Here is a 144,179-nt window from a genome sequence, read left to right as displayed (position 1 = left end):
AAAGTTTATGTACAGTCTAGCTAAGATCTCTGTCAAAGGTCTCACAATATTGCAATCAAGATGTAAGCCATAACACGTACAAAATCTCTTTGTCATATAATTTCTGAGGCCAGAATTAGTAAGTATACCCCAAATATTATATGAAGCATACTTACATTAAAAACATGTGGATTTTTATTTGAAATTTAATTTTATTTATCTTGTGTTTTATCTGCCAACTCCAAACCTAATATTATCACAGAGAAATATCTTGTTATCTTTGCCAGGGTAAGAGACCAGTCTCAGGTTCTTCCCACACAGAGGAGAGATTGTACAAGGGTGTAGGTCATTGGGGCTTACCTTTGAATTTTGTCTAGTAACACTTGTTATCTTAAATCTTTGATCCCACTAGAGATTACATTTCCTCCAGATGATATGATGCTATAGCAATAAGGATCCAGGATAAAAACATTTCCAAAATGTATTTTTTTTATTTTCTCCCATTATTCCCTGTCTGGAAAAGTATTCCCCTTCTTGTATGATTGACCAACTCCTATTCAATCCTTCTCTCAACTTATTCTGAGTCCTGCTCCCTCTTCTGGCTTTTTTTTTTTCCTGAGGGGTGGGTATTTCTTTACAAACTCTCCTGTATATAATTACATTATAGAGACTTCAGATTACTGAAGCTTACAGCTTTTCATGTTTTTCTTATGCTTCTGGACATCAAGGATAAAACATTTTTGCTATTTTCTCATAACATATAATGAAGTGTGTTTTATCGTTATCTTCATAAAGATTTGTGATTTCACCCCAAAACAACCTTAGTGGTGAATGAGGTCACCTTGGTTTAATCACATCGAGTGACAGAGCACTGATAAGGGAGTCATTCTTGTTTCAGATGGTGTCACATGTTAGAGAGAGTTCTTGTGGGGTGAAGAATTCATGTGTCATGATAAACCATTCACTTCAAACTAACAAGACAGAAAGACCCCAGAGCGTATCTGTAATAATAGTCTTACTAATTTTGCAATACCAGTTTTAAGACATATCACTTTATATACATACTAACCTTCCTACAATTTTAAGTGATAAAAATTACATGATTTTTTAGATGTCATTCTCTCTGGGTTTTTTAAGCTCTCTCTCACTATTGTCCATGGTCGGTCAGGTTCTGCCTTCGTGAAGTCCCTGCTCACATCTATTCCTTTTCTTTATTCCAACACTCAAGTGCAAGCTCACTTAACCATTCAACTTTCAGTATTTGTCTTTTGAGCCTCCTTTCTCTCCCCTTTCAGTGCACTTTCTCATTATTAACTTTTTTTTTTCCCAAGGAGACTTTTCTGTGGTGTTGGTGGTGGCAGGGGTAGTGTGCATGAGTCAATGAGTAAAAGAATGCTGATTGATAAGGAAATAAATAAATGAATAAAAGAAGATGCATGACACACAAATGGAGTGGTGGAGGAGGTGTAGGGAGGAAAGCAGGAGTGGTGGAAGAGGTGTAGGGAGGGAAGCAGGTGGTGGGGAGGAAAGTCAAAGAAGGAAGCCCTGCAGTGAACATGATGTGCATTCACGGAGTTATCAATTGGCCTGGGTAAGTGGAGGGAGCAGGGTGAGAATTAGGGGGAGGTTTACCAAGTGCTGTGTGTATGTCTGTCTTTATCACGCTGAAGTTTGTGATAATGTATGATTGTAATGCACCAACATAGAAAGAAAAGAAAACATTTTGTGATGTGGGAGCGTAATGAAAATTGAACAAGGGATGTTCTATCTCTGAGCTATACCTCCAGTTCTTTTTATTTGTTCTTTTTCCAAGAAGCTCACATTTACTGGTGTGTTATAATTATACATTATAGTGGGAATCATTAAATATTTGTGTATGTATAAAAAGGAATTTGGTCAATTTCATTTCTTAGTACTTTCCCATTATTTTTCTGGGGATGGAACTCAGGGGCATTTGACCTCCAAGCTATACCCCCTACTCTATTTTTTATTCTTTATTTTGAAACTGGGTCTCACTGAATTGCAAAGGGCCTCACTAAGTAGCTGAAGCTGTCCCTGTACAGTGATCCTCCTGTCTCAGCCTCCCAAATGCTGGGATTACAAGCATGTGCCACCATGCCCTGCTCTTCTATTTTTTTTTTTAATTGCAGCATGCTAGCCTTGAACCTGCACTCCTTCTGTCTCAGAAAAACAAACTTTTGAGTTAAATTAATTAAAAACATAAGACTCAGCCAATAAGAAATTATTTCCCAGATCTGATTTGCAATATGCAAAACACCCAGAATATCATGGCTATTGAATAATCAAAATAGATACAAAACACATTTGGATTACCTTGAGGAAATGATGTCATGCAGAGGGTGGGGTATGGCTAAAGACAAGGTTCTTTAAACAGTATAACTTAGATATATACTTATAATAGGCTCTCAAGATTTTGAAATATAGGGCAATTATCACCTCTTTTTGTTCATATCTACCTATCTCCATTTGTATTTTAACTATCATAAGTACTATATACTTTCTGTAAAATTTGTGAAAAATCAATTTTTTTCTCAATGTCTGGCAGGGTGACTGACTAATTTCACTTAGCATAATGTCCTCCAGTTCCATCCATTTCCCTGTAACTGATATAATTGTGTTTTTCTTAATGGCTGAGTAAAATTCCATTGTGTACATATCCCATAGTTTTTAATCCATTCATCTTGCAAATTAGTGCAACCACTTTGGAAAACAGTATAGAGGGTCCTCAGAAGAATGGAAACAAATTTACTAATTTAATATTTTCATGCTCATGCTCAGATCAGATCAATGTGGATATATATATATATATATATATATATATATATATATGTCATGAATTACATAATTTTCTTTCTCTTTGTGTCTAAACACATAGAACAGTGATCAGTTTTCATTGGTATGATTTGAATGTTTATCTCCTCCAAAACTCATATTAAAATCAAATTCTCTAATGTACATAATGCACATTCACAAACATATCAGTCATTCACTAAGCCAAACATGAGAAGAATGGATCAGGGAGGGAATAGGGTGAGAATTGGGGAAGGGCTAAATGAGTGATGTGTGCATGTATTGCCTCTACCATCTTGTATCTCATTAAGATGTACGACTACAATGCACCAATTAAAAAAAAGAAAAAAATTAATTGCCATGTGTTGGTATTGGAAAATGGAGCCTTTATTAGGCATTTAAGTCACAAGGTAGCAATATTTTTAATAGAACAATACTGTTATTGCATAAAGAAGTGTATTAATGTGGGAGTGGGTTTATCCTTTCAGGCATGCATGTTCTCTCTTTCAGATATGTTAAAAAGTAATTGTGTTCATTATAAATTATATAATATCAGATACTCTAACAGCCAGCAAAAGCAGGCTAAAATACCTACTTGCTGAATAAACCATTCTAGATAAAAATTATGTCTTTTCTTTTAGTCTTTTTTTATTTTATTTTTGAAACAGGGTCTCACTGAGTTGTGAAGGGCCTCACTAAGTAGCTGAGGCTGCCCACGAACCATGATCTTCCGGTCTCAGCCTCTTAAATTCTGAAATTACAAGCTTGTGCCACTATGCCCAGCTAAAATCATGTCTTTACTGAGCAGTCTCCAAGTCTGCACCATAGGCACCGTGGCCCGACTGACTTTTCTACTCTTTGTAATTTTATAACTGATCTTTACTGGACCTAACATGGCCTATATTTCTAAACAACGTCTTCTTCTGGTCAGTTTGTTATGACTGACCCTCTACAACAATTATGTACAGCAGAAATATGCTATGAAGCACATAGAGAAATGTAAATGTTCCACACTATAATTTGAAATCAAGACTTTTGATGCCTCCTGAATGGTTCTCATTACTAAGAATTGCTTTGGCTATTCTGGGTCTTTTGTTTCTCCATATAAATTTAGGATTGATGTTTCTAGGTCTGTGAAGAAGGTATAGTGATTTTCATAGTGATTGCATTGAATATGTAAATTACTTTTGATAGACTGGCTATCTTGATAATATTTTTCCTGCCTATCCAAGAGCAAGGAAGATATTTTCATCTTCTAAGATCTTTATTTTCTTTCTTTAGTGTCTTATAATTTTCATTTTAGAGGATTTACCTCCTTGGTTAGATTTATTCCTAGGTATTTTATTGTGTTTGAGGTTATTGTAAGTAAAATTGTTTCCTGGATTTATTTTTCAGTGGATTAACACTTGGCATATAGAAAAGCTACTGATATTTTAGATTTATTTTATACCCTGTTGCTTTTCTGAATTTTTAATAAGCTCTAGAAGTCTTTTAGCTGAGATTTTGGAGTTTTCTAATTATAAGATATGTCATCTGCAAATAGAGATAATTTTAGTTCTTTTTTTCCTATATGAATTCCTTTTGATATCCTTCTCTTGCTTTATTATTCTGGTTAGAGTCTTGAGTATAGTGTGGACATCTCTCAGAAAATTGGGAATGTATCCACCATATAATTCAGCTTTACCACTCCTGGAAAATATTATACTAATATACATGCATATCCATGTTTATGGCAACACAATTCCCAGTAGCCAAATTATGGAATCAATCTAGGTATCCATCAACTGATGAATGGATTATAAAATAGTGGGATATACACACAAAAGAATTCTACTCAGCAATAAAAAAACCCACAACAATGACATTTTCAGAAAAATGTGTGGATGTGGGCAGCATGTTAAGTGAAATTAGCTAGTCACAGAAAGTGAAGGGTCATATGTTTTCTCTCGTATATAAAGGGTAGAAGTAACTGGGATACCAGAGGGATTTCAAATAATGGAAGTAAAACTCCAATGGGGTTTGAAGGGGGTCTAAAGGAAGGGGGTAGGAACAGAATCAATGAAGAAATCACGTTCATGTTCATATGTGAGAATACCAAAGTCAATATCAATATCCTCTATAGGGAAAGTAGGAGTGTACCACCGAGTGCTGTGTGCACGTATGTTCCTATTACAATGAAGTACATTATGATGTGAGATTATAATGTACCAATAAAAGTATAAAAAAGTAAAAGATCCATTGGCCACACTTAAAGACTTTTAAAAATAGGTGAATTCACGTCATATCATATTTTATTTAATCTAAATTCTTCAATATATTCTGTTAGAATAAAATCAAAATTTCTAAATAACTTGATATCTAATGTGTATTGCACACTTCATTTTGGACTAGTCACATTTCACGTGCTCAGTTACCACATCTGGCTAGTGCCTAACACATTTGAAAGATGTCTAAGAATTCGACTAGCAGTATGGTCATTGATTAAAATTTTCCCATTGGAGCTTATTACTCTAGCAATAAACTTTCAGCTTCTTTGCTTCTTTCTCTAAATTCTTCTGCCTTGGAGTATATTTTCTCTCTCACATAACTTACTAATTCCACCTCATCCTTTATAGCCTTTCTTCCATATCATTCTCTTTGGGAAGCAATTTCTGCCTCATGAGCAGCTTTCTTCTTTACATTAAAATTTTTTCCTTTTCAATTTATTCTTGGTCACACCATCACACCTGCAAGAAAACTTGCTATACTGTGATTGTGCTAGATGCTGTTTTGTGTTCAACTGAAGATTTTGAACTTTTATAAGATTTGGCCAATTGTTCTACCTTTTCTCTACACTAATTGTAGTACATAGCTAAAATGTGAATTTTAAGTTTTGTTAAGAGACTGAGAGAACACATAACTGATTTAGCAATTTAGAGCCTTTACAATATACAACAACCAATCAACAAAAAGCATTGTGTATTTTATTATAAAGGAGCTCTGAAGCTTAAATCATTTGTGATTCCAGAATGTATGATCCCAGTAGAAACAAACTTCCTTCCATCCACAACATGATTAGATATAGGAAACTGAATATTAATTTTTCTACCCTTTACCAGGCTCATTCTGTGTGCCCATGTGCATGCATATACATGCACGCGCGTGCGCACACACACACACACACACACACACACACACACTTTAATTTTATGATGCCTGTCTCATATGAATTATCACCATTTTCTCCTTTCACATAAGCTCTAAGTCTCAAATTCTCACTGCCTAAAAGAATCACAACATTTCAGATTTGGAAGACACGTTAGTGCCAGTTGGTACAGATTCTTCCCTAGATCTATAAATTATCTTACTCATGCCTGCTGAATGATACCTTTCCCTGTTACAGAAGTCTTCAATGACAAGGAATATAATGAAACAGTAAGTTAGATTTTCAAAGAGATGTAATTATTAGACTTCCCTTCCATCATTTGCAGGATTAGCTTGGGAATTATACAGAGCACAGTCAATCTTCAGATCTGGTTTACAAATGTGCTAGATGTAAAAAAAAAAAAAAAAACCTTCCTGTTCTTTGAGAAAAACTCTGAGTCACCATCAGTTAAACAAATTTTATCCCAGCCACACCCTCAATGGAGAGCTGACTTGATTGCAAAGCCAGATTCTTTGGAGTTTGATAGCTTTAGGGGCCTCAGAGTCAGCATTGGGCAGTGGTTGCTTCATGGGGATAAGATAATGACATAGCTATTATTGCTGTTTGAACATGATTGTTTTCAAGTCTAAAGTGTTGCTGTTGTTGTTATACAACTTAAATGGTAGAGCTCTAGATAATTAGCTAAAAAAAGATTAAAGTCTTGACCCCCAAAAAGTGCTCCCTGCATTTCAGAATATTATAGCAACACATGCATATCCATCTTTATACACACAATTCACAATAGACAAACTCTGGATTCAGCTTAAGTATACATCATCAGGCAAATGGATTATGAAACTGTGGTATATTCACACAATGAAACTTTATTTAGTCATAAAGAAAAACAAAGATATGTCATTTGTAGAAAAATGGATGGAACTAAAGAACATTATGATGAGTGAGATTAGTGAGGCTCAGAAAATAAAGAGCCACATATTTTCTCTCAGATATGGAAAGCTATAAAACTTGGGAAACAAATGAGACTTCAGATACATTAAGAGAGATGCCAGTAGAATCATGGAAGTAGATTTGGGGAGGGAGAAAGAAAAGAAAAGGAAGACTTAATGAAGGAAAACGTTCAAATAATCCTATCTACATACATGAAGATTCAATACCAATTTCAATATTATGAAGGGCAAATGGGGGCTTGGGTGGAAGCCAGAGGGAAATGTACCAAGTACTGTATGCTTGCATGTTTCTATCACACTAAATTTCTATATGATATATAACTACAATGCACCAATAAAAGTATATCTAAAAAATAGTCAACGGGCAGCTAAACCAAGCTTTTGAATCCTGTTGCCATATCTATACCAGTAGAACCCCACTTAAAGCACTAGTGCTGGCTGTTTTTCAACTAAAAAGAATGGTACCCTATCTTCACATTCCAAATTAATGAACTTCTCCTTCCTCTTTATACTTGCCATTGAACTTTCCAATCTCGCTTTGCTCTTGGGTATTGTATTATCAGTTCAAATGTCACAAGTTCAAAATTTCTTCCTGGACAATTTAACACAAAGATCCTCACTCTCTTTTCATGAAGATAATTCATTCCCTCCACTAATTATTTGTGCAAATTTATCACACTTGTTACATGTTTTGTTTTCTTTTTTCCTATTACAATGTAAATGTTCCAAGAGCAGAAAACATGTCCATAATTTTTCAACTGTGTCTTAAGTGTCTATGATGGTGCCCATTCAAAATTACCCAAAATATTTGTTGATAAAGTGAATCCAATTTCTTATCTCAACTTCAATATATGAATATAAATATACTTTTGTTTCCACTGGTTATATATTATATGATAATATAGATTTTCTTCTAAATTACTTTTTTATTTATGTTTGATTCCTCATGACTAACACTCTTACTGACTGTTTTCTCAGGAATACTTGAAACCATGTCTTTCATTCTATCACTTTTTTGAATACCCAGGCCATATCTTTCCCTGGGACTTTTGTCATAACCTCCCACATAAGTATCAGTCTTTTCTTCTTCTTCTCCATTTGAGATAGAATACTATTTTCAAAGGACACTTCTGAAAATTCTCCTTGTTTTTTTTTGTTTTTTTTTTTTAATGTATGAGGGCCTGAGAATGTGACACATGAAAAGAAAGGAGCTATTGATGATAAAAATCGGAAGAAACATGCATTATATCAAGATAGCACCTAAACTTCAGGAGACAGAATGTTAGCCCACTTTTCAAGATAGACCAAAATACCTCAGAAAGTAGTTCAAAAGCAAGTACACACAGATGTCGTTGAAGCAAAAAAAACAATTTATTACAAATAAATGACTTCTTCAACTGCAGATGCTATGGTCATAAACATAGCCATAACAAAATCAGAGATTAAGGAAGTAAAATATAACAATTGGAAAATAGGGAGAGGGTACCACAGATCCTAAGACCACAGAGGTGCCACCCTAAGAAGTGTGCAGCTTTAGATCAACAACTCTATTAAGCACATAATTTCCTGATTGTAGAAATCTTGGGGATGGATCCTTCATGAACGGTTATCTTTTAGATGTGTAATTTCAGAAGCAAATGGTCCTGTAAGAGTGATGTTTTAGCAGCAGGAGGAATAGCATCTTCTGTAGCAGCATGGCCGGGAGCCACAGCAGGAGCCAAAGCCACTGCCCCAGCCAGAGCGGTATCCTCCATATCCATAGCCACAGCCTGAGCCAAATCCACAGCCATAGCCAGAGCTGTATCCACTGCCAGAGCCACAGCCGTATCCGCCATATCCACAGCCACAGCCGGAGCCATAACTGCCATATCCGCCATATCCGCCATATCCACAGCCACAGCCGGAGCCATAACCGCCGTATCCGCCATATCCACAGCCACAGCTGGAGCCATATCCGCCGTATCCGCCATATCCGCCATATCCACAGCCACAGCCGGAGCCATATCCACAGCCATAGCCGGATCCAAATCCACTGTATCCACAGCCGTAGCTGCAGGAGTTACCGTAGTTGGAACACATGTTGTCAAAAGGAGAGAGTTCTGGTGGGTTGAAAGAGGATGTTTCTGAAGTGTGGCTTGTCTTCTACTTCCCTGGGACCTTTATATACTCTCAGTAATTACTAGAACATTCCATTCATTCTCTGACCTAGTCAACAAATATCTAAACAACTATTTTGTACAGTCACTGTTGACAAATCAATAATGGTTTGCCTAAAATTAGCTCATTATTTTGTAAACTTTTTTTATTTAAAGAATGTTGTCTTAATTTGACTGCTCAAGGTCAGTCAAATCATGTTTCCAAGTATAAAATTGTCTTGATTGCTTGATTGAGGTACAGGGGATGGAATCCAGGGGGATTCTACCTCCAAGATATGCCCCCATCCCTGTTTTTTTTTTTGCTTCCTGCATTTTGTATCTATATAAGTAATTGCCAATGTTGAGCATTTTTAAGACATAACTAGCTTTATTTGGATGATGAAGAAAAAAAAAGTCTCACTTAGACCAGAAAACGAAGCCTCTTCTCCAATGCAAATTTTATCAGAGTTTTGCAAAATTCATCCATGTCTATAATATGAATAAAAATAATAGTTCAGCCTAATTTACCAGGACTTCTCTGGATTTTTTCATGATTGATGATTCTTGCATTGGTCCAGATGAGTCACAGTAGTGAGCTTTGGTCAGACACATACCTACTTAACATTTTAGAAAAGATACAAACTTATAATCCTAATACTTGGCAGGCTGAGACAAGAGGACAGCAGGTTTCAGGGAACTGTGCAAGAATTTAGTTAGATGCTATTTCAAAATAAAAATAAAAGGGTTGGGAGTGTATTAGAATACCCCTGGCTTCAATCCCCAGTGCCACAATTATTTAAATGTTTTTAATAAAGAAGTGAGGCATAATGTTGAATGCCTGCAATATCAGCACTTATAAGGCTGAGATAGAAGAATCACAGATTCAAGATCAGCCTCAGCAATTTATCAAGACCCTCAGCAACTTAGTAAGGCGCTGTGTCAAATTTTTAAAAAAGGGGGCCTGGGGGTATCGCTGGGAGGTAGAATGCCCTAGGTTTGATCACCAGTAGCAAAATCATCATCATCATAATAATGATGAAAAAAAGAATAGATATCAATTTAGCAGAAGTAAAGTGCTGCACAGGTTGGAGCAGTATGCTTTCCCCCGTCCTTTCTCCACTTTCTGATTCTTCCATGGAACACAGAGATACCAGCAGCATTTTTGTGCAGTAATATCCTATATGAATAAAGTAAATGGACAAATTCCTGCCCCACTTTGTTAGTTTTTGCTTACAGTTATACCACAATTTTAGAAAAATTTATTCTTAAAACACTTTAAATTTCCATTGAAGAAAATACTTATAAACTCCAAAGATAATTGGTTCTTGAGGCAAGCTTAGAAAGACCATATTCTTCTTAAAAAAATGCAAAGGGACATACTCAGGTTTCCTGCCTCCTGTTCTCTCTAATTAACACCAATTTCCAGCCTTTCTTGTACCCCTAAAACCTAGTCCTGGAGCTCTAACCCTTTACATTGAAAGAACAGGACTATAGTCTATTTACCTGTATGCCTACTTCTAACTAAAATATAAGCAATTTTACCCAACTTACTATGAAAAACATATGTCCTTTTCTACACTGAGTTTGTTCTTATCACCACAAACAGTTTTAAAATGTGCTTCCCGGTTTTTGTTGATTGCTTTGTTTGCTAGGTCCTCTGAACAAGTTATTGAAATTTCACGAATAGTAACTGAGCTGATGCCATGGAAACACTCTGACTTTGCAGCTGGAGGTTCCCAAAGACACATGATCATTGCCTCAGGGTGAAGCATTGCACAAATCAAGTGGCTCCCCCGAAAGGCGGAGATGTGGTGCTCCTCTCAGGGGCCACCCTATCTTTTCACTGCTTCTTCTCTGGATTTTATCTTTTTCATATTCAAAAAGATTAAAAATAATTGAGCCATTATTACAGCTATATCAATGATTCTCAATTATGGATGGTTTTGCCATCTTGTAGATATGGTTAAATATATATTCAGTTGTCATGATTTGAGTGTAGGAAATGCTACTGGGCATGTGGTGGTAGAAACCAAGAATGCTCATAATCCTACAAAGAACAGAACAGCCCCCAAACACAAAGAAACATTTGGTCCAAAAATGTCAATAGTCATAAATTCTGATTTATAGTTAAGATTCTATAAATAGATTTATTTGAAGGTGTCCAATCCAAACATACCATTTCTTTACCCAACATCCTACCTTTCTATCATGAAACATACAATAAAAAAGATAAAGTAAGACATGCATGGTGGCAAGTGTCTATAATCCCAGTACTTGAGAGGCTGAGATAGAAGGTTCAAAGGTTCAAGGCCAGCCTTAATAGCAATTTAGCAAAGCCGTGTTTTAAAATTTTGAAAAAATAAATTTAAAAAAAAAATGAAGGTACTTCTCAAAAGTAGGATATCCCTGGGGTCCATTCCCAATAACACATACACACACACACACACACACACACACACACACACACACGTAAAGTTGATATAAAACATGATGATTTTTATTTTCTTTCTTATTTATTCATTCATTTTTACTGATCATATTTGCCTGGATTTAACTTAAATCATCTGTTTTTAAATTAGGCAGAAACCAGCCTCTCAGTTAATTTTTTCTATAATGGATATAAAATCCACCTTGGAAAAGAATATAAACTCAGGAAGATCATTCCTTCTATCAAATACTGGAATCTAGAAGATGGAATAAATGGTGCCTTATCAAACACTTTTAACAGGGATTTTACAAAGCTGACAATTTCATTATTTGATAACCTTCATTATAAGACATTTAACTTCTATTGAAAAATCTTTCTACCTATTTTTCTGATATGGATTTCTGGTCTTATCTGATCACTGTGCTATGATTCATTCCTAACAATAAGAATAAAAAAATCACCATTGCGTTTTACTTTTCCTTTTTTTTCTTCCTTGAATTTTCAAACTACAAATTCTACTTCACAAATTAAATAGACCTTTTGCTTTCCAATACCACTGCCAACACCTACTTCCAGAAAACAATACTCCTGAATTATAAATAAGGTCTACTGCGTTTCTATTCAGAACTCTGGATATTAGTGCATAAAGGAAAATACAGTTGTTACTCTATGTATCCTTGTATGAGCAGGTCTAAATATATATCTAGCATATAATTTGTACTTAATATTTTCTTAATAAAATAGAAATAATATTGATGCTTAAGACATGTGTTTCAATGCCAGTCTGCCACTTATAGGACATTTAGATATATGCTTATATTTCACGAACATCCATTTATTCTTTCTAAAATAGAACTTAAGCATTTTATGCCAACATTTTTATATGTTTTCTGCCTATTCATTGCTTTTGGAAAAAAGCACACCACACCACAGTTTTTAATTCTCATCTATAATAGTTTTTTAAACATCCATCATTATTTGTACTATACAAAAATGCTGATTTTGTCAATTTTTTCTTTTAATTATTATTGTTATTTTATTGGCGCATTGTAGTCATATAACTTTAGAGTTTAAAGGATATTTGTGTATATATATTCTAATTAAAACCTTTTTATGATGAAAAAGCAAAATCTTTCAGAAAGTAAATTACTCTCCAAGTGGCTTTTGTACACTTTTAGGGAGTCACTTTTTTGAGATACTTGGAATGGAACCCTGGGGCATTCTACCTCCAATAAACACCCCCAGCCTTATTTTTTTATTCTGTATTTTGAAACAGGGTCTCACTGAATTGGAAAGGGCCTCACTAAATAGCTGAGGCTGGCTTCAAACCTGTGTGATCCTCCTGTCTCAGCCTTCCAAATGCTGGGATTATAAATGTGCACCACCACACCTGGCTCGGGAGTCATTTTGTATTATATTTTTTTTTTACCAAAATGTCAGTGTCAAATATATTTTATTGGGCATTATATCATATGTATTTTCAAATTCAGTAATTACAGAATGACTATTTTGTATTATTCATAGAGCATATCACTTGAGAACATGTTTAGATATCTACCATGGGAAAATATATCATGTGATGGTATTTGAAATTCCAAAAGAGTTAAAGACCATCCATAGTTTAAAAAGTATTTTATTTTTAGAACTATGATGCTTTGGTAGCTTCACTAACTACTACTTTATAGTAAAATATTTTAGTCAAGATTAAAAATTTATTAGTAAATCCTCAATATCCACATAAAATATATTCTAGAGACTGCCATGACTCAAAATGTACATTCAAAATATACTCATAGTAAGCCGGGCGTGGTGGCGCACGCTTGTAATCCCCGCGCTTGGGAGGCAGAGACAGGAGGATCACGCAGGTTTGAAGCCAGCAGCGCGCGCTGGCTTAGGAGACCCTGTTTCCAAACAAAAATGTAAAAATAGGTCTGGGAGTGTAGCCCGGAGGTAGAAGGGCTTCCAGGAACCCCAGTACCACCAAATATATATATACTCATAGTATAGTATGAGTGTTTTTGGAGGCTTCCAATTCCAAAAGTCTTCTAGTCTACACTATCATTTAAGAATGAGGAGAATGCTATATGGTGTGCACACTTGTAATCTCAGTTCCTTGGGAGGCTGAGGCAGGAGAATTTAGTGAGACCCTGTCTGAACACAAAATTTTAAAAAGAGCTGGAGATGTATCTCAGTGCTCACATTGTGTAGGATATTTGAGTCCCTGAGGTCAACCTTCATCACTGTAAAGGGAAAAAAAATGAAAACTTTCCCTCTGAACAAACCATCTGTATCGTGGCTTGTATCTTTACACACCTTATCTCAATACATCCTCACAATCTAGTGAGATGAATAGGACAGGTAGTTGAGAACTAGTGTTTGAAGAAAACAGCCAAGGCTCAGCATGATTAAGCAACTAGCCTATAGCCACACAACCGCTGGACATCATCTGGCATGTGCTCCTTCCGGCCTGTCTCTCTCCTGCTCACTAATAAGGCATGTGCTTTCTAGAAGCTTCTCTTAGAGTAAGAGAGGCTTGGACTTCCTCTCCAGATCTGGGTGGTGATTATGGGTTTCCTAGTCATGGTCATAAATGCATAAGAATATGCGTACTACTCCTGCCCGACTGCCTCATTGCTATTTACACTTCAGGCCTTCATACGAGTGCCCCTCTTCTTGTAACTCTTTCTTGACTCACATCATGAAATAATTCTTCTGTATTATATAGCTCTTATATGTGTCCTATGATAACAGTTAATTCTATTTTTGACCTTATTATCTAACTCCTACAAAATTATGGATTCACTGAGGACTGGGCCTATATATTCACTGAGGACATGGGTAGATAATAGTTAAGTAGGTAGGTAGGTGGATAGAAGAGAGAAAGGGAGAGAGAAAATAAAGAAGAAAGAAATAAAAAAAAGAAATAAAATAGAGAGGGAAGAAAATAGGAAGATAGATGACATAAATAGGTAGATGATAGATTAAATAGATAGATGGATAAATAAATGATAGATAATAGATAGATAGACCACAAATTATACTACAATATGAGCTTTTATGTCTTTTCTCAACCTCTAAATTGCATAGCAAATCCTTTCTACTGAGTGTCCAAAACACCTGATTTTTATTTCAACAAAAAAGTATTGAGAATTCACACCAGCCTTATCTTTCCTCCTATTTTTCTAAGATATTTACAGCATGAAAATCAGGCTTTTTTCTTTATCCCTTATTCCTATTACACATGGGGTAGACAGCAGATCAGAGAATGTCTCTTTTACTCCCTTGTCTCTGCCTGTACCAATATATTTTCTCTACTAGTTAGGCTCAACACTCAAAACTTCTAAGTCACTGTTGATGGATAGTTCATGGAATTGCAAGTCCAGGATGAATATGAGACTGCCACCTGTCTTGGAGTTCTTCTTCTAGTGATCATGCCTGTCTTTCCTATGACCAGGTAGCTTCTATCACACCTATTCCCATGGAATAGCCAATTCAGCTCTCAGGGCTATGGCTTACTGGAAAGATGTTTTACATATAAAAGTCATTCTCCCTAAAATATTCCTCATTAGTTCCAATTATGATATCTAGGGTACACAAAGAAAATCCAACCCTCTTGACACATCATACATATGTTCTCATAGCCCATGACACTTTTTTTATCATAAGGCTAGATAGTGTAAGGATGTGTTTCCTAAGTTTCTCTTTCTTGTATGTCTCTTATCCTCCTCCCTCATTGTGTCCAGATATTTGAAGTCTATGCTGGCTCAGTGGTCCATATATTTGTCTTTTATTGTTGTCTTTTTTTTTTTGGTGTTACTGCCCAATTCATATACACAATACCTTTTTCCTGAATACTTCTAAATTTATACCTATTCCTCTTGTTATCCATTCTTCAAGAAAGAGTACCTGCTGGGAATGGTGGCACATGCCTATAATCAAAGTACTTGGGAACCTGATAGAGAAGGATCTCGGGTTGAAACCAGCCTCATTAGACCCTATTTCAAAATCAGAAAGAATATATGGCTGGGTGTACCTCAGAAGTAGAATGTACCTGGGTTCAATCTCCAATACCACACATACACAAAATAATGACAACAACAACAGAAATCTAAAATACCATAGCTTTCAAACTATTGTATCCATTAGGAATTATAAAAGATTATTTTAAAACTAAACAACAAGGGCTAAAAACCACATACCAGAAAACCAGAAAACAAAAACCACATACCAAAAAGAAACCACATACCAAAACCACATACCAGAAAACAAAAACCACATACATACCAGAAAACCAAAAAATTAAAACCAAGAAAATAAGACTAATGATGCAGACTTGATAGATTGAGGATTAATGTTTTCCAGTATAGAGTACCGATGTTCATGGCCAATGCCACAGCAATAAAACAATCAAGAGATGTAAGGGTTACATTTCAGAAAAAAATTGGAACATGATCTTTCTTCCATTGATATCAAAGCCCATCTATTGCAAACACGAGTTTCAAACAGACTTAAACAGAGTCGCAGCTGTCAATGTCTACTTCATTGGAGCAGACTTCCTCTTGTTACTTCAGCAGCAAATGATGCTTTAGTAATGATTATCTAAGAAAAATTAGCATCTCTTGTATCCATGACAACCAGAGCAGAGCCAGGTAATGGCAACAGCCATTAGTTTTACTTAGAGGAGTAGCCGAAGCTGTATCCACAGCCTCCCCAGGAATCTCCATAGAGTTGGGAGATGAAAGTGGAAAAGAGTTTTAGGAAGGCCTGTGGATCTGGATGTTATCCACAATCTCAGACTTGCAACATGCAATCAAAGATGGGCAGGATATGCTGAGTTTATCTGCTCAGACATGTAGCAATTTGCTTAATATGAGCTCATTTTACTAGCCACTCCAATTTTGTTAGGAAGTCTCTTTTGTATTTGCTGTCACCCAAGGCTTATCTCTAGTTAATAATGGCCCTAGCACAAAACTGCCTTCTTATTCATCACCCGTATCCTACTAAAAAAATATTTTTCATATGACTCATGATCCTACATAAATTAAAATGTTTTGTCCACTAATTAAATTCAGTGGCCTTGAAGTTATATGTGGGTGCTAATGTGTATACATAAATATATCTTTATTTAAATGCCTGTTAGGTGAGACTAGTGTTTACTCTTCTCACTTTAGAGAAAACAATACTAAGTTTTTTTTTAAGTGTCTTGGTTAGAATCATATGGCTGTGTAATGACAATTTAACTTAGTCATGAAATTTTAAATTCCATTTTCTTCATGTCTGATCCCAACATAAAATACAGAATGCAATAAATTGGCTTTCATTAAAGCGTAGAAATACCAATATTAGCATTTCATAAAATGTGAACATCCAGATTTGCTTTTTCATACTAATAGATCACTCCCATATTTTATTTTGACCTTCATAGATTTGGATAAGCCAAGTGCAACTGGTAATTTTTGACTCTGCCTTTGATGGAGTTCCGAGAATCCCTTCATAAACAAAGCACCCTTCTTATCTGCTCTACCATGCAGGATGGTTCCGATTTTGTCCCTCAGGTATACAGCTGTCTATTATTCTTCTTCCTGAAAGAACAGTTGGGTAAAAACAAGAGTAAGAGAGAATAAATATGGATTTTTATAAGTGTTTTAATTCTGAACTTAATTCTATGTGGATGTATATCAACTTTAATCATGTTCATATAAAATCAAACCATAAAGTAAAAGCCATCCTGAGGCTGAGAGTTCCATCATTATTGACAGTGCTCATTCTTCCTTCCTAAAAATTCTCCCCAGGACACATTCAGCACTTTAAAATTTCATGAATCCTTCCATATAGATAATTCTTCCCTGACCTCTCTGCAGAAAAGTATAGTGCAGCGATATTTAATTGTACAATTTCAATTTGATTATACGTGAGATGGTCACTAAACTAATGAGTTCAATTTACCCATCATGTTATGTTTCAAACATGAGGCTCCATCAAGGCTAATCATACAGAAATGAGACCTGCACAGGGGTTAGTACTCAGAAAGGGACTCAAAGGAGTGCTGTGCTTGGTGCTTAATGCTCTGCTGTCGCTATTTTATCATTGAATTTGCAGTTAAGTGAAGTCCTCTAGGACAGTGGAATATATGCTGGAGGGCTTGGGGGGCTGTCACTGTCCTACTTCTCACCCACTAGCCCACCTTCCCAGTAAGGGTCCTTGTTTTCCCACCCCCTGACCCAGCAATCGCTGCCATATTTTATACTCCAAAGGATCCTAGGCACAGAGGTAGGAAGGGTGGATGTGTAGCACCTGTGAGGATCTAGACTTCCTGAAGGGGCATTTCTGTGCCCAAGAGCACAGGTTATTTGATAACAAATTAAAGGTAGAGCGGCATACCAAGAGATAATGAAGAATAAAGAAAGAGGTTTTCCCATGTTTCTATTTTATTTTTATATTATGATTTCCTTTTTGCATTACTTTTAATATTGGTACAATGTAACCTTGCATCATAATGAAGTTCAGAGGGATAGAGACATGCATACACATAGCACTTGGTGGGCTTGTCCCTGGTTCCCACCTCATTTTCTCCCCTTTCAGCTACACAATATTGAGATTGGCATTGATAGCTTTATGCTCTTTAAATGAGGTGCCATGTTTGCAGTCTACACTTAATTCTAGAAATGATCCACTGTCCCTAGACAAAAAGCCAAATATTGAGATGGTATAAGTAACAAGAGCACTTATACCCAGACCCTCAAGCTCCCACTAACACTTAGAAATTGGTCCTGGATCCTGCATCTGATTTTGCAATCTCTCTACCTCTTTGCTTCCCCTTACATTCCGTACAAATTTCCTCAATGACTTGGTTGTCTTCTTCTTACCCACTAATTTCTCAGTTCATTGCAATTTGCATTCTACCTCCTCCACACTTCTGGAGCTACTCTCACAGTCATCAAGAATGGTCTCCACTGACTGGTTATTGAATAAACCTTTATGCTATTTCACCTTCACAAAGTACTTCACAATATAAACTTCCATGTTCTTATAGAATCTTAATTTCCCAATTACCACCACAAATTACATACTTCCTTGCAAAATACAACTGATCAAAAATCTATATTTTCTAGTTACAGTGCTACTGATCTAGCTGCAATATATTCTCAAACATACTTTTAAATATGTTCTGAAATCAGTCCATCTTAAATTTTGGCTATTCTATTGTAAACAATTTTTAATAAAAATATGTAAAGCAAATATGACCAAACACCCAGATAGTAAACAAATTCTTACAAGTTTTACTACATGTTGCCTGGAGCCTTTTACATAACAATATATTATTATTACCAAAAATAAATACTAAACTATATCACTAGACTTGACATCATGGCATAATTTGTAGTTCATTAACTCTGGCATGAATAGGTGTCACCTGTTAAATTCTTCTGACTTAGAAACATTATTATTCATAGTGTAGATGAGAGAAAGTACCTTATGATCCTAAGTACACTTGCTTCCTTGTGTAAACTCATCAAATAATGCCATCAGTATTGTTGAGGATGTACTGATTCGCTATTTCATATAAAGGAAAAATATCTCCTACCACTAACAATATAATCTGTATGTGATTAATAAACAGTGCCTTCCACAATCTTTTAAATTCCAGTAAAAATATTGTGAAAAAGAATATTTCCTAAAAGCCCCTCCACTGAGAAATAATTCTATAAGAGAAATGCCCCAAACACTCTCCCATTGAACAGTAATAGTCCCCAGTGCATTACAGTCCCTGGTGGAAATGTTGTCAATACAGGGCTCCCCTTAGAGTCATTCCCATGGCATTGACGCAGCACTCTTGGCTCACGTGGTCTTTCTCTATTCCCTGAATCCAGCTGACAAGGCAGATACCACTGAAGGCTGCGAATGAATTAACCTGGCATCTTTAGCCAAGCTTCCAAGTTATGCCAGACTGTAAATATTTGCAAGAGAAGCCAAGAACTGCCTCTTCTAATCCCATTCTTCCCATAAATGCAGACTTCTGTCTAAAAGCTGGCACCTGATTGGTTCTTTCTTTGTCTTTCAAGATCATTTTCTCCATCATCCCCCAGTCTACCTTTATTAATCCTTCCTGGATCAGCATGAGTCTCCTGACAAATTCCATCATATCTCATTTGAATGCTTTTCTTTGTAATATTTTTTCAAAATGCCTATCTATGTAGCAATCATCTTATCATCTGTATCATGAGCTACCAGTAGAATACTGGTAAATCTGCTCACTGTAAAATAAATAAGTAAACGTATGTTCCCAATTTATCCAATTGCAAACTACTAACATGATGTAACTGATCCTGGAGTTGGGCAAAGGGAGATACACAAAATTAGCCCTCACAGCCCCAGTAAGCTGCTCCTGCACACCACCGTAAAGGGACATCTCAGTGTGGCGTTGAAAACACGGATTCTGGCTTTGGATTCTGATTATGCCCCTTACTATATATAATTCTTATGCAATTCATTTGACTTTTGCATGTGTTTGTTTCCTTGTATTAAAATGAATATGATCTTGAGGCTGTGAAGAGAATTTGAGTTAACATCTGTCTATTCCTTGAAGAATAGCACCTGCCTAATAGTAAATTCTACTTAATAAGTTTTCATTTTAATATAAAACAGAAGGTATGATCTTCTTATTGTTCCCATACATTGGAGTACGAATCCCATGAAGTCTAAAACTAAATCTTATGTTGGACGTGGTGGCGCACGCTTGTAATCCCTGCGCTTGGGAGGCAGAGAGAGGAAGATCGCGCAGGTCCGAAGCCAGCTGTGCTGGCTTAAGAGACCCTGTTTCCAAAGAAAATATAAAATAGGTCTGGGAGTGTAGCCTGGGGATAGAAGGGTTCCATCCCCAGTACCACCAAAAAAAAAAAAAAACCCTAAATCTTAAACTCTTAAATTTACATCACCAACTATAGTTAAAACATCACATTTTATAAATTTTTGTTAAATGGCTGTTAGTAGTTAAGACTATAAACCAGAGACCAGCTCATGAGTATTTATCTTTCTTCATGGCATCCATACGCATGCACACGTGGACATGTGTTTACATGTTATCTACTCCTATGATGGAACCTTAATTTATTTGATGCTAGGTGAAATCTCTCTACAACGTGATCAGATTTCTCAAACTAGTACTATTTGATCTCCCCTTCCGTTACAGAAATTTGTAGAAAATCCCATTTTTCTGCTTTCATATTCAGCATTATTATTCTTCTCAAGCCTCTATGATTTGAAGCTACTCTTTGCTCATAGAATCCCAGAGATTAGTCAGAAGAGCCTCTGGAGGCCAGTTAGGTCTGCCTCCCTCGGGTGCTGTAACTACGTCTATAGCATATGCACAGATTAAAGATGCCACCTTGCTCCAAAGCCTTCAGAGACAGAACATCCCAGATTGCCTACCTGCTTTTCAGACAGAAATAATCACTACAAGAATTTCTTATGTTGAAAAGTAGGATCCACTGTGTCTCCTGTTTATTCATTCTGATTTATAGTCTTTCATATTGGACAAAGCAAATAAAATTCATTACTCTGATGTCTTCAAATACAAAACATCATCAGGATACTTCCTGATCCATTTCCTCTTATGTAAAACACTATAGTAAACCAGTTTTATTTTTTCAGAAGCAAAGGCAATCAACCATCTTTCTGTTTTCAAATGTTAATATTCTGATCATTTAATGCTGGCCTCTTTGCTTGTGTTTCGCATACCTAGCTTTTTCATTATTTTCATCTTTATGGGCCTAATTATGGTTTGTTTTCCAAGCAGATCACTGGACTCTTTCACAATATGCGCACATCTTGTCTGAGGTACAGAATATCATTATCACTGCTGTCCTTTGATGACATTTAAATCATAGCAGAATAGAGACAGAAAAGAAGGAATGCACCCTGGGAGTTTGGGGTTTATATTCTTTATAGTAAAAGAAATATCAAAGATCAGCATACTCAGGCTTAATGTGCTGTACATTTCAAAAAAACTAGATGAAAGATTTTAAAATTTTTATTATAAAGAAATGATAAATGTTTGAGGAAATAGGTTTAAACTGAATTAAAATTTATACAATATATTCATGTATTAAATATCAGGGTGCCCATTAATGGCACTATGGTATTGATACATGAATATACAATTTGTATGTTTTGTATCAGCTAAAAATTAATTTTCCTGAAGCCAAGTATTTCCTGCATTTCTCAATCACATTTATTTTTTCTCAAATAGTTGTGTTATATGCACGGTTTTAATTTTGCCAGTAGTTGTAAAAATACACCCCTGTTAAGCACACACACTATGAGATAGTATTCTGTGGTCCACAGCATTCTAGGATGGCCCTCATAATCCCCCACTAGTAACCTTGCTTTTCCTCAACTTCAATATGGTCAAGACCTGCAACATCCTTTTATGAACTATTCCAGAGGATATTCTATATCTAAGCCATAACACGGCAATAGTTAATTAATACCCAAAAATTGTCCTGAGAATTTACAAAGTCAAAAATATGTGCGGTACTAGGGAGTGAGCCCAGGGGCATTCTACCTCTGAGCTACACAACTCCAGCCCTTTTTAAAATACTTATTTAGAAGTAGGGTCTCACTAGGATCCTACGGCCAGCCTTGAACCTGTGATCCTCTAGTCTCAGTATCCCAGGTGTGTATGATCATGCCTGGCTAAAAATATATTTTAGTCTTTTACCAGGTAATGTTTTTAGAAGTTCTCCTTTATCCCGCATTAACAAGGGCTATGAATCCCTCTCCTTCTCTTGACCATGAAGTTTATTAACATCGTATACCGAAGTCACTTCGTTCACTTCTGTTCTACCCACTCACTCCCAAACTAAGCAAACCATACTCATTCCCACCACTCTACTTAATATTCAATAATTTCACTTAGATTACTGGATTCATCCTGCCCAATACCTAGGTGGCAACTGGAAATAATATGTCAATTTAATGAAAAAGCAGATAATGTAAAGGGTCAAACCATTGAAAAGTAAGCTCCTACTTTCAATGGCCTTATTAGATCCTAATTTATATAACAACTCATTACTTAAAATGCAATGCAAGGACTTCTGGGAAGATGGCGATAGAGCAAAACGGGGCTTACGAGCCCCGCTAACAACCAATCTCTATTACCACAAAATCAGCGCCTTTCATAGCCAGAAAACACCATCAGCAGAGAAACAAAAAATGTAATTTTAAGGGACAGAGAAAAAGAGGGCTGGAAAAACGAGACACCAGAAACCAGACCGCAGTGCTGCAGCCGGAGCCACAGCGTGAAGCGGCGGGCGCCATTTTGCCTTGCAGCACCAGGCTCCAGAGAGGAAGGGAACTCATAACGGAGCTCAGAAACCAGTGAGGAGATACAACAGCCTCACGCCCAAGAATGCAGCAGAAGTGCCTTACTGCTGGCGGCAGCGGTGAGTTCACTGGATGGCACCAGACCAACACACTCAACAGCCTACCAAGCTCCAGAGAGGAACGGCGGACAGCGAGCCGAGATAAGCCGCTGCGGAACACCTGGGCGGGATTCGGCAGATTTCTCGGCGCCGAGAGCACATAAAGCTCCCAGGGGCTGGGCTCAGCGCACCCTGCAGGGACCCAGAGTGGAGTTCAAAAACAGAAAAGAAATACGCCAGCCTCACGGCAACGCCATATTGCTACCCGCGGCAGCAGAAGCGAATTCACCGAGTACACGACAGCTCCATCTATGCACACAACAGTGAGTCAAATTGGGGCCCCTAGAGGAGAAATCCCAGTACTGTACTCTCAGGGACTTGACCCAGTGGGGGAGTGGTGGTGGCAGAGATATCACACCATAGGAGAACGCCCAACCTGGCACCCCCCATGGTCTAAAGCAGCCTCAATTGACTCCCAGGGTCTGAGACTCAGCAATACAACCCAGTAGAGGAGTAGTGGGAACTGAGATACCATAGTCTCAAGATCCACAGCACCTTAAGTGAAATTGTAGTGACCCAGGGAAGAACCCAGAGAAGGCACAAACTTCCAAAATCATGGGAAAGAGGAATAACAATGGAGCAATGAATGCCCACAAACCCACAACATCAGAACATGATAAAACAGAAATGCAGAGGTTTATAGAAGATCAGATCAGGAAAATAACTGTAGAAATAATAGAGGTGTTTCAAAAAGAATTCAGAGAGAGCCAAAGAGAGATAAAAGATGCAATTAATGAAGTAAAGGCCTCAATTCAAAGTACAAACAACCGATTAGACCACATGGAGAATAGAATCTCGCTCTTAGAAGATGATCATTCAAAAAATTAACGCATAGTTTCTAGTTTAGAAAAAAAAATCCGACAGCAGGAATTTGACATTGAAGAAATATGGGCCCATTTTAAGAGAGCTAACCTAAGAATAATTGGAATAGAGGAGAGAAAAGAAGGTGAAACCAAAGGGATTAACAATCTTTTCAAGGAAATAATAGCAGAAAATTTTTCAAACATACAGCAAGAGGTCGATACACAGGTCCAGGAAACTTATAGAACTCCCGTTAGAGAGGATCAGAGAAGAGGATCCCCACGCCACATAATTGTCAAAATGACCAATGTGGAAGCCAAGCAGAGAATCTTAAAGGCAACAAAAACAAAGGGCCAAGTGACATTCAGAGGCAAACCAATTAGAATCACTCCAGACTTCCCAAACCAAGTCATGAGAGCCAGAAGGGCTTGGAGTAACATATTCCAAACTCCGAAAGAAAACAACTTCCAGCCAAAAATTTCCTACCCAGCAAAACTTTCTATCAAATTAGATGGAGAAATAAGAAGCTTCCATGACAAACAGAAACTGAAGGAATTTATGTCTTCAAAACCAGCACTAGAGAAATACTCAACGAGATTAACTACAAAGAAGAAATAGGTAACACACACCAGAACCAGAGAAACAAGATTTTCCATCCAACAGACAACTAAGATTGGTTATCTTTGGAGATTCATTATTTATGTTAGTCTTTTACCTATCTCTAAATTGTATTGTTTGCTTTTATTGTTGCTAATTTTTAGGATTTCTAGTTGGAATATTAATATACCTTCAGATATAGCATTTGGAAATATTTTATCCCATTCAATAAGTAACTTTTAACTCTTTTTATATTGTCTTTGGATATACAATATTTTTTTATTTTTTAGGGAGTTTATTTACCCTTTTGTTGCCTGCGCCATTGAAATCATATCCAAGAAATCACTGCCAATTTCAATGCTGTGAGGTTTTATGACCCAGATTTTCTTCTAAAAGTTTATAGTCTTAAGATTTATATTTAGGTCTTTTATCTATTTTGAGTTAATATTTGTATATGTGTTAGGTAAAGGTCCAATTTTATTCTTTTTCATGTAATGATTATTTTTCAACAATATTTAGTTAAAAGGTTATTATTTCCTCCACCAAATGTTCGTGGAAACCTTGTCAAACATAACTTGACAATATATGGAAGAATTTATCTCTAAGCTTTTATTTAACTCCAGTGGTTTATATATCTGCCTTTAGAACAGTACTACACTGTTCAATTATTGTAGCTTTATATCGTTTGAAATCAGAAAATATACATCTTCTAGCTTTGTTCTTCTTCGAAAAGAAAAAAGATTTATATTTAGGTCTTTTATCTATTTTGAGTTAATATTTGTAAATATGTTAGGTAAGGATCCAATTTTATTATTTTTCATGTAATTATTATTTTTCAACAATATTTAGTTAAAAGATTATTATTTCCTCCACCAAATGTTCGTGGAAACCTTGTCAAAAATAACTTACAATATATGGAAGAATTTATCTCTAGGCTTTTATTTAACTCCATTAAAACAGTACTACACTGTTTCAATTATTGTAGCTTTATATGGTTTGAAATCAGAAAATATACATTTTCTATCTTTGTTCTTTTTTGAGATTGTTTTGGGTATCTAGAGTCCATATTCCATATCAGGATAGATTTTTTCTGAAAAATAAATAAATAAATGTATGATAGCTTCACCTAAAAAAAAAAGAAAAGAAAAAAATATTCTCTGGTAAGAAAGAAAGCAAAAAGAAATATTGAACTGTTATCTTTTAGTCATCAAAAGCTTGGTATCAGACAAATAAAACTGTTTTGTGAGATTATCATCGTTAATATTGGATAAATTGCTATAAAACTAGATGTCAACCACTAAGCCAAGCATGGGAAGGAGGGATGGGGAGGGAATGGGGTGGGGATCAGGTAGGGGCTAACTGGGTGATGTGTGCATGTATGTCTACAAAAGTATTTTCTTTATACCATTATGATGTATGAATACATTGCACCAATAAAAAATAAATAAATAAATAAATAAAAATAAAATGCAATGCAATGCAAGCAATCAGATGTATCATGATATTTAGTGTCCAATAACTAAGGAGTGAATAATTTTTGTCCTTAGTTATTTTAAGCACCCTATTTGGAAATAGTTCTATATGTTTAATTATGAATAGTTATGGGGGAAGGAAGAATTAATGAAAGAATCACTTCCATTGACATTGTACACATGTGTGAGAATCCCAATGCCCATCTCAATACCCTGTATGGGGAAGGGGGGAGGGGGAGGGAGCGGGGGATAGACACCAAGCACTGTGTGCATGTATGTCAGTATAACTACGAACATTATGAAGTGACACTGTGATGAACCAATAATAGTATAAAAATGAATAAACACAATGTGAAAAAAAACTCACGACCATCACATGATTTTCATGACATTTTGGTGATGAGTTCTGACAATGTAACAAGGCCTAGGTCAAAAGCAACATTTAACCCTCATAAAACTCTTAAGAAATGGACACTATTATTTCTTATATTTTACATTTAGAAGCACTGTGTAATGAGGAAAGTCAATTGCCAGAGACAACTCATCAAGTGACAGAGAGACAGCTAAAACTTCAAAATCAGGAATTTCCTTACTAGATCGCAGATTTTTAATCATTACAGGTCAGATAAAGTTAGGCTTAGAAATGTCTAATTTTAATCAACTGAAATCATTATCTCTTGAAAAGGTGATTTCTACAGTAATCAAATGTTTCCTTCAACATTTATCTAGAATACAAAGAGATTTTCACAAATCATATCATTATAAGAACCACACTATTATAAAGATGTCATGTTCCATTGCTCTATGGTCCTCAATAATCTCCACAGAATTGTGTTTCCCAAAACAAGAGAAAAGTATTTAAAATAATTAATTAGAGGGTTTTAATTTTTTGAAGCTTACCTTTGCTATATCTTCTAAGTAATCAACACTTATGACTTTCCTTTTATAAACTGAATCTTTTGTGGAGCAGAGTATTGGGACTCAATCTAGTAATCTTCTTGCACTGAGGTAAACCCCCAGCTCTTTTTTATTTTGAGACAGGATCTCACTAATTTCCCCTGGCTAGCCTCAAATTTGGGATCCTCCTGCCTCAGCCTGCAGAGCAGCTATGATTACAGGTATTTGCCACCACAACTGGCTCTGTTTTTGTTGCTGTTTTGGCTTGGTTTGGTTAAAGTTGCTCTTTTTCTCCTGTGGTTGAAGCGTGACACTTCTTAGTAGACCACCTTAATTAGCCCTTACATGCACTGAAAATCTGTCTTTAAATTCAAGGTGATAATTTCTGGTGATAACATCATGTTATTCTCTGGTTGTGAGGGAGTGATGCAGAGTATCTTGTTATTCTTATGACAAAAAATCTATGCAAAATAAGATGGAGCAAGAAAGAACAATCACTTCTCCAGCAGTTCAAATTTTGAATGTTAGGTAATAAAATGTCATAAATCTACAACCTCCATAATAAAAGCACGCCTTTTATTCAAACCTTCCTCATTCTTGTATAATTTCCTTCCCCAAATAACCTTCTTAAGTGTAAATCTTTCTAGACTTCGGGATTTATTATAAGTGCATCTTCCAGTATCATTACCTCAAGTAGTTTTCTTATAATAATCTTAATTTGCATTAACTTGTTTTCTTGCTTTTCTGTGGTCATCAGACATCTAGCGAATACTGAACTGAGCACATAGAATACAAAATGTATTGGCTAACACATCTTTAAACATCTATTCCTGTTTTATATGTCTGAGTTGTATCTCAGGAACTGTACTTTGACCCTGCGTGCAAACCACTTGTAATTCTGTTGCATTTCTTTATCCATCTTTTCCGGCTCCACTTCTTCATGACTGAGGTCCACCCTTATCATCCACTGGGAACCACACTAATAATGAGCCAGGTCCCAATTTTCAGACCCTCTTTTATTTGCCTATGCGGAAGATGAATTTTTTTTAGAACATGCAAATTTTAGTTTCCGAAAACAAACTTTTCTAGTCCCAGTCCTACTTCTCTAAGCACAAAAATTTCTTTTTATTGGCCCTAGCAATCTTCCCCTGTTCATGCTTTTAATTTTTCCACCAGCCTTCATTCTGTCTTCAGCACTTCTCACGCATTCTCTCCATCCGTCTGTGGTACCATTACTCTTCTCTTGACTCTGTCTATGATTCACAGCACATTAACTTAGATCGCTAAAAAGAAAAAATAATGCTCTGCATGCCGCCTTCTCACCTGTGCATTCTAACGGACCTTAAGTAGTGGCCCCCACTTTGTCAGATACAGTATGTATATCTTATGCAGATGAATGGCTAAATCATAAAGCAAAATCATTTTATTTTTCTTAAGTCTTCTCTTCTTCTTACCTATGCTCCAACTCTTGGTGATTGGTGCTATCCCATTCAGTAAGTCTCAAGCCTGAGAACTTTGCTTCCAACAACACATCCATCTGCCACAGCATCCAGGTAGCTGTCAGCCCTGATTCTGTCTTAAGCACATTTCTGTAATCTCCACCATCCCTTCAGCCTATGCTCCATTTATATATCATTATATTTTCATTGCTAGTAAAATGTATTTGGCCTTTTCAGTACTAACAAGTCCTACACACAGATAATATTACTTTTTCTACACTACAAGTGTGGCTGCATGTCTTTTTCTAATTTTTTTTATTTTTATGTGGAACATATTGAAAATAATTTAAAGAATATAAAAAGAAATTTAAAACTAATACCTAGGATATGCAAAGAATGTTTACTTAACACATACTAAAATAACTCAGTCAGAAATGGGCAATTGATCTAAATAGACATTTCCCAAAAGAAGAAAAAAATGGTCAAATACATTTTAAAAGTTCAACATCATTAGCAACAAGGGAAATAAAAATAAAAACTACACAGAGATTCCATCTAACTCCAATTAGAATGGCCATCAGCAAGTATACAAACAATAATAAATGCTGCAAGGATACGGGGAAGAGAATTCTCATGCTCTGCCGGTGGGATTGCAAATTAGTACAGCCGCTATGAAGATCATATGGAAGTTCCTCCAAAGACTGGAAATGGATCCACCGTATTATCCAGTTAGATCACTCTGGATATCTTTCCAAATGAAACTGAATTCAGAATATTACATCTATGTTTATAGCAACACATTTCACAATACCCAAATTACGGAAGCAGTGTAGGTGTCCATTCACAGATGAATGGGTTATAAACCCGCGGCGTATGCACACAATGGATGTTTTACTCAGCCGCACCAGAAGCAAATTCATGTCATCTTCACGAAGATGGATGGAGCGAGAGAATATAATACTAACTGGGTTAAGCCAGTCTCAGAAATTGAATAGTTGTATGTTTTCTCACTTACGTGGAAGACGGAGAGAAATCGGACAACAAAAGAGACTTTCGATAAAGGAGTAGAGATGCCAGTGGATCAAGGAAGGGAGCTTAGGGGGGAAGGAGGGGAGGCAGAGATGTAATGAATGAAGTAGCTTAAATAATACTATGTACATATATGCAGTTATCAACACCAAACTCAATAACATGTACAGAGAAGGGGAGGGAGCGGATGGGAACCAGAGGGAAACAGCACGTGTCATATGCATACATGTCTCTATCACTCTGCCTCAGTATGATGTATAATACACCAACGAAAGTTTATTAAAAATAAGAACAAACAAGATCTTAGGTGTAACTTTGTTACGTCCTTTATCTTGGTGCTTTTTGGTTTCTTATGAACTTTGTGTATACCCAGTGCAATCAGTTTTTCTTATTTATCTTATGCATTCATTCTTTATGCATATACACCAATTGATACACAAAGATACACATTAATTACTTGCTGAACTGAACTGTAATGAGTCGAATTTATTTATGTTAGGTTGGAGACAAGAAGATAGTGTGTGTGTGTGTGTGTGTGTGTGTGTGTGTGTGTGTGTGTAGTACTAGAGAAGGAACTCAGGGGCATTCTACCTCTAAACTATATCCCCAGCCCTATTTTTTATTTTTTATTTTGAAACAAGGTCTCACTAAGTTGCAGAGGGCCTCACTAAGTAGCTGAGGCTGACCACAAACCAGCAATCCTCCTTTCTCAGCCTCCTGAATGCTGGGATTACAAGCATGCACCACCATGCTTGGCTAAGAAAATAATTCCTGAAGAAATGTCTAGGGTGAACTGAGCATGGCCATGCATGCCTATAATCCCAGTACTTGGGAGGGGAAAGCATGGGGATTATAGGTTTGAGGCCAGCCCCAGCAACTTAACTAGACTCTCTGCAACCTAGAGACACTGTTTTTTTCAAATAAAAAATAAAAAGATCTGGGGGCATAGCTTAGAACTAGAATGCCCCTGGGTTCAAGCCCCAGTACCACAAAAAGCAAAAGAAAGAAACGTGTACGGTACATAAGCCAAAAGAAAAACTGAACTAAGAAAGAATCTTTATGAGGTTATTGCATTAGATAAAAGACTAGAAATTTCTGGCCCAGAGCAATTAGAATGGCACTCCAAAGAGAGGGAAATTATAAGAAACACAATCAATTTGGCAGGACATTGACTCTGGTAGTGGAGGAGAAGAGAAACAGATGACAGTGTACTTTTAGATCTTTGCAACCTGGCAAATTGTTACAGTCCAGATAACGATACTCTGTACAAGTAAGCCCTTTGAGATCAAGAAAAGATTCCCACAAAGCATGGTGAGAAAATGACCCAGTTTACATAACTTGGCAAAAAACAGTAATTAAAATGAGTAACGAGGGCTCTGATATTCCTCTCCGCTGGGTATGCCACACCCAACGATGCTCATAAAACCAATGATCTAGTTATTAACTTTACACCTTTGGCTAATGTTACAACCACCACAATGCCTTATTATAAACACTTTTCAACTGCTACACCATGTATTTTGTCATCCTAGTATAATAGTAAGTGGGGTAGCCGTCATCATGTATAAATGTGGGCCTGCCTGCCTCTGTCTTCTGCTTAGGAGTGACCCTACTAGTAATACATAAAACAGCTTTTTTTTTCTCGGTAGTTCTAGATCATCAACAAAGTATAATTGGCTAAATGTCTGGGAAAACATAGAACTGGTCATTATTTCTTTAATTATAGGAGGATCCAGAGGAAGCCAGTGTTGGGCTGTGGTCTTGTTGATGCAAAGCACAAGCCTGAGAAAGGACGTATGTATTGGCCTGAGTTGCTTGGTGCCAAGAATAGAAAAGTAAGCTGTGCATCTTTTGTTAAGTATTAAGCCTGTCTTTGCAACTCCCAACTCTCCAAAATTGGGATGGAATGACAAACTGTGTGAGAGATTTTGTTAGTCAGAATGTATTCTGTGTTAATTACATAATTTCCATGGCCTTTTCAAGAGAGGAGAACTACAATATATGATTTTGAAAGAAAAAAAAATCTTAAATAAGATACAGCTGTGGTCCTGCAGCGCCTATGAAGCACTGTGCAAGCCCCTGAGCTTTGCAGTACATGAAAAAAAAAACCACAATAATTAGGCTTTAAAATGGGCAGCAAGAGGAACCATGCTGGTTCTGTCTGAACTATGTACAACACACAGTGAACTAGCTCAGTTTTTTCTACTTGACTTATGATAAGCATGGGCTCACAACTGATAGGACTATCTCTGGATTCAACAACATTCACGTCAGAAGGCAGCCAGCTCCTATGTAAATTAATTACAGTGACTGGCGCCTTTCATCTCAAACTAGAAGTTGTTCAAATGATAGGTGTGTTGAAAAAATAACAGAAGTCTGGAACATATAATAACTTTTTTAACGTTTCCAACAGGCAAGTGAAATAATCCATTTAAACTCTACTTTTCTTTCAGCAAGATCCAGAACTCGGAAAATACACACAGAAATTACAAAGCTACAGTTTGTTACATCTTATAGGACACAATTTGGCTTCTCCCACATGTTTATTCTGAATGAGAACCAAAGAAGTTTACTGGAAAGAGCCCTCGACTCCATGGCTAAGATGCTGTGTGTCTGCAGGTCTTCTCCCTCTGTTCATTGATTCATCATCTACTTGCCTCTTTTTTGGTTCTGCTGTCTCTGTAGATAACCCTTTGTCCAGTGTGGACTGAATACCAAATGCAGTTTTCCTTGCTGAAAAAAATATAGGAGATTTAATGCTTTTAGATCTCCCCCTCAGCATTAAGCTGGAGTTCTTAAATTGCCAATAAAATCAGTGAGCACTTAATCAGATGTAATGGTCTAGCACTCCATTGATTGCATTAATCAATAGCCTGAGGGGTTCATCCGCAACAAGAGATGTCACAGCTACTCCATCACATCACATTCATTGACTGATTTTGGGGGCAGGGACCCTGATAAATATTTTATAATGAGAAATTTTAGTAAATGTAAAAAATTGTGTGTAAGAGCTAAATATTTAAATATTTGAAACAGCTGGATTAATATCCAATTTTTCTCTCAGATTTCAGATAAGATATATTATCATATAAAGATTACAAAGTCTAGCTAAATTTATTTTTTAAAAAAACCAAACTTTCCTTTAGAATGGTTATAATAAGATGCCAGAGAGAGAAAGAGATGGTTTGAAATCTATTTGAGTTAACGTATACTTAATAAGAACTTATACTATTGATATTTATGACCTGATATAATAATTCAACAATTTTAAAACCTAAAAGAGAGATCAAAATTTGGGGAGTCTCATTGAAAATTAAATACAAATTTCCATTAAAATGAATTCGTTTGTCAGATTGAATCAACTTATTTATAATGAGGATAGCTATCAAGAGTTTGTTACTTGCTTATTTCTCATTGTCTGAGTCTAAAAGTAAAAGCCCCCGAAGAAATGAAAAGAATAGTGTTATATTATTATATTCTAGTGCAATTATTCAATAGATTTTCTGAAATATGGAAAGTAATGCGTTACCTATATATTTTTCAAATATATGAGTCTGACTTTTGATTCTTTTTATTGTTTTCACCGTTAAACAGTTGTGACCATCCTAAAGTTATTTTGTTCTCATTTCTGACAGTGTTAATTCTATTTTTCTTTCAAATTAATATCAAAGTCAATCACGAAGATAAACATGAGCAGGAAGGAAGGGAGAAGGAATAGGGTAGGAAGTGGGTAGAGGATAAATAAGCGATGTGCACATGTGTGCCTCTATCATCTTGTATTCCATTAAGATGTATGACTAAAACGCACCAATAAAATAACTAAGCAATAATAACAAGCTATTTGTGTTTCCTCCTACTTTGTCCCACCTAGACATTCTCTTATCTTTTTTCTAAAACACTTCTTGATGGGTAGGTTAGGGTTACTCAATAATGATGTAAGAAGAATATTTTACATATTAATTTGCTCTGCTGTCTGTAAACACTTTATAGGTAAAAAGAGATCAACTTGATTTCTTTAAGATGAAAATTTAGGGAAAAAAAGCAAATCATATCCCACAAAAATGTATCAGGTTATAGCATTGCCTGTATGCTTTCTGAATTCTGAGGCTTGCAAAAATAGAAGTAAATAAGTGCATATCATTTAAAATAGCTACAATAATGAATTTTCTATTCCTTGCAATTTTGGGAAACCCATATTGTTTAATATTCCTTGTTTCCCCTATATCTCCTATGTATTTATTATATGAACTTCATAAAAAACATGAGCTTCCATGAGACACTGCCACAAAACCAAGAAACATTTTTCTATAGATGAAAAAGAAGGTGTGCCAAGAAACGATGGATGATATGAGCCATCACAGCCTCGCAGAGAAAAAAATCCACTCCTTCAAAATGGATACAGATATTATCTGAGAATTTGTGAAAATTTTATGTTAAGTAAAATATTCAAACTAATTCATCATCTGTTATAGTACAAAAAGAACCATCCTGAATCATCTTGCCACCTCTTTTGTTGTTGTGGAAGTGATGATTGACTTAGGGGCATTCCACCTCTGAGATATAGCTCTAACCTTATTTTACTTTTAATTTTGAAATAGGTTCTCACTAAGTTGTGGAGGGCCTCAGTAAGTTGCTGAAGCTTGTTTTGATTCTGTGATCTGTCTCAGCCTCCCAAGTACTGGCATTACAAACATGCGCCACCACACCTGGCTTTTGCCATCTGTTCTAAAGTTTAGTTTGTCCTTTTTGTTTCATAGATCTCAATTCTGAGGTATACAAATGCTTCTCTTGACCTGTAGGGACACAGTAACATCTTCTTGTATCAGTACCTCATGTCTTATCGCCAAGTAATATTCCATTGTGCAGATATATCACCTTACTTAGCCCATTCATTATCACATTTACTTTATTTATATGGAAACAAATGTCTAATATACTGCTATGTACATTTATGCACAGGTTTCGGGGAGGAAATATTTTCATTATTTGTATATATTTCTAGGAGCTTAACTAGTGGATCATGTGGAAACTTTCAACTTAAACTTTGGATACACTGCAAATTTGTTTTCCAAAGTACTTGCACCATTTTACTTCCTACCAACAGTGTATGAGGATTGCAATAGCTCCTCATTAACACTTGTCATTATTATTATCTGGCTTTTTTTTAACCCTAGTCATCCTAGTGGGTGTCAAGTGATACCTCATTGTGATTTTGATTTGCTAAAAGATGTTTAGCATCTTTATTGGCCACTTCTTTATTTTTTGTTTTGTTTTTTGGATAAATACCTCTTCAGTTCCTATATTTATTTTGGAATTTGGTTATTTATCTGTTTTTATCAAGATGAAAAACTTTATTATACCTTTTAATGTCCTTCATATGAATTAGGATTTGAATTTTCTCCCATTCCGTAAATTGTCCTGATCATGTCCTTTAAAAACTAAGAGATTTCAACCTGTTGATGTACAGTCTATTCATTTTTTTTTCTTGAGTCACTTGTGGTTTTTAAATTATAACTAATAAATCTTTGCCTAAAGGTTATGAAGATATACTGCTGTTTTCCCTAAGAGCTTTATAGGTTTCTCTCTTGTATTTATATCTATGATCTTTGTAGAGTTCATATTTTTGTAAATAAAAAAAAGTTATACTCTCATTCTTTGGTGTGCTGATATTCAGTGTCCTGATATTACTAGTGGAGCTGAACTTTTTTCTACAACTATGGAGCCGATGGTTAAAAAGTGTTGTATTTGCATCCACAAAGCATTCAGCTTAGACATAAATGGATAGTTTTATGATAATTTAGTAATATTTCTTACAATATTTTGTAATTTTAATTTATTAAATTATTCTATTTTACATTTATCTCCTTTAGTGAATATTGAATTTTGCCAGAGGACTAAAGATAAAAGACACAATATTTTTTCTTTAAAATGTGGGAAGAAATTACTAAAAGAATTATTATTTTCATATTTTAAAATTACATTAAAGAAATGTCCTAGAATTCCATAGCAATTAATAACATAGTGAGATAAGCATGGAATTGGAAATCTAAAAACCATATTGAGACCACAGCCATCCTTCTATGACAAACTCACCAATATGCAGTCTCTTCATTTTTCTAATGAGACATTAAGGCCAATCTTGTATGGAATATTAGGTTATTATAAATCTAGAATAAGATTTTTTACAAAAGTATTTATATTTAGAACAGAAGACATTATAATTTTATTATTATAAAACACCTTAATCATACATTGACTTATTCTACAAAAAATACATTGAGTGCACTTATGCTTCGATAGTGTTCTGGGGCTGGGGATACAGTGGTAAACAAAAAATAAGTTACATCTTTAAAGAGTTTTCAGTTAGAAAAGGGTCTTCTTGGCTCTTGATGAGTACAGATTTGGACTTTTTGTTCTTTTTTTTTTTCAAATTCACCTATGTAATATTTGTCATTAGAATCCGTCACAGAGAATATATTTAAAGAAATTATAAGACAGGATATCAGATAATGGAGGGTAAATCTCAGTGGAGCCAGGGAGAAGTGGGTGGAGAGTAAATAAATGAAAGAATCACTTTCATCGATATTATGTACCTATGTGAAAATACCGATGTCATTCTCAATACCCTGTATGGGGAGGGGGAATGGAGAGAGGGCCAGGGGAAAGCCCACCAAGTACAGTGTGTGTGTGTGTCACTATCACAATGAAGTACATTATGATGTAAGAATATAATTCACCAATAATAGCATAAAAATAAGAAAGAAATTATGAGTCAGCCAAATGGTAAAATTTGAGAAAAAAAAAGCACACCACCAGTCTACACTATATGGTCATTTGCACACGCCATTGATTTCAGAAAGCTCCTTTGTGAAAACCATTGCTTATTGGAAACTCAAACATTTTGAATTTTTTATTGGTGCATTGTACTCATACATCTTAATGGGATAAAAGAGTTGTGGAGACATACATGCACACATCACCCAATTAGCCCTTACCCAATTCCCATCTCATTCCCTCCCCAACCCTCCTTCCCATGATTGGCTTAGTGATTGACTTTGATATGTTTAAGTAAATCATGTGCTTTAGAGAGTTTCCTTCTTCCCCCCTCCTATCCCCGCAGTCAGGTCACCTTATTTGCTCCTCTATAGGATCTCCTTCATCTAGAGTTTCTCCTGTTACCCATTTCTCCCTAGCTTTCACATATTAGGGAAAGCATCCGATTTCTTTTTTGTCACTGACTAGTCTCACTTAGGATAATGTCCTCCAGTTCCATCCATTTCCCTGTAAATAATGTAATTGTGTTTGTTTGTTTTTTTAATGGTTGAGTAAAATTCCATTGTGTACATATCCCACAGGTTTGTAATCCATTCATCTGTTGATGGACATCTTGGCTGGTTCCATAGTTTGGCAATGGTGAATTGTGCAGCTATAAACATAGATATGCATGCATTAGTTTGGTAGTTTGGTTTCCTTTCTTTTGGGTAGATACCCAGAAGTGGTATTGCTGGATCAAATGGTAAGTTCATTCCCATTCTTCTGAGGATCCTCCATACTGTTTTCCAAAGTGGTTGAACTAATTTGCAATCCCACCAACAATATCTTAGAGTTCCCATTTCTCCACATCCTCTTCAGCATGTGTTGTTGTTTGTGTGGAAACTGAAATTTTTAAGGCCTTAAGAAAACTTTTTCTTACATTTTACTATTTCTCTCATATGCAAAACCTACCATTTCATTTTTTTCTCTAACATTTGTGCTTATTTGCCCAAAGAGTTTCCTATCCAGACTCAAAAAGTATAAAGTGTATTTTCAAAGTGAACCTTCTACATAAGCTACAGAAGAAATAAATTATACTTTCTAAATTGCTAGGAAGGCCACTACAGTTTATTTTATAATGAGGTCACTAAAACACATACCTATACCTTAACAGACTTGTCAAAAAGTGATGTCTAGAGATAGAAATTTATATAAGCAGCAATAAACCCTGATTTTCTCCTGTGTTCAACTTTAAGTGGACCTTTCTTTTGGAAAATTACATATCTTAAATGTGGCCTGATTATAAATGTTAAAAAAGAAATCATGAAATTTTTGAAAAATACAAATAGGAAAAAAATCCTGTGAGGTGAATACAGTGCATTTATTAAAGAACTGTCAAAGTATAAAATAGATCAGAATGCCATAGTTTGATAAATATCATAGTATAAGCAAATGTTTTAATGGTAGTTGTATGAAAACATTAGGAACTTCCCCAGAAGCTAAACAGTGAACTGAAATGTCATTCTACCTACCATGTTTGACAAGGGATGGGAAGAGATGTTCCAAAAAAATCCAGACAAATTTCTTAAAATTCATTGCCGGATACTAGTGAACAGGGTAAAAAACCGAGAGTCGGAAGTTCACAGCAAGATGACAAACATATCTGAGGAAATGATGACCCGTAGCAAAAGCGACCACAGTCAGAGCTGTATCCACAGCCACCGGCTGCCCTAAAGTTACCACTATATCCAGAACCTTGACAACAGCCACCCACATCATGGCCATAAACAAGATCGTGTCCACAGGAAATTACATTATCTTAAATGTGGCCTGATTATAAATGTTAAAAAAGAATCATGAAGTTTTTGAAAAATATAAATAGAAAAAAATTCCTTAGATGTATACAATGTATTTATTAAGGAACTACAATCTGCTAAAATATACAAATAGATCAGAACTCTTGTGGGCAAGAATCCCTGCCATAATTGGGTGTATAGTATGACCAGGTGAGATACCACTCTAAAGGAATAATGACGGTCACAGACCTCTAGGACCCCTCATCAGCCCTCAGGAGAGAAGGGGCATGTATCCTACAGACTCCACCTCTAACTTCCTATGTTAGCTTGTATAACAGACTCATTATTTGATGCTGTCTCTAAAAGTACTTTGTTACAGCAATTAAGCAAGGCTTCAAGTAATCTCCCGCTAACTTTGGTGTCCCAAAATACATCTTTAGCCCAAAATAAGAAGCTCTTTTTCTTTCTATTTTAATTTTTTATTGGTGCATTGTAGTCATACATCTTAATGGGGTGCAAGATGGTAGAGGCAGACATGCACACCTCACTTATTTAGCCCTTCCCCAAATAAGAAGTTATTTTTCTAAACCTAATCCATGGCTTTTCTTATGCATAACCAGCAGGTTGGCACCGATCATTGAGAGGAAATTCCCACTGAAGTACATGGCCCTGTGAGAGCGGCTACAACAGACCCTTGTTTCCCTTTCACGGGTCCATTATTTCACCCAGGACCATAAACTCACTTTCTTCCTTGTTATGATTTAACACATCACATTTGCCTGGAAGCTGTATTCCCATTAATGCATAAAGGTACAGAAGCTCAATTATGTCAACGTCTGCCTAATTTCAATAGATAATAGACTAGAGTATTATTTAGCCATAACAGAAAATAAAATCGTGTCTTTTACAGGAAAATGGATGGAGCTAGAAGATATAATGCCAAATAAATCAGGCATAAAAGGACAAATATCACATGTTTTCTCACAGATATGGAAAGTAAAAGGAAATGACTGAAGTTGGAAGAGGTCCTGTTGGGGATGGGAATGGGATAGAAGGAAGCCGTGAGAGCTGGGAGGCACAAGAGGAAAGATGAGAGGTAGACGTGACCGCGGCAGGATGTGTACGTATGTGTGGAGACACCACAGAGAGCCCATTAACCTGTACAATTATTATGTGTTAATAAACATACACGTGTGATTGGTGATTAGGTCACACCAACTATCAAATACATAGAGTTATCAGCCCTTGGACTGAAAATTATGCTCTAAAGAAAAAATATGTTTTCCTCTTCATAATATCTGTGTTGACTGTAGACAATATTTGGTCATTTATGCATTCCTCATGTAAATTTTTTACATACTTCTATTGGTCAAAAATCATCCCAAATTCAAATCTAGTAAAAAAAAAAAAGGTTTCACACTCTTTAATGTATGTTCCATATTCCTGTGGTTCATTCTGTTTCTCCTTTTCTATCTACCAAACATCATTTACCTTTTGGTGTTTGGAACCCCTTGACTCCAAAGTGTTATCATTTGGGGTAATAAATTATGCTGGCATTCTATTATCACTGATACCAACTACAATGGCATCCAGTTATCAAGGACTGACCTTCCTATTTTTGAATCCAAACCATGTCATTTACTATTTGTGAAACCTTGATATGTTTATCCTCCCTGTCCTTCATTTTCCTCCTTTGATATTGAGAACGCTGATAGTAAGTAAACATTAACAATTAAATGAGTTAACATATAAGAAGCATTAAGAAAAGTATGTGTTATTAGATGTAAACTGTGATTATTGCTGCTTATACTAAAAGTAACTACAAAGAGAAAGAGAAAATGGAGAACTATACCCTGATGGACTGTGGCACTTTAGAAGTAAAATAAATATGAGCTCGAAAACCAACTAAAACGGTATTATTTGGTTATGCTTAGCATTAACAGAAAATGTTAATAAGGACCTTTGGGATTGTGAAATTTTAGAAGTAAATAGTTATTAGCTTTGCTATACAACATATTACTTGAGGCGATGTGTACGCAAACATTCCATTGAAAATTAACAATTAGATTTAGATATTAGTTTTAGTTTAATAACCATGGAATATAAACAGGATGCATTTAGTAAATTCTGAGGATGAGGCAAATATAAATAAGTTACTATTGCTATGAGATTATATTTTTAAAATTAGGTGTTTTATTGTTTCTTTTTACATTTTTATTATATTTATTAAAATTACTTATGTTTTACAACTTAGTCATTTAAAAATGGTACACATAAATAAAAAAGAAAATAGTGTCTTCATTATATTTTAATTGGCAAAGGGCTTTATTTTTCATTAAAAATGTTTTCAAAGGTATATTTTTATACTTCTATTGATGCATTATAACTGTACATTTTATTGAGGTTCAAATTCATGCCAACAAATGTGCATACTGGTCTTGGTATGATTCCTTTTGGGTCCCACTCCACTCCCTACCCTTCCCATGCATAATAATGAAATTGGTAGTGAGACCTTTCATACATGGGGATAGAATAATGTGAACTGGTTTTTTTTTTGACAGCTTTTTTCCTTTCCCTTCACTCATTTCCTCCACTTCTCCCCTCCCACAGGTCTACTGGTCACTCTGCTCAATTATCTGAAGATCCTTTTGATTCCTATCATCACTTTATCTTCCACATATAAGAGAAAATATTCACTCCTCGACTTTGAGACTGACTAATCTCACTTAGCATAACATTCTCTATTTCTTTCTATTTTCCTGTGAATAATATAATTTTGTTCTTTTTATGGCTAAAAAAACTTCCAGTTTCAATGTTTTATATATAGTATATATATATATATATATATATATATATATATGTGTGTGTGTGTGTGTGTGTGTGTGTGTGTGTGTGTGTGTGTATGTATATATACTTTAGTTTTGAAAGAAAAAGTAAAATCAATGATTATTTTCCCCAGTATTATGAAAGCATTGCAAAAGTGAGAACATGAATCTGCTTTCCAGAGTTTCCACTGGCTTACAAGAATCTGAAATATGGGAAATATAAAAGACATAGTCACACAGTATGTTTTGAAAGGGTTCGTCTAATTCCATTAGCATACACATAATTTTTCTTTCCATAAGTAATAAATAAGCCATCAGTAGAACATAAATTTGAGAATTTTTTTTCTTTGTGGGTCTGGGGCTGGAACCCAGGGGCATTCGACCTCTGAGCTACACCGCCAGCTCTATTTTTTTATTCTTTATTTTGAAACAGGGTCTCACTAAGTTGCAGAGGGCCTCACTAAGTAGTTGAGGGTGTCCGTAACTCATGAGCCTCTGGTCTCCGCTTCCTGAATGCTGGGATTACAAGCATGAGCCACCATGCCTGGCTTGAGAAATTTTTTCTAAAAGCAATGTGGATTAGAAATGATTCATTCATATTTCTCCCCTCAGAAGTGCTGCAGGCAGATTAAATGTTGTTAACCTGCATCTGGGTCAAGCCATGTTCAAGAAAGACATTGCACTCAAATCCCCTATATAAGATCACGTTTACAACTTTCACATTACCAAGAGAGCCACAGACAAAAACTACTGATTGGATTAATGTTTTTTATATCCTGTATGGCCCCAAGGTTCTGAGCTCTCTCCAACAGAGAACTCAGTTACACCAGAAAATACAGCAGTATAAAACTAATCACGGTCATTATATCAAAATATTCAAAAAATTCCAAAAACTCCTAAGTTGATTTACAGGTTGAATGTGAATAAGAAATTATCAGGAAAAAAAACTTTCAGCTTCCAATTGGCATTTTAAGAAATTAATATTTTTTTAAGCCAGGTGTGGTGGCGCACGCTTATAATCCCCTCACTTGGGAGGCTGAAACAGGAGGATCATGGTAGATTCGAAGCCAGCCTCAGCTACTTAGTGAGGCTCTCAGAAACTTAGTGAAACCCTGTTTCCAAATAAAATACAAAATAGGTCTGGGAGTATAGCCTGGAGTTAGAAAGCCACTGGGTTCCACCCCCAGGACCAAAAAAAAAAAAAAAAATTAAGATTTTTTCTTATATAACAACCATCAAAGTTTGGGCAAAGGGAAATCACACTTCTCCAGGGAACTACCAAAGAGCAGGCGTTTCCTTGTTGAACTGATTTGAGAGATAGATGAGCCATAAAAGAGCTGGAAACCATGAGAGCTTTCATTGTTGAAAACAGATGCCCACTCTTAATGTGGCAGAGCAGACATAAAGCCCAATTCAAGGATGATCTTTATGTATTTCTAATATGGAAGTGAAGCCAGCCGCTGGGCTCACTCCAACTCTGTAAAGCACTTGCGCTCTGATCTCCAACAGAACATCCACAGCCCCACACCTTCAAATGTGTATGGGTAAGCCAGAGGGAGGAAAATGGGCTCCAGCTCAAGCATCCGGCTCCCGAGCATAACCATCTCTTTAATTCAAAGCCAGTGCGGCCTTCTTTTAATCTGCATCTGACATCACTGTGCTACTTTGCTCTGAAGGCTGTAACTGACAACACATAAAATGTAATGATAGCCAGGTAGAACATTATGGTTGCTGAAATGAAAGGATATTTGCCATCACAGAAACGCAATCGCCATATGCTGCAGCAGCTACGCTCGGCATGTAGGAACGCAACACACTCTGATCTTAAACACACCTTATCTTAGGACTCAACACCTGGAGCAAAGGCAGGTTCATAACATATGCCTTTCCAGACAGCAAACTAATGACAGCATTTTACATTTTATAATGTTGTACAGTTTACAACGTGTTTTCTTTTATGTAACCTAGTATGGCAATGAAAAATTATGGAGTCTATTTTCCAAAAAAGAAAAAAGCAAAGATTAGAGACATTAAACTACAAACTACTTGCAGATGATTAATCAAATAGTAAATAGAGAAGGAAATGGCAACTAATGTTTCCTGCATCTACATAAAGGGCTCTTTCTACAATCATGCAAGACCATTTTCTTTCTTTCTTTCTTTCTTTCTTTCTTTCTTTCTTTCTTTCTTTCTTTCTTTCTTTCTTTCTTTCTGTGGTAATGAAGTTCCTGGAAACCCTTCTCCAGGCTACACTCCCAGACCTATTTTATATTTTTATTTGGAAACAGAGTCTCTTAAGCCAATGCGGCTGGCTTCAAACCTGTGCGATCCTCCTGTCTCTGCCTCCCAAGCGTGGGGATTACAAGCGTGCGCCACCATGCCCGACGTCCATATTCTTTTAAATAGTTAGCATCATTGCTGCTGGATTATAAAAACAAAATCTATGTTCTGGTTTTTCACTATGACTACATGATAAGTTGAGGCATTACATGAATCAATGTATACACCCACATAAGCAATATGTATCGATTGAATGTCATTCACATGTTAGGCCCTGGAAATTCAGAAGAGTCTCTGGCCCTAAGAATCAAACATATGATAAACACCTAAGTAATCAATCCTGTGTTAGTCAGCTTTCTGCCACTTGCCACTGGGACAAAATATCTGAGTTTACCTTAAATGGAAGAAAGTTATTTTTTTAATGATGGCTTCAAAATTACAATCCTCAGTCACTTAGCTTGGCTGTTATGGCCTATGGCAAGAATATCATAGCAGGGAGCAAGTAGAGAAGCAAAACGTCTTACTTCATAGCAAAAAAAAAAAAAAAAAAAAAAAAAAAAACTAAAGGAGAAAGAGAAGAAGGTAGCAGAGTCCCAGTGTCCCCTTGAATGATATACTCCTAGTGATCCAACTTCCTCCGACTAGGCCCCACCTCCTGAAGTCTCTACCACCTCCCACAGCAACATGAGCTGGGGCCTGAGCTTTCCACACACAAGCCTTCCAGGGATAGTTGAGATTCACACCAGAACAAGTTCCAAGATACTATGATAAAGTATACGAATGACTATAGCCAAGTCAGAAGGTTCTGGAAAACTCCAAGAAAATGAGTAAGACTTCATGACCCAGGAATCAAAATATTCTAGGAAGAAGAAAAATGTATGTGAAGGTGAAAACTGGGGAGGGTTTTAATGCAGTTAAGATGCTATGGGCATTTTAACATGAAAAGCCCATAATTCTTTGAATATCTTCCCTTTTCTGCCTATACTCTCTCCCCTTGTGATCTCATGCAGGCTCCTAGCTTTAAATGTCATCTATAAAGCCAGGCGTGGTGGCGCACGCTTGTAATCCCTGCTATTGGGAGGCTGAGACAGGAGGATTGCGCAGGTTCTAAGCCAGCCTCAGCTACTTAGTGCGGCTCTTAGCAACTTAGTGAGACACTGTTTCTAAATAAAATATAAAATAGGTCTGGGAGTATAGCCCGGAGGTAGAGAGCCCCTGGGTTCTACCCCCAGTATCACAAAAATAAAATAAAATAAAATAATAAAAATAATAAATGTCATCTATATCGCTGATGACAATCACAATTATAAGTCTGGCCCAAATCACTTCCTGGACTCACATCCAATTGCCTAAATGACATCCTCATTTGGATATCTGCTGAGCATCTCAAAGGAAAAAGTCCAAAATTATTGGCCTCCTAATAAAGCCCAACAATCCCATATTTCTTTACGGTCTGTTTTATTGCACTTTAAGACTGTCCTAAGCTGGTCATGGTGGTACACGCCTGTAATCCCAGTACTTGGGAGGCTGAGAAAAGAAGACTGCAAATTCCAGGCCAGCTTCAGCAACTTAGGCTCCCAGCAACCCTGTTTCAAAGGAAGGAAGGAAGGAAGAAAGGAAGGAAGGAGGGAGGGAGGGAGGGAGGGAGGGAGGGAGGGAAGGAGGGAAAGAAAGAGAAAGAAAGAAAGAAAGAAAGAAAGGAAGGAAGGAAGGAAGGAAGGAAGGAAGGAAGGAAGGAAGGAAGGAAGGAAGGGAGGGCTGAGGGAGGGGAGAAAGGCATAGCTCAGAGGTAAAATGCCCCTGGGTTGAAGTCCTAGGACCAAAGGAAAACTGTCCTATCTTTCCTGGCATTTAGTCTAAACTTTGGAATCACAATTAGTACCTCTCTTACATTTGTACCTCACTTCCAATCATTCATCAAAATCTGTGATTCTACCTTTGAAATATGTCATCATTCACATTACCAACATGCACAGCTATTTGCAGAGCCTCCTAACTGGTCTTTCTGTTGCCCAACCTCGTCCTTAGCAGGATCTCAGCAAGTAATAGCCAGAGTGATTCTGTTAAAATACGTCAGGCTGGGTCACTCCTCTGCTCCAAACCCTGTAACGAGTCCCATCCAACATAAAAGCCAAAACCTTTACCATAGGTTCTCTGACCTACTCTCCTACTACCCAGCCACTGTCTTCTCTATCTGATAGCCATGATACAGCTGGTTTTTCAGAGCACAAAGCAGAGTCTAGCCGCTGCATTTGCTATTTACTCTGCCTGAAATGTTTTCCCGGATAAACACCAGCCACAATTCATACAAGGGTTTTTTGAATGCTCTCTTCTCAAGGAAAACTTCACTGACCCCCTTATTTAAAACTGTGTTCACATGGAAATTTACTCGGCCATAAAGAAGAACAAAATTGTGTCATTTGCAGGGAGATGGGTAGAACTGAAGAACATTATGCTAAGTGAGATTAGTCATCAGGAAAAGTAAAAAATTAGATACTTTCCCTTATATGCAGAAGCTAAGGAGAAAATGGGTCATTGGAGGAGAAAGAAAGAGAAACTTTAGATGCAAAGTTAAGGTGACCTAACTGAGGGTAATGGGAGGTGGGAGGTGGAAGAGAAACTTTCTAATGCACAAGATGTAAATCCACAAACATATCAAAGTCAGTCACTAAGCTGAACATGAGAAGGAGGGATGGGTTGAAAAGTGGGGAAGGGCTAAATGAGCTATGTGTGCACCTATGCCTCTACCATCTTGTATTCCATTAACATGTATGATTACAGTGCACCAACAAAAAATAAAAATTAAAAAATTTAGCTCTCAGCCAAGTGTGACATACACCTATAATCCCACTACTTGGGAGGCTGAGACAGGAGGATTGCAGGTCCCCTCCAAGCCGGCCTCAACAGCTTCGTGAGACCCTTAGCACTTAGCAAGACCCTGTTTCAAAATAAAAAATAAGAAGGGCTGGGGTATAGCTCACAGGTATAACACCTCTAGGTTCAAAATATTAATTATATTTTAGCTCCCCTCCCTGGCATTTTTTTTTGCCTCAGTAACATTCCTTATTGTTCTTCAAAGCCCTTTTCACCATTTTACATGTTTTCTTTTACTTATTTGTTGTTAATCCCTCAAAGCTAAAAAGTAAGTTCTACAAGAAGAGTGATTTTTTTCTAGAGTAGAGACTAAGAGGAAATAGTTTCCCCAAATTTATTTACTAAGTGAATAAGTAGTAAGAAAATCGGCAGTGTGACATAATTTCACAGGGCTATAGCTGGACAGGCAAAATAGTTTTGCAAAATAATGATGGTCTCATGGAGGTTGCCCATATTTATTATGCACTTTTTGCTGGACACAGTCTTTGAGGTCTTTGTGTAATTATTAATAAAAGGCCCTCACATTGCTTGAAACATTTCAGTTTGGATGCAACATTACATCATTAACCAATTTGTGTAGTATTGTGATGTGCTTTTTTTTTTTTGGCAGTGTGGAGGATGGAACTCAGATGCATTCTACCTCTGAGCAACACCCCTAGCCCTAATTTTTATTTTTTAATTTGAAACAGGGTCTCATTGAGTTGCAAAGGGCCTCATTAAGTAGCTGAGGCTGTCTTCGAACTGTGATCTGCCACCACACCCGGCTTGGTGTGCTAGGAAATTTGATGTTTCTCTCTTAGCTACTAAAAGATGAATGGCAGAAGCAGATACATGTTTTTAAAAGATAATTTGGCAGCAAAAAAAAAAAATAGAAATGAAACCGAATGGAGAAGAATTTGAGGTTGGGAAAAGAGTAAATCAACACAAACTTTCTAAGATGAAGATTATTCTAAACTACTCCAAAAGCAGTGAAGCTTAGCATAAAGAGGAAATTTTGAGATGGAGCAATGGGTGAATTGTCAACAAGATTTGGAGATTAATTACATTAAGAATAGAACATGAAGTTTTAGTGGACCCCAAAGAATGATCAGTGTTAGAAAGGAAAGTTATTAAATCAAGTTGAGAGGAAACTTTGAGACATATCTTTTTACATCTAAAACCTATTTCATCAACTTGGAAAACAGAAATCTGGACATAGATGAAGAATTTAAGGTCAGAAAAGAAATTTAGAATTTAACAATGCACACTTTGGGAGTTGAAAATATCATGGTCAATAGCTTATCGCATATTTTAAGTGATATTAATGAGAAGAAAAACAATTTCCACATTTATTTCCAGTAACTCACTATTATGTCTTCAGATAAAAGGATCATATAGTAAAAGATGATGTTATGCATCTTCTTAAACATTTATTCGGATTTGTTTGAGAAATATTTTCAATTATTTTTCCAAAAGAATATTGGATACTGCAACTCATTCTTTTAAAATTCTAAGTATTTGCCGGGTGTGGTGGCACACGCTTGTAATCCCTGCACTTGGAAGGCCGAGACAGGTTCGAAGCCAGCCTCAGCTACTTAGTGAGGCTCTTGGCAACTTAGTGACACCCTGTTTCCAAATAAAGTATAAAATAGCTCTGGGAGTATAGCCCAGAGGTAGAAAAGCCCCTGGGTTCCACCTCCAGTACCACCAAAAATAAAATAAAATATAATATAATAAAATAAAATTTCAAGTATTTTGTTGTATATAATTAAGTTGTGCAATTTGATGAGTTGATATCTGTATATATTTTGAAGTAATTACCATAATCAAGTTAATAAACATATCCTTTACTTCATGTAATTAATTCTGGGAGTAGTAGGGAGCATGAGAACACACAGTGTCTCAACCTTAGAAATATCAAGTGCAAAATACAATATTGACAATTACAGTCCCCATGATGAGAATCCCATCTCCAGAACTAATTCGTCTTGCATAATCAACACTTTACACCCTTGGCGAACATCTCCTCGCGTTCCCTTCCCTCTCTGGTAGCCACCTTTCTTTCTATTCTCTAAAAGTTTGCCTACTTAGATTCCATATATAACTCAAATCATAGAGCACTTATCTTACTGTTACAGAAATTTCACTTACCATAATGTCCTTCATGTTCATCCATGTTGTCACAAAAAGCAGATTTTCCTTTCACTTTAGTTTTTAAAGATTCAGTGATATCATTCCATTGCATACATGCACCATGCAATCTTTATCCATTTTTCTCTTGGGGGACTTCAGGCATCTCTATATCTTAGCTATTGTAAATAACACTTCAATGAGCACAGCAGTGCAGATATACCGCCAAGATACTGATTTCAATTCCTTTGGATAAATACTCAGATAGGAAATATCTAGGCCCTATGATAGATATGTTTTTAATGTTCCAAGAAGCCTCCATACTGTTTTCTACAATGTCTATCCCAATTGACATTCCTGCCTCCAATATAAAAGATGGCAGGTGTTATTTAAAAATGGATGCCATTTTCCCCATCTTTTAAATAACCCTACCATCTTCCGATGTTTTAATACTGTCACACCAATCGGTATGAGGTGTTATCCACTGTGGTTTTAACTTACACTTCTCTGTTACTAGTATTTCATTTACCCATTAGACATCTGTTTGTCTTCTTTAGAGAAATATAGATTCCAGTCCTTTGCTCATTTTTAAATTGAATTATTTGGGGGCTTCTTACTGAGTTTGTAAATTTCTCACATACCTTGAGTATTAATCCTTCACCAGATAATGTGGTTTACAAATATTTCTCTTAATGGATCTACTATTTCCTATGCTGCATGGGAGCCTGTGGTTGATGTAGACTTATTTGTTCATTTTTGCGTCTGTTGCCTGTGATTTCAGTGTCATGTCCAAAACAACATTTCTGGAACCAATGGCAAAGAATTTTACCCATATTTTTTCCTTGAAATTTTATGGCTTCAGGTTTTTACATTTTTTAATCATCACACACACACACACACAAACACACACACACACACACACATATATACATACACACACATACACATATGTGTGTGCGTGGTGTACAATAGGGGCACAGTTTTACTGTTTTGCTTTAAGATAATCAGTTTTCCCAATACCAATTATTGAGGAGACTATCCCTTCCCCATTGTGTATGGTTGACATCCTTGTTATAGATGGGTTGACCCTATATATGGGACTATTTCTGAACTGTCTTTTCTGTCCCAATAGTCCATGTGTCTATGGATAAAGTGAAATTATTCTTCTTACCCTCTTCAATGAATCTATTCTTAAATTCTCCTAAAATCCTACCAATGGATCCCCGTGTTCCCAAAGAGGTGTTTATGCCCATAGCTGATTATCAAAACTGATGACTAGAGGGGGAGAAGTCTGGCTAGAATCTCCTATTCTGCCATTTTACTGATGTTCTGACAACTTCTTATTTGATTCTTTGCAAATATCCTTCTTGATAATACTTGTTTATCCCTTTTTACCTCAGTTATTCACACTTTAAGTGTACTAAGCAAGGCATGGTGGTACATGCCTATAATCCCAGTACTTAGAAGGCTTTGACAGGAGGATCACAGGTTTGAGAACAGCCTTAGCAACATAGCAATCTAGCAAGACCTTGTTTCCAAACAAAAATAGAAGGGGCTGAAGATTTATCCCAGAGGTAGAAGGCCTCTGGATTCAATCTCCAGTACCCACCTCACACACAGAAAAGTTAGTATTATATTTAAATCAACATAATGGCACAAAGACTCTGCTAAAAGTGCAAGGAAGATTTTTATAGGGTCACAAACTCTAAGCAAAGGTTCACTGTCAACCCATGCTGGCAAGAAGAAAGGTGTTATTTTGCTAGTTCTAATAAACTATACTGAAGATAATGTACCACACAAGGTTATAAAGCGCTCTCACACGCTCTCTCGCTCTCTCTCTCTCTCTCTCTCCCTCCCTCCCTCCCCCTCTCTCTCTCTCTCTCCCTCTCTCCCTTTCTCTGTCTCTGAATCTAAAAAAGAAGATTTTTTTAATTCTTGACTTGAAGATGTGGTCCTTGCGACAGGTGCTGGCCACTGGGTTCTTGTGCTGTTTAGCAAAAGAATCAGATGGAGACACAATTGCCAAAGGAACAAGACTAGTTATTAAGGCTTCTTCTTCCTTTTTTTAATTTGTTTTTATTTTTATTTCATTTTTGGCACTGGAGATTGAATTTAGGAGCATTTTACTCCCAAGCTACATCCTCAGTGTTTTTTTTTTTAAATCATGTCTCACTAAGTTGCTGAGGGTCTTATTAAGTTGCTGAGGTTGGCCTAAGAACCTACAATCCTCCTGTCTCCACCTCCCAAGTATTGAGATTACAGATGTGCACCTCTCAGCTGGGTTTATAGGTGCTTCTTGCTGGAGCAAAAGAAAGGCACTACACTGACCCAGGAGAGAGTCAGGCTGGCTTCCAGGACAAAGGAAAGAACTAGATTTTATTCACATTAGCAGAGCTGTTATCAAGGTAGAAGCTAAGGTTTTAGGACTACTAATTGGCTTTGGGTATATTTCCAAACGTGTTTGATTTTGGGGCTTATCTCTCTTCTTCTCCTCTTTCTCTTTCTTTTTCTCCTCCTCCTTTTTCCTTCTCCTCCTCCTCTTCCCTTCTCCTTCCCTCTCTTTCTCCTTCTCCTTCTCCTTCTCCTTCTCCTTCTCCTTCTCCGTCTTCCCTGTAAAGCACTTTAACTTCTGAGAAATATAATCTATCAGCCTGGAGCCAAATTAGTCTTTTAATAGAGATGCCATAACTTGTATAAACTTCTCTCCCCTTGACTAAAAATGAGTTCTCTGGCTGTTAATAGAGCACAAAGGCTAAGAGGAAAAGCACAAACCATGGCGCTTAACAAGTCAAAAACCCTGGGAACCTGATGTTTCCATGACTCCTCAATATTTTGCCTTTACTTGTGATGTGCATGGTCTCTGAAGCAGATAAACACACACCAAGCTTTTGTACAGCTGACAAGCTATGAGCTAAGGCCCAGGAGTGCATTTGCCCTCTGTCCCTGTGCTGGTCCCTGTGGAGTCGATCTCACAAACTCAAATGTAAGATCATGCTTTTTGAATAGTTGCAGAGATGTAATTAAAACCTCCTGTCCTAATGTTAATAGCAAGTGAATTTCTAACATCTTCGCTGTTTTAAAATACAGGCTCTACTATTATTTAGGCATGATGAAACCAACAGGTCCATAAACTACTGTTGTTGAGAAAAATTTTGTTATCCTTAGAGGCCCAAAGTGGAAATGTATGCCACACCAAAGAGGGCTGGTAGAGAAGCACTGGTGTCTGTCACAGGCAGAGGAAGATGGGAAGTTATGGGAAAAACCCTGTATTATGGTTCCTGTGGGAAATAGCAGGGCAGGTAGGGTAAGCAGGTTTTGACTTGGCTAGGTTGAATAATTTCAGTAGGTTCCTGGACACAGATGGTATTGCTAATTGACTGGCCCTTGGCCCTAGAATTATAGGGTTACATAGATAGTGGCCCAGAGTGTGAAAGATCAATAAGGAGGTACTTAAGTATATGGGTTCTGGCATTTGAAAGACACACTTCTGGGCAACTTGATTAACAATTCTAGGAATTTGTTAGCCTCAGAGGGACAGAGAGGGGGAAAGAGTTCCTTCAAGGTGAACAAGGCCACAAATGTGAAAGCATTAAAAGGTAAAAAAAAAAAAAAATAAGAGATGTAGTCGGTGCTTTTGCTTGTACTTGATGCTTCAGTCAATAATTAGAGAAAATTTGTCTTAAAACATTGTGTGATCATGGAACGACTTTATAGACTCTAAAAAGGAGCTGAGCTTCCCGCACACTAGCTCTACCTCAGATTTCACTGAATGCACACCACGCCCAGGATCTCCTCTACAGCATAATGACAGGTAGCAGATGTGATGAGGAAATGCATTCATACCTGGGCACGGTGGCATATACTTGTAACCCCAGTACTTAGGAGGCTAAGACAGGAGGATTGCAGGTTCACAGCCAGCCTCAGTAACGTAGTGAGGCCCTCCTCAACTTAGAGAGACCCTGTGCCAAAACAAAAGGTTAAATAGGGCTGGAGCATAGCTCAGAGGTAGGGCACAATCCTCAGCTTCACAAAAAAAACTAACTAAATAAAAAACAAAAAAAATACATTCATGCCTTTGGTTCTTATAATAGCTGGTTCCAGCAAGTAGATTAAATATCTTCCAATAATCAGATATACTACTTTATTGACATTATCTGTCAAGTGCAATATTAACGTTCTTAAGCACCATTTAAAATGGGATTAATGCTTTTCCACCTAGCTTAAAACATCATGTAAAGCATGACGAGGAAGCTCCAAAATTCTCTGCATGTCGTTTGTCCTTGGATAAAGAATGATTTAATTAGCTCACTCGTTCTCTGATTATAGACAATAATTCTGTTATTCTACTATGTGCTGTAATTATGTCCTGAATAAGAAAAACAGAAGGGTGAGAACAAAAAATCATAATGCACGTAATTACTAAATCACTCAGAGCCTTCATCCTATTTGTTACATTGTCGTTGGCAATTGTGTGGCTTTTCTTTTTTCCTGTCTGCAAATATATTTTTCCAACAGATTCACAATGTTGCTTATTATGTGAGTTTCAGAGATCTCTCAGCAAAAGAATAAAATAAAATCATAGTAGGTTTCATGAACAATTCAACATTAACTCAACCCTCAAATTTTTTTCATTGTTTCTGCATGTCCAAATGTCTTATCTACACAGTATAGAAATAGGAATTTAATTATATCATGTATCATTTGGCAAACAATAATATAATACAGGAAAAATTTTTAAGTATTTTCTAGAAGAAAATCTATACCTCAGGATCTAAGTTAATGGGTATTGGGTATATTTAGAATTATACCTTGGGAAATTTCTTGTGATTAGAAAAAGGGACTACCACCTGTAATCCCAGTAGTTGAAAGATTGAGAGAGAAGGACTGTGGGCTCAAGGACAGCCTCCACAGTTTAGTGAAACCCTAAACAACTTAGCAAGTTCCTGTTTCAAAATAAAAAGTACTGGAGGTATGACTCCCAAATCAAATGCCCTTGAGTTCAATTCCCAGTACAAGAAAACACAGAAAAAAGAGAAAGAGAAAGAGAAAGAGAGAGAGAGAGAGAGAGAGAGAGAAGAAAAAGAGAGAGAAAGAAAGAAAGAAAGAAAGAAAGAAAGAAAGAAAGAAAGAAAGAAAGAAAGAAAGAAAGAAAGAAGTAAATAAGGAGTATCTGGCTCTGACCCAGATCCACTGAACTCATCTGTCATAGTTTGGATCAGGATTTTCCCCCAAAGGCTCATGTGTCAAGCATTTATCCCCCAAACAGCAATGTGTAGAAGAAGTAGGGCTTTGGGAAAGCAATTTGATCTTGAAACTTATAACCTCGTCAGTATAATAAGCCATTTGATGGATTCATAATTTAAAGGAACTACAGAGGGGATGAAAACTATAGACAAAGCATGGTTAGAGGAAGCAGGTTGCTGGAGACATGCCTTGCAAGGTTGCATCTCGTCCCTGGCCTCTCTATCTATCTATATATCTATCTACCTACCTATCATCTCTCATCTATGTGACTACCTATCATCTATTTCTTGAGTTCTGGCTGCCATAAGCTGAGCAGCTTTCTTCCTTTCCTTCCTCACATTTTTTTGCCATGATGGCCCGAAGCAGCTGAACTAAAAATATTTGAAACCATGAGCCAAAATAAGTCTTTCCTCCTCTAAGTTGTTTTTCTGAAGTTTGTGAAAATTACAAAAAGCTAACCAATAAATAGCTTGACTCATGGCCAAAATTTCACATGATGTTAAAATTTAAGAAACATTGATATCGATAACATATATTCTCAGGCTATTTGGATTATCAATGCACTTAACTACTTATGGACCTGTGCATCCGTTTGGGGATTTTGATCCAAAAATCAAGAACTTTCACAATCATTACTAGTGACTATGGCGCATTGATCTTATTATCATGAATGTGTTAGCAGACATTTTAATATATATAAGCATTTCAATATAAGCAATTCAGTTTACCTCTGCACTGCCTACCTATATTTGAAATTTAATGTTCAGATAATAACTCTAAATCTCAATATGTCTAAATAAGTGGCATTTCCATACTGCTGTAACAGTGAAAATTTCAAAGCTATCAAGAATAGGGTTATAAGCTAGGTGTGGTGGTACACGCTTTTAATCCCAGCATTCGGGAGGCTGAGACAGGAAGATCTCAGTTCGCCGACAGCCTCAGCTACTTAGTGAGGACCTGTGCAACTCAGTGAGGCCCTGTTTCAAAATAAAGAATAAAAAATAGGGCTGGGGGTATAGCTCAGAGGTAGAATTTCCCTGGATTTCATCCCCAATGCCACACACAAAAATAATAATAATAATAATAATAATAATAATAATTAATAATAATAATAATAGGGTTACATAATGGGCACTGGCAGTGACCACTCCAAAGGCTGAAACTGAAGCCCAAAGCAATTGTTAAACTTGTTCTTTGAATAACTAACCAAACTGGGCATGGTGGTGCAGGCTTGTAATCCCTGCACTTGGGAGGCTGAGACATGAGGATCACACAGGTTCAAAGCCAGCCTTGGCTACTTAGTGAGGCTCTCAGCAACTTAGTGTTACCCTGTTTCCAAATAAAATATAAAATAGATCTGGGAGTATAGCCCGGAAGTAAAAAGCCTACCCCCAGTACCAAAAAAAAAACAAATAAATAAATAACCAAGCCGGGCGTGGTGGCGCACGCTTGTAATCCCCGCGCTTGGGAGGCAGAGACAGGAGGATCATGCGGGTTCGAAGCCAGCCGCGTGTGCTGGCTTAGGAGACCCTGTTTCCAAATTAAAAAAAAAAAATGTAAAAATAGGTCTGGGAGTGTAGCCCGGAGGTAGAAGGGCTTCCAGGAACCCCAGTACCACCAAAAACAAAAATAATAAATAAATAAATAAATAAATAAATAAATAAATAAATAACCAATACATTTTTCTTCCCTTTTCTGCTAATTTTGTCCTAGAATAGAATATCAGCGCAGTACATTATGTTCCTAAAGTACAATCTAGAACATGCTGCATCTTTTATTCAGAATAAATTTTGTCCCTCAGATACTGATAGGCTTTCTCATTTCTGTGAAATTCTAAGTATAACCTGTGCAATGATCCATCATTAAATAAAATTATCAACCTATGATCACTCCCATACTTTTCTTTCTGCCTTTCATGCCATTTGAGAACATTATGAGTGTGTCCTAGAGAATTAAAATCTGTCCATATTTTTTTATAATTGTTAGTTTTAAAATGTAAAATGCATAGTTCCTAATTTTATGTGTAGTGGGAGACCTATCTCCTTTTTTTTAATCTCCCTGAGCAGAGTCTAAGTTAAAGGGTACCAGGGTTACCCTTGACCAAACTGTCATTAATTAATCTGGGCAAAATCTGTCATCATCAGTTGGTAAAACCATAAATGTGTAACAAACCAGCTATCTTAGGAACATTATTTCTTCTGTTATTTATAAAATTTCTGTTTATTGCATTCTGGAGACCAAAAGTCCAAGATCAGAGAGGAAGCATGGTGGCTCTGGCAAGGCCTTCTTGTAGACTATAGATAGTTGTCTTCTCGGTGTGTTTTCCTTTGGAGGAGAGAGGGCAAGACACCTCCCTCGGTCCATCTGAGAAGTAATCCTATTCACAAGGCGTCTGATCTCACGACCGAATCACATCCTGAAGTCTCCCCTTACTAATGTCATCACCTTGGAGATTATCGTTTCAGCATGTGAGTTTCGTGGGGACACTAGCATTCAGATCATTGCTGGCATAATTCTTAAAAAGGAATATTGTGAAAGACTGATCATCTAGGTAATGCATTGTTTTGCCAAATCGTTGCAAATTTATGACAATTTGGTCAAATTAACAACTGGTGGATCATTGAAAATAATAGTATTATTAGATAATTGAGTACTGACTGCTGAAAACTCAGAAGGAAGACAAGTAATCAAGTGGAATTGCTATAACAAAAACTTCCTCCAGTTCTGTCTGCTTAAATGTGTAAACAAGGACCTTGGTATGTCTATTCTAAAAAACAGAAATAGAGGATGCTGAAGTTTATTCCATTCTAGAAAAGAAAATGGTTATTCAAGAACCTGTGAGGTAATGAATTATAAAGGAAAAGTGTATTCATTCTTGTAAACTAGAGATCTCCAAAGAAACCATATCTACATGTGAGAGCCTGAAGATTGTGGGATTTTGTCTGGCTAACCCATCATGATAGTAGAAAGAATTTCCACTAAAGGGATTTCTTTAATCCCTTTGTTTTGGGGCCACTGACAAGGCAGTAGTACATCATGGTGGTAGCATGTGGCAACATTACCTCATTAGTGACTGAGTTGGGAAAAAGAAAGAGAGGTCAAGTCTAGGGTCTCACAATCCCCATCAAGGGAAGACTTTCAATGATCTAAAACCTCCCAGGATGCTCACCTCCTAAAGGTCCCACTACCTCCCAGGAGCACTACCACAAACTGTGAGCCAAGCCTTTAACAAGGGCTTTTAGGGCATATTCCAAACTGTAACTATAATGCTATTTAAATATTGACCTATTATTATTTTTTTTGCAGGTTTTGGGAATGAAACCCAGGGGCATTTGACCTCCAAGCTACACCCCCTGCCCTATTTTTTATTCTTTATTTTGAAACAGGGTCTCACTGAGTTGCAGAGGGCCTCACTAAGTAGCTGAGGCTGTCCATGAACAGCGATCCTCCAGTCTCAGCCTCCCGAATGCTGAGATTACAAGCGTGTGCCACCACGCCCAGTTTGACCTCTTATTTTAGATAGCATTTCAAGCAAATATGAGGAGGCATAAAATGTTTGTAGAATTATAGGTAACATTTGGATAAATATCTGAATTTGTTCTTCCTTAACTGTCGCATGCATTTCTTCTTTACTTTCTCACTCAATTCTGTTTCTAGAGAAGTCAGCGAAAAATATTTATTGCTGCTCACCTCCCATGAAGTGTGTTTAACTTGGATGTCATGTTACCCTGAGTGCTGTCCTCACTGTTTTATTGACTGACAAAGCAGTGTTTAGCTCAGCCAACCAGTCAGTTTATGGGAAAGGTCAATACCATTTTATCACCTTCTCTTCTCATCCTCTTGACAGTGGTACTATTTTTATGTTGTTGCTGGCGTCTTTTGTTTTGTTTTTTGTTTTGTGTTTTTGCTTCATTTGAGCTGATGTAGGCCATGAGGAGTGGCAAGAAGCTTTTAAAAGGAATACTTTAAGTAAATTTGTTCTCAGAATTGCAATGTGATTCTTGAAGGAAAAATCAGGAGAATCTGAACTCGATGATCTAACAGTGTTAAAATTATATATATATATATATATATATATATATATATATATATATATATATATATATTTCCACCAGGTGTGGTGGTGCAGGCTTGTAATCCCAGTACTTGGGAGGATGAGACAGAAGGATCACAGGTTCAAAGCCAGCCTTAGCTACTTAGTGAGGCCCTCTGCAACTTAGTAAGACACTGTTTCAAAATAAAGAAAAAAATTGGGGCTGGGGATGTAGCTCAGACGTAGAATGCCCCTGGGTTCCATCCTAAGCATATATATATTCCGAGATTGGAGATGAGAATGGTTATTTGGTTGCACTATTTTACAATCTCATCAACAGTGAATTAGAGTTACCACTTCTCCATAGCCTCACCAGAATGAAGTACAATTTCAATACACCATGGATTTAGGGTGTCATTTAAAGAGTTGTTCTCATGTAAGTGCCCCTATAGTATAACCACACAGAAAGATTTGGAGAGCGTAACTACATGTGTCTTGGGTGAAGATTATATAGAAAAAATAATCAGATGCTTTTCCTAATATGCGAAAGCTAGGGAGTAATGGATAACAAGAAGAACTCTAGATGAAGAAGGATACCCTATAGAGTAGCAAATAAGGCCACCTAACTGAAGGGATGGGAGGGGGAAGAGGGAAGCTCTCTAAAGCACATGATGTACTTAAACAAACATGTCAATCACTAAGCCAAGCATGGGAAGGAGGGATGAGGAGGGAGTAGGATGGGGATCAGGTAAGGGCTAATTGGAATTGGATGATGTGTGCATGTATGTCTCCCCAAGTATTTTATCCCATTAAGATGTATGACTACAATGCACCAATAAAAAATATAAAAAGAAGAAATAAATACTCATTTCACATCATAGAGAGTCAATAAATTCTTCTATGAAATTGAGAAAGTAAAAATGTACAATTAAATTATTAAGGAGAAGCGATCAAGTGTGAAAAATGTACAGAGGGAAATATACCAAGTGATTTATGCGGGTACTTATATATCACTATGAATCACTCTATGATGTAGAATTACAATGCACCAATAGACGTATTTAAAGAAAAAATGCCCTATGGACCAATAAAAGTATAAAGAAAAAATGTCTCATGTACTTAAAGGTGATTGTCAAGGCATAAGAGAAACTAGACGTAGTAAGGCTTTATTTTTTATCTGCTTTTAAATTTTTAATTGCTTGTTTAAAAATGATCATCTCTAAGGTAATAATTGTAATAATTATAAAAAATATTTTAACTACCAATAAATGTTATAAAATAGGGTAAGTGAGGTGGGCAGCTTAAGAAAGGCATCTCCACGGTTCTATATGATATAGCAAGAAATAAAGAGTTTATATTCATTGCAATGGCCTGACATTGGAGGACAACATATATTCTGAATGTTAAAACTATTTCTGATCTCTTATTTAATATCTTGGCTCCAATTAGAATATAAAACAAAGAAAAAACTCATAGAATAACAGCTCTTATTTAGTGACATTTAATGCATTCAAACATTATTCCAAATGCTAAGTGATTAAAAACTTTTTAAATATGTAAAACTAAGAATAACTGAATAAAACAAGCTGTATTTAAGTATAACAAAATAATACAGTCATTAAAATTATATTTTCAAATAATTTACAATTTAAATATAATATTCAAAACAATGCATTAGATGTAAAAACATCCCTTATACTATTATAATTATTATTTATTACTTCACCAAGAAAATAATAATATTGGTTATTGCTAAGTACCAAATAGTATTTATGTTCTTTCTAGCTTTAGTTTTTATGCTGTTTGCAACAGATAAATTATGAATAGAAAAATAGAATATTTTAATTTTTCTACAAAAGTAAATCACAATACAAATTCCTGTGATCTCTTCCAATGGCTCAATTTATAACTTCTAATGTTTTTTCTCTAGATTCTCAAATTCCTACAGCCTGAGTAAAATTCAGATGATAAGCAGAACCAATAATCTAATAAATGTTTGGATGTTGCCATATAGCAGAAGGATTAATTATTGCCTACCATATGCTGTACTTCTAGTAACATATTTATATCAGATTTCTGTTTAATTATAGATTGCATTGCTGACTCATTCCTAATGTGAAATTGATTTAGCCCCAGCAATATTTTTTTCAGCCAGTGTTTCTCTATCTTTTTCTTCATATTCTTGGCCCTTTCCTCTCCAGTTAAATTGAATGTTTTCCAGTTACTTTGTTTAAAATGTCTCTAAAAATCTACTCTGAATCTTCGAGGCTTGTAATATCCCTCGATTTTGCAAACTTGGAAAAATGCGTAGATCTTGTCCATGTCTTTATTTTGATTTGTATTTTTTATAAGGTTATTAGGATACCACCCCTTGGGGATTTGTGTTGTACTGGTTAAAATGCAAATAGTGAATCTCACTTAACATAATATTCTCCAATTCTTTCCATCTTCTTACGAATGACATAATTTTGTTCTTTTTTTTCCTGTTCCAGTGTTTTTATTTACACATTGACATCCACAAATCATTTTACAGATTTTTTTCACAGGTTTCTTATTTATAGGAAAGGTCAAGATTCAAATGGAGTACCAGAGAGGACCAAGAAATTACCAGAAGTGATAGTATATAGACTGCAAAGGCTCTGAACAGAAGAACAGAGTTGACAAGTGCAGTGGGTGGCCACTTCCTGCCAGGGGACATTGACTTCAGTAAGGCAAAGTCTTCATTGTGACATTTCTTTCTCTTACCTAGTTTAACCCAAAGAGAAAGGCATTCTCTTCTTGCATGACTGCTCTCTAAGGTTTCAGGAAAATAACTGGTACCCTGAGCAACCATATGCATCCCTTGACCATAACACCTGAATCGATGAGTTACATTTTGATGTATTCACCACCCATCTGGGAACATTAACAGAGGCAGAAGCCTGAGTCTTCAAACTTTGAGAAAAAGGAAGACATTTGTGTGGTGGTAGTGAAAGGGGAAGGGAAAGAAAAGGGCCTCAAGTAGGGGTGAGGACAGGACACCCAACTCTTGCCGATGTACCACTGCTTTCATGTTCTCAGAGAAAAGAACAAGAGTCATCTATCTCCAGTCAGTTCTAGAGTGCAAAGGCTAATGAAAAGGGAACATGCCCTGGAGAAGTTATATGAATATAACTTTATTACATGTATGTATATGTATATATATGAATATAACTTCATTAACCTAGACAATTGGTACTGGGAGAAAGGGAAATAGGGGGGCACCAATTACTGTGTGAATATACGCCTTTGTCAACATGATCTACATTATGATGTGAGATTATAATGTGCCAATTAAAAATGCAGATGGTGCATGCCTATAATCTCAGTACTTGAGATGCTGAGACAGGAGAATCACAGATTCAAAGCTACCACATAGTAACTTAGCAAGACATTTTCAAAATAAAAAAATCTGGGGTATAGCTTCAGAGGTAGAATATTCCTGGGTTCAAACTCTAGTACCACAAAAAATAATGCAAATGAATGAGTATATCTCCAACTCTAAAGCAGCAGTATCTCTAAAATACGCATTCTTTAAAAGCTAAACCTGAGCCTGGCATGGTACTGCATGCCTGTAATGCCAATACTTGGAAGGCTGAGACAAGAGGATGTCAAACCAAGACTAGCCTCAGCAGCTTAGCAAGATTCTCAGCAACCCAGAATGACCCTGTTTCACAAAAAATATACAAATGGACTGGGGGTATAGCTTGAAGGTAGAACACCCCTGGGTTTAACCCCTAGCATCCCTTCACACATACATACACACTGCAGAACCCAGGCTTTTATAAAATAAATATCACATACTTTTCATCAAGGGTAATAACGCATTTTTAGAATGACCAAATTCCCTATCTTGACATTTCTTCTCTTTCAAACACTAGACCAATCATCCTTAATGTTAATTCCTCCCCAAAATTCTGGAAGTAACTCTGTTCTGAGCCTGTTCTTAGACAAAGACAGATTTAAGAACGTTAACAAAATCTACATGGTACAAACCCAAAAAAAGCCTGTTCGTATGGTTACATTTTGTGTCATTCCATTCCTACCTCTTTGTAAAAAAGAAAAAACTGAAGTATTTCAGGATAGAAAGTGATTGCGAAAAGTTAATGAAAAGGGTATGATTTCAAGGGACAGCCTGAGAGAGACTTGAGGGATGATGGAAATGTTCTGTATCTTAAGTATGTTTTATGACCGTTACATAGACATATGCATGCTTTTTAAAAAGCTGAATTAAAAAATTTTACTGTGAAAAAATAAGTTTTGGGTTGACCTTTTAAAAATGTTTTAACTCAGCTTGATAGTGAATGTCCCTATAAATATGAAAATTCTCCATTCATTTAGATGGTCCAGATTATACCCTTGGATAAAGTTACATTTTTGAAAAAGCATTTGATTTGTATTACATTACTTTGGTACCTATACAAATGTATACGAGGTTGTGCTTCAATATTGCCCTGTAGGCTTGAGTTGAAAAGATTATTAGAAATAAACCTTAGAAACTCATTTTTATGTTAACAGTGTCCTTAAAGTGATACTTAACAATAATGATGATGATAATTTCTAAGAAGATTATTTTTCATGAACAGCTAATTTGATGAAAGTTCATGAGGAAGTTAGGGACTCCGAGTGATGTGAGTATTATTCTGGAGACTAGTTTCAACAGTGGTTTGACCTCTAAAAAAGTGATTTCTTTTTTCATATCTTCCAGGTCAAGTTTGATAATTTAAGAATAAGCCAGAACATGCAATACAACTCACTATAACAAAACTAGCCTTTCTTTACCCTTTATATTTAAAGAACCTTAAAATATATTTTTCATCTTCCTTTATGTAGTCAACTGAGCATACTCAAGAGAATAGCTTTTGCTTAGCCGGCTGTGTGAGGCAAATACTACCTGATCGTCATTGTGATTTATTTTAATCCATAGCTTTTTCTTTTTGTTGATCATGTTTTAGCCATTAAACTTATGCAAAAACTCAAGAAATAAGCCATAAAATGAAAAAGTACGCTAAATACAGAATATGGTGGTCATATAAGGGTTACAATTTTTGAAATCTATGTTTATTTTATTGGAAACGCTAAAGATGCACAGTGTGGTATTTGACTATACATGTCCACAGTAAAGTAGTCACCGCAGAGAAGCCCCTAATATATTCACCACACATCGGTACCTCTGCATGTGTGCATGGTAAAGACACTCAAAATAGAATTATCATTCTTCAAAACAACAACTTTGTACCCTTTCACCTTCATTTTCTTATTTCCCCTTTCTGTCTATCAAGCTACTCTCATTTCTTAGACATTTTGTAGAGCCACATACAAGCAGGATCATGCAATATTTGTCTTTTTGCATCTGTATTATTTCACCGAGCATAATGTTTTCCAGGTTCATCCATGTAATTGCAGATGGTAGTATGAAGAGGGCTATAAATTTTAACACAGCTTCTATATCCTGACTCTAGGTGGGACTGTAAACATAGAGCCAGAATAAAGACAACAGGACAGTGAAGAGTATTCTTCAAAAGCTAAATCTCTTTGCTGAGGCACATAACACTCTGAATATTAGAGAGACTGGGGCTGATTTTAACAAGATTCCTTACTCAAGGATATAAGGTGTGGATAAGAAGACTGCAAAAAGAGCTTCATGTAAACTCATCATGGTCGGTGTGATTCTTTCTTAAATCGATATTCTTCTTCTTCTTCTTCTTCTTCTTCTTCTTCTTCTTCTTCTTCTTCTTCTTCTTCTTCTTCTTCCTCCTCATCATCATCCTCTTCCTCTCCTTCTCCTCCTCCTCCTCCTCCTCCTCCTCCTCCTCCTCCTCCTCCTCCTCCTCCTCCTCCTTCTTCTTCTTCTTCTTCTTCTTCTTCTTTTTTGGTGGTACTGGGGTTCCTAGAAACCTTTCTACCTTCGGGCTATACTCCCAGACCCATTTTTATATTTTTATTTGGAAACAGGGTCTCTTAAGCCAGCGGGGCTGGCTTTGAAGCTGCGCAATCCTCCTGTCTCTGCCTCCCAAGCCGGGGGATTACAAGCGTGCACCACCATGCCCGGCTTAAATCAATATTTCTTTAGTAGATAGAGTACTGAGAATAGAAAATCACTACCACACTGCAAAGGTTGGGAAATACACAATCAATAAATCAAGAGAAGCTGGGTGGCTTCCAGGAACCCCAGTACCATAAATAAATAAATAAATAAATAAACAAACAATAACAAAAGTGAAGATTACATTTATAAGCATATTTACTAGAATACAAAATCAATGAAAACACCCAAAGTTTTAGGCGGGAAACATGAAAATCAAATACACTGAGAGAACTTAAAATAAGCTACAGTATTCTATTTATTTATTTTTTAAAAAAGACATCTATTGAACTTTAGCCTATACAGTTCATGACCACTGAACTTTGCACAGTTCAATACATAGAAAATTTAAACTTCAAGTTTTATTCTTTGCAAAGCTGTCAAAAAAAAAACCTGTGACACAGTTCACATGGCCAGAAATTAATGGAGATGGCATATTGGATAAAGTCTGTAGTCAAATGGCTGGAAGCCACTATATCATCCAACTCCATAGCCCATTGGTGAGTACCATATTCAGAGCTACCATATGCAGAGCCAACACTGTATCCAGGGGATTTGCATAACTGACCCAGTCGAATCCAGAGTTGATATTCTTTTCACTGAAGCCAAAGGACACTTCACTGAGAGTTGAACATGTAGGTAGCAAAGACTACATCTCCTAAGAATGGCTGGTACTATCTACCAAAGACTTATATACTCCACTACAGAGCATGGTGACAAATAACCCTCTTATTCTTTGGTATATTCATTACTCTTTAAAACTGGGGTTGACCGCTTAATACCATTTAATCCCTATAATTAAATGGTCCTATAAATGTCATCAAAATCTTTGTTAAACTAGATCCCCAAATTTTTGTGTGGTACTGAGAGTTGAACCCAGGGGCATTTTACCTCTGAACTACACTCAGATTTATTTTTCTTTCTTATTTGGAAACAGGGTCTTTCCAGGTTGATGAGAGTCTCACTACTTGCTGAGGCTGTCTCAAACATGCAATCCTCATGTCTCGGTCTTCCAAGTACTAGGATTACAAGTGTGCACCACTATGCCTGGCTTGATAACGAATTTAACCACCAAATTCAACTTCTGAATAAGCAGAAAAATTTTTACTGTATTACCTAACATTGCTAAATAATATTAGATATATCTATTGGTTTATCAATATTATCTAAACTATGATGTTAAATATATGCCAAGATTCTTCTCTAAATAGAATTTTAATAAAAAGTGGACCATTTTTAAATGATTTTGAAACTAATTTAAATATTCTATTTATCATAGTCAATGGAATCAAAGTGTTTATGCCTCATTTAGAATCTAGTCCATAATTTAACTGCAGTTATTTACTATTTAAGAATCATCCAATATCAATTATATATTATACAGTTATTTATACTTAATCAGTTTTTTAAAATGGTCAATACTTTCCCCAACTTTTTAATTAAGTTTCAATTTATTCAGTTTTTCTCTTTTGTAATGGAAATATAAATTACGTTTTGGCTCCATGTAAACTAAATAGTCATTGATGTTAAGCAAGATGTACCAAGATTAAGGAAATAAATTTTAAAAAAAAAGAATGGAAATTCTAGCAGGGTTGACCATATGAAATAAAATATAAACACAATTTCCCTCAAGATGACTTTGCTGAGTCATCTTTTACTTTTCCAGATTCTAATACACTAACTACAGGCCAACACTCAGAAAAATAAAAATCACATCAGAAATGGCATGTTAGCTTTTCGACAGAGGCTTAAAGAATGGGTGAGCACATTTTACATTTACATGTATTTAAATCATTAGGCAGCTGGTTTTCTCTTATTTGACTGCTCCTTAGGATGTGATCAATTTTACTGGTAAGAGTCCCAGTCAGATGACTTACATAGAAATAAATAAATTATATAATCAAAGTCAAATTTAATAAAAAAAAAAACAAATATCCTTAGGAGGCTGAGACAGAAGGATCACAGGTTTATGGCAACCTCAGATACTAAATGAGGCCCTCCACAACTTAATGAGACCCTTTTTCAAAATAAAGAATAAAATATAGGGTTAGGGGTTAGCTTGAGGTAGAATGCCCCTATGTTCAATCCCCAGCACCACAAACAAAACAACCAAACAAAAACAGTTCTTCAAATTTTTGTTTAATTCTTTAAACTGCCTCATTGTTTAGAAAAGTACAATAGAAGATAGCATATTTTGAAAGCATTAATAGAAATAATTTATTCAAACTTCTGTTTCACTCTGTATTTACCAAGTTTAAAATCACTCTGTAGGTAAATAGGAACCCTCATACACCACTTGTGTGATTACAAATTAGTGCAGCTGCTATGGAGATCAGTATGAAGGTTCCTCAAAAGACTGGAAATGGAATTACCATATGAACTAGCTCTACCATCCTGATATAAACTTCCAAAGGAAATTGAAGTCAGAATACTGTACAGAGGAAGAATTAGAGTCAGAATAATACTTGCATTATATACAATAATACCCATTTTGTAGCAGTACAATTCACAGTTATGGAACTAACCTAGGTGTTCTTCAACAGATGAATGGATTATGAAATGTTGGTATATACATACAAGGAAATTTTTTCTGCCATAAAGAATGAAACTTTGTTATTTTTTAATTTTTTTATTTTCTTTTTTTTCTTTCTATAAAGAAAGGCAGACTGCCACGTGCAGCACCTCATTTGGATGTGTCTGGAGTCTCGGAAGCTTGACTACCCTACGTTTTCCTACAAATTGCCCTTGAGAGCTTGTTTGGTGGTTCTAGCAGGGGATTGCAGCTACTGTTATACCCTTGACCAAAGACCGGTCCTCCTCTATTCAGGGAAGGTCGTCCTCTTAGACCAAGCGCGCAGCTTCGGAAGGGACGCACATGGAGGGTGAGGGAGGAAGGGGACACTGCCTAGCCAGCCAGATCAGCCAAATCCACCCTGGGGATCAGTGGGGTGACAGATGTCGCAGCCAGATCGCCCTCACAGCCAATACTGTTTATTTTCAGGGGAACTAGAGAATATTATACCAATCGGGATAAGTGAGTCTAGGAAAGTGAGAGGTTCTATGTTTTCTTTCATATGTGGAAGATAGAAATTGGGGAACAAGAGATGGGGCCCAGGTCGCGGGACTCTGGGGCCCCCGGCCGAACTGCGCATAGCAAGCCAGACCCCTGGAGAAACCAGGCCCAGTAAGACGCTGGGTTCTGGGCGGGGGTCGCGGGCTGGGCACGCCAGATGGGGCCCGGGTCGCCGGACTCTGGGCCCCAGGCAGAACTGCGAGTAGCACGCCAGACCCCTGGAGAAACCAGGCCCAGTAAGACGCTGGGTTCTGGGCGGGGGTCGCGGGCGGGGCACGCCAGATGGGGCCCGGGTCGCGGGACTCTGGGCTCCGGCCGAACTGCGCATAGCACGCCAGACCCCTGGAGAAACCAGACCCAGTAAGACGCTGGGTTCTGGGCGGGGGTCACGGGCTGGGCACGCCAGATGGGGCCCGGGTCGCGGGACTCTGGGCCCCAGGCAGAACTGCGAGTACCACGCCAGACCCCTGGAGAAACCAGGCCCAGTAAGATGCTGGGTTCTGGGCGGGGGTCGAGCACAGGGCACGCCAGCTGGGGCCCGGATCGCGGGACTCTGGGTCCCGGCCGAACTGCGAGTAGCACGTCAGACACCTGGAGAAACTGGGCCCAGAACAGAAAAAGATAAAGAAAAACATCGGAGAGGTGGTAAGAAAGCCGTCATGGATGCCAGGACACTGGAGATGCAGAAAAAACTTATCTAAATGCACTGGAACTTATGGAAAAATTTGCCGTGAAAGAGGACTGCTATTTCTCTATATTGTTAAGAATCTCAGACATCACATATAAGGAGAGAGTTTAGCGGAGACCAAGGAGAAATGCGGTGTTGAAAGAGTTCTTCGCTATGGTGGTGGAGACTTGTATTCAGGAGAAGCAGAAACCGGATCTTACCAACTTTATTTTTTTGGAGAAATTACACCAAATGTCGAATGCTACCATCACGCATGCTTCGGAACACTGGACAACATTCAGAGAGGAAAAAGAGCCTGAGAAGGATTTGAAACGGTGGAGGCAGTGGCAATGCCAGTGGCCAATATTCGGGGGAGGCAGAGATCTGATACATTACAACTGGAACCTTTGAAATAATAACCACAGAGACAGTGATCGGAACCTGCTGAGGGGTTAGGCGGGCGCAGGGGCCAGTGGCCGACATCGGAGCTTGCTGTGAGGCAAGGCCACTACTGAGGCCTCCGTGGCCGGGATTGGAACCTGCAGAGGGGTTAGACCGATGCTGGGGCCAGCGAGGCCGGCATTGGAGCCTGCCATGATGCAAGGCTTGTGCTAGGGCCTCCGAGGTCGGGTCCGGAACTTGCTGAGGGGTTAGGCCGGTGCTGGGGTCAGCGAGGCCGGCATCGGAGCCTGCCGTGAGGCAAGGCCAGTGTTGGGGCCCCCGAGGACGGGACCGGAGCCTGCTGAGGGGTTAGGCCGGTGCTGGGGCCAGCGAGGCTGGCATCAGAGCCTGCCATGAGGCAAGGCCGGTACTTGGGCCTCCGAGGCCAGGATAAGAGCCTGCCGAGGGGTTAGGCCGGTGCTGGGGCCACCAAGGCCGGCATCGGAGCCTTCCTTGAGGCAAGGCCGGTACTGGGGCCTCCGAGGCCAGGATAAGAGCCTGCCAAGGGGTTAGGCTGGTGCTGGGGCTAGCGAGGCCGGCATCGGAGCCTGCCATGAGGCAAGGCCGGTACTGGGACCTCCGAGGCCGGGATAAGAGCCTGCCAAGGGGTTAGGCCGGTGCTGGGGCCAGCGAGGCCGGCATCGGAGTCTGCCGTGAGGCAAGGCCGGTACTGGGGCCTCCGAGGCCAGGATAAGAGCCTGCTGAGGGGTTAGGCCGGTGCTGGGGCCAACGAGGCTGGCATCGGAGCCTGCCGAGGGGTTAGGCCAGTGCTGGGGCCAGCGAGGCTGGCATCGGACCTGCCTTGAGGCAAGGCCGGTACTGGGGCCTCGAGGCCAGGATAAGAGCCTGCCGAGGGGTTAGGCCGGTGCTGGGGCCAGCGAGGCCGGCAGCGGAGCCTGCCGTGAGGCATGACCAGTGCTGGGGCCTCCGAGGCCGGGATCGGAGCATGCCGAGGGGTTAGACCGGTGCTGGGGCCAGCGAGGCCGGCATCGGAGCTTGCCGTGAGGCAAGGCCGGTACTGGGGCCTCCGAGGCCAGGATAAGAGCCTGCTGAGGGGTTAGGCCGGTGCTGGGGCCAGCGAGGCCGGCATCGGAGCCTGCCTTGAGGCATGACCAGTGCTGGGGCCCCTGAGGCCGGGATCGGAGCCTGCCGAGGGGTTAGTCCGGTACTGGGGCCAGCGAGGCCGGCATCGGAGCCTGCCTTGAGGCAAGGCCGGTACTGGGGCCTCAGAGGCCGGGATCGGAGCCTGCCGAGGGGTTAGGCCGCTGCTGGGGCCAGTGAGGCCGGCATCGGAGCCTGCCGTGAGGCAAGGCCGGTACTGGGGCCTCCGAGGCCAGGATAAGAGCCTGCCGAGGGGTTAGGCCGGTGCTGGGGCCAGCGAGGCCGGCATCGGAGCCTGCCTTGAGGCAAGGCCGGTACTGGGGCCTTGAGGCCAGGATAAGAGCCTGCCGAGGGGTTAGGCCGCTGCTGGGGCCAACGAGGCCGGCATCGTAGCCTGCCGTGAGGCAAGGCCGGTACTGGGGCCGCCAAGGCCAGGATAAGAGCTTGCCGAGGGGTTAGGCCGGTGCTGGGGCCAGCGAGGCCGGCATCGGAGCCTGCCATGAGGCAAGGCCGGTACTGGGGCCTCCGAGGCCAGGATAAGAGCCTACCGAGGGGTTAGGCCGGTGCTGGGGCCAGCGAGGCCGGCATCGGAGCCTGCCGTGAGGCAAGACCGGTACTGGGGCCTCCGAGGCCAGGATAAGAGCTTGCCGAGGGGTTAGGCCGGTGCTGGGGCCAGCGAGGCCGGCATCGGAGCCTGCCGTGAGGCAAGGCCGGTACTGGGGCCTCCAAGGCCAGGATAAGAGCTTGCCGAGGGGTTAGGCCGGTGCTGGGGCCAACGAGGCCGGCAGCGGAGCCTGCCGTGAGGCATGACCAGTGCTGGGGCCTCCGAGGCCGGGATCGGAGCATGCCGAGGGGTTAGGCCGGTGCTGGGGCCAGCGAGGCCGGCATCGGAGCCTGCCGTGAGGCAATGCCGGTACTGGGGCCTCCGAGGCCAGGATATGAGCCTGCCTAGGGGTTAGGCCGGTGCTGGGGCCAGCGAGGCCGGCATCGGAGCCTGCCTTGAGGCATGACCAGTGCTGGGGCCTCCGAGGCCGGGATCGGAGCCTGCCGAGGGATTAGGCCGGTGCTGGGGCCAGCTAGGCCGGCATCGGAGCCTGCCTTGAGGCAAGGCTGGTACTGGGGCCTCTGAGGCCAGGATAAGAGCCTGCCAAGGGGTTAAGCCGGTGCTGGGGCCAGTGAGGCCGTCATCGGAGCCTGCTGTGAGACATTACCAGTGTATGGGCCTCCAAGGTCGGGACCAAAGCCAGCTTAGGGGTTTGACCGGTTCAGGGGCCAGCGAGACCAGAACTGGGTCCTCCCATGAGGCAAGGCCGCTGCTTGAGCCAGCGAGGTCTGGATCAGTCCACTGAGTAGCCAGGCCACTACTGGGACCATCAAGAGTGGGATTGGTACTTGCAACGCAGCATGCACAGAGAAATATCGCAGAAAATATAAATCAGACGCTTCTCTTAATCAGCAATAACTAGGAGGAAAAGGGCAACAGGAAGAGGTTGAGCTATAGAAAGGGCCCTATAGTGAAGCAACTAATGTGACCAATCAGAGGGTATGTAATACTGGAGGACAGAGCCTCTTTAAAACGCAGGAGGTACATAAACAAATGTATCAAAGTAAATCACCAAAGAAGTGTGGGACGGAGGGAGGGGGAGGGAATGGGACGGGGGCTGGAGGAGGGCTAATTGGATGATGTGTGCTTGTATATCCTCTCAAGTCTTGTACTCCAATGTGATTGATATATGACTACAATGCACCAATTTAAAAAATAAATTAATTAAAAAAATAAATAAATAAAAAAAAATATTTCTCTGAATTTATATTAATCATACTTAATTTTATTTAAGAATGGAACAGGAATTGGGTAAGGGCTAATTGGGTGATATGTGCATGTATGTCTCCACCATCAGGTACCCATTAAGATGTATGACTATAATGCATGAATAAAAAAAAATTTAAAGAATGATTCTAAAAAAAAAAAAAAAAAAAAAAAAAGAAATTGGGGAACAAAAGGGGTTTCAAACAACTGAGAAGAGGTCCTAGTAGAGTAGTGGAATGGGGACTAGAGAGGGAGGTGGGAAGGAGAAGGAGGCTTGATGAAGGAAACAGTTCAAATAGTGCTACATACACCTGCAAAGTTGTCAAAGCCAGTTCCAGTAATATGTATAGAGAAGAGAAGGAAGCAGGGTGGGGCGCAGAGGGAAATACAGCAGTGCCGTGTGTATGTGAATTTCCATCACTCTGAACCTCATCATGATATATAATTACAATGTACCAATAAAAGTATATTTAAAAATTCATTATTTTATGAACATTCAAATATTTAAAAAATGGATTTTAATGAGGCTATTATGTGAGACTACAAGGCACCAATAAAAGGATATTTAAAAAATTAAGTGGAAGAAGAAAGTACTGATCTTAAAAGTTAAGAATATACTAATGTACTTCTTTACATTCTTCAATAAAACGTTCAGAAAGATATCCAAACTTTCATATATTTGCCTATATTTCTGTTTTTATCACTTACTAGAGTCTAATTTGGTTAATATGTAATATAATAAAAGAATCACAATAGTAAAAACAGATTTGAATTCTGGTCAGAGGTCTGCACACTGTTTGTCTAACCTTCACCAGTAATACTACATTCTGTGACTCAATGACAAAGTTATAAGGAAAAGGTGAATTCATTGTCTAAATCATAAGGTTTTGTTAAATTTTTAGATAATATAGATGCAGGTAGAATAAAATCTTAAGGTACGATTTAAATATATAATCAAGAGATTGTTTTATTATTCCTCTCAAATCTAATTCTTAAAGGTAGTTAACTAAAACTATTCTATATTGCTCCGGTGAATCAAATCTTTAATATCTAAGAGGTATTTTACAGACATAGCACATAGCATAATCCCATGGATAACTTTCTTAACTTATATTGCACCTGAGTGTGGCAGAAGATGCCTGTAATCCCAGGAATTTGAAGGCTGAGACTGGAGGATCACAGGTTTGATCCATATAATATTGAAATTGACATTAGTGTTCTCACATATATACATAACGTACATGGGAATGTTCCCTTCGTTAATTTTCCTTCTCCTCTACTAGCACTTTTCTCCAGGCCCCCTCCATAACTTCATTGGAGTTTCTCCTCCTTCACCTAAAGTTTCTTTGTTATCCAACTTGTTTCCTAGTTTCCACATATGAATGAAAATATAAAAATATATGGCCCTTTGCTTTTTATTACTGGTTAATCTAATCTAATATAATGTTTTCTGGGTCCATCTATTTTACTTAAAATGACATGATTTTATTCTTTCTTGTTGAATAGAATTCCACTGTGTGTATACCCCATAATTTTGTAATCTATTCCTCTGTTGATAGACACCTGAGTTGGTTCCATGATTTGGCTATTATGTATAGTGCTGCTATAAACATGGATATCCATGTATCACTATGATATTCTGATTATAATTCCTTTGGAAAAATACCAGGGGTGATATCTGGTCCATATATCTGGATCATATGGTGGACTCATTTCCAGTTTCCCGAGGAACCTCTGTACTGATTCCCAGAGTGGCTGCACTAACTTGCAATTCCATCCACAGTGCAGAATTGTTCCTGTCTCCCCACACCTTCATCAGAATTTATTGTTGTTTGAATTATTGATCGCCAATCTGATTAGGTTAGATGGAATCTCAGTGTGATTTGGACTTGCAACTCTCTGACTATTAATGATGCTGTACATTTTTATATATTGATTGACCATTTGTATATCTCCTTTTGTGAAGTGTCTTTTAGGTCAACTGCCCATTTCTTGATTGGGTTATATGTTGTTCGTGTTAAGTCTTTAATGTATATTCTAGATATTTGTGCTCTATCATAGAAATAGCTGGCATCTTTTACAGCAGTAAGCTACAGGTACACAAAAGAGGCTCTACAGCCCAGGGTGAAACCATAACTTCCCCAGATGCCACTCGGGAGAAAGTTAATAAGGAAAAAGTCAACACATGCTGGAAATAGGATTTGGTCATGCAGCAAAGTCAAATGTTGCAGGATAGGATTGTATCCTTCCTCCCTTGGAATTCTCATAACCTCAGAAGATGGCATGATATAAAGAGATGCCTTCTTTGCTTTTTTAATTGATACATAATAATTATACATATTTATAGAGCAACATGATGTTTTGATACATATATACCTTTTGCAGTGTTCAAGTCCGGGAGCGAATCTATGTTCTCAAACAGTTATTATTTAATTGTGGTAAGAACATTAAACACCCTGCCTTGCACTGTGGCACATGCCTGTAATTTCAGTACTTGGGAGTCTGAGACAGGAGGATTGCAAGTTTGGGACATTAGTATACGGCACTATAAAGAGATCCTATCTCGGCAATAAGTGAAATGAAGACAGCAATAGAAAGAAATTCTGGAAGACTAGATGAAATGTAAAACAGAATATCAACATTAGAAGACAGTACATCCCAAACCAAAAATACAGTCAGCAATATACAGAAATCTTTACAGCAACAAAACCTAAACATCCAGCAATTATGGGATAATATGAAGCATCCTAATTTACAGATAATAGGCATTGAGGAAGGGATAGAGGTACAGACCAAGGGCATCTGTAATATCTTCAAGGAAATAATCTCAGAGAATTTTCCAAATATGAAAAGAGACTTGAACCTTCAAGTCCAGGAGGCATACAGAACTCCACTGAGACAGGACCAAAGAAAGACCACTCCACGCCACATAATAACCAAAATGACCAATATAGAGGCTAAGGAAGGAATCTTAAAAGCAGTGAGAACAAAAGGACGGGTGACATATAGAGGCAAAACAATAAGAATCACCCCAGACTATACAACCCAGGTCAGGAATGCTAGGAGAGACTGGTACGACGTGATTCAGACCCTGGAAGAAAATACCTTCCAGCCCAAACTAATCTATCCAGCAAAACTACTATTCAAGATCAATGGTGAAACCAAAGTCTTTCAGGATAAACTGAATCTCAAAAAATTCATGAATTCAAAGCCAACACTAGAGAAAATTCTTAAAGAAATAAACTATAAGGAAGAAAAAAGAAGCAGACTTCAGAATCAGAGAAGAGAGGAAGTTAATAAGTGGGCCATTTAAGTAAAGAAGAAAGATCACACCACCCAAGAGTAGACAGAACACAAAATGGCAGAAAAGAAAAATCATATTTCAATAATATCTCTTAATGTCAAAGGACTTAACTCACCAATTAAAAGACATAGACTGGCAATGTGGATTAGGAAACATAATCCAAATAAATGCTGTCTGCAAGAAACACACCTCACAGACAAAGACATTCACAGGCTGAAGGTGAAAGGATGGAAAAAGATATACCATGCCACCAGTGACCAAAAAAGAGCAGGGGTAGCAAACCTGATATCCAACAAAACAGACTTTAAACTAAAACACTTCAAAAAAAGACAAATCAGGGCACTTCCTTTTATTAAAAGGAACAATACACCAAGAAGATATAATGATAGTAAATATTTATGCCCCAAATGTGGGTGCAACCACATTTGTAAAACAAACCCTTCTGGACATAAGATCCCAAGTAGACCCAAATACAATAATTCTGGGAGACTTTAATATGCCTCTCACACCACTGGATCAATCTTCAAGGCAAAAGATGAGTAAAGACGCTTTAAAACTAAAGAAAACCATAAACCAAATGGACCTAATAGACATTTTCAGATTATTTCAGCCAGGAACTACAGAATATATTTTCTTCTCAGCAGCCCATGGAACCTTCTTCAAAATAGATCACATCATGGGACACAAAGAAAATACCAGCAAATTCAAAAAATGTAATATAATTCCTTGCATCTTTTCAGACCACAATGGAATAAAAGTAGAAATCAACAACAGGAAACTCGAAAGAAAGTATTCAAATTCATGGAGAATGAATGATACACTATTGAATGATGAATGGGTAAAAGCAGAAATTAGGGAAGAAATAAAGAAATTTATGGAAATAAACGAAAACAGAGACACAACCTACCAAAATCTATGGGACACTATGAAGGCAGTATCAAGAGGAAAGTTTATTGCATTGAGTGCCCACATAAGAAGGACAGAGAACCACCAAGTAAAGAACCTAATGACACAACTCAAGGACCTAGAAATTCTGCAACAGTCTATTCCCAAAGCCAGCAGAAGGCAAGAAATCATTAACATTAGAGCAGAAATAAATGAAGTAGAGAACAAAAAAACAATTCAAAGAATCAATAAAACAAAAAGTTGGTTCCTTGAAAAGATTAATAGAATTGATAAACCTCTGGCCAACCTAACCAACAGAAAAAGAGAATCAACTCAAATTATCAAAATTAGAAATGAAAAAGGAGATATCACCACATATAGTGAAGAAATTCAAAAGATTATCAGAAACTACTTTAAAAATTTATGCTCCAATAGACTTGAAAACCTGGAAGAAACTGATAGATTTCTAAGCACAGTTAACCTTCCTACACTCAGCCAAGAGGACAGAGCAAGCCTAAACCAACCAATAACAACCAAAGAAATAGAAACAGCAATAAAAATTCTTCCACAAAGAAAAGCCCAGGCCCAGATGGGTTCCCAGCTGAATTCTACAAAACTTTCAGTGAACAACTAATACCAATACTTCATAACATGTTCCGGGAAATTGAAAGAGATGGAACTCTTCTAAATTCCTTCTATGAGGCCAGTATCACATTAATCCCAAAACCAAATAAAGATACCTCAAGAAAGGAAAACTACAGACCAATATCCTTAATGAACATAGATGCAAAAATTCTAAACAAAATACTAGCTATATGCATTCAAAACTATATCAAAAGAATAATACACCATGACCAAGTCGGTTTCATCCCAGAAAAACAAGGCTGGTTCAACATACGCAAATCAATACATGTTATTCACCACATAAATAGAACCAAGAACAAAAACCACATCATCATAGCAATAGATGCTGAAAAAGCATTCGACAAAATCCAACACCCATTTATGTTAAAAACACTGCAAAAAATTGGGATAGAAGGAAAGTACTTCAACATCATCAAGGCAATATACTGCAAACCCAAAGCCAACATTATATTGAATGGGGAAAAACTGCAAGAATTTCCGCTACAGTCAGGAACAAGACAAGGATGCCCACTATCACCACTCCTTTTCAATATAGTCCTTGAGACTCTTGCTGCAGCAATCAGACAAGAGAAGAAAATCAAAGAAATTCACATAGGAAGAGAGGAATTAAAATTATCCTTATTCGCAGATGACATGATCCTTTATCTGGAAGACCCAAAGAACTCAACCAAAAGACTTCTGGAGCTGATTGACAAATTCAGCAAAGTCGCAGGTTACAAAATCAACCTAAAGAAATCAGTGGCTTTTCTTTATGCCAACAACGAATCCACAATGAAAGAAACAAAGAAAACAATTCCATTCACTATAACCTCAAAACCAATAAAATACCTAGGAATAAACCTAACCCAAGATGTAAAAGACCTCTACAACAAAAACTGTAAAACATTAAAGAAAGAAATTGAAGAAGACCTTGGAAGATGGAAAGATCTCCCGTGCTCATGGATAGGCAGAATAAATATCATCAAAATGGCCATTCTGCCAAAACTGATCTATAGGTTCAATGCAATTCCCATTAAAATACCAGTGACATTCTTCAGAGACCTAGAAAAATCAATCATGAACTTCATATGGAGAAAGAAAAGACCTAGAATAGCCAAAGCAATTCTCAATAATAAGAAACATGTAGGAGGCATTACAATCCCAGACTTCAAACTATACTATAGAGCAATAGTAGTAAAAACAGCATGGTACTGGCACAAAAACAGATATACTGACCAGTGGTTTAGAATAGAAGATACAAAAACAAACCTAAACATTTTCAGTCAATTAATCTTTGACAAAGGGGCCAAACACATACGCTGGAGAAAAGACAGCCTTTTCAACAAGTGGTGCTGTGAGAACTGGCTAACCATTTGTAAAAAGATGAATCTAAACCCCTATATCTCACCAAACACAGGAATCAACTCAAGATGGATCAAAGACTTAGAAATTAGACCTGAGACTGTGAAGTTAGTAGAGGAGAACATAGGTTCAACACTACAACATATTGGCACAGGCAGTAACTTTCTCAACAAAACCTCCAAAGCTCAGGAAATTAAAGCAAGAATAAACAAGTGGGATAACATCAAACTAAAAAGTTTCTTCCCATCAAAGGAAACTATCAATAACCTAAAGAGGAAGCCTACAGAATGGGAAAGGATCTTTACCAGCCACCATTCTGATAGGGGGCTAATATCCAGAATATACAAAGAGCTCAAAAGACTCTACACTAGCAAAACAAACAACCCAATCAAGAAATGGGCAAATGAACTAAATAGACACTTCACAAAAGAAGAGATACAAAGGGCCAATAGATACATGAAAAGATGTTCTTCATCACTGGCCATCAGGGAGATGCAAATCAAAACTACACTGAGATTCCATCTAACCCCAGTCAGAGTGGCAAGCATAAAGAAATCAAACAACAACAAATGCTGGCGAGGATGTGGGGAAAGAGGAACTCTTTTACACTGTTGGTGGGAGTGCAAACTAGTTCAGCCACTATAGAGATCTGTGTGGAGATTCCTAAGAAAGGTGGGAATAGATCCACCATATAATCCAGCTATACCACTCCTGGGTATCTTTCCAAAGGGGTTGAATTCAGAGAAATACAGCAACATATGCATACCTATGTTCAGAGCAGCACAATTTGTAATAGCCAAAATATGGAACCAACCCAGATCACCATCAACAGATGAATGGATAGCAAAACTGTGGGAAATACACACAATGGAATTCTATTCAGCCATAAAGAAGAACAAAATTATATCATTTGCAAGAAGATGGAAAGCCCTGGAGAACATTATGTTAAGTGAGATCAGCCAAGCACAGAAGGAGAAGATACATATGTTTCCTCTAATATGCCCAAACTAGGAAACACAAAAGATACCAGTGGGACTCCAGATATTGGAGGGGAAATACTAGCTAAGTTTGAATGGTAAGATAGGAGAGGAGGAAGGTCGGTCTTGATTAATGAGGGTCTACACCTGAACATGTGTAAAATTATGAATAAGACATGGTTAACCTGGACAACCATTGGTGGGAGGGGGGAAGGGAAAACGGGGGCAGGGGATGAGAGGGCACCAAATATAGCTTAAATGTATACTATTTATGTTCAATAAAAAAATTGTTAAAAGAAAAAAAATAAAGTAAAGGATACATTAAAAAAATAAAATTAAAATAAAACCATAGTGCTATTTAAAAAAAAGAGAGAGAGAGAGATCCTATCTCAAAGTAAGATAAAATAGGTCTGGGTGTATCTCAAAGGTAGAATGCCTCTGGATTCAATCCCAACATCACACACACTCACATGCATTCGCACACACACACACACACACACACACACACACACGGGCGTGCGCGCGCACACACACACACACACACACACACACACCACATTCATTTCTTCTAGCTCTTTCAAAATCTTCAATATACTATCATTTTATATTATCACCTCACTGTAAAATAGAACACCAGAACTTATTTCTCCCATCTAACTGCTGCTTAGAACAGAGAATTACTGGAGATTAATATGTCAAAATAGAGGAAGACAGCATATTGTGGTTGATACAAGACTCAGAACTCAACTAACAGGAAGACTGTTTCATGGCAAGAGAAAAAAAAGCAGCCAAAATTCAACAGAAGAAAAACAGTCAAAACATGATGGAATTGGGCGCAGCCCAAAGAGCAGAGGAATCAAAAGAGCTCCTCAAGCCTCATCCATGAGGGGAGAGCACAGGCAGTGTTGTCTTCACAAGCCTGCACCCGGGCGGGCAGCTGCTGGAACTCGGCATCGCTCATAAACCAACTCCAGCAAAGAGTAAGCAGGCTCTTATGGAGACAGTGATTGCAGAAAACCACCATCAAAAGCAATTTCATTCTTCTCTTTATGCTTGAATACCTCAAGACGGTGACTCCACAGACTATCCAGCCAAAACACCTAGCAAACCTGTACAGCTGCAGCTAAACCTTGTGAGACCAAGATAAGACAGGACTTTTCTACAGAGAACCCAGTTGCTATAACCCACCTCATCAAGACCACAATGCATCTATGAACCAAATAGTCAAATAGTCCAACAAACTCCTGTGGCTGCAGGTAAACTTGTCCCTTCCCACAGGAAACTAAGCAGAGCTTGTCAAAAACATGAGTTTACAAACCATCCCATCAGGAACCTGTGCGGCTGCCACAATAAACAAGAGAATTCAGATGCCACCTTTATTTCCACGCATTCTTTAGATCAAGGGAAATAATATTCTCATTGATTTTCTAGATCTCATTGAGAAAGAGATTCTCATTCTGGAAAGACATTTGAGCTGGACCAACTGCTAAAGTAAAAAAAAAAAAAAAAAAAAAAAAAAAAAAAAAAAAAAGATTTGTAATGGGTTTTGTCCCTGTAATGAGAAGTTAAGAAATTACAGCAGTGCCTTCAAAGTCTTAGGTTAAATCAGACTCCACATCTAACCTCTAATTATTGGACTTCTCACCAGCTTCAAAATAAAATGTCAGTTGCAGTACCAAACTATGTTTTTAGTCCACAGGAATTTACTGAACATCCTCAAGCTTCATAAAGCTCTGTACCAGGACTTGAAGTGTGGATATTAAAGAGCTTGGGACCTAACAAACCTTTCAAAGTAGAAACCAAGACAAAGCAGAGAGGCCTGCAATCAACATAAATAGACGAAGCCACATGCCACAGTTGTAAAATACTAAGTGGATGCAAATGAGTGGGGATAATAGGTTGAGTTTGAGTACAATAATGGTACAGATAAATTACACTTTAAGTTCTGGTGTTATGACTAGTAAGGCTATTGCACATTACTTGGGTGGCAAAGTAGTCTTTCTTTTTGTATTATAAACAGCAAAAGCAAAATTTGAAAGCCAGCAAGGAAGCACTGGGATCCAGGATGGCTTTGCCTTTATTCCTCTGTCCACTGGGTTTCTATTTCTGCACTGTGCAGAGCTGGAGATCTTATTCATCCTCTCATTTTAAGGCAGGGAAGAAAATCATATTGATGCTTCTATAGATCTATACTGAAAACTGTTCCCTACTGGGTATCCCTGAAACTCTACGAATTGGTTAGATGAATATCCCTCAAGAGAATTTGGGGGTGTGACATTGATGTCAGATTTATTGCTCCATCTCAGTAGACTCTGGAGAAATGGCACCTGTAGCCCACCCCTTCATCTCAGGAGGATATCTCTGGATCAAGGTCTATGGATTTATGGAATCTATCTTGAATGTCACAAAAACCCGAGTCAAATAGTGCCATTTTCAGTTTGGGACAAATGACTGTCAAAGTATCTCATTGCCATGATCTAGAGAATTTAATGTGAAAAATAACATTCTATCTTTTCATTCATATTTTATGGAAAACCATGTTATGCCTGGGCATGGTGGTGCATGCTTATAAGCCCAGTACTTGAGAGACTGAGACAGGAGGATCATGGGTTCATGGATAGCCTCAGCTACTTAGTGAGGCTCTCTGCAACTCACTGAGATCCTGTTTCAAATTAAAGAATAAAAATAGAGGGCTAGGGGTGTAGCTCAGAGGTAGAATGCCCCTGGGTTCAAACCTCTGTGCTACAAAAAAAAAAGAAAGAAAACCAAATTATCTGTATGAAATCAATGTAATGCTTTATTTTAGGGACACAATAGTAAAGAATATAAATTCCTGCCAAGGGGTATATGGTGTTCAGTCGTGTGAAAGGCAAGAGGTAATGACTGGTTAATAGCTGCGGCAGGCATGCAAAGCTTCAGCTTCCAACAACCCAGGTTAGAAACTCAGGTTTGCCATTCCCTCACGATGAGATCATGAAGTTGTCACTTGAACATTCTGAGTTCCAGCTTCCTCATGCACAAAGTGAGGACAGGAGACCCTAAAGTCAGACCAACCTCATTGGTCTGACCTGCTGCAAGACTAGAAATATATTCGCATTAGTTCTTTGTCCTTCTTCCTTCATTATTTTATACTATGCTCCAAATGAGAGCCTCACCTAAAGTCTCAAATAAGCCCCATTTAGATTTTGAGTGACACAAGTGATCATAGGACAAAAACATGTGTTTGCAGTTAGCTCGAAAGTAATTACATGATTCCAAGGATGTGCACAGGGTTTACTGATAGGCTGGTTGGCTGGTTGGCTGGTTGGCTGGTGGGTGCATGGGTTTTTTGTTGTTTTTGTTGTTGTTGTTGTTGTTGTTGTTGTTGTTGTTTGGTGGTACTGGGGTTCCTGGAAACACTTCTACCTCCGGGCTACACTCCTAGACCTATTTTATATTTTTATTTGGAAACACAGTCTCTTAAGTCAGCGAGGCTGGCTTTGAATGGCTGCGCCTCCTGTCTCTGCCTCCCAAAGCACAGGAATTACAAGCGTGCGTCAACATGCCTGGCTGGGTTTTTCATTATGATTTACTTCCACCTGTGCCATCAGAAAGCCAGAGATCTGTATGTCACTGGACAAAAGCCATAACACTTTGGGTGGCTCCGAGAAAGGCAACCCTTTGGCTGGAGGATAATTGTGGAAAACCAATTATCAGACTCAAATATTTCCAGTTTCTATTTTGCTTCCTGTGCCTGTATTTATTGTTAAAAGAACAAGAAAAAAACTTCCTTAGATGAGAAAAGAATAATGGTTTAGATCAAACTTATCAAATGCAGCTATCATCCATTTATCCTTTAGTGTTTGATTTTTATGGACTACTCTTATCTTTACTAAGTGAATAACTTTGATTAGTAAGGTATTTGATCATCTTGCTTGGGTATCCATTGTTGAAAGTTTTTTCCTGGTCTGGAAGTTGGGGCCAGTGTGAGTCTTAAGATGACCTTGTCTTGTGACTGAGAAATTTATCTGCACTAGAAGGCTCTTCTCTAGGTTTCTCAGGTGAAAAACTGCTCATGTATCGACCTTGGAACTAACTTTACCTTACAAGATAAATGAGGAGTTGAAGAGGCTCTTGTGGTCCCTGAGAATCAAGAAACTTGAGAGCAAAGGTATACAAGCAGAAGAGGGAAAATGTATGCCAAGGTAAAAGAGAGAGGAAGGGATGAGAAATCATTTGGTCATTTCTTATAAGCAAGAACTATGCAAACATGGTGCAGCATTCCATACATTTAACACCCTACAGCTCTGGTATCTTCCTAATCTTGTTATAATTTCATAGCAAATATCTGTATTAAATATTGGCATTGACTACACTGGTCACATAAATAGTGCCATTTGTAGAATGTTTCCCCACCAACTTTGTGACAGAGGATAGATGTTAGATGCCATCAAAATAGACTTTAGAAAACACTTGTGAAACGTTTATGATTAGGGGCTGGGGGTTTGTTATTATTTTGTTGTTTCTATACTTTTATTGGTGCATTGTAATTACGCATCATAGTGAGACACAAAGTGATGCGTTCAGACTGCACACAGCACTTGGTGCGTTTCCCTCTGCACCCCACCCTCATCACTCTGCCTCCTGCCAACAGGACAAGCTGGTGCGATTGTTAGTGGTATCATTTCATATGGATAGAGCATTATTTTAACTGTTTCCTGCATTAAGTCTTTATTTTCCCCTCATAGCTTCCTCTCCCAATCCCCCTCCACTGTTCTACTGGTCTCTTCCCTCCTTTATCTGAAATGGCTTTTGTTTCCTATTTTCTCTCTAGATTTTATATGTGAGAAAAATATATGCCCTTTGACTCTAAGACTGGCTGATCTCACTTAGTATAATATCTTCTAATTTCATTCATTGTCCTGCAAATGACATAATTTTGTTCTTTATGGTGGAGTAAAATTTCATTTGTGTATATTGCATGACAGGCTTTTTTTTAATCACAGTTTTCCTTGGAAAATTCTTTGGCACTTAACTCCCCTGTGAATCCAATGTATAGATATAAATTAACATTTATATCTTCAGTTGAAACTAGTGATTCATTACTTCTGAATAATCAAGGAATCAGGGAGTCTAATGTTTAGAGTAAAGGGTCTTAGTGATTTTGACAGAAAGCCTGAAGCCAGGATGTAGATGTTTGTGAAAGACACGAGATTATGTTTTTGATACACAGAATGTGAAAACACTAAATGAATTTGTAAAGACTTGAAGCATTTAACATTTCTCCCTTATTAAGACAAGGTGATTATGAAAACAACTCATTGAGAAAATAGCGGAGTGGAAATCACACCAAGCTCTGCGGTCACGTGAGGGCTACACAATTCTTTACTGAGTGAAGAACTGTGATTTGTGGGGTATTTACAATGTTAAGCACAAGACTCAAGTCATGTACTTGTAAGAAGGTACTTTAGAATATCATGTACTCATACCTCTCATCCAGAAACAACAATTCCACAAAGCCATCCTAAAGTATAAGAGAAACAGCCTCTGTCACTCTCTCTCTCTCTCTCTCTCTCTCTCTCTCTCTCTCTCTCTCTCTCTCTCTCTCCCCTCCCCCCACACAGATATAAAAAGCCTTTACTCTTCAAATCATGTTTCTCAATTTTATGTATTCTCTCCGGTGAAGAAATCTTAAATATACATACCACATACCACATTGCTGTTTTACAGTTAGGAAAAGTGATAATGGTAAAATAGAAAATAAAAACAAGGTGGCATGTTTGACTCTGTGAGATGAACCTGAGTCATAAAAGGCAAAGACATCAGACTGCCAATCAACAAACGACTATCAATTAAAAACTAGTTACGGGATATATGCAAGTGGATATTTAACATCTTTTTCATTCCTCTTGAGGGAATTTGCCAGAAATCTAAGCACTAAATTTGGCTCAGCTCAATACAAAAGCCAATGTACTCTTAGAAAGATATACATACACATCACCACTGAGCCCAGAGATAGCACCAAATACTCTTTTCATTTTCTTTAAGTTTGCCTGTTGTAAGGTGATCAGCTTGACCCAAAATACTAGAGACCCCAGAGGCTGGTCCAATTAAAAAAAATATATATTGCAGGCAAATTTAAACTGCTGGGCTGTCTTGAACAGGAAAACATCAGAACTAAGAGAGGGCAAAAAAAAAAATTATATCAGGGTAGTAAGGGAGGGGATAGTGCCTGGATGGGAGAGCAATGGAGGGGGTAGTGCCTGGTCCCAGGAACAGCCAGACTCAGTTGCTCACAGGTGGTGGGCGCTGACCTTGGCGGTCAGGGTTGGAATGTTCCCTTTGTGACTATTTTCTTCTTTTTGGTAACTGCTCCTTAGACTTGGTGGGACTGCCCTGAGTTATCATGGCATGGCTGTGCTTGTGGGATCCACATAGCTGTAACTGTGAAACCCACCAGGCCCCGTGTACCCTCTGACCTAACACCTGTAAAGTGTTATGCTGATTATTTTTTGTTTTATGACTTCTGTATAAACATGAGTAAGTCATCTTTGTATCTAAATTCAAAATAAAAGAAGTTGAAAGGACAAGAAATAAAAAGCCACGAGAAAAGGACTCTGAATTTTCTAAACTCATAGCACAAAGGCAAATTACTTAAAGAGATTTTTTTAAATGCAAATTCCCAGACCTCACAAAGATTTTTCTCATTAGAATTTTTGGGTCTATATATATTTGAAAGATCATAGGAGATGGAAGTGAATTTCAATTTTCTTTAAAAAATCATCAAATGACATCAAGTAATCTTGATGTTCTGATCACACAGGAAAATGTGAATTTATAAAATCTTTCGACAATTTATTTTCTTTTCATAGCAGATTATGTCATCTGGATCTTCAGTGCCGTCTACTGAATATCTACCTAATTGATGTTGTTCTTTTCAACAACAGTAGATATTCTTACAGCTCATAAAATCTCTAGTTTGAAACATTCTGGCAGCCACATCTCAACACAGGTTAAAAGATACTCAACACAGATGTTGTACTTTAAGATACAGCTGGTACACTTGGGGGATATGGAGTTTGGTCTTTCCCCAGCTCTTATCTTGTTGAGATGTGCTAGACACCTTTGAATAAATCATTTCTTTTATGAAGACTAACTTCAGTTGGGTGTGGTGGCACACGCTTGTAATCTCAGCATTTGGGAGACTGAAACAGGAGGATTGTGGTTCATGGACAGCCTCGGCTACTTAGTGAGGTTCTTTGCAACTCAGTGAGACTCTGTTCCAAAAAAGAATAAAATAGGGCTGGGAGTGTCCACTCAGAGGTAGAATGGCCCTGGGTTTCATCCCCAGTATCAGGGGGGAAAAAAAGACTAACTTCCATAGATGGAAGACAAATGACAGATGATACATACATATGTAGTACATAGTACATACTTTTTTTGTGTGTGTGTACATGTGCATGCCTACACACATGTACATATAGGTGCATCCATATGCTTACTGGCTTAAAGCAGTGTTTCTTTAAACTGTGGGCTTTAGAGCACCTTCACTAGAGTCTATGGGATGTTTCTAGAATTTCTAGACCTTATCCCAGATGTACAATGAGGATCCCTGGGGGTGGGGAATAGAATTCACACTTTATATCATTCTCCTGTACACCACCATTTCAGAAACACTAGTCTAGATGTTCTCTGAGATCTCTTCAAGTACAGCTCTTATATTGGTCGGTCAACATTATAGAACAGTGTGATGTCTCCTAATGTCTACCAGTTGCTATGGTTTCTGGGGAAGCATTCCTTTTTACCCTCCCTATTCTATTTTACTCTGCATGTTTAATTAAATCGAAAGTCTCAGCAGGTTTTAATGTGTGTGTTCTAGAATGTTTCAAACTGGGTATTTATTGTCTGTAATAATGCCTACTATTGTTGAAGAGGAAAATATGTTAAGTAGACATATTTGAACAAGATTTTTTTAACTTGTAAAGAAGGTTATTCTTTGGGTGTGAAACATGGTGATAAAAACACTCTTCTAAAGTAATCTCTCCAAACATTTTACATTTGCAACCACCAGATGAATTATATGTAGTGTAACCGTGTTCAGGTATTCAGTATAAAAGCAGATCAGCTGAATTCTCCATCACCAAGAATATTTCTACTATACTTAAAAAAATGTTTTCCTCAGGAGGATTGAGACATTTCTGACTTGGCTTATAAAAGATATTGCTCTCTCCTTTAAAAAAAAAACACACAGAAAAACTGATAGATCTTCAGAAATACTCATTTGTTATACCTCATATCTTTTAAGAGTGAAACTCTCTCCCTGATATTGATTCCACAAAGAGTAAGACGCTTTCCGTCGTTGTTTTGAACCTGGGTACTTGGAAGCTATAAAGCAGGCACCTTAGATGATTTGATATTAGAGATGTATCACTTGAAGACTTAGAGACTGTTAGACTCCCCAAAGAGTGCAATATAGCTTCTCTCTAGTATTTAATCCTCCAAAGTCCTTAATAAGAGACATGGTTCTAGAGTCTACAATATTAGTCCCTGAGGGAGGGACCATAGTGGCCTTCATCTTCCTAACATGAGGACAACTGAAAAAGTCTCTCCTATATTGGGACTTTTGAGGGGACAGACAGGTATGAAATTAGAAGGGCTTGCCAGTGAATAAATGGTACATAATTGTCACAGGTTAGATTTTCTACCAGATGCTCAATCCTGAAAAATCCCTCTCAACTCTTCCTATTCTATTTTAACCTGCATATTTAATTAATTCACAATTCAGAGAAAGTTCAACTAGGCAGCTTTTTTTTTTTTTCCCTTCATGGCAACACACCCTCTTGCCAGCTTATCAGGGAGGAACAAGAATTATTTGCTTCCGGCTGGGCGTGGTGACACATGCTTGTAATTCTAGCATTTGGAGGCTGAAACTGGAGATCGGTCCATGGACAGCCTCATCTACTACTGAGTGAGGTTCTTTTTAACTCAGTAAGACCCTGTTTCAAAATAAAGGATAAAAAAATAGGGCTGGGGGTTTAGCTCAGAGGTAGAAAGCCCCTAGGTTTCATCCCCAGTACCACACATACAAAAAAGAAATATTTGCTTCCAGCTGGGCGTGGTGACACATGGTTGTAATTCTAGCATTTGGAGGCTGAGACTGGAGGATCATGGTCCATGGACAGCCTCGTCTATTACTGAGTGAGGTTCTTTTTAGCTCAGTAAGACCCTGTTTCAAAATAAAGGATAAAAAATGGGCTAGGGATTTAGTTCAGAGGTAGAAAGCCCCTAGGTTCCATCCCCAGTACCACACACACAAAAAAGAAATATTTGCTTCTGAATCTATGTTCCTCCCTATTTGAAAGATAGCTGCATTTTCTTATGCAGTAGCAGCCAAGGCTCCTGAGACAACATGGAAAAGATAGAGTGAATGGATTGGGACGTATTGGGCACCTGGTCACCACGGCTGCTTTCAATTCTGGCAAAGTAGATATTGTCACTTTATTGACCTCAACTACAACTCCATGTCCCAGTATGATTACGCTCATGACAACTTCAATGGCACCATCACGGCTGAGAACAGAAAGCTGGTTATCAATGGAAAATTCCATCTTCCAGGCACAAGATTCCACCCGCATCCCATGAGGCCATGCTGGTGCTGAATTTGTTGTAGAGTCTGCTGGAGTCTTCAATACCATGAAGAAAACCAGGGCACATTTGAAGATCGGCACCAAAAGGGTTATCATCTCTGCCCTGTCAGCTGATTCTCCCTTCTTTGTGATGGGTGTGAACCAGAAAAAGTATGACAACTCCCTCAAGATCGCCCACAATGCCTCCTGCATTACGAATGGCTCAGGCCCCTGGCCAATACCATCTACAACATTTTTTATTTTGTGGAAGGACTCATGACCACTGTCCATGCAGGCATTGTCACTCAAAAGACTGTGAACAGCCTTTCTGGAGAACGTGTGTAACAGCCATGGAGCTGCCCAGAACATCATCCCATCATCCCTGCATACACCTGCACCAAGGCTGGGCAGAGTCATCCTTGAGCTGGAAAGGAACTTTCTGCCATGGCCTTTTGTGTGCCCACCCCAAAATGTCAGGTGTGGATCTGACCTGCTACATGGAGAAAGTGTTGAAGCCAGGCATGGTAGCCCATGCATCTAATCCCAGTACATGGGAAACTGAGACAAGAGAATGCCAGGTTCAAGAACAGCTTCCGCAAATATTGAGACCCTCAGCAACCTAGCAAGACCCTGTTTCAAAACAAAAATTAAAACCGGCTACAGGTGTAACTTGGAGGTAAACTGTTCCTGGGTTCAATCCCTAGTATCAAAAACCTAAGTAAAACCCAGGTGTGGTGGCGAACACTTGCAATCCCAGCATTTGGGAGGCTGAGACAAGAGGATCGCAGTTCACAAACAGCCTCAGCTACTTTTAGTGAGGCCCTTTGCAACTCAGTGAGACTCTGTTTCAAAATAAAGAATAAAAAATAGGGCTGGGGGAATAGCTTGGAGGTAGAATGCCCCTGGGTACCATTCCCAGTACTACCAAAAAAAAAGAAAAAAAATAGTGAAGCAGGCATCTGAGGGCCTCTCGTGGGCATCCTGGACAACACCAAGGACCAGGTTGCCTGCTCTAACTTTAACTGACGCTCACTCTTCCACCTTTGATCCTGGGGCTGGCATTACCCTCAAAGGCCATGTTGTCAAGCTCATTTCCTGGTATAACAATAAATTTGGCTACAGCAACAGAATGTTGGACCACAAGGTCCATAAATCCTCCAGGAGCAAAAGCCCCTGAACCACCCAACCTAGCAAGACCAGAGGAAAAGAGGGGCCCCCAGCTGCTCAGCATCCCCTACCTTAACTCAGTCCCTAAAAACACTGAGAAGCTCCCCTCCAAATTTATATCCTAGAACCCCTGAAGAATGTGAAAGGCTTAGAGAGTCCTACTGTCGTGCAAGGCGCACTGCACCCAGCAACAATGACAACAACAGCAAAAATGATTTGCCTCCTCAGCACCCCTAATGCTCCCATGAGAAAACTAAACCCACTTCCCCTTCCAGAAAGATACACACACGCAGAAAGAAAACCCCACTCCAGGAAGAGAATATCATGCAAGTTGACACGAATTTATTGAGAATTTGACAGGCGCGGCCACAGCTTCATCACGACAGGAGGCATCCGTGTCATGAAAAATTCAGAAGTAATACATGTCACATTGGTTATCAGGTTTCCAAAAATGTCCCAACAACCATCATCCGGGAAGGAAGCTTGAGATCTCATCTTGGTTTTTCCATCCCTTCCTCTGGGACTCTGGTGTTGGGTCTGAAAAAGCAGTCACTTGGAGGATGATGAGCAAATGAGGATGAAATCAGGGGAAGGAGGAAGCAGAGCTGGGCCAGTCAGCCTTCAAGAGAGGAGATTCTGTGCCTCGGGGATTTCAGCACATCAGTAGAGATCGAATGGCCAGTATCTTCTGTAGCTGTAAGCGCCCCCACAGCCATTATAGCCATAGCCTAAGCCATAGCCCACTGGAGAGTAGGTGCTACCGAAGCCGCAGCCGACGCTGTATCCCAGGGGGTAGCCGTAACTGCCCCAGTAGCATCCGGGGAAGGCAGACCCAAAGTCGTTGCAGTGCATGGTGCTGGGAGTGGATGTCTTAGGTTGGCAGGGGAATGAAGTGTGATGGTTTCCCAGGTCTCAGAGTCTGCTTTATATACCCTGGCCGTGGGGTGTGGCCCCCAAAATGCAAAGCCTTCATTTGCATTCTTGGCACCAATTTGCACTTCCAAAAGCTCGTTAATTTGTTTGGCTCTTGCTTAAGAGTCTTCAGGGTTGCTTAAGAAAGCTCTGGAGAGCGATATAACGCAGAGAAGGTTCCTTCAAACACATTATGTGTCTTCCTAAAAAAAAATTACTGCAGTAACTTCAAAGCACTTGGTCTTATAGACCCTATATATAATTCTGTGTAAGCAGGCTTTATAACGCCAAGAAAAATCTGACGCTGGTAAGCTCTTAGCCCTCCCTCCAGCTCTCTGAATTTCCACAACACAGACTCGGAATTCAATAAACGTGCGTTGGATAGATTAATAAATGAAATGATAAATAGACAATGAGTTCATCTCAAAGCAAAGCAGTTCTTCGTATTTGCCTGCTTAAAGAATTCTCTGTTTGGGACCATACAAGACAAATGCCAGAGGGCTTATCAGAAATATTCTTTTTGTTTTGTTTTTATTTGATTATTTTATCTACAGCTACTTTGCTTAAATAACTGGATAAAAAACTATCCTAATTATAGTCCATATCTGAACTATATCTAATGTCACAGCTCTAGAAAACAGCTTTAACTAATAATCTTTAAAAAGGACTTTGTGAGCCAGACACAGTGGTACCCACCCGCAATTTCCATACTTGGGAGGATAAGAGACAAGGACCTCAGGTTCCAGGCCAGTGCCCAGTAACATAGAGTGAGCCCGTTTCAAAATAAAAAATAGAATGGAATAGGGTTGGGGTGTAGTTCAGTAGTAGAATGCCCTGGGTTTGATATATATGGAGAAAAAGACAGAGGCAGAGGCAGAGAGAGACAGAGAGACAGAGAGACAGAGAGACAGAGAGAGACAGAGAGGTTGTGGATTAATCCTAGTAAGTACTAGTGTCAAGGATGATTTGTTGGTCTAATATACTTTTTAAGGAAAATGTTGGAAATAGTAACAAGTTAAAAACAGAAACATGAGTGGAAATTTTATCCTAAAGTGTAAACAAATGTTTTCATTACATCATATGAAGCCAGATCAGACAAACATGAGCACCTTGTAAGGGGCCAGGTGAAAACATTAAATCAATATTATCTTATTTTCAGAATGACCCTGCATTCTGGGAGAGAGAAATGTTGTTCCTCTTTAAGTAGAAATGTAGTGCTCAAGTCTTAATAAAGGAGTGGTGAAATTGATCAAAAGTATCTTGGGTCACACAAGAACTGATAAACTGTCTCCAGACGTCTGCCTTGAGGTTTCCCACAATGCCACTTGGTATAGAATACACAGAAAACATGAGGAACAGAAACATCCTGAAGGGAATCATTCTGAAAGTCCCCGCAACAGACATTTACTGTACACGAGCCTCCAGTCTTTACTTAACATCCCAGAGGCAACTTTGCTGCCTTATCTCATCTGGTAGAGGGCACAGGTTGAAACCAAGGGCAAAGTAAGACTCTTCGAGAAATACAGGACCAGAACGGTGCCAGCATTCTAACCACTAATTGGTTAATTACAGAAGAGGCATTTTTTTTTAAACACCCACGATGCTACCCCACCACCTGTGCATGAAAAAGTTGTGTAGCTACGCGGTATGATTCAGGACTGAGCACTCAAACACTTCATGAAATGTGTAGCTGCTGAATATGACCCAAGAATTAAAATGAGCTTTGTTCCCAAACACAAAGATATTCAACAGCAGATCATCCACCTAAAAATAGTAGAATGACTTATATTTCTACCATCATTGTATGGTTCTGTTTCACAGTGAAAACACAGGTGATATTGGGGTGAGGGAGATTAAACCAAAAATAGTACTGTCTAATAAAAAATTTAAAAAGATTTGAATTAATGCCAAAGTTTAATTATGGGTCACTCATAAAATAAGTTTCTCCCTCACCTGTCCACCCAATCTGACAAGATGCTAACTTTGTCTTCTAGAGTGCTTCATGCACAGCTCTGTATCTGAGTAGTAATTGGTGAATAAAAAGGAAAATGTATCATCATTTTTAAGGCATAAGCCTCACTTACTGGAAACAGCCTGAATTTTATCTAGAAATTCTACAAAAAAAAAAATCCTGACAAGAGAAGATTGCAGAACAACACACTTTTTGTTTGTTTATTTGTGTTTTGGATACTAGAGATTAAACCCAAGGACATTCTACCTCTGAGCCGGATACTCCCAGCCCTTTTTACTTTTTATTTTAAAACAGGGTCTTCCTAAGTTTCTGAGGCTACTCTCAAACTCATGATCCTCCTATTTCAGCCTCCCAAGTACTGGAGTTACAGGCAATGTGCCACTATGCCCAGTGAAGAAAACTTTTTTTTTTTTAAATCAACAAAATTAAGTGCACACACGTAATCTCAGCAATTCAGGAGGCTGACGCAGAAGGATCCCAAGTTCAAAGCCAATCTGGGCAACTTAGTGAGACCCTGTCTCAAAAAAATTCAAAAGCTTTAAAGAAGGCTGAGATGTAACTCAGTAGTAGAGTACCCCTGAGCCTGATCCCCAGAACTTTAGAAACTTAAAATTAAAAAAACACCAGGTAGCTTAATCTTATATCAGCCCTAGAAAGCTTTAGACTAGTACATGTTTATCAAGGGATGGTGTAGGTTTTACAAATCTTGAATTTTATACACTATTAACAGCCCTCTTTACCAAAAAGAATACAACATAAACATAAAATTAAATTAACAAATAAATACTTGTTAAGATGTTAAAAGTCGCCCAGAGTTTAACAAAAAAAATCATAAATATAAATTTCAAAGGAAAATATTATCTTTACTGCTAAGCCTCCTGACAAACTTCTATACAATTTTCCTTTCCCATAGTCTGGCTTCTGGCACCGCTATTCCAAACTCTTTCTCCTCTACTGCTCAGCCAGGGCTGGAGTCCACAGGACAAGTTCATCCTTGGACCTCACCTCTGGCCCTGCACCTCCGTGACACGCATCCTGGGTGACCTGGCACAGTGGTTGGTAGAATCCTTGAAAGTCATCCCCACACAAGGGTGCCTAGAAATAACTCAATTGGATACAGAAGATGCTGCAAACCACATACATGTATCCTCCCGTTTCCAAATTAAATGTGTCTCCTTAATTCAACTTCTCCTTAGTCAGACCCTAAGAATCTCTGCAGACTTTCCCACACCACCCCCTATGGGGAAAACTCTAAGTGCAGGATTCCCGGATGGAATCGTCACCAGTCAAAACCAATTATACTTAAAATTTGTTTTGCAAATTTTCCTTCCCAAAACAGGCTCATCTGATATGCAGGCTTAAAAAGATAAAGACATATTTTCACCTATGAAGTGACATCATATTGGACCAATCATAGCTGGATATTTCTTGATTTGAATGACCTTTATCTCTTTTAATAATGATCCTAAAATGTTGTTTGTACATAATATGAATTCTCCTTTTATATTTCTTTGATTTCAAATAAGGTCTGATAGGAATAAAGATAAGGGGTAAGCCTTCTCTTTGATTTTCTACAAAGGAGCAAAAAATGTTTTGTGCAACAATTTCAGAAATACAGTATTTCCAGTAGACACAATGAAATAGTTCATGTCTTGTCAGCATCAAATGTAATATATCCAACTATAAAGTATTGTGAATAACTAGAAATGAAAGGAAAGTTAGAAAAGAATGTTTTTGTGGATTTTTGTTTCTGTTTGTGGTACTAGGGATGGAACTCAGGGGCATTCTACCTCTGAGATATAACTCCAGCCCTACTTTTTATTCTTTATTTTGAAACAGGGTCGCATTGAGTTGAAAAGGGCCTCACTGAGTAGCTGAGGCTATTTGTGAACTGAGATACTCCTCTCTCAGCCTCCCAAATGCTGGAATTATAAGCATTTCTACAATTTAGAAATAAATTTTTCTATAAGAATATCTTCTCTTTATATTTTAAACATGTGTTTGTTTTTCTCCAGGTCTGGAGATGGAACCCAAGGGCATTCGACGCCTGAGCTACACCCCTTGCCCTAATTTTTATTCTTTAGTTTGAAACAGGGTCTCACTGAGTTGCAGAGGGCCTCACTCAGTAGCTGAGGCTGTCTGCAAAACACAATCCTCCAGTCTCTGCCTCCCGAATGCCGGGATGACAAGCGTGTGCCACCACTCCCAGCTTGAACATGTGGTTTAAAAATGTTCATTGAGCATCTATTACGTTGCAGGTATTTTGTTGGTTGCTGGGGACTACTCAAAGATGAATGAGAGATGGAAATTACATTTAAAATGAGAAATAAATGGCATGAGAAATGGAAATTAAAATGAGAAATAAATGAAATGCATGTGATATGCTCTGCTCTAAAAGTACAAATGGCCCATGTATACTTGAGGGGTCAAAGAAAAGGGACAATTCTGTCTGAAGTGTGGGGAGGTTAAGACAGGGATGAAAGGAATAGATGTGTGAGCTTGATCTTGAAAATCGGTCATTTACTAGTGGACATAGGTCAGGGAGACAGTTGGACAAAGGAGGAAAAGAACGTTGTTTAAAGCAAAGGCTCATTGGCGTCTTCCAGGAGGCACAGATAGTTCAATGGAGCCATATTGGATCGACGTAGAGAAGTGATGGGAGATGGAGCTGGAAATGAAGTGAGGCTGAATGAGTCTGTGCTGTGGGGGCAGAGGGAGCCACTCCATCCACTGAGCTTGAGCGAGCCGCAGTCCATCTTCACCTCAGAAAGCTTACGATTCTAACAGCATAGAGGATGAATTCAACGCCACAGGGAGGAAGACCGAGTATAAAATTACATCTCTTAGGAATGCTTATGGCTAAAAGTCACAAAAACCTTGGCCTAGAGCAATTCATGTAAAGGCGTGGGGTGTATCTCAGTGGTAGAGCTCTTGCATAATGTACACAAGGCCCTGGGTTTGGTTCCCTAGGACCACGAAAATGTTGCTTAGCTGTAGTTTATTTTTCACAGGAGAACATGAGAAGTTCCAGCGATGCCTTGGGTAGGATGTCAGGGTTCAGGGCTGTCTTCACTGTGGTTCTCTTGGTCTTTCCTTCACCCCTGCACGATTGCTGTAGCAGGCACACACTTCACGTTCTCACACAGCAAGAACCCAAACCAAGGAGCTAAAAAGAGGTTTTCTTCTCTCCCAGCTTCTCCACAATTCCTATCAGGATGAAAGCCATTTCACCTTTGCCTTCCAGGAGATCCCCTTCAGGTCTTGAGGCCCAGAAATGAGTCACGTCTTACGGGTATAAACAAGGGAAGGTAGAAATGTGGATGCCTGGCATTTTTCACCTGTAGGATGTGAAGCAGGCTCTGCCAAAATGGAATGAAAGGGAGAGAAATGGCCACTGGGTTGAGAATCAATAGTGCTACCACAAAAGTCATCACGTGAGTTAAGCAAGGGACAGTAGAGGTGTCCACACAGGTGGTGGCTTTAGCAGTGGGTGGGACCAAAAACAATTAGGGAGGTGGATTTGCTAAGTACAGGCGATTAATCTTTGGGATCATCTCCACTGTCCAAACAGGGAATTCTGACATGGCCACAGAAGACACCGTGAAAAAATAATGCTAAAGGGAAGTCTTCCCAATCTTTTTCTTTTTTAACAAATTATACATGTTTATCATACACTAAAATAACAGAGCAAGACTCTCAGAGAGGAAGTAGCCATCTCAGAAGCTTTGGCCTTGGAGATTGCATAAGCTCCCAGGGGTCAGCTAGGGGCAGGTATGGGAGCAGTGACACCTTCATCACACCTGGAATTCAGTGCCAAGGCCCACCCCTGGAAAGTTCTGTAAGGTATTGGGAACAGTCCAAGATAATAAATAGTCTACTAGAGGACAACATCTAATAATAGTGGTAGTAAGCATATAAAAAACACTTCATGTTTTCAGAACATAAACTTATTTATCCCAAGAAAAACAACTGCCTGGTCCAGTGATATAAAATCTTCCTGATGCTGGGCAAGATGATGTGTATCTGTAATCCCAGAAATTGAGAGGCAGAGATAAGAGAATTGTAGGTTCAAAGCCAAGTAAATTAGTGAAACCCTGTTAAAAAAATTTTTTTTAAAACTGTAGGTGTAGCTCAGAGGTAGAATACCCCCAGGTTCAGTCCCTACTCTAAAAACAAAAGCAGAAAAAAAAAATTCCTGTTATCTTTTGGTTACTGATAATCAAATACTATGGTCCTCCAAATATGATTCCTCAGTTAATTTACTAACTGTAAAATAAATTTTAATTATTCTTGTATAAAACCTCATATTCAGAAAATACATCTGGTTTTGATACAAAAGGAAGAGTTACACCCATGCCCTGGGATAAAGTCATCTGAACAATAGGAACCGATACCTAGGGGTCACCCCTGTCACCCCCACATTTGCAAATCTAATCAGTCATAACCTGTTGTGACTTTGCCTTCTAAAGGTCTCTTGAATGCATTAATTTTATGAATGTCCATTGCACTGTCTCCATTTGTTTCTATTGTTTCCATAAACTACCATGAATCACTATAAACCTAGTTACTTTATAACTATCCAAATTCATTGTCATATAATCCAGGGTTCAGAAGTCTACACTTGAGGTGTGAGTAGAAATGGTCTTTCACAGATGCTGAAGTAGAATCCCCTTCCCATCTCTTTTCTCAACTAGAAGGCATCTGCCCTCCTGACCCATGGCCACGTCCTCGCATCGCATTTATTTTCTGCTTCTATGGTCACCTATCCTCCTACTAACACTGCTCCCCCTCCCTCTTATGAGGGCCTCTGCGATTACATTGGGCTCACTGGGATGATCCAGGATGCCTTCACTGTATCTATATCTTTATCTAAATCACACTTGTCAGGTCCTTTATACCTCATAAGATAATAATCTAGATACTCAGATATGAGAACGTTATTCAGCCTACTGCTCTACCCAATGCAAGCTCCCAATTTATCGAGATTTCTATAGTCATCTCAAAGCTAATCAAATAATAATTTTCCTCCTTTGAAACATCATCCCACAAAGTGTTTACATAGTATAAATGTGGTTATATTACACACACACACACACACACACACACACACACACACACGTTAAAAAATATGTCAACAGGATTGACATCAGCAGAATGTCCATTTCCAGCCTCCGTTCTACCATACACTCTCACAAAATTAACTACCCACAGATGACATTAACATTCAGATAGCTCAAGAGTCCATTTAAGAAGCTGTAACAAAAAAGTAAGGGGAAAAAACTGAGAATAACTATAGAAAATGGTAGAAACAGCAGTTTCATCTTATCCACACCATCCTGTCCTACAGGCTGGAGCAATTCAGACGCCAGAGAGAAGTCCCCAGCCTGTGGTAAACCTTCATAGAAAGAGACAGCACCGAGAGAAAGACCAGATTCCCATCTTTCAGAAGCACTGACCATAGAATTTGCTATAGTTTTGATGCACTCGGATCACTGGGGAGACTGATACAACCAAGACATCTAGAAACAGCATGGAGCAAAGGAGATGAGCAGCAGCTGTCAGTATCAGCCACATGGCAGGATCCTCTGCAGTCCCCAGTGGTCCTGCAGAGGACCCAGCATCCTTCACTGATTGGATCATTTCAAATGACTTGTTGTCCAGAATAAACACCCAATAACCAATCTCAAAAAAATGAAGGTGCACACATTGCCTTACAAATAGCTCAAAATAGCTGGGCGTGGTGGTGCACGTTTGAAATCCCCGCACTTGGGAGGTGGAGACAGGAGGATCACGCAGGTTCGAAGCCAAACTGGCTGGTTTAAGAGACCCTGTTTGCAAATAAAAATGTAAAAATAGGTCTGGGAGTGTAGCCCAGAGGTAGAAGGGCTTCCAGAAACCCTAGTACCACCAAAAACAAACAAACAAACAAATAGCTCAAAATAATGGTCATCATAAATTTTGACATATTACCAGAGATCCCAGAAAAACAATTTGATAAAACCAAGAAAAAAAATGGGCAATTTAACTAAGACATTGTAAACAAACAAACAAAAAAACAATCAAAAATTGGGGGGGCTGAGAAGTACAAAAGAAAAGGAAAATGCAGTGGAGAGCTTCAGAAGAATTCAATGAAGCAAAAGAAATAATCAGTGATCTTGATGGCAATCGATTTAAAGTTAATCAAACAGAAAAGAGAAAGGAAAAAAAGTGAAAAGAAATAGAAAAGGCCTTCAGGACTTATGGGCACCATCACAAGAAATAGATTTTTTATTATGGAAATTCTTCTGGATGAAAAGAGAAAGAAGTAAATGGCTTTTTTAAAAAAACATAATAATGGCTGAAAAACTCCCAATTCTGGGGAGAGATGGGAATATCCAGAAATAAGGAACACAAAGGTCTATAAACAAGTTCAAACTAAGGAATAATTCATTCGGGCATATTATAATCAAAGTTTAAAAAAATCTTTAGTTACAAAATGTAAAAAGTGGGACGCTCTCCCTAATATGTGGAAGCTATGGAAAAAATGGGTTATAGGAGGAGCTGTAGACGAAGAAGGAGAAACCACAGATGAGCAAACAAGGCAACCTAACTGGGGGGATTGGAGGGGAAATTCCCTCTTATGATGCACATTCAGAAACATATCAATCACTAAGCCAAACATGAGCAGGGAGGGGGAAGGAGGGAATGGGGAGGAAACTGGGGAAGGGCTAAATGAGTGACGTGTGCATGTATGCCTCTGCCATCTTGTACTCCATTAAGATGTATGACTACAATGCACCAATAAAAATAATAAATAAATAAATAAAATCACAGGGAAAAATGTGAAAGAAAAGATAATTATCACTTTGAAAGGAACCTCCATGAGTGTTTAGGTGGATTTCTCAGCAGAAGCCTATGAGACTAGAAGAAAGTAAAATGATATATACAATACATTGCAAGAAAACAATAACAAAAAAACACTGCCAGACAAGAAAGCAGTATGTGGTCCACGGCAAAGCAGCCAATCAGAAATGAGGAAGAAACAGACTTTTCCAAACAAGTGTTGAAAGAGTTCATCACATATGGGCTTCTCTTATAGAAACGCTAACGGTATTCTTCAAACTGAAATCGAAGGATGTTAATTAGTAAGATGAAAACATATCAAAGTGAAGACTCACTGGTAAAGCAAAGTACATAGTTAAATTTAGAATATTCTGATACTGTAATGGTGGTATATAAATGACCTTTATCTCTAATAGAAAGATTAAAGACAAAGCCTAAAAAGAACTTCAGCTACGGTAATATTTTAATGGATCTACAATATTTAAAAAGTATAAATATTTTTATCTAAAATGCAAAATGTCAGGAGTAGGGAGTTTTTGTGTAAGATCAGAGTTAAGTTGCCACCAGTTAAAACAGACTATTTAACTTAGGCCTCTGAGTAACCACAAAACAAAACCACTTCTCCTTCTATAAAAAAAGAAAGAGAAAGGACTCGAACATATCACTACATGAAAATCATCAGATGACGAGGAAAAAAATAAAGGAAGAAGCTGCGCACGCTTGTTATCCCAGCGCTTGGGAGGCTGAGACAGGAGGATCGCACAGGTTCAAAGCCAGCCTCAGCTACTTAGGAAGGCTCTCAGCACCTTAGTGAGAACCTCTTTCCAAATAAAAAGTATAAAATAGGTCTGGGAATATAGCTCGGAGGTATAAAAGCTCCTGTGTTCCACCCCAGTACCACAAGAAAGAAAGAAAGAAAGAACCTACAAAATTAAAAAGAAACTTCAAAAAGTGAAAATTTTAAGTCCTTCCCTATAAATAATCATGATAAATGTTAAGGACTAAAATTCCAAATGAAAGATAAGCAGCAGCTGAATGATATGAAAGACCCAGCTTGTGTGTATAAGAGACTCTTCTTGTTATGTATAAGAGACTCTTCTTACTTTGAAAGACACACAAATTGAAAACTGAAGGTGTGGAGACACTCTATACAAACGCAAAAGAAAAGAGAACAGAGGCGACTATGTTTATGCCAAACAAAATATACTTTAAGTCAAAAACTGTAACGGGAGATCAAGACAAGTATCACATACAGATAAAGGGGTCAATCAGTCAACATATACAACAATTCTAAAAATATCTGCATCCAACATCAGAACTTCTAAATATATAAATCAAATATGAATAGGTCTGAAGAAAGAAACTGACAGTAACCTAATTTTAGCAGCAGGCCAAAGAACCCATTTTCAACGCTGTAAAGATTATTCAGATGAAAAACCAATAAGGAAACTTTGGATTGGAAGTACCTTTTAGACCAAATGGATCTAGCAAAAATTGATAAAATATTTCATTCAAGAGCAGCAGAATAGATATTTTTCTCAAGCACACACAGAACATTTTCCAGTTAGATAATACATTAGGCCACAAAGCAAGTCTTAACAAATTTAAGAAGATTGAGATCATACTCAGCCTCTTCTCCAAATACAATTATATAAAACTAGAAATTTATAACAGGGGAAAAACTGAAAATTCACAAATATGTGGAGATTCAGCTGTACCCTCCTTCGATGAGTCCAAGGGGAAATCAAGAGCTATCTTGAGAAAAGCAATGCTGAAAATAAACTGACTAAAACTTATGGAATGCAGCAAAAGGAATCCTAAGAACTTTGTAGAAATGCACTCTACAGTGAGAAAAAGAAAGGCTTCAAATAAACAACCTAACTGTACACTCCGAGGAATTAGAAAAACAAATCTCAAAGTTAGAAGAAGAAAGGAACTAAAGATCATAAAACAAATAAATATAATAACATGTAGAAAAGAGTAGAAACTGCCAATACAATTAAGATTTGATTTTATAAGATAAAATTGACCAATGTTTATCTAGACAAAGAAAATGGGAGAAGACTAAAATAAAATGAGAAACAAAACAGGAGGAATTTATCATTGCTATCGCAGATATATAAGTAATCATAAGAGACTACTATAAACAATTACATGCCAAAAGTTGCATAACCTAGAAGAAATGGGTATATTCCTAGGAACACGCAACCTACAAAACTGAGTCATGAAGAAATAGAAAATATGAACGTTTCACTAAAGCACGATGGAGTCAAATCAGTAATAAAATACCTCCCCACAAAGAAAAACCCAGGACCAGGTTGCTTTGCTGCTGAGTTTTGCAAAATATTTTAAAAATAATACCAATTTTTCTCAAACGTTTTCCCAAAATTAACGTGGCAAACAGATTTCCAGACTCCTTTAGAGGTTAAAATTGTCCTGATATCAAAACCAGACAAGGGCCATGCCAGGAAAAAAATAATAAAAACCCATATCCCTGATGAAGATAGAAGAACATGATATATATTCACAAGCAAATCAAAGTCAATCGCTAAACCAAACATGAGAAGGAAGGAGTGGGGAGGAAATGGGGTGGGAATTGGGGAAGGGCTAATTGGGCGATGTGTGCATGTATGTCTCCACCATCTTGTACGCCTTTAAGATATATGACTACAATCCACCAATAGGAAAAATTTTAAAAAAGAAGCAAAAATTCCTGAGCAGAATACTACTAGTAAGCCAAATTCAACAGCACACTAAAAGAATCATATAGTATGATCACGTGGAATTTTTCCCTAGTATGCCAGAATGGCTCAACACACAAAAATCAATAAATACAACACACTCCATTGACAGAATAAAGGATAAAAATCCTATGTTCACCTCAATAACTGTAGAAAAATAATTTAATAAACTTCAACATTTTTAACGATGGGAGCTCCAAACAAATTAAGTAGAGAAGGAATGTACCTCAGCAAAATATAAATAAATAAATAGCACTGAAAGAAGAGAACAAAACATTTCAAAAACATTCATTGAATTGAGAATAAAATTTATCGTTTCATTTTCAAAATTATCCAAAAGTCCCTAACTCACTCTACTTTTAAGATTCACTCTCTTTTAGTTATTCAAAGTTGCTGGGCACCTTTTGCAAACTTTGATATGTTCTATTTGTTCTCCTGGAAATATTTTCCTTCTTATCTGCTCCTCCTCAATCCCCTCGTAACCTTCAGATGCCTGCTGGATCACTCTCTCTGGGAGTCCTTTCTACTCCCTCCTCCACTGACTAAAGTTCATCTAGACATGGCAGGCCTCCATCTTTCTCATACTTGCAGCACTTCTCAAGTTGCCAATTAACCTTAGTGTTGTGCCTGGAATCTGTCTGCCTCACTAACATGCTTGTTCCCATCAGAGCAAAAATAGTATTTTTAGTCATCCTGACTCCTCAGTGCCTGGCTCACTAACTGGGCACAAGGTAGCTTTTCAGTAAGTATTCACTGAATGAATTAATGAAAGGGTATTCTAAACCTAAGTTGGCCACTCACTGCCTGGGAGGATTGAAACCACTTTTCAGGTCTCAAGTTGCTCAACTGTAAACTGAGAAGAGCTGACTTCCTGGGACTTACTGCCCTACACATTGTATGATTCTGCCATCAAAATCACTGATAAGCCAAGATTACAAGTCAACCTCTCTCAGTAACATTTGGTCAATTAAACATATGACTGCAGAGAGTGCTTTTGCTCACCTATTACACGCCCTGCTAAGACAAACTAATGAACTCACAGAAGAGAGTTGCTAAAAACTCTAGAAGAGTGCCATAACATTTGGAAACATTTAGTCTGTGTAAGACTCCAAAGATGCTTATTTTAAAAGGCCTGCATCTAAGCTCCACTCCATTGGATTCTGATTCCATGGGTTTGGGGTAGGACTATGGAATCCTCCTATTTAATAAGATGCCAGAAGATTTGTAAAAAGCAATACTTAGAAATTTAGAGGATTCTAGAGTCAGGTATCTGAAAAATGTGTTCTCTGACAAAATACACAACCAAAAATGGTTGAATGTAAAATTGTGAAGAATTAAAAAGAGACCCTCTCTCAGCCAGGCTTGATAACCAGAGTCGATGTAATTGATCATTATGAGATTTCTTTTCTCCAAGGGATCTTTGGCAATGTTCAGAGTCATTTTTTTTGTCATGGCTGCGAGTAGAAAGCGGTGCTACTTAGCATCTAATGGGTAAAGGCCAGGGATGCTTCTAAATATCCTACAATGCACCGGACTACCCTTCAACAAGAATCTCCTGACTCAAATTGCCAATAGAGTCAAGGTCAAGAAGCACTAAAGTCAAAATCACATCAGGTCAAGTGTGATCTCCAGGCAATATACCCAAAACGTGGCTATATCGCAGGGCCAGAAATTGCTGAGCAAGACTTGGGGCTAACTTAGGACACAATTAAATACCTTGCCACCTTAGCACTTTTGGGGCTGAGCCATGATGGTGAGGCTCCTTCGTTAATTATGGAGCAGAAGCTTCATTGAAGCATCTTATTTGATGTAGAACATGTGTGGTTTTCTTAAGAAGCAATGTGATACCCACAACAATGCCTGGGCGCGTAAGAGCCCCAGGGACTCTCCTCAGAAACACCTCATGTGTGGTTCACAGACAACATAAAAAGCAATCCCAAACAAGGTAGGCTTTTGCTGCAAGCTTTTCATCACAGGTAGGATATTAAGGTCATTTGTGGCACCCATATCTCTGGTTGTCTATGCAAAATGGTCCTCTTCTGATACACAAAGGCAGTATTTGGAGATAGACACTGGGGATGTGTATACATTGAAAACTGCAACCTGGGGCAATTGAAAGGGTAAGGGTAAGGAATTATCTGGTGTGCTGCCTCAGTGCACTGCGGAGTGAAATTTGACTTCATTTACTTGATTCAACTTATTTACTCATTACTAAGTAAGTGCGCTGGGCATGTCCTTGTCATGGCCTTTAAAATAAGGTTCGTCTTATTTCCAAACAACAAGGGGAAAACTAATAAAAGCATAATTTCTTCCAAGTCTTTGCTGAACCAAACTAAATCTAAAAGTAAATTTAAATTTAAATGTAGAAATGATATCTACTGTTCCAAAGTTAGTTTTAAAAATTTTCAGTGTGCATAAGGAAAAACTTGAAAATTCTGAAGCTTTCCTCCATGGCATTCGACCTAGAAACTTCAAAGCAGAGATAATAAGACACACTTGTAAAGGCGATTACTAAAAAGGGGGGATGGCATGATTAGAACTGGAAAGAAAGGAACAGGATACAGTACTGCGAATACCATTGTCAGAGATAATGTCAGAAGCCTTAGAAGTAAGTCGGTAAAAAGAAATTGGTATATAAAAAAATAACAGCATATTTTCAGTAACAACAAAAGTACTGTATTTAGGAGTTTTATAGAATCCCCAAAGAGCTGCCTGGCAAATCTTGGAATCAAGAAATATTTTCTTTTATCTAATAGACAGTGCTACTGCTATAATTTTAACTCCCTCTTGTCTATTCCCAATGGAAATGAAAAGCACAATCTAGTTTTTTCCATAAATAGCAATAAAAATAGGGCAAAAGCCGGGCGTGGTGGTGCATGCTTATAATTCCTGCACTTGAGAAAGGAGGATCACACAGGTTCGAAGCCAGCCTCAGCTACTTAGTGAGGCTTTCAACAACTTAGTGAGACCCTGTTTCCAAATAAAATATAAAATAGGTCTGGGAGTGTAGCACTGAGGTAGAAGGCCCCTGGGTTTCACCCCCAGTACCACAGATATATATATATATATATATATATATATATATATATATATATATATTAATATATAAAATAAAATATACAAAATAAAAATATACAAAATAAAAATATATAAATATATAAATATATATTTATATATATTTACATTTATATATATTAATATACAAAATAAAAATATATAAATATATAAATATATATGGCAAAAGTATTAGAAACATTATTAAAAAAATAAAATGTTCTTTTCAATGAAAATGTTGATATTTAATCTCAGTGAAATATATTTCCCTCTCTACTTCATTGGGTGAATCAACAGGGTTGGCCCCTGCTCGAATTGTACATGCACACAGATTCTTGTTAAAGGACAGGGTAATTTTATAGCAAGGCCTAGGATTCTGCATTCTGGACAAGCTCTCAACTGATGCTAGTTTCTTGTCAGAAGACTGTATTTATTTATTTTTTTTTATTGGTGCACTGTATTCATACATCATAGTGGGATACAAACTTTTGTAGACATACATGCACACATCGCCCAGTCAGCCCCCACCCGATCCCCACCCCATTCTCTCCCCATCCCTCCCTTCCATGCTTGGCTTAGTGGTTGACATCTAGTATTATAGCAATCTATCCAAAATTAAAAATGATAATCTCACATAACAGTTTCATTTGTCTGATACCAAGCTTTTGATGACTTAAAGATAACATTTCATATTTCTTTTTACTTTCTTTCTTACCAGAGAATATTTTTTTCTCTTTTTTTAGGTGAAACTATCATATATTTATATATTTATTTTTCAGAAAAAAAATCTATCCTAATATGGAATATGGACTCTAGATACCCAAAACGATCTTGAAAAAGAACAAAGCTAGAAGATATATATTTTCTGATTTCAAACCATATAAAGCTACAATAATTGAAACAGTGTAGTACTATTCTAAAGGCAGATATATAAACCATTGGAGTTAAATACAAGCCTAGAGCTAAATTCTTTCCTATATTGTCAAGTTATTTTTGACAAGGTTTCCACGAATATTTGGTGGTGGAAATAATAATCTTTTATCTAAATATTGTTGAAAAATAATAATTACATGAAAAAGAATAAAATTGGACCCTTACCTAATCCCATATACAAATATTAACTCAAAATAGATAAAAGACCTAAATATAAATCTTAAGACTATGAACTTTTAGGAGAAAATCTGGGTCATAAAAACTCACAACATTGAAATTGGCAGTGATTTCTTGGATATGATTTCAATGGCACAGGCAACAGAAGAGTATACAAACTCCCTAAAAAATAAAAAAAAATATTGTATATCCAAAGACAATGTAAACAGAGTTAAAAGTTACTAATAGAATGGGATAAAATAATTCCAAATGCTATATCTGAAGGTATATTAATATTCCAACTAGAAATCCTAAAAATTAACAACAATAAAGGCAAGCAATACCTTTTAGAGATAGATAAAAAACTAACATAAATAATGAATCTCCACAGATAACCAATCTTAATTGTCTGTTGGATGGAAAATCTTGTTTCTCTGGTTCTGGTGTGTGTTACCTATTTCTTCTTTGTAGTTAATCTCTTTGAGTATTTTCTCTAGGGCTGGTTTTGAGGACATAAATTCCTTCAGTTTCTGTTTGTCATGGAAGCTTCTTATTTCTCCATCTAATTTGATAGAAAGTTTTGCTGGGTAGGAAATTTTTGGCTGGAAGTTGTTTTCTTTCAGAGTTTGGAATATGTTACTCCAAGCCCTTCTGGCTCTCATGACTTGGTTTGGGAAGTCTGGAGTGATTCTAATTGGTTTGCCTCTGAATGTCACTTGGCCCTTTGTTTTTGTTGCCTTTAAGATTCTCTGCTTGGCTTCCACATTGGTCATTTTGACAATTATGTGGCGTGGGGATCCTCTTCTCCGATCCTGTCTAAAGGGCGTTCTATAAGTTTCCTGGACCTGTGTATCAACCTCTTGCTTTATGTCTGGAAAATTTTCTGCTATTACTTCCTTGAAGAGATTGTTGATCCCTTTGGTTTCACTTTCTTTTCCCTCCTCTATTCCAATTATTCTTAGGTTAGCTCTCTTAAAATGGGCCCATATTTCTTCAATGTCAGATTCCTGCTGTCGGATATTTTTTTCTAGATTAGAAACTATGCATTTATTTTTGGAATGATCATCTTCTAAGAGCGAGATTCTGTTCTCCATGTGGTCTAATCGGTTGTTTGTGCTTTGAATTGAGGCTTTTACTTCATTAATTGCATCCTTTATCTCTTTTTGGCTCTCTCTGAGTTCTTTTCGAAGCACCTCTATTATTTCTACAGTTATTTTCCTGATTTGATCTTCTAGAAATCTCTGATTTTCTGTTTTATCGAGTTCTGATGTTGTGGGGTTGTGGGCATTCATTGCTCCAGTATTATTCCTCTTTCCCATGATTTCGGAAGTTTGTGCCTTCTCTGGGTTCTTCCCTTGGGTCACTATGACTTCACTTAAGGTGTTCTGGATCTCAAGTCAGTAGTATCTCAGACCCCACTACTCCTTTACTGGGTTGTATCATAGAGTCTCCAACCCAGAGAGTCGATAGAGGCTACTATTTAGACTGTGGGGGGTGCCAGGTTGCACGTTCTCCTATGGTGTGATATCTCTGCCACCGCCACTCCCCCACTGGGTCAAGTCCCAGGGAGTACAGTACTGGGATTTCTCCTCTGTGGCCCGCAATTTGACTCACTGTTCTTGAGTACGCAGATCTAGCTGTACTGGACTCAGTGAATTCGCTGCTGCTGCCGCCGGTGACAATATGGCGCTGCTGCTACGCCCTCGGCCGTGAGGCTGGTGTATTTCTTCTTGGTTTTGAGTTCCACTCTGAATCCCTGCAGCATGTGCTGATCTCAGCCACTGGGAGCTTTAGATGTTCCCTGCGCTGAGAAATCCCGCCTGGCTGTTCCGAAGCAGCTCACCTCGGCTTGCTGTAGCCGTCTGGTGAAGTCGCCGCTGCCGCCGGCAGTATTGCGCTGCTGCTGCGTCCTCGGGCGTGAGGTCGGTGTATCTCCTCTGTGGCTCTGAGCTCTGTTCTCAGTCTGCTTTCTCTCTGGGGCCTGGTGATTTTTTGTTTCTCTGGTGATGGTGTTTTCTGGCTATAAAAGGCGCTGATTTTGTGGTAATGGAGATTGGTTGTTAGCGGGGCTCTTAAGCCCCGCTTTTCTCGGTCGCCATCTTCCTGGAAGTTCAGAAGACTGTATTTAAGTAGCAAGTGATTTAGTTTTTCCCCTAAGGTTTTAAATCATTAGGCTGACTCAACAAATATTTATCAAGAGGATGAAATAATGCCAAATAAAGCACAATATTTGGCCTCAAGGAACCTACAGATTATACAGGAAATCATTACAGAGAAAATCAGAACTATCAGCTAATAAAGGTGCCTGCAGGAAAGATAAACATCATCCTGGCAGTACTGATGGCAATTGGAGTGCTCCTTTCCTCTTGTACACAATTTGCAGAACACCAAAGGTAAAGGCTCTGTGACAGGAGGGAGACAAAGGCAGCACCATTTTTTAATCATGTCAGACAGGCATGGTGGTGCACGCTGATAATTTCAGTGCTTGGAAGGCTGAGACAGGAAGATGGCAGGTTTAAGACCAGCCTCAGAAATGTAGTAAGACTCTCAGCAACCTAGTAAGAACCTGATTCAGCAGGCATTAAAAGGGGCTGGATCTGTATAGCTCAGAGGTAGAATAGCTCTAGGTTTAATCTCCAGTATCACAGAGAGACAGGCGGGGAGGGGAGGGGAGGGAGGGGGAGAGGGAGAGAGAGAGAAGGAGAGGGAGAGAGAGAGAAAGAGAAAAAGAGAGGGGGAGAGGGAGAGGGAGAGAGAGAGAAGGAAAGGGAGAGAGAAAGAGAGAAAGAGAAAGAGAGGGGAGAGAGAGAAGGAGAGGGGGAGAGAGAGAGGGAGAGAGAAAGGGAGAGACAGAGAGAGAGAAGAAAGAGAGATGGAGAGGGGGAGAGAGAGAGGGAGAGGGAGAGAGAGAAGAGAGAAGAGAGAGATAGAGAGGGAGAGGGAGAGAGAGAAGAGAGAGGAGAGAGAGATGGAGAGGGACTTTGTAGTCGTGCATGGTGGCACATGTTTGTAATCCTAGCACTTGGGAGGCTGAGACAGGAGGATCGTGCAGGTTCGAAGCCAGCCTCGGCCACTTAGTGAGGCTCTCAGCAACTTAGTGAGACCCAGTTACCAAATAAAATATAAAATATACGTCTAGGAGTATAGCCCAGAGGTAGAAAGCCCCTGGGTTCCATTCTCAGTACCACAAATAAAAATAAATGAATAAATTAAGTTTCTTTTAGTATAGATATATTTCTGTGCTCTTGGTTGGTGGGCTTCAGCATATTATGTTTTCATAGTATGATATTTAAAAATACAGGAATTCTAGACTGAAACAAGAGAAGCTACCTACAGTTGAAGAAATTCTGAAGGATCTGTAGGAGTTCACTCAATGAAGAAGAGTGGCTAAGGAGCAAAGAATTGTGCTAAGTCCCATTGCCAAAGCAAGGGAGTCATGTTAAGGAGAGGTAGAGCCAGATGTGGTGGTAAAAACTTGTAATCTCAGTACTTGGGAGGCTGAGCCAGGAGTATCACAGGTTCAAGATCAACCTCAGCAACTTAATGAAACTCTGTTTCAAATAAAGGATAAAATAGGGTGGGATCTAGCTCAGATGTAGGCTGTCCCTGGGTTCGATCCCCAGTACCACAAAAATAATTCATTAATTATTGATTGGTTGATTGGTTGATTGATTGATTGGTTTAAAAAAGAAAATATCATAGGAAATCAGAGTAGAGAAAATTATAGACTTGTGAGCCCATAACTCATCTTTTCCCTGAAAGCTATAAGAAGTTTTTAAAATCATCAAGTTGATGAAAGAAATCTGCAAGATTAAATTTACCTTTTGTGAAACTCTTATATCTACAGTATGGAAAATAGATTGGAGACTGCCATAAAGTGCAGACAGGCAGCTGGGGTAGTAGCCCATGCAATAAATGACTAAGGTATGAGCCGAGGCAGAGACATCAGAAACAAAGACCTGATATCATTTTTCCAAGATAGCAAAGAGAGAAAATCTAAGGACTTGGTACCAAGATGAAAAATGTAACCTAATAGGCAAACATGATGGTTCACATCTCTAGTCCCAGTACTTGGGAGGCTGAGAGAGGAGGATCATAGGTTTAAGGTCAGCCTCAGCAACATAATGAGGCCCTCAGCAACTTAGCGAGATCCTACATCAAAATAAAATAGGGCTAGTAGTGTGGCTCAGAGGTAGAAGGCCCCTGAGTTCAATCCCCAGAGCCAAAATCCAGTAGCCTAATAATATTTAGAATATTTGCAAGCTTGTGATAATGCTGAAGGCTATTGATAACTTCAGGTAGGATCAAATAGGCAGATATGTAATCGATATTCTGCCTCTGTTGTTAGTGGTAATAACAGTGGGCGTGAAAAGTTTGTGCACTGCCTCAAGTCTCAGTTTTCCCAGGAGGTGAATATTTGCCCAGTTGGACAAATTACTTCATATTCATCAATTTTGTTATGATATCAATCTCCCAAGATAGTTCTCAGAATTAAATAAAATTCTATTTACAGTTTATAAACTGTAAAATTACTATATGAATACCAGGTGTGATTATTAATGTCAAAAAAGAGGTAGTGAATAGGGATATATCTTGGGAATAGCTCTGTAACTTCCAAAGTAATATACAATTTGTTTTAGAGTAGGGGAATAGATTTTGAGTCAGGCTATCCTAGGTTATATCTCAGCATTTTTTGTTTACAAATGATAGCTTCAAACAAATTATTTAAGTGTGTGTGTGTGTGTGTGTGTGTGTGTGTGTGTGTGTGTGTGTTTTCCTGGGAATTGAACCCAGGGGCATTCTACCTCTGAGATACACCCCCAGCCATGTGTTTATTTTTCATTTCAAAACAGAGTCTCACTAAGTTGCTGCTGGCCTCACTAAGTTGCTGAGGTTAGCCTCGAACCTGTGATCCTACACTCTCAGCCTCCCAAGTACTAGAATTACAGCTACACCACCATGACCTAACATTATTTGCCTTTTCAATTTTGACTTCCTCTTAAGTGATATGGTAGAACATGAATGGTGCTTCTAAAAATATGTTTGTATTATTGTTTTATTTGTAACTTAGTCACTGAGAAGAGGACCAGTTCTCATTATTTCTTTTTAATCTCTTTTTAATCCCCTTTTAAAGGATTTATATATTTTTAGGCTTAAGAGACAGAGTGACTAAAGATTTTCCCCCTATCTTTTCCCCCAAAACCCTTAAATAATAGTAAAAGAGTGAAAGAGGTTAAAGCCAGCAATGAAAGAAATAACTGTTGAGACAAAACCATTTGAAGAAATATTGTGTTGATATCTGGATGACAGAAGAAAGATGTAGAGAAAACAGAAAGGAGAAGGAGGCCACATCAGAAACAATGAGCGAGCAGAAGGAGCTGCCAGCCAGGGGAAAGCCAATCTTCCTTCCACATTCCCAGAGAACACTGGGACTCTAAATGCTAGGGAAAATGGTAGGACTGAGACAGAAACAGGGGCAAGGTAGTTAATGAAAATCTAGTTGAAGAATGGGGCTGGGTTCGTAGAGTTGCTAGCATAGTTGTGCAGTCCACACGTTGCCATTTAGAGACCTTTGCAAACTACCTCCTACAGCAGAGAGGTCATTCTCACTCCGACCTTAAAAGCAAAACCTGTTTAAAACCTTTCAGTAGACTTTGTCCCCAGATACATAGTTCCAGGGCAGCTTCTGAGTGTGTCATCCTTAAATATGAAAAAGCAATTGAGAATCATAGCAATGAGTAGTATGGAGGTGATACAATATCCATGAGGATATATAGCAATGATGGACAGAGCAATGACCACACTTCACCCCCAGTGTTGCTTCTCAAATTCAGTCTCCATGTGAAGAACCTAAGGGTCCTGAGTAAGGTCACTGATTCTGTGATCAGAACAGAAATGTTCAAGATGAACCTCGAGTTTTGATTTGCATCTCCCTGATGGCTAGTGATGTTGAACATCGTTTCATGTATCTATTTGCCATTTGTATCTCTTCTTTTGTGAAGTGTCTATTCATTTCAGTTGCCCATTTCTTGATTGGGTTGTTTGCTTTGCTAGTGTAGAGTCTTTTGAGCTCTTTGTATATTCTGGATATTAGCCCCCTATCAGAGTGGTGGCTGGTAAAGATCTTCTCCCATTCTGTAGGCTTCCTCTTTAGGTTCTTGATGGTTTCCTTTGATGAGAAGAAACTTTTAAGTTTGAAGAGATCCCACTTATTAATTCTTGCTTTAATTTCCTGCGCTTTGGAAGTCTTATTGAGAAAGTTACTCCCTGTACCTATATGTTGGAGTGTAGATCCTATGCCTTTCTCTAATAACTTCACAGAACATCTTGTTGATCCATAAAGTAAGTAAATAATCAAATAAAACAGAGTTAGAGTCATTTCTAAAAGACAAAAAAGTCAGCATAAAGGTGTTCCATTGTCCAAATTTGGAACCATTTGAACGTTGAAACTAGTAACAATATTAATGGAATAAAATCTATTGAGTAAAGTCAGATTCTGTGAGCACACATTACTATAAATATTGAAACTAATAAACAAAAATAAATAAATGAAAAGAAAATTATTTCCTGTAGTAGATTTCTAGCTAATAGATAAAAACATATTTATAAAAGTAGAAAGTTGTTAACATGTCCTACAATTAGTAGATAAAAGCTTAATAAGAAATAGGATATTTACATAACATCCATGTATCTACATACAAGTCGATTATTAATTAATTACAAAGGCAAAAAGAGTAACTTTATAGGAAAGAAACTTGAAGGACACTATTTTTTTTTACCAACAGATGAGAGTAAATATGAACTAAATTTGCATTGACCAATGTAGTGTCTCTCCTGATATTTTTCACTGAGGATACAGTTGTTTTTTTAGGGAATTTCTATCAGAAATGCATAATATAAATCTTGTCATGAGGAAAATTGAGTAGGCCCAAATCCAGGGAAATTCTAAAAATAATTGGCCTGTATTCTTCAGATTGACTGAGTTCAAGAGAGAAAAAAGGTAAAAAACTAATCTAGATTGGAGAACACTCAAGAGACATACATAATAGTGGACTGTATCATGGACCAGGGGAAAAAGTAACTCCAAGAGACACTATTGTGACAGTTGACCAAATCTGACTGTGCACTGTGCATCGATATAATACCATTGATAATAATATATTATATAAATATTAAGCTTCCTTTTATAATTATACTATACTTGTTCCTAGGAAAATATATGTACACAAATATACATACACATATATAAACATGCACATATATAAAGACAATATTGTATGCCTACGTAATATTGCATATATACTTCACCTGTATGTAAGATGATAAAAACAAATGGGACAAAATGTGAGAAATTAATAAATATTGGCACTCAGGACTTCTTTGACCTATTATGGCAACTTTTCTAAAAGTTTGAAGTTGTAACTTCTTTTAAATCCTATTGACAAACAATTTTGTCCTTAGGAGATACACAGGGGCAGCAATGATAGACTCTAGACACTTATGGTTGGTAGAGATCAAAGTACCTAATCAATATCCAGTGTCCTGGAACCTCCCCCAATAGGTCCTCCTGACTACGCATTTGAGCTTTGCCAATACCAGCTCATTTCCTCTTCAGATAGCTCTGTTTCTTTTTGTACAGCAATTTCTGTCCTGATACATACTCTTATTCTTCTCATAATTATATTTACCCATCCAAAATTCCTTTCTATCAAACTTAAAACACTGTGTGTGTGTGTGTGTGTGTGTGTGTGTGTGTGTGTGTGTGTGTGTTTCTATCTGTCTGATTGTGTCTGTCTCCTACTTTGAGTCCTAGGAAGCAAATAAGGAAGAAATCTCTCTATTTAGAGAATCGTCCATCATTCATTAGTTGGTATAAATATAAGACTATTAAATGCATTTTAAATATTAAATAAAGTGTATTTAACTTTTGAGGACAAGCACGGTGCCTTATTTCTCTCTATACCCCCTGATCTTAGTACAGTCCTTGGTGGTGTAGCTACACAGTATCTATTAAATGAATAAATTCCCTCCTGAAGAAAAGCAGCATTGCAGGCCAGCTTCTACCTGCTTAGGTGTTTTTATAGCCTCAAAATTCTTAACACAGTCGCCAGAGTCCAATAATTATTGATACACGAATACATGAAATCCATAATAGACTCTCCAACACCTTGTATCTAAAATGCAAAGATTTGACAAGTCGAGCCAATGAACATTTAATTGAGCACCATCTCAGAGGCAAAAGTGTAATAAATACTTAACACAAGAATGAAAGGGCTTTAACTCAAAACATAAGGCATTTGCTTCAATAAAGGCAAGATTTCTCGATAAGCAAGACAAGAAGCATTTTCCAGGTTTAGACCACATATCATTTCAAGTGCTTCTTCCAGAAACTATCATCCCAAAATATAAATGCTTCATTTTTATTACTAGCTATATATACAATCAAAAGTGAAGAAGGCAGGGAAAATAAAACCCACATATTGAAAAAGGGGGAAAAGACCATGATTTTAACAGTTGGCTTCCCTTTAGTGACCAAAGTTTAGGAATTCCTAAAGATAAAGTTTCATAGCTCAGTCTATCTGGTTATAATTCTTTCAAAGTTCTTTGAGTGCAAATATCACAGCTGAGATTATAAAAAGTAGGAAACGAAAAACAAACCAAAATAGTATAATAACATTAATGAAAAAAGAAAAAATGTATTTTAGGCATTCAACAACTAATAAATTTTTCTATTTATAACCAGCATAGGGAAACACCAACAACTGCAATAAATTTATATTAAAATTGGGACATCTAGCCAGGCGTGGTAGCGCATGCTTGTAATCCCCGCACTTGGAAGGCAGAGACAGGAGGATCGCGCAGGTTTGAAGCCAGCCTCTCTGGCTTAAGAGATCCTGTAACCAAATAAAAAAATATAAAATAGGTCTGAGAATGGAGCCCGGAGGTAGAAGGGTTTCCAGGAACCCCGGTACCACCAGGAAAAAAAAAATGGGACATCTATAAGAAATGCTTAAAAATTAAAATCTCAAAGGAAGGGAAAAATAAAATAAAAATTAAGTCTCAATATACAAAGAAAAGAATGGTTTGAGCCGGTGTGGTGATACACACCTGTAATCCCAGTACTCAAGAGGCTGAGACAGTAGGTGGGAAGCCCGCCTCAGCAACTTAGTGAGACCCTGCTTCAAAATGAAAGATAAAATAGGGCCAGAAGTATAGTTCAGAAGTGGAATGCCCCTGGAGTTCAACCTCCAGTACCAAAAAAAGAAAAAAAGAAGAAAAGAAATAATGGTTGGGCACCACCCATCTTTGATGTATAGCCTAAAATCAGAATAAAATTTCATCAAAGTCAACCATTACACATGAAACCTAACTTCTGAATTCAAAAGCATACAAAAACACAGTACAATAAATGACTCAGACAAAAACATGTGTGCTGAAGAAAATAGATTTATTAGGAGACTAGCAGTAAAACCACCTCCTGCCCACCCACACCCAATTCAAGAAGTGGATAGATGGGCAGAGTAACCCTGGGAGGAAAACTAACTGCTTCACTGCTAGATTTCAGCTTCGTCTGAAAAACAGATCTTGCTCTCTTTGGCTGCAGATGAGTACCAGCTTGACATCTGAGTGCTGGGTAACTAGATCGGCATCATCAAAGAGCAGGAAGAAGTCAGGATCCCCCAGGTGCATCTAAAGGCAGGAAGATGGTCCTTTCTCTTCACCTTGATCTTTCTTTGCACAGAGGATTAACAGAGAGTCCTGTAGTCGCCAGAGCCATTGAGTCTTCAGTAGGAGCTGTAGCCGAAGCCAGAGCCAGAGCCCCAGGGCCTGTAGAAGCTGCTGCCGTAGCAACATCCCGGGTTGTTGAAGCTGTTACTACCGCCATAGCAGAAGTTCCTGGAGCTGTAGCCACTCCATCCGCAGCTGTTCAGGGGAGAGCCCAGAGGCACAACGCAGTTCAGGGGGGTGGCTCTGTAGGTCCCGTGGAAGTTGGTTCCATAGCAAGGATAGCCAGGGAAGTAGCTTCCACAGCAGAAATAGCGAGTCATGACGGCAGGTCTTGGGAGGGGTCTGGAGAGATGGTGAAGCACAAGCTACCCAAGTGTGAATGATGGTCTCCTCCTGCTCGGGGCCTTTTATACCTCAAGTCGGTGGGCATGACGGGCTTGTCTACACGTCATCCTACTAGTTTGCATAAGTAACCCCATTATTTTCTAATAAGATGCACATAAAGGAACCCACAGACTCGTTGCCCATATTTTGTTAGCTTTTCTGTTTGCAAAGGAATGCGTCCTGTCTTCAAAGCCAGTGACCATCCCTGGCATGCGATCGCATTCTTTACATCAGTGCCCCATGCTTTAACTAGTGTTCTGATTATATCATGTGACTCTTTAAATCCTCTGATCATAAACTCCTCCCAGCTGACAACTAAGCTAAAAAAAGAAAGCTTTGGTAAGAATGCAAACATGTCAAATCAAGACAAAGCCAGATATTAAGATCAGATACTATCATTTTGAAACATAAGACTAATAGTCTATAAACCTGAAATTTGCTTCATATGTCATTCCAAAATATCAGCATACTACTGACTTATGGGTACCAAGTTTTCTTTGGGGATGAAAAAAATATCCTTTAAAATTAGATAAAAGTTGCATTTGCAAAGCATCATGAATATGCTAAATGTCTTGTTTTATGTAAATTTTGTATTGAGTTTTTTAATTCTCCCAAAAGCATCGCTACGAAAATCTACCTAAGCAAGTATTTCACAGAGGCAGCTATGGACAATCTACTTGTAATTTTATTGTTTCGTTTATGAGCATCTTCCTTGTTAACATTTATTTTATTTTTTATGGGGAACATACCCTCCTCAGTTGTAAATCATCTTACACAGTGCCAAACTGTCTTGCTGTGGCATTGCCACACTGGCGCTGTTGGTGGAGTGATGTCCAATTTCAAAGTTATGTTCTACCATGCCGGTTCTCACTGACTCCTCATAAAACAAGCCTGGATGCCCCCTCCGTTGTGAAATACAAGTTAGATTTGAGAATTCAGCACTTCCTCCTGTTCCCATTTTGCCCTGTGTGACCAATTCCTCATGATGAAGGTAAGCCAGAAAGACTTTGAGTTCAGCAAAGCTAAATCTATTTCATTTCAAATGTTTAGGAGTTATTTTTTTACATATGAATGAGAGTCTGGGTGCATTGAAAGCAAAAGAAGGTAAGTCCCTACAGAAAAATTCCTTTTGTTTGTTCCCTCTTTAGTGGACAAAGGAGCCAACAGCAAAACTAATTATTTCCAGACACCTGTATATTAAGATCCTACCTCTCTAAAGATCTCTGCAAGGAGAGCTACCTATAGAATATTTTTGTAAGTTAATATGGTTTCTCTTATTGTATAAATTTAGTACAGGTTATGAGATTTTGTAGTTAGAATCAAAGGACAAGGCCTGGTTTTAAATTCAGTTTTTAAGAAAAGTGAGGGTGTGTGTGAATTATATACTCTGTATAAAATAATCCAGAAAACTAAAAAACATATTTGTTAGTAGGAGAGGGAAGCAGTGACTAACAATTAATTGAGACTGTCAGGTGGTTGCTTGAAAAAATTTAACTTTGCTGATTCTACCATGCAAGGCTATTGGAGCCTGTAATTTGGATATGTTGCCACAAGGTGGCAGTGGTATTTCAGTTAGTCAATCCTCACTACAGACATGGAGTTGGTGATACCCAATCTAAGCAGGCAGAAGAATCCCCTAAAAAACACGTGTGAAGTTCAAAATTCCTGGAGTTCTCCTCTCCCACCAGCACCACCATGAGATTCTGGAAATCTTTAATTTTAATGAGTATCTTAGATGGTTCTCATGAATAAACTATCCTGATAAAATCCCAATCTTTCATGAGATGTCGAGGAAACTGTCTTTGCTGGCTGTGTGAAATTGCCGTGAGCTGCTTATCTCAAGCTGCTAAATTCCTCAGCCTCAGATACAGGTGGCCTATTTCCTTTTACTCTGGGTGATAGAGATAAAAACCAAAAAGAAGAAAGAAACTGCTTCTTGTCTGATGAGACAGGGTAAATGTCTGGTTATGTGGTGAAAGATAAGCCCCGCATGAATGGACCCTAGTTTGTTACCCCAATCCAGAGGAAATATGGGTATTTTCTCCCCTGCTTGTTTTAATTTTATATCACCTATTAGCTGTCCCCTCCTCTCAAAAAAAATCTCAGTCAAGTATTTGTTATCCAACAATGGCTTTAATTTAAAATATTAGTTATAGTCAATATTCATGGGGGGCTTGCTCTGTGCTAGCTTCTTTTCTAAACACTTTATTGTACAATGTACTCATCCCATGTTATCTATGGTTAGAGTAAAAGAACTTACTATGCACTCTTCCAAGCACTTGACATATGCTAATTTATTTAATTTTTTACAATGATCTTGTGATGTGGGCATTGTGATGTTTTATAATAAAACTGGCTCCAGCAAGTTAAGTAAATTACCCAAAGTCACATGTTTAGTAGTCAGCAAAAATCAAGCTCCAAACCCCTGCCATTCAGCTCCAAAGCTATGTTCTTAACTTCTTTACTATGCTGCTGTTGGTATGTCATTAATACTTTAAAAAGCTTCAGCTTATGACGTGCCTCAGATAAACAATTCACTGTGGTTTTATTTTCTTTCTTTTTTTTTTTTAAAGAACATATCACTCAGGAAAGGCTATTTGGGGCTGCTGAAGCAAACAATCCCAAATCTCCATGCTTTGCAAGATCAGAACTTCATTTCATGCTTACACCACAAGCACTTCTCAGGGTGGTCTATGTCTTGGCTGTACATAAGTCTCATTCAGAGACTCAGGGCGATAGAGCTTTCATTATCTGAAATGGCACAGACTGTGGAAGAGACAGTGGCAAAGCACAGAACACACGCTGGTCCCTAAAGGCATGGCCTTCATACAAGTCATATGACCTCATCTCACACACAACATTACTGTGCACCTGGACGGGAAAATTCTCAGTGTCACTGAGAGATTATATTCCCTTCACAGACTAAAGTAATTTAGCATATATTAAAAGAGAACAGAGCAAGTTGATTGAAAATGGCCTCTGAATGGCTCCCAGAGAGAGCGAGAGAGAGAGAGAGAGAGAGAGAGAGAGAGAGAGAGAGAGAGAGAGAGAGAGAGAATGAAAACAACATATGAACAACTATATTCTAACTAGGGTACTTAGAGAATCAAGTCATAGTGCAGCCCAAGAACGGTGTGGACCCTCCAGAGCATGCAGGCTTGGGATGGCCAGATAGAGAAAGGAACAACTTCTCTCACCTCTGTCACCCTGTCCCGAGAGCAAAGAAGAGCTCAGAAATAAGAAGAAATTTTCTCGGAGGGGAAAAGGAAAAAAGCACCCAGCAGTCTCCATCAAAAGCTTGGACACCCACAATCTTTTGCTGCTAGAGTATCCTACAGTTCCACAGTCCCTGCACCCAGGCTCAGGAGCTGCCTGGAGCTTGTCTGACTGGATCACTGCAAAGACGCATGTGTTCATTCCTGCCATGCCCCAGGCTGTTACTGTGCGGTGCCACCTTGAGATTAGAGCCATCACTAGGGTTTCGGCTGCTCTGAGTATGAGTAGCCACAGCATCACCCCATTCCTCTGGCTGAACCACCACTGCACTGTGTTAAATGCAAATGGCGGTGGTGCCCTGACCCTGGCTGTGGCAGCCTAGAGCCCATGAAACAACATGACTTTGCATAGCCCACGTGGCTCTCTGCACCCCAAGAAATGGGAGGTCCCGCACAATGGTGAGAAAACTGAGCATGACCCAGGAGCAACTGGCCCCCACATGACCAGCATCCCGTGAACACTCTGTCCCAGCACAGAGGAGGCTGCACACCACTCAGTGGAATCAGCCACTGAACAGACCCTCAGCATGGAGGTCAAAGGAAATAGCCCCTGCATCCCCGTGGCGAGCACCAACCCCAGCCCCAGTGGGGAGGCTGCACTTGACCCATGGAGCAGCTGCACAGACTCTGAAGCCTAGACCACTGAGGCACTCACAAGCTTTGCTGACATTGACCACAGCTGGAGAGCCTGGAGACTGTATAACTGCACCTACCTGGAACCAAAACCTACATGCCCTCCCCAACTAACACCTTAGCGCACGTTTGTAGGTAAAAATCTTTCCATATTGGCATGGTGGCAAGTGTCTGTAATCCCAGAATTTGAGAGATGGAGAAAGGAGGATCGTAGGTTCAAGACCAGTCTCAGTACTTAGCAAGACCCTCAGAAACTTAGTGATACCCTATTTCAAAAAGTTTTTAAAATTTTTAAAGATAGGTGTGGGGTATAACTCAGAAGTACAATGACCCTGGGTTCAATTTTTAGTACCCTTTCACAAATAAAAAGCCACTGTATAAAATCAAAAGAGACGGCTGTCTTACCAGATGCACAGACATTGATCCAAGGACACCAGAAGAACAAAAAGGCAGGGAAACATGACACCACCAAAGAACCACCTAGCTCTCCAGAAACTGACTCCCCCAAAGGTGTATTTACAAGTTACTTTCAAATGAATTCATAATAATAGTCCTGCCAGGCATGGTGGCACACTCCTGTAGTCCCCGCGCTTGGGAGGCTGAGACAGGAGGATCTCACAGGTTCAAAGCCAGCCTCAGCTACTTAGTGAGGCTCTCAGCAACTTAGTGAGACCCTGTTTCCAAATAAAATATAAAATAGGTCTGGGAGTATAGCCCAGAGGTAGAAAGCCCCTGGGTTCCACCCCTAGTACCGCAATAATTAATAATTAATAATAATAATAATAATAATAATCCTAAAGAAACTCAGTGACATACAAGAGAATACAGGTAGATCATTTAAAAATGTCAGTAAACAACTCATGATCTGAATGAGAAACTCAACAAGAAGCTAGATATCATTTAACAAGAAAAATCTTAGATGATCAAATAAGGCAACTTAATTGTGGGGTATGGGAGGGGGAAGAGGATAATTCCCTAATGTAGATGATATACATTCACAAATATATCAAAGTCAATTACTAAGCCAAACTAAGGAGGGAGTGGAGAGGGAATGGGGTGGTAAATGGGGAAGGGCCAAAAAAGCAATGTGTGAATGTATGCTTCTGCCATCTTGTACCCCATTAAGATGTATGACTATAATGCACCTATAAAAAAAATTTTTAAAAGACTTCAATAGATGGAACAAAAAAATATATCGTTGAGAGCTTCAACAACAGATTGGAGCAAGCAGAAGAACAAATTTCTGAACTTGAAGACAGGTATTTGGAACAACCTAGTTAGAGAAAAAAATAAAAAAGAAATTAAGAGCAAAGAAGCCCTACAAGATTTGTAGAACATCAAATGTTCAAAGTCAATGTTCATAGTCAAAAGGGGGAGGCAAAGAAAGCCCATTAAAAAAGTGATATCTGAAAAGTTTTCCAACTCTTGGGAAAGATATAGACATCCGGATCAATGAAACCCAAAGATTCAATTGAACCAACCCAAAGACATCCTCTCCAAAACATATTATAATTATAACATTTAAAGTTGAAGATAAAGAATACTTAAACTTAGCAATTGAAAAAAAAATGTGAAGATACAACTAAGAATCCTCACAAAACAAGTATCATTTTTCTCAACAGAAACCTGTCAGGCCCGGAGAGAATGGGATGATATATTCAGAGTCCTGAAGGAAAACAAAAAACAAAAAAACTTCTACCCAATAATACTATACACCCAGCTAAGATATACTTCAGAGATAAAGAAGAACTATAATCCTTCTCAGATAAACAAAAGCAGAGGGAATTAATCACTACTAGATCAGCTTTATAAGAAATAGTTAAGGGAATGCTTCAAAAGAAAGAAAAAAGATAATTATTATTGTTAAAACACTTTAAAGGTATCATACTTTTAGTAGTAAATTCATAGTCAAATTCTAAAATCTCTTATTATAACAGTGATATATAAATTTTCAAATCTCTAGTAGGAGGTTGAAAATCAAAATGGTCAATTACAGCTATAATTATAAAATGAAAAAGAAAAATAGCAGCACAATTAGTAATAGCCAAAATATGGAACCAACCTAGGTCTCCATCAACAGAAGAATGGATTACAAAATTATGGGAAATACACAGAATGGAATTCTACTCAGCTATAAAGAACAAAATTGTGTCATTCACAAAAAGATGAAAAGACCTGAAGAATATTATGTTAAGTGAGATCAGCCAAGCACAGAAAGAGAAGGGACATTATTTTCTCTAATATGTTCAAGCTGGGGAGTATTAGGGATACCAGAGGGACTCCAGATAATGGAGGAGAAACCTCACCAAAACTAGAATGGAAGGATAGGAGAGGAAGAAGGCTGAGGCTGACGGTTGAAGGAGCTACATCCGAATTTGTGTAAAAATATAAATATAGCATGGTTAACCTGGACACTCATTGTTGGGAGGGGGGAAAGGGAGAGTGAGGGGTGGGCACCAAGCAGTGTCTGAATGTATGCCATTCTCAATACGTTCCACATAAAAATTAAAAAAATTAAAAAAGGAGACAATACACTCATACTGAAGAAACACAAAGTACTATTAGTGATCGCTATAGCAACCAAATACCAGCAAGATAGAAAATCTACTGCCTATGCAGATGCCCCAGTATGAATCATCTTTGTGTGAGTTTCAACCCACCTCAAAAATATATGAAATGATTATGATTATTTGCCACTTCCTGCTCACCTCTTTCCCTCTGTCTTTCCACCCAAATATTTCATCTTAAACATCTTGGAAAGACACTGAGAAGCCCAACTGATGCCTAGTCTTGTACAATCCAGGAAGTGTGCTGAAACTGATGCCCTGTGATGAACACTTGACCAAAGATAGATGAAACTCTGTGGGTATATTCTCCCCCTTTTATCCAGGATGGGATTTCCTTAGATAGTCCTGACACTTAGGCTTCTTCTTGAAGAAGAATCACAGGGAATCAAACACATAGTTGTTCCAAGCACTGCTCAAGTCAGTGAGAAATCCTAGAACTCTCCACGCTCCCAACTTCACCTCCCTCTCTCTTCATCACTGCCCCTAAAGAAAAAGTAACACTTGAACTCTTTTTTAAAATTTTTTTATTGGTGCATTACAGTCGTACATCTTAATGGAGTAGAAGATGGTAGAGGCACACATGCACACATCAGGCATTTAGCCCTTCCCCAATTCCTACCCTGTTCCCTCCTCCTCCCTCCTCCTTGTGTTTGGCTTAGTGATTGACTTTGATGTGTTTGTGAATGTACATCCTGTACATTAAGGAATCTCCCTCTTTCTCTCTCCATCACCCTCAGTTAGGTCACTTTATATAATTTATAAATTTATATAATTTATAATTTATAAATGTGTTTGTGAATGTACATCCTGTACATTAAGGAATCTCCCTCTTCCTCTCTCCATCACCCTCAGTTAGGTCACTTTATATAATTTATAAATTTATATAATTTATAATTTATAATTATAAAATGAAAAAGAAAAATAGCAGCACAATTAGTAATAGCCAAAATATGGAACCAACCTAGGTCTCCATCAACAGAAGAATGGATTACAAAATTATAGGAAATACACAGAATGAAATTCTACTCAGCTATAAAGAACAAAATTGTGTCATTCACAAGAAGATGAAAAGACCTGAAGAATATTATGTTAAGTGAGATCAGCCAAGCACAGAAAGAGAAGGGACATTATTTTCAAGTCAGTTTCTCCTTGTTTCTCCTTGTTTCTCCTTGTTTCTCTTTTTTTCTTCATACATTTATTGGTACATTATAGTCTTATTTAAAACCACTTTTTGGAGAACCCAGACCAAAATAAACATCTCAAATATAGTTTTATTTTTCTTGGCACATTATAATCATACACCATAATGAGACTAAGATTAAGTGTCATAGAAACATACATGCCCACAGCACTCAGTGTTTTCCTCTGAATCCCACCCTACTGCCTTTCCATCCCATACTTAATCTTGAATTCGGTGTTGATAATTTCATATATGGACATAGCATTATTTAAACCATTTCCTTCATCACGTCCCCATCTCCCTCCCCAAATCCCCTTCTGCTATTCCACTGGTATCTCCCCTCATTTATCTGAAGTCCTTTTTGTGTCTATGAGTGAAACATAGGACCCTTCACTTTCTAACACTGGCCGGTCTCACTTAGCATAATATTCTACGGTTCCATTCACTTTTCTGAAAATGACATAACTTTGTTCTTCTTTAAGGCTGAGTAAAATTCCATTGTGTGTTTATACCATCGTTTTGTAATCCATTCATCTGTGATGGACACCAGGGCTGGCTCCATAACTGAGCTATTGTGAATTATGCTACTGTGAACATGTATCTGCATGGTTCACTATAATATTCTGACATCAATTCCTTTGGAAAGATTCCCCAAGAGTAGTATAGCTGGGTCATATGAAATACAATTCACCTAGAATAAAAGTCTCCCTTTTAAAGTGTACAATTCACTGGGCTTTAGTATATTTACAGAGGTGTACTACCATCACTATTATCAAATTTCAGAAAATTTTCATCACCCCCCAAAAAAAACTCAGGGCCAATAAAATTCACTCCCCAATTCTCAACCACTAAAAAGTTCTACCTTGATCGATTTGCCTATTCTGGACTTTCCACATAAATGAAATCATACAGTGGATGGTTTTTGTGCCTGACTTCTTTCTCCTAGCTCCGTTTATCCGAGCCGTAGCATTTATTACTACTTTGATCCTTTTTACTGCCAAACAACATCTCACTGTATGAATATATCACATTTAACTTATTTATTCATTAGTTGACAGACATTTATTTATTCATTATTCATTATTAACTTATTTATTCATTAGTTGACAGACATTTATTCATTAGTTGACAGACATGTGTCCAATTTTGAGCTATTATGAAAACTGCTACTATGAGCGCTCATGAACAAACGATTTTTAACATGTCACGACTTGATCTCCTCATTTTCTCCTCGATATTTCTTCCTTAGCCTTTTCCTATCTCAGTAAATAACACTGTCATCTAATTGCCCAGAATGAAAACTTAATTTCTTTCTTCATGGCAATTTGTTCAACCAATCTGTCACCGGGTCCAGTCATCTCTGTCTCCAAAATAGATCACATATTTACGAGCCTTCTCCATCCCTGCTGCTGCCCGCCCCTCCGTCAACTCTCCGTCACCTCCTCCCTCACGTCTAGAGTCACAGTCATCTCACTGGTCTCTCCTCTCCCACTTCACCTTGCATGGGATTATTCCTAAGTATTAGATACCATGACCTTTTTCCAAAGAAAGTATGCTTTCCACTAATTGATGGACACCTAGACTGGTTCCGTAATTGGGCTATTGTGAGCTGTGTGCCACTATAAATATGGATATGCATGTATCACTATAATATTCTGACTTCAATCTCCTTGGAAATATTCCCCAAGAGTGATATAACTGGGTCATTTGAAATAGAATTCTCCCAGCATAAAAACCTACCCTTTTAAAGCCTGCAGTGACTTCTTACTGTCCTTAGGGGGGAAGGTCAATGTTCTTCCTACAGTATTGCTTCTGTCTGACTTTCTGACATCAAATCCTATGACTCATCTTCCCTTCCTACAACTCTACAATGCTGCAGTGGTCTCCTCTGGGCTATGCCTCCTCCTCACTAGAAACCAAAGGCAAAGACAGAGTGGTGGGTTTGTTGGAAGTTTGGGAAGATGACTCTAGATAACTGAGCATATGTAGGAAAGTGAAAGAGAGATTTTTGGCCAATGAGTGCAATGTTAAAGAAGAGATGGACTTATATGCACAACAGGTGGGTGTGGGACATAGGTAAGGAGCAGTTTCCAGCCAGGCACAGCGGCACACACCTGTAACTCCAGTATCTGAGAGGCTGAGACAGGAGGATTTCGGGTTTGAGGCGAGCTTCAGTATCTTAGTCTCACTGAGTGGTTGTGACAACCTCGTTTCAAAATAAAGAATAAAAATAGGGCTGAGAATTTGTCTTAAAGATAGAATGTTCAATCTCCAGTAATACACAAACTCACACACACATGTACACACACACACACACACACACACACACACACACACACACAGCAGTAACTAAAGGATTTGAGTAAATGATGTGATTAGACCACAGTTAATGTACTGGAATATCATGAAGGGAGGGCCATTAATTAGTTTCTATTTTTTTACAACACTACAGGTTTTATTTACTCTAAATATCACATATTCAATATACAATTCTAATGAGTTAACTGAACAGTACAGGAACACAATGAAGTAAATATTGTAACACCTAAATTTGGCCTCACTTCAGCAACAGTGGCTGTGAAATATTGTTATATTTAACCCTGACTTAAAAGTAGAAAACAAAGGCCAGATGGCTAGTGGACATGAGTGGCAACATATTGCCTATGGTTGAAAAGATCAGTTTCCATTGCAATCACCAATTCAAGAAATCATCCAGACTCTGAATAAAGCTGGTGGCAATAAAAAATGGGAATGAGAAAAGAGATGTAATATGGCAGAAGAACAATGGATAGGATTTTATTTAGCAATGAATAGGATATCAGCTATGAAGGGAAGAAAAATCCAAAGAACCTCTCCTGGCCCCTGGATAAGAGGTGGTTCCTTCCATGGTGATAGAGAAGTTAGGAGAAGACTGGCACTCTCGAGGGGTCATGGTGCCCAGAGCACTATAAATAAACACAGGGAAGTAGGGAAAATGCTTCAGAAGGTAAAAGCTTAATTTAATGATCAAGACCTTGTCTTTCTTGAGGTAATGCTATGAGGAATGTGGGTAGGTAAGAACTACCAGATAAAAGACAGTAGAAGAGAAAGAGCTTCAGGGTTGCCTAGTCTGTAGGCGAATGGGGAACAAGAGATATTAGGAGAGACGGTAAACAAGGTCAGAGAGAGGCAGTGAGGATAGTGGGGTAACAGGGGCCCTGAGAGTAGAAAGGCTCAGGGTCAAGACAACCACGTCCCCTGATGTCACCAGAGACGCGAGGAGGATGGAGATGAGCTCATCTCACCGAATTTGGCAACAGTAGTTTGTTGATGCTTTTACTGATATTGGAAAAAATATATCAGTAAAAGCAAGAAGACTCTGTACCGCAATTGATTAAGTGTTGAACCTCCAATAAAGAGAACGAGATACTACATAGAGACCGCCTTCCACAGAGGTTAATCAAAAGAGGGAAGGAAGATTGTGAAAATACATACCTCAAAGAGTAGAAGGACCAAGAGCAGTTTATGTTATTTGAAGACATTTAACACTGGAAGAACCAGGTGTGGTAGCCCACACCTGTAACCCTAGTACTTGGGAGGCTGGGATAGGAGGATCACAGGTTCAAAGCTAGCCTCAGCGACTTAACGAAATCCTGTTTCCAAATAAAAAAATAAAATATGGCAGGGGGTGTATCTTGGAGGTATAATGTCCCTGGATCCAATCCCCAGTACCACAAATAACAGCAACAATAATGATAAAGATCTTGAGTGCTAGAGCTGTAGGAAACTCCCTCCTCGTTTTATACATGGGGAAGGTAAGACAGAAAACAAAGAGAGGTGTCCAAAGTCTAGTTGTCAATCCTGACTTGAACCTAAATTCAAGATGCCTTGAGTCCTTGTCCATGACATGCTTGAGACCAATCAATTGCTCAGAAAGAAAATGGATTTCTTTTTTTTTTTTTTTTTTTTTGGTGGTGGTACTGGGGTTCCTGGAAGCCCTTCTACCTCCGGGCTACACTCCCAGACCTATTTTTATATTTTTTTATTTGGAAACAGGGTCTCCTAGGCCAGCGCGCGCGGCTGGCTTTGAACCTGCGCGATCCTCCTGTCTCTGCCTCCCAAGCGCGGGGATTACAAGCGTGCGCCGCCACGCCCGGCAATGGATTTCTCTTTTGCATCTTACCTCCTGTGGTTGGCAGACTCCGAGGTGGCCCCCATGACCCTGCATCTTGGTGTTCATGTCCACTGGTGTGGGTGGACACTATCACTTGCTTCTAATGAGCAGCGCATGGTGAAAGTGACAGGAGATTACCTCTAAACTGGCATTAGAGAAAATTCAGTACCTGCCTTGCTCAGAGCCTTCCTCCCCCACTGATTTGGGAAAGCAATTGACCACACTGCAGAGACCCAAATGAGAAGGAACTGGAGCCAGCAGCCAGCCAGCAGCCAACAACAACGAAAACCAAGGCCCTCCATGTTCCAGGTTTTCTGACATCAGATCCACCAGGACCACGTTCACGCAACAGCGAATCCTTCTGCACTCAGCTTTGAGATGAGTCTGCACCCTTGCAGATGGCCTGAGGCAGAGCCACCAACACATCTGTACCCAGAATCTTGACCGCACAGAAATCAAGATAGTAAACGGGTTCTGTTTTAAACCACCAAGTTTACGGTACAAACACTACACCATGCACAATAGAAAATTAATACAGCGCACACAAACACACGCACGTTCACATAGCCAATTCATCTCTGATCCGATCGGCTCCGAAATGTATCTCAAATCTGTTTCAGTTTCTCCATCTTCACTGTGCCCAGTTACCAGAAGTCACAACGCTTTGATGTCTACACTCTTCTCCAACCTGGAGTGAAATTACTCTTCTGTAAATTGTGTGGCACAGAGAAAAACACAGGCCAGCTCCCCTGCTGCTCCTAAAGGATGGCTCTTCCCTCTGCACCAAGCTACCAACATCTCCTCCTCCTGTGCCCGAGGTCCCGAATTTGCCCGGTCCTGTCTCTGCTGCCTGTCTTTAAGGAATTCCGTATTTCTCTTCTCTTCTGATAGTATTCTTTTCTTATTTTTCCAGAATTGTAGTGATTATTCTTCTTAGAAAAACTATCTTTTCCATCATTTCAAGGGATGTGAAGAGGGAATCGGAGGTCAGCACCTGTGTTCGTTCTATCACCATGATACAATATCCTTTCCAAGGTAATTTCAAGATATTATGCGCCTCTCCACCCATCCATTTATAGACATTTTTCCTGGAACTAAGTCTGGCAGAGACTTTTTTTTTTATAATAGTTCTTGTAAGTACAATGCAGCCACTATAAATTGCATTTATGAATAATATTTAATGGTGGTGCCAAATGCTTGTATTATAATATGTTCTACGGTGGTATAAAAATTGTATATTAAGGCTTTGTTTTCTTTGAGGCAAAATGTTAAACCCCTGATTCTACATAAACTGAGATAACACACAGGTGCCATTTTTAACCACAAAGTCTGTGGTGAATGCAGGAAATGAGTGATATCTCTATGCAAACAGAGAAGAAGCTGAGCCTGCCATCTCTAAGGTGGAAGGATGAGGGGGAAACCCCAAGTGACGTGTCCCTGTGTGTCTGTATCGCTTTGAACTTCACTATGATGTATGATTACAATGCACCAATAAACGCATAAAAGAAAAAGGAAAGAGACTCAGAATGAACCTGGGGACAAACCCCAAGAGATTGAGATGGACAACTTGGAGAGAGGGGAAAAAAAAAAAAAATATATATATATATATATATATATATATATATATATATATATATATATATACCGACTAATAAAGACAAAGTCCTGGAAAGCTTTCTGGAGCTTAGCACAAAGCAAGCTGGTTATTAAAAGTGAGAACAAAGAAGCCAAGAGAAGGGAGAAAACCAAGGGATCAAGGAACCGATAGAGACCAGAAACATCCAGTGTTAGCCCTGGAGACACTGCTATCCCAGGGTCTGGCACACAGAAGGGCTCCATCAGCATTTTAATACATTAACACATTGCTGTAATACATTGCTGCCAATACGCTAATTTTAAAAATCAGAGGAAAAAATGGCTCAGAATGAATTGTCAGCACTGCCGTGCTTTTATAGTAGCCAAACTTGCTAGCCAGCCTGAACTCCCTCAGCGGAGTGGTGATGGAGCCTTGCGAGACTCTCTGCTGCCCTCTGCTGACCGGCCTGGCCGCCTGCACGCTCAGCGCAGCAGGCTCACAGTTACTCACAGGCCCCCTCTCTCTCCAGTATATTGACAGGAACAGAATAGACAAAAGAGTGGCATCAGGAAATGTAGCACTCACGAATTAATGGAGAGCATTGTATTGAATACTTTTTACTTTTGGCTTTTTTTGTGGTAATAGGGATGGAATCCAGGGGCATTCTACCTCCAAGCTATACCATCAGCCCTATTTTATATTCTATTTATTTATTATTATTATTATTATTATTATTATTATTATTATTATTATTATTATTTGGTGGTACTGGGGTTCCTGGAAACCCTTCTACTTCCAGGCTACACTCCCAGACCTATTTTATATTTTTTTTAATTTGGAAACAGGGTCTCTTAAGCCAGGGAGGCTGGCTCCGAACCTGTGTGATCCTCCTGTCTCCGCCTCCCAAGTGCAGGGATTACAAGCGTGCGCCACCACGCCCGGCTTTATTTTGAAACAGAGTCTCACTGAGTTGCAAAGGGCTTCACTAAGTAGCTGTATTGAACACCTTTGATTAAACTCAACTCTGTTTCTGAGTTCTGATCCACCTGTGTCTTGGTATTGCCTGTTGCTAATCCTTCCTCCAGTATTGCTCTGCTCCTGGGTTTGATCAGTGACAAATATGACATGGGACTTAGGAGCTGAGGGGTGCCTATTGGCTAAGTCTAGTCCATGAATGTCTGTTTCCCCAGTTTCCCAAGCAAAGGAAGGAGCAGGTTATCAAGGCTCTGAAATGTCATTAAAACATCTGGGCCTATTGCTTTAATGTATCAGTCTTGAAATTCAGTGCATTCTTTCATGTACAAATAAGCATAATGCTGTTTTGACAGTGAATTATAATTATTAAAATAAAAAATCAGAATGTTTCCAACTCCAGGGCTTGATGCTCTCTATAAAACTAAAGTTTGAGAAACAGGAAAATTTAAGAGAGCTGGGCATAGTGGCTCATGCTTGTAATCCCAGTACGTGGGAGGCAGAAACAGGAGGATCGCAAGTTCTGGGCCAACCTCAACTACTTAGTGGGACCTTCTGCAACTTAGTGAGAACTTTTTTCAAATAAAGAATAAAAAAATAGGGCTGGGTGGGGGTGTAAAAATAGGGCTCAGGGGTAAAATGCCCCTGGTTTCCATCCCCAGAACCATAAAAAAAAAAATTAAGAGAACTCCAAAACCAGTAGTGATTAGGTACAAAACCTTACCTAAAGAATCATTGAAAAATTATTGTATTTACTTTTTAAATATACTTTTATCAATGTATTGTAACCGTACATTATGCTGAGTTAAGGAGTGGTAGGAATACACATGCACACAACACTCAGTGGTTCTCACTGGATGTCAACCCCTTTTCTCCCTTCCCCTGTACAAGTTATTGAGAATGGAATTGGTAATTTTGTATATGTACTTACCCTTATTTGAACTATAAAATAAGATGATTTTAAAAGTTCTAGTCCAGTGATTCAAGAGAAAAAATATTCATTAAATGTATTTATCATAGTCAACAAGTATTTATTCAGCATCTGTTTCATACAAAGCACTTCCCTAGTCACTATTGAGAACATAAAGGCTAAAGAATAGAGCCACAGGCCAGGGGTGTAAAGATCTCACCCAGCATGTGGGAGGCCCTGGGCTCCATCCCCAGTACTGCAAAGGAGGAGGAGGAGAAAGGGGAGGAAGAAGAGGAGGAGGAGGAGTAAGAGAAGGAGGAAGAGGAGGAGGAAGAGGAAGAGATGGAGAAGAAATAGTCACAATCTTTCAGAAATGTATGTGTATACTGGGATGAGGAAATAAAGAAATAGATATGAATTCTGCTAATACCAAGAATCACAAGTTTCTTCAGAAAGAAAACCCAATAATCTGGGTGGAGAGTGAGGTGTCTGGGATGCAGATGAGAGATTTGAAATTAATGGAAATAGTGTGGAGAATCTATGGTCAAAGTAAAATATCACTCCTCTAAGGGAAAGAGGAAGGATGAATTAGGAGTCATATGTAAGCACTGAAATGTTCTATCTTTAAAATGACACTACCCGCCCGGCGTGGTGGTGCACGCTTGTAATCCCAGCATTCGGGAGGCTGAGACCTGAGGATCGCGTTTTGCGAACAGCCTCAGCTACTTAGTGAGGCCCTTTGCAACTCAGTGAGACCCTGTTTCAAAATAAATAATAAAAAATAGGGCAGTGGGTGTAGCTCGGAGGTCGAATGCTCCTGGGTTCCATCCCCAGACCAGCAAAATAAATAAATAAATAAAATAATAAACAAACCAATAGCAATCAAAAATTGAAACAGCAATAAAGAGCGTACCATCAAAGATGGAACCAGGAACAGATGGTTTCCTAAATGAATTTTATAAAACCCTTATAGAAGAGCTAATCTCAATACTCATCAATCTATTTTGTAAAATAGAAAAAAAAAAAAACCAGGACTCTCCCAAATACATTCCAAAACCAAATAAAGAAAGCTCAAGGAATGAAAACTACAGGCCTATATCTTTGATTAACTTGGATGCAAAATTGCTAAACAAAATACTAGCAACATGCATTCAAAACCACATCAAGAAAATCATACACTATGACCAGGTAGTGTTCATCCCAGGGATGCAAGGCTGATTCAACATATGAAAATCAATCCATGTAATTCATCATATGAACAGAACCAAAGCAAAAATCACATGATCATTTCAATAGATACTGAAAAAACATTTGATAAAATCCAACATCCATTTATGCTAAAAGCATTGCAGAGAATCAGAATAGAAGGAACATACCTCGACATCATAAAGGCAATCTACAATAGGCCTACAGCCAACATCATATTAACTGAGGAAACACTTCCGAGAATTTCTCCTAAAAACAGGAACAAGACAAGGATTTTCATTATCACCACTTCTCTTCAATATACTACTTGAGACTCTAGCCAGAGCAATAAGGCAAGAAAAGGAAATCAAAGAAGTACAAACAGGAAAAGAAGAACTCAAATTTTCACTATTTGAAGGTGACATGATATTGAGATACTTAGAAGACTCAACAAACTCAACCAAACTGTTGATCAGTTCTTATAGAACTGATCAACAAATTCAGCAAAGTATCTGGATACAAAATCAATCTTAAAAAATCAGAAGCTTCTCTGTAAACCAACCATAAATCCACAGAAAAAGAAATCTGGAAAACATTTCCACTCAGGATTTCCCACAAAAAAATAAAATATTTAGGAATAAACCTAACCAAGGAGGTAAAAGACCTCTACAAAGAAAATTATAAAACATTAAAAAATCCAAAGATCTTAGAAGATGAAAAGATATTCCATGTTTGTGGGTAGGCAGAATAAGTATCATCGAAATGGCCACACTTCCAAAAGTGATCTACAGATTCAATGAAATACCCATTAAATTGCCAAGACCCTGCCTCACAGACAGAAAAATAAGTCCTTAAGTTCATTTGGAACAACAAAAACCCAGAGTAGCCAAAGCATTTCTCAGCAACAAAAACCATGCAGGAGAAATCACAATACCTGACTTTAAACTATACTGCAAAGCCAGCATGGTACTGGCATAAAAACAGATACATAGACCAATGGCACAGAATAGAAGACTCAGAAACAAATCCACACAGTTACAGCCAACTGTTTTTGACAAATGGGCCAAAAACATACACTGGGAAAAAAAGATAGCTTCTTCAACAAATGGTGTTGGAAAAACTGGTTAACCATATGCAGAAAATGGAAATAAATCTTATTTTCTCACCCTGCACAAGAGTCGATTCAAGATGGATCAAAGACTTGGAAATTAGACCAGAGACCTTGAGGCTCCTTGAAGAGGGCATAGGTCCAACACTGCAACACAAAGGCACAGGTAAAAACTTTCTCAACAAGACCCCAAAGGTACAAAAAACTAAAAGGTGAAACAATATGTAGGATTGCATGAAACTGAAGAGCTTCCATACAAGAAAGGCAACTATCAGGAACCTCCACAAAGAGTCAATAGAATGAGAGAAGATTTTTGCCAATCACTCCTCCAATAGAGGACTAATTATCTAGAATATAGAGAGAACTCAAGAAACCAAGCTCTAAGAAAATAAACAACCCAATCAATAAATGGGCAAGTGAATTAAATAGATATTTCATGAAAGAAGAAACTCAAATGGCCAATAAATGCACAAAAATGCTCAACATTATTGGCAATCAGAGAGATGCAAATCAAAACTACCCTGAGGTTTCACCTAATCCCAACTAGAATGGCAATCATTCAAAACACAACAAATGCTGGTGAAGATGTGGAGAAGTTGGAACTCTAAAACATTGTGGTAGGATTGCAAATTAGTGCAACCACTTTGAAAAACAGTATGGAGGATCCTCAGAAGAATGAGAACAAACTTACCATATGATCCAGCAATACCATTTCTGGGTTTCTACCCAAAGAAAGGAAACCAAACTACCAAACTAATGCATGTGTATCTATGTTCATAGCTGCCCAATTCACCATAGCCAAACTATTGAATCAGCCAAGATGTCCATCAAAAGATGAATGGATTACAAAACTGTGGGACATGTACACAATGGAATTTTACTGAGCCATTAAAAAAAACACAATTACATCATTTTCAGGGAAATGGATGGAACTGGAGGACATCATACTATGCAAGAATAATCAGTCACAAAAAATAATAAATCAAATGCTCTCCCTAATATGGTAAAGCTAGGGAGAAATGCGTCATAGGAGGAACTCTAGATGAAGAAGGAGATTCTAAAGATGAGCAAATAAAAATGAACCTAAAGATGAACCTAAGGGTTCGGGGGGAGGAAAAATCTCTAATGCATATAATGTACTTTAACAAACATACCAGAGTCAATCACTAAGTCAAGCATGAGAAGGAGGGAGCAGGAGGGAATAAGGCAGGAATTGGGTAAGGGTTAAATGAGTGATGTGTGCATGTATGTCTTACCATCTTGTACCCCATTAAGATGTATGACTATAATGCAACAATAAAAAAATTAAAAGAAATTCTCAGGAACAATAAAAACATTTTTTAAAAGAAATTCTCAGCTTTGAAAGATCAAGACAAAATATCAGTCCTGTGACAGAAGAGAAGAGAGTAGTTAGTCAGAGTTGCAAAGACGGGGAGTCATTTTGTGACCGACTGTGTATAGAGTGAGAGGAATCCATCCTTCACTATGAGATGGAAGAGTGTATTTCCTTAAACTATGACCATTGCTAGTAATGAACCCTAGGTGAAGCTGTTAAGAGAGTTTAACAAACTTTATTTTACAATGGTTTATTTCATAAATGCAGGGATAAAAATTAATCTAATGAATAGTTCTCCAAGGATACCATAGACCATAAAATGTGAAAACCTGTCTTATGTTAAAATTTCCACTAATCTTAGTGACATTTTGAGCATAACAGCACAACACTGTGTGTTATAGCTTTTTATTTCATTTTGTTTTAATGGCACTGTCGATGGAACCCAGAAGTGTCCTGAGGTATACTCCAGCCCTATTTTATTTTTTGTTTTGAAACAGGGTCTCACTAATTTGCTAAGAGCCTTGCTAAGTAGCCATGGCTGGCCTAAAACATGCAATCTTCCCATCTCAGCCTCACATGTACTGAAATAACAGAACACGTGACACCATGCCTAGCAAGCATTTTGATACACAGAAAAAATTACATTTCATTTTCCATTATTCCTGGAAATATTCTTCTAGATGCTGTCTTATAATAAAAAATGATTAAGCAGTGGACAGCAGGATAATAGACTATTCATTTTATGTCTGTATATGTAATCTTCAAGTAAGTCCCTTACTTTCAAAATACAATTCTAAGAAATACTGCAATCTTATCCTTTCATTTCCTCTCAAGGGAATAAAAAACTGCTAAAGTATCTTTCCACAGAAATGTTTGAATTTCAAGGAGGCATTAACAAGTGAACCATCACATCTGTTATGAGAAGCCAAAATCTGTGAGTTCTTAATCAGTCTGTAAGGAAAAAAATAAAAGAAAACTTTTCTTTTTTGCCTTGGTAAAGAAATATTCAGTACTGAGGTAGAAAATTATTTAAAAAATCATAAATCTTTCCTGAAATGTCTTAGGGGGTTCTTGTGTCTGCTTCCCATCCCTTTCATCTTCCTAAGCATTTTGCAGTTTTTAAACGAATCTTCACAAAGTCCTGTATCGCTACATTTTGTGCCTGTTTAAGTGTTCTTGTTGGTTTCTTGCTGCTCTTCAAGATTGAACTTTTCTTTATCTGATTCAGCCCTCAATAATCCATCCCAAGCTGCACTCTCCAAGCAGAACACCCTCTGTTCTTCCCTTTTGTTCCCCAGGCTAGAATTCACCATGTCCCATCTATACAATGTTGTTTCCTACTCTAAAAATGTACCTCCTACTGACCCCACATCCTGGGATGGTCCATTCTCTGAAATTATCTTGGCCTTTGAGATGGCCCCATTTAAATTATGATTCAGTTAAATGCCACCTCCTCCAAGAAAGCCACCTGAACCTGACGTCCCTGAGAAGTGGTGTTTTCCACCTCCGATCCCATTAGCACTTTGAACCACTGTTAGAACAAAGGTATACTTATGCTTCTTCTTTTTTTTTTTTTTTTTTTTTTTTTGACCCTCATTAGATCATGAGCTTCTTAAAGCAAGGCCTGCAGATGTTTTTCTTACCCCTACCTGACTGTGGGATTGCTAGGCTATAGCAAAGAAGCAACATGATTCAACAGGAAGGGTTCAACCCACCCTCCCAACTGCCCAGCCTACAGGAGACACCTCTGACTGCAGGCTGCTGGGCTGCATTGGCCGAGACATAGGGGTGAACTTTAGGAAACTGAGAAATTATCAATTAACTTACCCAAGAACAGGTATAAGACGACTCATCACAGAAGAGAGCCCAGAGAGGAGAAAGAAAGCTGAAGTGGTCAGAGCTGAAGTGGACCAAGAAGGCAGGAGGAGGAAGGATACGAATGTAGAATAGTTGGGAAGAGGCAGTAGAGAGGGCAGAGATGGCCAGAATGAGAAGAAATTGGCTGATAACCTCCTGGGAAGTGGACACTTGGAGCAGGAGTGGGAACTGAAAACAGAAAGTTTAGAAGCATTAGTTTCAAGCTAGCTCTATAATCCCTCTCCTCCATTCTCCATCCAGTGCCTTAATATTGTAAATGATGATGTTTTTACATGTGACAACTTGCAAGACAGCCCCAGGGGTAAGAACTGAGTGGATTCTAGGGAATCCAATTATAATATGTTATAGGCAATTCCAGAATCATATGGTATTTATATTTGTATATCACTTTTATTTGGGTGTACATACAGACTCTACAAAAGCTAGATGTTAGCCAACTTTACTGTAAGTTTTCATTCATTAATTCTCTGCTATCAATTTCATTATCTTGTTTTGTGTGCTGTATTATGCTGTATTTTGAAACAGGGTCTTACCTGTGATCCTCCCGTCCCAGCCTCCCAAGTACTAGCACTACAGCAGTGCACCACTGCACACAGCTGATAGCATTATCTTAAAAAGAAACTCATGGACTCTTATAAAAGGAAGCTGGTAATTAATCGGCAGGAATGAATCTGCATCTGCAGACCCACTGTGTCTAATATTCAGATCTCTGAGCAGCAGCAGCCTTTGCAAAATCGAGACTGAACAGGGTCTATTTCTACATGGGTAAGGACAACTTTATACCAGCAAAGAACATTACTTTTGACTCACTGAGGAATTAAAAAAAAATCTCTTTCTTTAGTTAGAATCATAGTTGAGATTAAAAGAAGTTTAAATCAGAGAGCTATTTCCATTACTATATTAATAAATTTATGTTTTGTCACCCAAGAATCCTTCAAGGCACTGGGACTCCCCCACAGGAAACTCTTTGTAGTACTAATCACTAATCACTGTACTATAAAACTGCTTTTCTCTTTTCCCATAAATATTTCATTCTCTCATAAACAAAAAAGCCTATTTAGGGTTGGCCCAACGGATAAGGCAGCTAGGGAATGAATTGAATGTATCTGATGAACTTAATCAGTGATGTGAAATTTATCAGTAATATGACATTAATCTGTATGACTGTCAATCTTTGGTGAAATTTCAGATTTCAGTCTTGGAGAAATAATTTGGGTGAATTACTGTGTGTGTATGTGTGTGTGTGTGTGTGTGTGTGTGTGTGTGTGTGTGTGCGTTTGCTGAGGATTGCCAGGGGCATTCTACCTCTAAGCCATACCCTATGTTTTTTCTTAAGCTCAGAGTTGACAGTGAAGGCAACTCTGAGCATAAGCTTGTTGGGAGAAAAATCTGCACAATCCATACTCTCCCCCTTGCCTTATTTCCAGACAATAACAAATAAGTCTAATTGAAAATTTGTCTAATGGGACATACTGCCATCTAAAATAACATACTTGATTCTACACCTAAAAAATAAAAATCTTGAAAATGAAACTTAGATTTAGACAATAAACACAAGATCTCACCAAATGCAGATGAGAACCATATGCACCATCACATTTTAGCAATGCCTTGATCATTTATGTAAAGGATACACTTTTGACACTCTGCTCACTATTGTCATCTAAGAGAAAATGCTTTGAAGAAAACAGATAGGAAAATAATTCCCTGAGCTGCCTGTGATTGGTAGGTCCAAGATACTTGAAACAGCTTAAGAGAGTGATAAGAAGGACTGTTTAATAGAAAACAAAAACAGAACATCTTTACCTCCCTTAAAGAGATCAATCGGAGGAAGAAAATGAACAGGCATCTCTTAAAATTTAGAGAAGTACACAGCACTTGGTGGGCTTTCCCCGGTTCCTTCCCCATTCCCCCTTTCCTATGAAGGTACTGAGATTGACATAAGTTATTCTCACATAAGTACACAATGTGGATGTATGTCACCATCACTGTGAACTACATTATCATGTGAGACTATAATGAGCCCATAAAAGTATAAAAAATAAATAAAATTTTAAAAAACTTGTCCTTGGTCACTCAATATTAAAGGAGGTGATTTATGAATAAATATAAACCGAATAAATATACATGCGGCTAATGTTCTGACAGCAATCATTAATTAAGAAATTGATCTTTGAGATTTATCCAGATTGGAAATACTATTGCAGAGAATACATGGTCAAAACACATTAGTCTAAGAAGAACCTTTCCATGACCTGGGACCCCAGGTCCTCAGAACTCACTCCAGCCCAACATGGACGGAGCTCCAAGACCAGCAGCCAACAACATGGGCATCCCACTGCTAACACCACTGACTAGTTTATGAGTTCAAAGCCCTGGTCCCAACCAGTCAGCTCAGGAGAAGGAAGAGGACATGATTTGGATGCCCATGACCTGGGCTCAAAGATTTTCTAGGGGGGACACTTAACATGTATGTACTGTTTGCACATCTCTAATATGAAAAAACAATTAATGCAAATATCCCTACAACTAAAAGTAAGTTCTATCATCTAACAAATAAAGTCCTATTTTGTGCATTTGATCCTAAAAATAAAAAAAAGTTTTAAAATCTTACAGCAGGGGTTTAGAAAGTTAGAGAGTATAACCTTTCTGAGAAGTATTTAAATTAATTTAAACATAATTTATTCAAAATTAAGAATTTTAAGCATTTAAAATGATTAAAAATGATACCTTAAAATGAAAGTTGGGTCAATGGGCAAAATGTTAATAGTAACCTTATAAATCAGGTAATAAAAACAAATGAAATATTTATTGTGCTAGGTAAGCTTCAATGTTAGTTTGTATAATAAAAAAGAAGAAGAATAGAAGTGGTCTCTGAGGGTTTTGTTATTCCTCTATTTTAGGTTTTACTAATAGAATTGCAATGCACAAAATTATACTCTGACCCTGCCAGACAATGGCTACTGTACTATGATAGTGTTTTAGAATTATACTTTAAAGAGGAAAATTAATGAATATCCAGTGTGGTACAGAGGATAGAACAATTGAAAACACTTTCACACGCACAAACGTAAAGGAACTTGGGCTATTGAACAATAGCTTTTAAAAACAAGGAAGAAATAACAGGTACTTTCAACTATTTGAATAGTCATTCTAATGACTCCCAGACAAGAGAATTAGACATCATTTCAGGCAGCTCCAGGCAAACAGACATCATTTTTTTTACTAAGAAAGATAAATGATATTGAAGAAGAGATTGGACTACTATTTGAATATTGTTGAAAGGATTTTAATAGTCAGTGGAGCCAGAAAGAAAAATTTATACCACATCACATATAAGGTCCTTCACAACTCAGCTTCTCTGATTCTATAACTTTTTTTAACAGTTCAATTTAAAACAAGATATATATATATATATATATATATATATATTTGAAAACTGCCACCAATTTCACACGGCTTGTCGTTGCATTTTAACTAGTGTAGCTCCACGTCAGATGAAATCAGGCTTTGAAGCTAGAGGGAAATTGACTTAGAGAAATTATCCTCCTACCAACTTAAACTATGAAAATAGTTGTAATTTTCACACACACACTTGTAAAATAACAACACATCAACTATACTTTCATGAGATGCATGCCGAGACTTCAGACTTCAACTGCTGGGAAGTGTCAGGTGGCAACCCAATTGCTATTAAAAATAAATGATCCATTGCACTTCAGAGGAAACAATTATTCCCTAGTTTTTCTTTGTCTTTAAAAACAATAAAAAAACGAACTTCTTGGAAGGGCTGGATATAAAAATAATACCTCCTCATTCATTCCCCTTGATTTTCTGATTGATGAAATTGAGAGAAGAAAATATATTCAATTCCCTCTGTGTTTTTTTTTTAAAGAGAGAGATAGAGAAGAGAGAGAGACAGGGGAGAGAGAGAAAGGGAGAGAGAGAGAGAGAGAGAGAGAGAGAGAGAGAGAGAGAGAGAGAGAGAGAGAGAGAGAGAGAGAGAGAGAGGGGAGAGGGGAGAGGGGAGAGGGGAGAGGGGAGAGGGGAGAGGGGAGAGGGGAGAGGGGAGAGGGGAGAGGAGAGAGGAGAGAGGAGAGAGGAGAGAAGAGAGAAGAGAGAGTGAGTGTGTGTGTCCTTGGCCACGTGATCCTCTGCCTGCCCCTGATACTGACTTGTGTTATCCAGTACTTCTCCAGCACCGCTCTGGAAGCAGCAGTTGTGGTGAGTAGAGAGACACATTACAATCCAGTTGGGTAGGCTGCATTTTTTAAATTAGATTTATAGCTAACAAAGCCAATATTTTTGTTTCAATTACCATCTGGTGGAAATCTGTTTATTTTTCAAATTAGCTCTAAAGACTGTGATGAAGAAAAATATATGATTAATTACTTCCAAAACCTGTACAAGTTCTCCCCAAATAACAGGGCTACATCACATTATGCAAACACATGTTGACAACTGCCCAGGCAAGCATGTTCTACTTAAGAAGCAGAAACATCCACTGGGCTCAAAAGAGAAGAAGAAATATGTAAATTTAAAAGGAAAAAAGCAAAACAAATCCTTATCCCACATAGAGTGAATTTTGTTCATTACATAAGTAAAAATTAGATGATGGAAAGTTATATATGTTAGCTACTACTTAATGAAGAAAAGTCATTACAAATAATTATTTACTATAAATAAGTGGATGTAACACAGCTGTTTTAGTGTTAGTGCTATTGTTTTGTTTTGGTTTTTTTGTGGTACTGGAGAATGAACTCAAGGGCATTCTACCTCTGAGTAACACCCCCAGCCCTAATTTTTTTTAAACAGGGTGTTACCAAGTTGCTGAGAGTCTTGATAGATTTCTGAGTCTGGCCTTGAACCTACAAACCTCCTATCTCAGCCTCCCAAGTACTGGGATTAGAGGTGGCACTAAGATGCCTGAATGATACAGCTGGTCTTGGAAACTTTGCATAAACCTTACCACAAAATAAAATGCTTCTTTTGCTTATGAAAGAACTCTAAAACAGGTGAAAAGAAAATATTGTACTCCAGAAAAAACAACAATGCCTTTTTGAATAACTTGTTGTAGAAAAAAGAAAATTCCAGAGAATGGGACATGTTGTAACTGTAATAAAAATTAGTTAGATTAAAAGTGTCTGTGGAATTGGGTGATGTGTGCATGCCTTTTATCCCATTAAGATGGATGACTACACTGCACCAATAAAAAAAATTAAAAATTAAAAATAATAATAAAGCCTCTATTAAATAAAAATAGAATTACGACAAAATGAGATGAACAGGCAACTTTTTTGAGATTCAAGTAGTGGTGAAAATGTTCCAAATAATACTGTAAAAGATTGCCAAAAAAAAAATAAAAGAAGGAAGAAAAAAAGGGAGGAGTAGCAGAATTTCTATCCTTATCACATGGAATAAAGAACAGAATAATCATAGGGCTACATCTGTAATATGAAATATATACTTGAGAAATATTCCCAAATCACAGAACTTAAAAGAAGCCGATGAGAGAAAATATACCAAGACTGTGGGCACGTTTGTTTGTAGGACTGTGAAACTCACGGTGATGTACGCTGACAATGAACCAATAAAAACATACAAAAATAAGGTAAAATTGACAGTTGCTTCGTATTTCTTCTGGGGGCTAAATGAGCCATCAGAGATGGGAGATGGAAGGAAAATAAAAGACACTAAATTCTGATATTCTGGCTCCATTGTTTAAAAAATCACCAATGTTTGCTGATTGCATTAAAAGTCCTAATATAGAGATGGAAAACAAAAATGACTGTAAGAACTATGGAAGAATATAAAAATCTGGATTATGGTGATGGAAGGACATCAAGACTTTTGGGCTATGACGAACTGAATACGTGCTCTATCTAACTGGGTGACGTGTGCCTGCATGCCTCTACCATCTCGTACGCCATTGAGATGGACGACTACAATGCAGCAATAAAAAATCTTTAAAAATTTAAAAACTGAATTGGGTGCAAGGTATTTGTTTTCATGCCTAAATGACCTTTTTTTTTTTCTTTTCACACTGTTTTGCACATAGAAAGGGATTTTGATGAGAGCTTATTATATATGCATACAGCTAGGAATAAATTATTTTACAATTCTGAAAGAGAATTTGCACATATATACCAGATACATTGTGCTTACTGCCTGCCATTTGTAACCCACACCTAAAATTCTCATATTAAGATTAATTCTCCAGCCAGGCGTGGTGGCGCAGGCTTGTAATTCCTGCAGTTGGGAGGCGGAGACAGGAGGATCTGCAGGTTTGAAGCCAGCCTCCTGCCTTAAGAGACCCTGTTTCCAAATATAAATATAAAAATAGGTCTGGGAGTGTAGCTCTGAGGTAGAAGGGTTTCCAGGAACCCCAGTACCACCAAAAAAAAAAAAAGATTCATTCTCTCTCTCTCTCTCTCTCTCTCTCTCTCTCTCTATCTCTATCTCTATCTCTATCTCTCTCTCTCCTCACACACACAAAACACACACAACACATATGTATACGTATATATGTATATATATATATATATATATATATATATATATACATGCCTACTTAAAAAATGTATAAGCTAATTAATTTCTAAAAATGCACATGTGCATCATAAGCCTCCTCAAATATTCATTTGAAAACAAGGGTCATAAGATACAACAGATGTGGTTAACTTTTTTAAAAACAAACCCATGGATAACACATAATTGAGCTTCTTGGCAGGTTGGTTTTAACTGGATTTAGATATGGAACAATAGAGGCAAAAATCTGAAAAGTTGTATAGAATCCAATTCTGCTAGAACCATCTGATTTACCAATTGTAGATTAACCAAAAAAGGAAGAGTATAAAAAAGCATTTGTTACCTTTGTCTCAGTGCTTAAACAAAGCAGGGTTCACAAACTTAAACAAATCAACAATCAAGTAATGATAGTGCCAAACCCTGACAGTGACAGTGGATGTTTCCAACGCCATCTACATCTGAAGTGCACGTAACAGAAGTCCCCAGGGCCACAGAGAACGCCGAAAGGGCTCAGAGACCCAGACCTAAAGGAATACGAGTAACTTCTTACAAATTGATCCACTGACCGTGACATTTGAAGAAAAAAAAATTAACAGGAAAAGAACAGGAACTTTCTACATCGAAATCTCCAGTAGTTACTTAAATATAAGCCAGCCACATTGCTGATTCAAGGGGAAACCATTGACCTTAAGTACCTGTGTGGGGAAGGTCAACAGTAGCATCCTGGTAGGAAACCTAAGTCTGATTAATACCCCGCCTACTTGGTAAGACAAGATGGCTCATTTTGTCTTTTCTGAGCCTATAGCAAGGCAGGAAGAGCAGAAGGAGGGGAAGTAAAGAGCTTCTCTCTAGAAAAGTGAACTCATTAGTCAACATAAACAGAACTCAGACTCAAATAAATAAAATCTGGAATGTCCGTGGCTACAGATGGTGACTTGCATTGGAGAGAACAGGGAAACTATTTTTAATTAGCTAAGAAATCACTATGGAAGCCTAGGAAAACAGAATGATAGTGTAAATCCCTGTAAATCTATAGACCCTGGACTTTAACCTGAGGGACTCTATGCCATGGGCTCAAATTCAGCTGAATCTCGCATTGCGGACAAGTGACATTCAAGAATCCAACCCTTAGCTGGAGCAAATCCTCTTGACTAACACTACCCTTAGTACTGTTTTTTTTTTTTTTTTTTTTTTCCTGGAATCCTAGTTTACTGCACCAAAGCCAAGCCATTGAAGCTCAAGCTGCCAAACCCCAAACTATAGCCCATAAAAGAACAGTTAAAAAACCTGCAGAGTTAAAATTGTCAGATCCATAAGCATCCCCACAGAGAAAACTCAAGACGGAAAAGTCAAAGAAAGAACATCCCCATACAAGCTAGGATGGAAGTTTCCAGAAAATGAGCTCTTCATGTCAGAAACTATAGACCAGGGTTGGGGGCAAGAAATTACCCGAGCTTGATGTCTTCTCTCTCATCTACTAGGGGACCATTTATTTTTGCCTTAATATTCGCATCGATTTATCTGGAAGATTCTTGTGTTCGACACGGGCAAATACACAAACATACAGCCACAAGCAGAGTTTCTATAAACACACAGGATGGCATAATCCCAGTTGCCGTGGTCAGTTAGAGATCTCCCTTCAGAAGGCCATGTGTGGAGACCGAAAGGGACCTGGAGGACCGCTTACACGGGTACATTCACATTTTGAAGTTATAGTGTTGTCATACTGATGTATACTCTTTGGCTTTCATGTTCTATTGCAGAGAAATTTGCATTTTTAAAGTCAGTGGCAGGCGCTAACTTGCAATTCATTTCTCACTGGAGTAATTTTGGTAGATCAAATGCATTCTTACGCATTAACTGCTATTAGCATTTGTTGAATATGCTTGGCATTCATCTCCCTCTACTGAAGTCTTCCTTTATCACTAATAGCTTCAAATTAACATCTGACTGCAACATATGGCAAAGCGACTCCTGAT

At 38.2% G+C, this 144,179-nt stretch overlaps 3 protein-coding genes and 1 pseudogene across 4 annotated transcripts; 1 reads left to right on the top strand and 3 right to left on the bottom strand.

The window, feature by feature from the left end:
- Positions 1 to 8,541: 8,541 nt before the first annotated feature.
- LOC308263682 (uncharacterized protein) lies at positions 8,542 to 8,961 on the bottom strand (the record flags this gene model as incomplete). Its single annotated transcript, XM_080696684.1, has 1 exon — positions 8,542 to 8,961. One exon carries the CDS (start codon positions 8,959 to 8,961, stop codon positions 8,542 to 8,544), a length of 420 nt encoding a protein of 139 aa, XP_080552810.1.
- A 28,488-nt stretch (positions 8,962 to 37,449) lies between these two features.
- Positions 37,450 to 87,374, top strand: LOC308263434 (glyceraldehyde-3-phosphate dehydrogenase-like; annotated as a pseudogene). Its single transcript has 3 exons — positions 37,450 to 37,615; positions 42,047 to 42,216; positions 86,791 to 87,374. The product of its transcript is annotated as a glyceraldehyde-3-phosphate dehydrogenase-like (transcript).
- A 1,482-nt stretch (positions 87,375 to 88,856) lies between these two features.
- On the bottom strand, positions 88,857 to 89,048 carry KRTAP8-1 (keratin associated protein 8-1; the record flags this gene model as incomplete). Its single annotated transcript, XM_080695946.1, has 1 exon — positions 88,857 to 89,048. The coding sequence occupies one exon, from the start codon at positions 89,046 to 89,048 to the stop codon at positions 88,857 to 88,859; it is 192 nt and encodes a 63-aa protein (XP_080552072.1).
- Positions 89,049 to 114,571: 25,523 nt separating this feature from the next.
- Positions 114,572 to 114,835, bottom strand: KRTAP7-1 (keratin associated protein 7-1; the record flags this gene model as incomplete). Its single annotated transcript, XM_080695945.1, has 1 exon — positions 114,572 to 114,835. One exon carries the CDS (start codon positions 114,833 to 114,835, stop codon positions 114,572 to 114,574), a length of 264 nt encoding a protein of 87 aa, XP_080552071.1.
- Positions 114,836 to 144,179: the final 29,344 nt, after the last annotated feature.

This window comes from Muscardinus avellanarius (assembly GCF_963383645.1).
Source record: "Muscardinus avellanarius genome assembly, chromosome: 5".
NCBI classification, from domain to species: domain Eukaryota; kingdom Metazoa; phylum Chordata; class Mammalia; order Rodentia; family Gliridae; genus Muscardinus; species Muscardinus avellanarius.
This window is presented reverse-complemented; position numbering and strand designations above follow the sequence as displayed.